This window comes from Dipodomys ordii, unplaced genomic scaffold (genome assembly GCF_000151885.1).
Source record: "Dipodomys ordii isolate 6190 unplaced genomic scaffold, Dord_2.0 Scaffold5, whole genome shotgun sequence".
Taxonomy (NCBI): Eukaryota; Metazoa; Chordata; class Mammalia; order Rodentia; family Heteromyidae; genus Dipodomys; species Dipodomys ordii.
In genome coordinates, this window is record NW_012267221.1 from 13,730,506 (window position 1) to 13,862,228 (window position 131,723).

Genomic DNA, 131,723 nt, shown 5'->3' on the forward strand with positions numbered 1-131,723 from the left:
TTATTAAACTCTAATACTTAGTCTCTTATTTAAATACATAGTTTTATTTAATTATAATTATTAGGGTGTGTGTGCGTGCGTGTATGTGTGTGTGTGTGTGTGTGTGTGCCAGTCCTGGGTTTGAACTCAGAGTACCATCCCTGAGCTTTTGAGTTCAATGTTAGTGTTTGGCCAATTGAGCCACAACTCCTCTTCCAGCTTTTATTGTAGTTAATTGGTGATAGCAGTCTCATCCACTTTCTTGCCCAGGCTGGCTTTGAACCACAGTACTCAGCTCTCAGCCTCCTTCGTAGCTAGGATGATAAGTGTGAGCCACCAGCACCCAGAAATTATTAGCTTTATTGAAAGCCATTTTTTATCAACACACTAATCAAAGTCGGCAACTCCATGACTAGGTCAGCTGTAGGCTCACCCTATATATCATAAGGGTTTCAGAGAACTGACCAAGTCCATGAGATATATGCATCTTCTCCCCAAAGTGGACATTCCTAGAGGCCTTATTGTCATTGTTGAACCTTCACAGAAGAAGTCAGTCCTAAAGAACCAGAGACATTCTGATATCTTCAGGAATAAGCAAAGGATGGATGCCATAGGACTACTTTTCCTATGCGTATGGTGTTAATTGCATTACATCTGAATCAGGTGGAGTAGATTGCTTCTGTCTCTAGAATTTGAAGGCAGAAGAGACCATTTCTGTCATCAAGGTATACATGGGACTTGCTAAATGAGTCATTATGAGTTTATCCAATAAGATCCCAGAAAAGCTAAAGGATAAGAATGCAGAGATTGAGGTTGTTAGAAGGTAACTGGAGATGTTGAAGGATTCTCAGGTCTCAGTCTCCAACCTGGGGACTCATCAGCGAGCAAGGCACCAGCAGAGAAGAAGAAAATATAGGGTGAATAAATAGAGAGCACACCATCCTCGGTGAAGCAGCCCTTCACAGGGCAGAAGAGTTGGTACTGACTCACTTTCTCCTTCCTACTTGTGTAAGATCTGTAGCTTTTTTATATACAAAAGTGATGTTTGGACCTTATACAAACCTAGATATCTGCTTGACAAGACAATTCCTGGGTCATGCTTGGACGTCCTGGGAAAGGCAATGCTAACTCTACCAAATGTGCACGAAAGAGGAATGGCTCATAGAAACAGATGTTGTTTCATTACCCATCGTGCTTGTTCAACCCCTGCCACCCTTGAAATATCAGTGTATTCCGTTCCACCAGGAAGTGACAAATGAGCCAAGCACTAGTGGTTTATGCCTGTCATCTACCTACTCAAAAGACTGAGATCTGAGGACTGAGGTTTGAAGCCAGCCTAGGCAGGAAAGTCTGTGAAACTCTTATTTCCCCCCAAACCCAGAGTGGAGCTATAACTCAAGTGGTAGAAGATCAGACTTGAACAACAAGAGCAACAATGACAACAAAAAACAAATAGGTAAGTTCAAGTTCCAATATTGGCATATATGCACAAAAAGAGTGAATGGCATACCAAAACTTATTTTTTCTATTTTTTTTTACTTTACCTTTAACAAATTCCATACTTTCCACAAGTTACATAAAACCTTTTAGATGATGATGTGTTTAAAGAAAGGACATAATCCTATCTTGCCATCCTTCACCCAGCCCTGAATGGAAATGGCAATGTTCCGTATTTTTCTTTTCTCTAGGCTGGAAATAAAAGGACTTATTATGTAAACATAATATCATCCACAGAGAACTGTGGGTTCACTTAGTTCTGAGATGGTTGTCGGAAATTACCCAGCTTCCTTCAATTCCATTCCAGTCATGTGACCCACCTGCTCCCTCCTTATTCTCAGCTTGGCTCATGTGTTTTTTTTTCTTTTTCTTTTTTCATCAAATGCGCCTTCCATACACACCAGCTTGTTGGGATTGCCACTTATTCCCAATTAGCCTTTTCTTCACTCATGCTTCACACCTGGTTCTGAGGTCTGGTGTTAATTCCTTGGTCTTTCTGAGCCAGGCCATCTGATACATGTTACTCAAGGGTTCTGGTGGTCACTTAAGGCACTGATCGTCATTGTCTTGCTAAGTACTGCTTCTTAACTTTCTTGGGTCTAGTTCCTAGTCTCAACTTTCTTTCAGAGTTCTGTATTATCCTAGACAATTGTCTTCATCTCTGAGCACCTCAGTTTCTTCATGCATTAAAAATAGCTACCCTTTTCAGAGATATGGTGAGGAAACTAATAGATGGGAAAGCCTTTCATGAAAGGAATAAATATATGTGTCATATTAGTATAATTGAATAGCAAAACAAAAGTTTGAGATTTCCAATTGTATTTCATTTAGCTTTACACTGCCTAGCATTACAAATTATAAATTATATAGCATTACTAAATTCCTTGGCTTTTGCTTGGATCCTCACAACTGGCTGTGAAAAATCCTTCTACCCTCTGGACCATCTTTCAGGAGCAGTGTCTTCCTGCTACACCTTGCAAAGGTCGGCAAGTCATTGTCTTTCAGTCTCAGGTGTGTCTTGTGAGCCTTCCCTCTGACCTAATTTCAGAGTAAACACAGAGACCTGTAAAATTCCAGCCAGGGAAAAGTCTTCTCCTTTTTTTCTTTCCTCAGAACTGTCATTCAAAGGAAAATTAGTCCAGCAGAGTGTCAGAAAATCAGGTGAAGAACATTTGAAGGCGGGAGAGAATAGTTTTTTCAAATGCTACCAGTAGCTCAAGGAAGACAACACCTGATAGTTGGCCACCGGATTTAGCATTGTGGGAAGTATTGGTGATCTGGGGAAAAGCAAATTTGGGGCCCAAAGTACAGAGTCCAACGGAGAGGAGGAGGAACTGAAGTAGAGGCTCAGCAAAGTGCAGGCAAATCATTCTGAGAGTTTTAGTTTTTTTGTTGTTAGGGCAAGAAAAGAATGGGTGGCCACTAGAGAGAAATCAAATAAAAAGCCTTTGTTAACTTAGATACAGAGAAATAAAGAGAAAAAATAGTTGATGAGATAGCATACAGAAGAATTCTTGGAGGGATGGCTGAGTTGTTCTGAGCAGATGGGCTGTGGTAAGCCATTGGAGGGGTTGGCTTTTAGAACCACGAGGGGCTCCAGCACAGTGAGTGAAGGAAGAAAGGCACATGCGCATCTGTGCAAGTGGGTGAAGGAGCAGACGTGGATGATTTCTTCTGATTACTTCAGACTTTAGATATAGAGGAGGCAAAAACATGAGTGGAGAATGAGGTGTTGGAATCTTGGAGAGAGAAGGTAAACGTTACTCACACAGGAGTGGAGTGGTACACAATATGGGGAAATACAATGAGATTGCTGCTCAGGGCCAATCATCCTCATGACAGTCATGATCATGAGTGTAAGTAATATCAGTGGGTATTTCTCTCCATAGGTGCAGAGTAGACTCAGGGCTGGATTTAACCAATTGCTTGTTTTCCAGGTAGTTCAATGGAATGAGGGCCAGCCAAAGAAGTTGTGGGTAAATTTACACTGGATAAAAGGTATAAGTGAGCAAGGTGATAGGGAGAACTAAGGGACTTTTGCAAGTTCAACAAATTGAAGGAGCTTGTGGGGTAGAGAGAGGATTGGAAATTGGGGTACAGAACCTAATCTGAAAAAAATATAGTTATTTGCAAAAAATATAAATTGTTTGAAATTGAGATTTGGGAGGATATTTGGTTACAGTCAAAGTTCAAAGATATATTCATGGAAAGAGTGGCCAATGAGTATAAATAAGGGGGAAGATATGATCATTGGGGAAAGTCTCCTTCCAAGACCTTGAGGAAGTATCCTTAAAGTTGGCAAGGAGTTACAGTTTGTAGTACTGACAGTGGGTGGGGGGAGGGGAGAGTATAAATGGCTTCAACAAACTCATTCCCTCCCAGATTATTTTACAATCTCTCTTAACATGCTCACTTAGTTTCTTTGTGCTGGCCAGTAGTCTACCATGGTTTTATTCTAGTTTTCTCATTCTTACCATTATTGTTTTTAATTGAATATGTTAGAAAAGAGAAAAAGGAAGAAATTGCAGAAATGGTGATTCAGTGAATTTGATCCAGTTAAACAGTTCATCTCAGTGGTTGATCTGGACTACTCTGAGGTTTCCCCATAACATTTTCCTGCTTCTCAAGATTTTCATAACACTGCTAAGATATCATTCGCCGTTTTTTAACCTCCTTTCAACTTGTGAGGGTATCGTGAATTTTTCCAGAAGCTGCATACATATGACAGCACAGAAATAAACATGGGAACCCCACTGTCTTCTAGTAAGGAAGCAAACAGCTATTTCAAAGTACCTAGAACAATACCATTTTTCCCATAGTTTAATGTTTTGAAAAGGGCAGTCTTCTAAATAAAATGTATTTATGTCAGTTTGTAGTGAGACATTTTTACCTTAAATTGAAGAATTTTTATCTTCATTTTGCACATACTAAATATTCACAGACATTACCTACCTAATCAAAATATCAGATTTTGACACCAGAAATTTGAAGGCTTCTGACTCCTGTCACTTACTGGAAGGGAAGGGTTTTTCACAGGGAAAAGCAGAGAGTTTGGTCATATTAAAAGAAATGTAAGTGCAGGTCTTCTACAAGTACTTTAACTACAGTGACCACTGTGTAAGTCACCTGGCCTTTCAGATGTAATTGCAGACAAAGTATATACAACACTATCTAGAAGGTTCTTCTTTTGAACACAGTAAAAGCTATTTAATAACTAATTGTTCTGAACAAAACCTCACAACAAAATGATAAACCTGTGTAATCATAAAAGATTCTGAATATTAATCAATAAAATATGAATTATATAATAGTGCTTCCTAGAATGAATGAGCTAATGTAATTATCTATTCCTTCTGTTTCTATATTTTTATTTCATATTATGTATTTATGTAGGCCAGGCCTAGAACTCATCTCCCTAAGGTTAGGATTACAGGCATGACCTACCATGACAATTCTATTTTTTTTCCTGTCTTTTTTTTTAAATTTAATTTAATTTTATTTGTGAACATACTGTACAGAGGGGTTACAATTACATGGGCAGGATAATGCATACATTTCTTACCAAGCATTGCAGCCTCCTCCTTTGTTTACCCTTCACATCCCTTCCCAGCCTCCCCCCTTCCAATCCCAATCCCAATCCTTCCCCACCCCCAGCACCGACGTTGTAAAGCTCGTTTTGACATGACAACTTGTACTTCTCATTGTTGCAACAGGTCCACCTGTATCCTTAAACGACCAAGTCTATTTCTTTAAACAAAATTGTTATCATGTATAATTTTACTTCTACTGTACATATGTAATTTTTTGTTATGGGTATTTTTTCTCATTTGATAATAATCAAACATCATATTTGAATGGTGAAATAATTTTAGATTGTAGAAATATATATAGCCAATTTGCTATAGTTATAAATGATTCTGCCCATTTTCTTCTTCTATAATGAATGATTCATATTTATCCTCCTTATATATTTATTATGCACACACATACAAACTCTATATATACACATGGTTCAAAATGATGCATCCTACCAAAGTATATTATAAAGATGCAAAGTCCCCCAAAATTAATTTAGACATTTCTCATTGCTATTATCAAGTATATTGATTATTCTTTAAAAGTGCCCGTGTGTTTTCCCCTAGGCAACAATGCTTGATAAGAAATGTACTCATTACCTTGCTCATGTAACTGTAACCCCTCTGTACAGTAATTTTACAATAAAAAACTTAAAAAAAAGTGTCCATGAGTGTTTCCTTTCTTTTTAAAACATAAATAAAAGAGCTTGAATTTTGTTTGAAAAAATTAATGGATAAGACAACTTTTAAAAATGGAGACATTATTGAGGAGGAATAGCAGTGGTAGAAGGTATTAAAATGTATTGTAAAACAAGAAAAATTAAAACATTGTGGTTTTGTAATAAAGACTGACAGATAAAGGAATACATTTCCAGGGAAATATAGTCTAGCATCTATAAAGTTTTAGTATATGATTAAAAATAGTTATCATGAGCAAATAGTGACATTTAATGAATATTCAATAAATGGGGAAAAATAGCATGAATTCTTTGGAAAACAACAAATGAAAACAAATTTTTTTTTGGAAAAAAAGCTAGGTAAATGGGGAGAAAAGATATATGGTGCCATCTAGTGGTCAAACAGATAGTGTACATATTCAATATGCTGTCCACCCCCAGAAATGAAAACCCGTTGAAGAATTCCAGAGAGGCAAATTAACCACTAATAAAATTAGCTCAACACTGATGTAATGACAGATCCATTAATCCTTGCAATACAACTTTTCCTTTTTCAGAGATTAAAGGTGGCCTCAGTAGCGATCTCAAGTTACCATACAAGAAATTGCAATTCCAGACATTCACATAAACAAGCATTCCAACCTGTCATACTTTTTTTTAGTAACACAATGAAACAAAAGAACAATTTGAATAAATGCATGCTGATTGAAAATTCATATATAAGAGTAGAACCTGCCAGCAGTTATAGTTTTGAATAAAGAACACATTTGGAGAAACCTGTTCTCTGGATTTTGTAGCCTGATGGAGAGACAGAACTTTTCTTAGATTGTGGCTAGTGTGGCTGTACAACTACCTGGCTTGGTCTAGAGGACAGCGCTTCTTACTGACCCCTATGGACAAGCTCCACAGGTTCTCTGCCTTCTGCCTTCCCATGAAGCAGAAAAAGCATTGCCAGGAAGACGCATGGGCAAATCTGTAGACCAGCCCTTCCTCTCCAGCCACATGGCTGCAGCACCACCACTGCAGCAGCAGTTGTAGTAAGGCACCCTGTCGTAAAGCACTTTGGCTCCCTAACCATGGCTTGTTCATCCAGAGATGAGTTCCTAAGCTAAGGTTGTTCCTATTATGTCCTTTAATTGGAGCATTTGGACCTGAGAACAAAAGAATTAGGCCAACCTGTGTCTCTGGGTGGTAAAGAATGAAAGCTTAAAGTTCAGGAGCACGGGGTCTTCATTAATGTAAATTAGAGGAACAAAAGATCAAGTGGAAGCATGGGCCCAAAGGAGCAGCCAAGAAAAATAAAGCAGCCTCCCAGATTTCTCCTTTACTGGGCCTGTTGCTTCCCTCTGCTGGGATTTTTAACTGTGTGTCCAATTCCTGGTATCCATTTTATAAGCCTTCCTTTTGCTAAAGCTCCTACAATTTTTTCCCCTTGCCTTTGAACTCAAAAATATTTTGAAAGGACAAACCTAGGCTGAGCCTGATGGCCTATGCCAATAATCTCAGCTACACAGAGCTATATATGTAGGAGAATTGAAATCAGAGGCCAGCAGAGGCAATGAGATTGAAACCCTGTTCTGAATACTAACTAAGGTAAGCCAGGTGCCAGTGGCCAGTGCCAGTGTAATCCTGTCTACTCAGGAGGCTGAGATCTGAGGATCAGGCATGGCTTGAAGCCAACTTGGGCCAAAAAGTTTGTGAGACTCTTCAAATAACTAACAAAAATAGTGAAAGTGGAGATGTTGGTCAAGTGTTATAGGGCCAGCCTTGAACATCAAAGCTAAGGGAGAGCATACATCTTGACCCTGCCTTCAGCACACACACACACACATACACACACACACACATACACACACACACACACATGTACACACACACATGTGCACACACACACATACACACACGTGCACACACACATACACAGAATAAACAAACAAACTAACAAGCAAATCAAAGTAGAAATGAGCCAGCAGGTGGCTTGGGCTCTTGTGGTTGAGTACGTGCCTAGCAAGTTGCAGTCCTGAGTTGAAATTTTCACATTGGGGGAAACAAAAAGAAGCAGACAAAGAAAACCTGCTCTGTATTGCTGCTTATTACTTTCACATCAAGTCTACCTTATTTGGCATGACCCAGGAACATTCTCAGAAACAGCATCCCTGCTTCTCCTTGTGGTCATTCCTCCCTATGTTTATTTGGCTTATCTTTTCCATTCTTCCTACACTGTTCTTTCCCAGGAGTCCATTTGCCATGCCGTCACTTCCACCAGCCACTCAGCCGGCCTTTCTCTTTCCATGAGATTCATTTCCTCTCATCTTCCTCCCCCAGAAGTTTATTTTCATCCTTTACATACCGTTAGGCATCGTTTCCTTCCAAATCCCCTCCAGAGTCCTAAAACTGGATTGCTTGTTCCTCCTCTATCATCTTATAACACCATGTTTCTATCCATCACACCCTTGAGACCGCATGGAAAGGTCCTCGCTATTTGTGAGAGACTGATCTCTGTAAGAGGACAGGTCTACCTTACTTTGGAGGATTTTGTACTGAATCCAGTTAGCATTGACATGGCTGCTCCATGAGCTGATGAATTTTCACCGAATCATGTCTGTTATCTAAGTGAGAAACACTAAGGCCAAATGAATTGTCATTAACTACTGTGTCCAATCAGTCTCCTTTCTGCTTAGCCTTAGATTTGTAAATCTCTCGTAACATTTTTCAAGAGCTGCTGTCTCGGGCTTCAGAAATCAGACAAATAATTTCCATGTGTATAACTTGCTCTTATGCAAAGTCAGAGCTAAATACACATGAATCAATGTAGGGATTATCTATATTTTGTGGACATGGGTGGTCCAGACACCCATGAGGAGATAAATAAATGTTTGAGGTGGGTCCTTCAATGAGTTTTACAATGGCTGCCAATTTGGCAAGCTTGACTGGACCCCACCAGTGTGAGGAACCATGATTTTGGTATGATGTTGGGGAATTTGTGGCTTCCATCTGCTGGTTATCTCACAGAATGTAGAGCTGAGAAAAATCACATACTGATTAAATCATAGAATCCCACACTTGGAAGGGACTTCATGAGATGATCGGGCCCGCCTCCTGAAGGTCACTGCATAAATCATCTTGTGCAGATGGCTGTTTATACTATTTTTAAAGCTCTTTAAGGATGGAGATTACACAGCTTCCCTTGGTAGTCTGATCTTCATGGTCAAGAACTTCCCTTTTTTAAAAGCCCAGCTTCTCACTGCAGTTTGGCTCATTTCCTCTTTTTTTTTTTCTTCCAGCTCTCAGTAAATGTGTAGAGTACATGATCAACCTTCCCTGCTAATTATCTCTGGCCCACATCTCACACACTTGTGAGTCATTATTAGGATCTATGCTATTTTCCCCTTCATGTTCGATGCACTCAAAATTTCCATACTTTTTTTCAGAAGACTTATTCCCCCTTTTAATATTTTCCTAATTTAAATATTTTACCCTTCGAATCTATCATATAGCTCCATATCTGTCTGGTAATAGCATCAGCTGCAAGTAAACAAGTCTTGCTGCTTGTCTTATTCCAGTATCATATTTACTGTATGAATCACAGCATTCCTTTTTATTTAACTTTTGGTTGCTGTTGTTTCTTGTATAAATGATGCCCTATAATAAATGTCTAGCCTTTTATGGTCAGAGTACTTTCTACGTGTTCTATTTGTGTAGTCTGCCTTGGGTATTTTTTCAATGCACTGTATTATGCCATTCCCAGAGATGCCCATGTTCTGATCTCCAGAGCTTGGAATAACTTACCTTGCCTAGCAAAAGGGACTTTGCAGATATGATTAAGGGTCATGAGTAGAAAGGATTACTCCAGATTATGCAGGTGAGCCCAATGTGAGCACACTTTCTTTATAAAATGGATCAGGGGCAGAGAGGAGAGATAGAAGCTGATTTTGGAATAAGGCTTTGTGGATTGAAAAAGACACCCAGGCCAAGGTCTACAGAGTATCCAAAGGAAGCACTGTCCTATCCATACCATGGGCTGGAAATGTGGCTAGGTGATAGAATGCTTTCCTCACATGCATGAAGCCCTGGGTTCAATTTCTCAGTACAACATGAACAGAAAAAGCTGGAAGTGGTGCTGTGGCTCAAATGGGAGATTGCTAGCCTTGAGCAAAGAAGCCCAGGGACAGTGTCCAGGACCTGCGTTCAAGCCCCAGGACTGGAAAAAAAATAACATGGAAAAAATGTATGCAACAGAGTGTTTGCATTATAGAATGGATTTTATGTGATAGGATTTGCATCCTGAATTTGAAATGTATTCTCACTAAGTGCCCCCAACAAATCCAGATGCTAAGGACTGGGATATGCAGGGATTGGTACAATCTAGCAACCCAGCTAATCCTGACAGAGCTAATGCTCCAGCTCTGTCTGTTTGATTTTAAAGCTCATTGCTGCATGATACCACACTGACCTGCCCTGGTACTCTGCCCATTTTCTCTAGATAGCGCAGGAGAGTCTGAGGAATCTTAAAAAGCATGTACTTTCAAGGAAGATGTATTTCACTATAAATGTAACTTTCTTGGGGAGTTGGGGGAAGCTGGTTTCCTAGAAATGCCATGTATTTGTTCCAGATGTCAGATGAAAATTATTTCAAGCATCACAAACAAAATTATAATTGTTGGAAAAGTGAGAGAGATCACTCAAAAAAATCATGGGAACAGGGTGAGCAAGGCTCTTTCTGTCTTGGCAGAAGCCTGTGATTTCCCTGGGGAAAATCTTTTCTATAGAGCAAAACTTCTAAATTAGTTTCCAGCAAAGTAGAGTTTGAACTTTCCTTCTGCCCTTTGAAAGTGTCTGGCATTGCTTTGTTCTTAAGTAGAATTGTGTTACCTGCAAAATTTGACACGTGGGGTGAGGAAGGGGGTGCTATTTCCCGCCTGTGTCTCTTCTCTCTCACAGTTCTCTCTGCTGGAAGAGAGGTAAATGCATTTTTATGTTTAATGCTCACCCCTTTTTCAAGCACAATGTTTTGCATGTGGTCTGCCAAGGTGATGAGGACATAGACATTGGTTCTCTTCATCTTATTTTAGAGTAATCAACAAATATTCAAACAATGACAAATAACCAGCCCTTCGTTTTGCTTATGAGCTCTTCCCATTTCTTTGATATGAACCATTAGTTGAGTTTGATTTTTCCATTTCACACGAGAACCTATGCAAACGTAGCTTCAAGATGCACCACCAACTCTAACCTGACTACTATTCCTGTGACCCTCAACTGTTTTCTTCCTGCAAATCCTGAAAGGCAATAACCATACTGTTGTTGGCTGTATCCCTTGTCTCCTGTTCTCTTTATAACCTCCTACAACTCAGCTCCATTCTTTCTGACAACAAACTCCCTCCCTCCCCCTCCCCCTCTCTCTCACACACACACAATAGTTGGAGTAATAATAAGTAGCAACTATGCATCCACTTTTTTGTGTCTCACACTACGGTTTTGCCTCCAGCCTGTGAACACTTGATGTGTATATTTACATGTTATTAACTCTTCAGTGTTGGACATCATTTACTACTGAACCACAAACCAAAGCTCTGACCTCTTCTTAACATTCTGCTCTCCCCTTACTTCCTGATCATTCTTGTTATCTTAATTCAAATCTTTATTGTCTTTCAACATTATTACCTCAATACTCCTAAGACTGCTATTTCCTTTTAATCTATATCATTGCTTTTATTAAATTGATCATTCATTCCAGCTAACAAAAGAAAGAAGAGAACGGATTGCTCAGGAGGAAAGATAGAGATATTTGTATCCAAAGCAGAAGATACCTAGGGAATTAATTTTTGTTAAAGTTATAGGGATTGTTGGGGTATTGTGGTTCACTCCTGTAGTCCCAGCTATTTGGTAGACAGATTAAAGATCAGGAGGATTGTGGTTCATGAACAGTTAGAGTAAAAGTCAGTGAGACTCCACCTTAGTAAAAGCCAGATGGATATGGTGTTTCATACTTGTAATATAGCACCCTGAGAAGCATAAACAAAGGAGAGTTTTGTAGTGAAGTACTAGGGGAAAGGTATTTACTGGGGTGCAGATGCTGTATTAAGGGTTTCACATACATTTGTAGAGCAGATGAGCCTGCCTAGCAAGCTCAAGGCCCTGAGTTCAAACGCCAGTATCATAGAAGGAGAAAGAAAACAGTGAGAAAAATGAAACAAGAGTGAAGACACAGATAAATGGAAGTGGTGTGTTTTTAAATGCTAAGTGCTGTTCAGTATTTTCTGAACTATTCTCCTCAGTCTGGCTTTACACTGTGATCCTCAGATTTCAGCCGCTTGAGGAGCTAGGACTACAAGTTAAGACCATTTATAAGTTAAGACTACTGATTTTTCCAGCCTGTTTGTTTCCTAGTGATACCTAAAATCTGAGCATCCTCCCAAACACTGCTGTAGTCTCACCTGCTCATATTTATTGCACTTTTGTTATCATAGGATGGAAAGTATTTTCTTTATTATTCTACCATGACTCATGGGTTATTTGGAAGTAATGTAGTGATACTAATCTCAAATCATTTTCAATTTTAAGATACCTACTTGGTGGTGCTAAGATTTGAACTCATGGCTTTGAGCTTGCCAAGCCAGCACTTACCCTTTGAGCCATGTTGTCCAGGCCTTTTTGCTTTATCAATATTTCAGATAAGGCCTTGTACTGTTTTTCTAGACAGGCCTCAGACTGAAATTCTCCTACTGTGTATTTGGGATTTCAGTAGGTACTCTTACATCCAGCTTGTGTGTTAAGATGGGGATCTCCTTTTTCTGGTTTCATTAATCACTGCTTCTATATTTGCAAATTTACCTATTCATTAAAGTGAATCGGTAGCCTCCGTACCCATACCCATAGCACAGTCATGATTATTCGGAGAAAACACAAGAAAAGTGATGAAAATCGGAGTCAACCAATGCACACATTCCTACTTGAGAGAAAAACAAGTGGTAACATTCTGCTTCCCTGTCTCAGTTGTCATCTGTAAATAAATGTCTTTCATGGTTTTTATTGATTTCTTGTTTTTGTAATGGTCCCACATATAGTACTGAAATATTATGTAGGTTTGTCAGTGAAACAATGGCTGAATTTGCAATCTATGAGATCACTACTAGTTTAAAAAGCATTAAGGACAACAGTGCTGTGAGACTAGGCTAAATAACAGGATCAGGTTATTTGGATCAATAAAGCAACAAACTTTTCAAGCAGTTCAGCCTGGCTTGCATATTTCAAAAAGGAATGCAACATAGCCAGGCACTGGTGGCTCACATTTGTAATCCTTGCTACTCATAAGGTAGAGATCTGACGATCACTTTTTGCAACTAACATGGACAGAAAAGTTGGTAGGACCCTCCCATTAACCAACAAAAAGCCAGAAGTGGAACTGTGGCTCCAGTGGTCGAATGCTAATCAAACAGATATTGAGTTCAAGCCCTAGTAGTGGTCAGAAAAAAAAAAAAGTAATGCAACACAAACAGTGTTGAATTTGCAGGTAAAGATGTGAGCTTCTGCTGATCAAGAGACTGCAGAATTTTTTTTTTTTAATACTGAGAGTAATGCAGAAAATGGGTGATATGAAAGAGATGAAATTCAATGGCTGGAAACTGGCTCATTTCTCAAGGAAATTGGCAAATAAGCTTATATAATGCAAGTGATACCGTGACTGACAAAAAAGTTACCAGAAGATTGCAGAAAATGAAATCTTAATCCTCTGTAGGAATAAAGGATGTTATAAAACAAAACTACCAGAAGTAAGGATAATTGACTGTATCTTTGTTTCCTCAATTTTTCTTTTTCTTCAGGCTACTAATTTTGTGTTTATTTATATATCTCCTAATACACTAAATTATTTTATCATATGTAGTACTTTCCTACTGGCTTTCTTTGCTTTTCCCATAAATAGATATATTTTACTAAACTGTTTCTGATTATGCACTTTCTCTTCATTAACTGTATCTCTTAATACCTCTACAACAACATTAACCAGTAGTCACAACAACAAATATTTTTGTATCTGACTATTCAGAAAGCCTCCAACATTTCCCACTAAGTAAACTGCAAAATTTTAAATTGAAGTATAAGTTTTATCGTATTTAAAATATTTTAAGTTCCTATTTTAGCATGTATAATAATTTAATATTGCTTAGTGTCTTTTAGTATCTAGGAAATAATATTGTGTTGATCGTGCTTTTCTCATGGCTATTAATATGGAAAATTACATTAAAGGATTTTCTAATATCTACTTTTTGTTTATAGCATAATTCTCTGCTCATTACATATTACTTTTAATACTCTTGGATTTTCAGGATCTTAAGATATTTCTGAGTGACATTGTTGTGTAAATTTAATGCAGTTTATTTTCACCTTTTGTTCTCACCACTACACACTCATTCATTTCAGAAAAAGAATTTATAAGGGATTTTTGGGGCTATATTGGGGCTGTATTACTGAAGTCCTGCAGAAGTGTGATACAAAGATAAAGAGAAGTGGTAGTTCTGTGCTCAGCATGGGCATGTTACCCAGCATCAGGGAGAATGGACCAAGATGCTGGCCAGAGACTGGAGCATAAGGCATATTGGAGGAATTTAAATATCTGATCCAAGATGGAGAGGTGTGTAAACGAAGTGGGCAGAGATAAGTACCGATGTGTGCAAATCTAGGGTGGGTGTGTGATCACGAGCCACTGTGTGGGGAGGTGTGCCTGTGTGTGCAGGGGCAGCATGAGGAGCTATGGAGCAATGAATGTCCTGTTAGAAAGTAGCAGCTGCTACTTAGTTTTAGAAAGATTTGACTCTTGGGTCTACTATTGCCAGATGACCCATTTTTCCAAAATAAGACATAAAGTGAATACTTTTATATGGAGGAGCCTGAGTTTTCAATGTTGGCTCAAAGTATCAAAGCACAAAGTCATATTTTACAATTGTGGGTGGCTAGCTTAGGAAAATGGTGGGGGGGACTGAAAAGGGGACATGTAGAGAAAAAAAGAACAGACAATAGTAAAGAAGCTTGAAACCTTTATTTAAATCTGTCCTTGATACATTGAAAGATGAGCATTTTTATGGAAAGGTGACAGGAAGGAAGTTCTCTTTCCAGTTTCCCCATGATGGTTATTACTTCTTCACTCCTCCCATTACAATGCAGACATGTGTGATGATAATTATATACACTTATGAATTATATCATAGAAAAATAATGTCACTGATACATGTAAATAGCTTGGCAAATGGCTAAGAAGATAACAGAAGACAGCACTTTTATATTTTAAGACTAAAAATGGTAGCAATGTTCTGACAATAGCTTACTTCGTTTACAATCTTTTGGCTATACAATGCTAAAAATAATTACATATTGGCATGCAAAACAACATGGTTTCAAAACACATCTCTTAAGTTTTTAGAACTTGAAATTTCAGCATCTCAAGTTGCTGGCAGGTAATGTTGTGAAGATGGTCTTGAGATTAGTGATGTATTTATTTCCTAGCGATAGAAAGAAAATGATGATTTAGTATAATTATAATCAGATGAGAGGGTTAACTTATTCAGAAAATATTTCAGTGATTTTTAAATAAAAGTTGCTTATTAATCCTTTTATATATGAATCTCCAGTCTTTTGGATTAATCACACACACACACACACACACACACATATATACTCATATAAGCATGTATATACATGTGTGTATATATATTTAGAGATGGCTAAAGCTGCCCATCAAAAATAAAAATTGATGAATAATGTAAGTGATTTTTAATTTTTATCACTATGCCTTAAAACATTAGGCATATAATACCATATATGCAGGTATTTTTTGTGTTGAAATTTTAGTATAGATTGCAATGTGACACTAATATGTGAACTAGTTCACATCTGTTTTATTCTTATCTCTATTGCTAGTTTTTTATCTCATAGACTCTAAGTAAGTGATTTTGGAATTAAGTCAATGAAAAGAAAACCTATAATGATTATATATAATCATATGTATATCTATCTTAAATACTCAAATATGTATTATATATTCATAATAAGTATACTTTTTTACTGTATAAACTGAGAATGAAGACTCTCTTCCCTTCATGGGCAACAGCTTGTAGCAGTATGACACACAGTACTTTAAAAAGTTTCAATGGTTTTAAGAACTGACTAAAAGGCCCTCACCGCTCAGTGATTTTGGTCTGAATCAGCCAGTTGATGAAGTCCCTGGTGGCCAGGCTGTCCAGAACTGTGCTCATCTCATCGGAGAAAGAGCCATCTGCATGTCTGCGGCGGAGTTCTTCAACAATGGTGACTTCTTCTGGGAAGCTAAGAAATGAGGGTTGAAGTTTTCAATTGGTTAGAAATTTTAAACAGTTGCCTATGGATTGCTGACAGCTGGTAGCATGTACAAGAGTTGTGGAGAACAGGAAAGTCTAAGTGCAGAGCGTCTAAGATGAAAACTCATGTGAGTTTGCAGAAATGAGAGGCGAAAGGAATTCTCTGAAACTTCATGTCTCTCATACTTCAGGTTGCTTCAAAGATTTTAGCATCTGGACAGCATATTGAGACTATTTTTCTTTTTGTCTATAATTCAGCAAAATACCCCACACCCTAGAAAATGTAGTAAAATCAGTCTTGCAAATTGCATCATTAAGGGTTGCAAACTTAAGTCTCTATTACATTTCCCCTTCATTAATTTTTCCATAATAAAATTTTTGTTCTTTAAAACACTACACAAAGCTGGGCGCCGGTGCGCCGGTGGCTCACGCCTGTAATCCTAGCTATTCAGGAGGCTGAGATCTGAGGATCACGGTTCATAGCCAGCCGGGGCAGGATAGTCCATGAGACTCTTATTTCCAATAGAAACCACTAGAAAACCGAAAGTGGTGCTGTGGCTAAGTAGTAGAGCGCTCACCTTGAGCTGAAGAGTGCAGGGACAGTGCCCAAGCCCAGAGTTCAAGCCCCAATACCGACCAAAACAAAAAACAACAAAAAACCCCACTATACAATATCCTTAAAGAAGTGGAGATATGGGGCTCAAGTGGTAGAGCTCCAGCCCAGAGCAAAAACACTAAACTATGTTTTCAAGCATGAACAACAACTTTCCCATTGTTTTTTTTTTTTTATAAATTTGATAATGTTTTAAAATCAGTCACAATAATTTAGCCTTATGGCCTTGAGGCCTCTTTGTAGCTCAGGAAACCCGTTTTACATAAAAATCAGAGTTGAGCATGCATCTTCTGCCTCTTCTATTACAAATGCAAATCAAAATGGCCACAAGAAACTGAGATGGCTCAGAGGTATTTTGTTTTGTGTTAAAAGACAAACATAAAACTAAGGCTCTGAGTCTCATTTGAATTTTGATAATATGATGGATATTTATAGATCAGCACCATGAAAGTGAATATGTGCTTAAATGAAGGGGTATTTCCACCTATTTGTACTTTGAGTACATCTTATTACTATCATGTGTGGTTGTTTTTAGTTTTCATCACATCTATATCTACATACTTGACATACATAAATATAATCACATATAACTTATTTCAAGTCAGAATTTAAATACTGAAAGTTTTAGTAAAATGCATAAAGTTTTCTACACTATTCATCTTTTATCTTTAGTTTCTCTAGGACCGTTCTACTTGAGATCTGTTGTCCCAGTTATCCAAAGTGAATTATTCATTCTCAAATGTGTCCTCATTGGGATAAGTCAATGCCTAATTATAAGACAATTATAATAGGGAAGAGAAGTGTTACCTGTTGCATTCTAGCATTATTACTTGCCACTAAAATTTGTATATTGTTTCCAACCAGTAAGTGTTAGTTTCTTACTTGAGACTATATTAACTTTCTATTACCAACTCTTCACTTAGATCATTATAGTTTTCAATTTTGGCATCAAGGAAAATGGTCCGATAAGAATGTATAGACTTACTCTCGCCTCCCTCGGCCTTTCACCAGCCAAGCAATGAACTCCTTGGCAGCCTGGCCTTCCAAATAGGAGCTTACATCACTGGTAAAGGTCCCTTCAGCATGCCTCTCAAATTCATCATGACGTTTGGCAATGTTATTCCTGAAGGAAAGGTGAAAGTTAGGTTGAAGCTCTTATTTGCAATGTGGTGCTTACTTATAAGCAGGATTCAATGGAGAAAGAGCTTGGAAGGTTGGGAGTTGAGGATGGCAAGCGGATTGTGCAGATACATGAATGACCTGGACTGAAGACAAATGGGAGAGATAATAACCACTATGAGGGGCTCTCCCTTCCCAGCATATCTATTTTACCTCCCCTGTTTACCTGTGGGCTTTGCTGCTAAAGCTGTATTACTTGTTATTTATTCTCTAGAGATGTAGGGTGTCTGCTTGTCCACTGTGATGTGTTCCAAGGAAGGTAGGTGTGGTTATTTCTACGTATGGGACCAGAACTGGTTACATGAATCAACAGAAAAGCAAAGGACTATTTGAAAATGTTTTCTAAAGAACCAAATGATAATGGATAAAAAGAAATGTGTGATTTGCTTGGAGAAAAGCAAAAAAAAAAATGTGATCCTGTAACAGCTGTAGGAGTATGTGAGGAGCATTCACTGTGATTCCCTCCAACATATATTATTCCAGGAGAGTTCATCTTAAACATATAGAAGATAGTGGAGAGGGAGTATTTCATTATATTTATTTGCAAAGTTGATATGTTCCCATTCTAGAACATGGGACAGTTGTTTCCCGCCCCCCCCATGGGACAGTTCTTGTTTGAATAGATTTGTGATTTCTCACATTTCTCTGATGCCCATTTGTAGCCCTCAGTAGGGATGTGTCCACTTTGGCCATGATGGCCATCTTTTCTGCAATTGGATTCTCCACTTTAAGGTTCACTTTGGTCAGCTACACTATTTCTGCCATTCCCATGCTGGTTTGTGCTCTCTCCCTGATTCTCACTCTCTCTTCCTCTCCTCTCCTTCCATCCGGATACATCCATGTCCTTTCCCCTGATTTTTAGATTTCTTCACCTACTTTGTATGCATAACCCCTTCTCTTTATGGGCCACTCTCCAAAGAAATTGTGAAATCCCACCATTTATGTGAAACCCTGGTGGATAATTTTCTCCAGTAGCTTAGAAGCATCACCCCTCCCCCCACTCTGCCAAACATTTGTCAAAGAAAATTCAACATTAAAATGTATGCCTTCTGAAAGGTTTGTGTTCTTATTTGCTGCCTTCTCTCTTTATACGGTGGAGCTCGCTAGGCTGTAATTTAAATGCATATTTTGGCTTTTAGTCTAAAGGAAAAGGAATGCATCTGTCTCCATTTCTTAGCACGATGAACTTGACCGGAGTATAATTGTAATGTGAACAGTCATGGGTTTGAATCCTACAAGGGAATGTTAAATTTTCTCTATCTTTTAGAAGTTACATTTCTACGGTTGCTAGTCCAGAAAAGTCAGTTTTAAACTTAAAGGTAAAATGGATGGGAGGAACTACCACAGAGCCAGCTGAGAAAATAATTTAAAGTCTGTGCCAAATTGTAATGTGGGTAAGCATTTTGGGAGGTGAAGGGAGAGGCAGGAAGCCGCATAAGATAAAGGATAGCATCCCCAATCTTGAAAATTATCACAGCGTGGTTTGGCAGGCATGAACTTCAAAATGTTAGGAGGATTTTTAGGTCTATTTAGTACAATTGTTTAGACTTTCACCTGTTCCTCTTGGTATTCATCAACCACTGCACAAAGTCTTGGGCACGCCTGGAGTCCAGATACTTGCTGTAGTCACTGGTGAATGTGCCTTGTGAATGACGCTTGTCTTCATTCATCTCATTGGGATCCTCCAGTGGTGATGTCTGAGAAGCTGGGAATGATCTATAGAGAAGAGTCATTACTGTGTCATAGATCTCCCCAAGGAGAGAAGCCCCTGAAGCCCCTTCACCACAAAGTGCATGATCACATTCAGGATTAAGGTAAATATTTAAGTAAGTACTTTAGAGAAACCTTAGCTTCTCATGGGAATCTCAGATGTAGTGTAATTGAATATACTTTATCTCTTAAATGGAAATCTGATAACAGGTTTTTGGACTAACTTCATTTTCTTTCTGGAATATGATTAAGTAAATCCTTTTCAGCCAATTAATCTACTCATGATTATGCTAATAATGACAGAAGAGAGCAGTGACTTGAATATTTTAAAAGAGTAAAGAACCCCAAATCATTTGTGTGGGCAGCAGATTTGTTCCCGTTTTGTATTTTGCATATATACATATAAAAGCATAGCTCAATTACCTAATTATATGATAGCTAATAGCTGAAGAAATGTGTTCTCTCTCTCTCTTTTTCTTTCTTTCTCTCTCTCTCTCTCTCTCTCACACACACACACACACACATACAGACCACTGGTTGATTTGAAACTGTATAGTGGATAATACTTGTGCTAATAATCAACAGTTGGTTGGCCTGGAAAATATTGGGAAATTATTCAAGGTGATTAATACCTAGGGATAAGGTAGTACACCTGTCAAATAAAAGATTATATATTGGGGAGGAAAAAAATCTTTCTTTCTTACTAATGTAAATGTAAACGTATATGATTTTCTGGAGGCAATTCAGCAAGCTATTCATTCAAACCCTCTGATTTAAATTCAATGAAGCCTTTTGATATAGTCATCTTACTAGTGGAACTTTACCCAAAGGAAGTAGTGATAAATGTGGATGGAAATACCAATAAAAATACCACTTGTAGTGTTCCTCATTAGAAAATTTGTAGACTTAAGTGCCTAATAGAAAAGGAATATCTAAAACATGTTATACATTTATAAAATGAAACAGTATACAACTTATTTTTGTCAGTGGTGGGGCTTGAACTCTGGGCTTGGGTGCTGTCTCTGCTCTCTTCAGCTCAAAGAGAATGCTCTACCACTTGAGACACAGTACCACTTCTGGTTTTCTACTGGCTTATTGGAGATAAGAGTCTCACAGACTTTTCTGCCCAGGCTGGCTTTGAACCATGATCCTCATATCTCAGCCTCCTGAGTAGCTAGGATTACAGGCATGAGCCACTGGTGCCTGGTGGTATACAACTCTTAAATATCATAGTTAGTAAACATTCTCATGACAAAAACCAAAGCTAGCTTGGTGACAGTGGTTCACACCTGTAAGCCTAGCTAGTCAAGAGACTGAAATCTGAGGATCAAGGTTCCCCAATCTGAGAAGGAAAGTTTGTAAGACTCTCATCTCCAATTAAGTATCAAAAAGCTGGAAGTGGAGGTGTAGCTCAGCTTTTAGAGCACTAGCCACAAAAAACAATGTTAAAGGACAGAGCCCTTATTTCATGCCCTAGTATACCCCTTGCCAAGGCTCACAGAAAAAGCATGATAAAATACTATATGAGACATGAGCTATTTATATAGAATATATACAGATAAAAATCCAGGAAAGCAGTATACCATTTTTCTTTATTTTGAATAGTTTCTTTTGGGAAGTGGAAATTTGAATACTTAAATTTTTTTGCATATTTTCATATTTTACATCATGAACATGTATGATTTTTACAATTAGCAAAGAACAATGTTATTTTTAAGAGGAGCAAAAAGAAGACAACAGTTAGTGAGGGGAATTAAAATAATCTACTATGTAGTGTATGAATAATAAATAGATAGAGAAGATCAGCTGGAGTACTCAAAAGGCTGTGATTTCCCATTTACATGTTGTTCAGCACTTCCCACCCCTTTAATTATGAAGCAGTAACACACTGATTTGTACTCTAGACAAGTATACCTTTATCAGTATGATATTTTAAACCTTTGAACATGGCTTAAAGTATCACCAACATACGGTATTTTTATTTTGTTTAATTAAAAAAATAATCTTTAAGTAGTTGTACAAATAGGTTTCAACTCAACATGTCAATTTTGAGACCATGGTACTCTAAAGATCACTAGGGACCTTATTCACTAGCATAGTGTAGTTCTCATAAGCTTTATTCTAACCATAGGACAGTGTCAGTTCAAGTCTGAAAATTTAATACCTGGCTCTCTCCTCGGTGTCTTGAAGAGAACGTTGCCAGCTTCCTTGTACCAGCATTATAAACAATCCAGCCACAAAGTAAATGCTCTTCATTTTTTCGCCTGTCAGAACACAGTGTGTGAGGGAGAGTGGCACAGGAAACTATAGTTAAATGTGTCAAGCTCAGTTTAATTTTGATAAAGTAAATATTACAGAAAGAAAGAATCCCATCCTCCTAATCTCATTCTGATTATAGTTACAATTTAACTGCAAATAGATTATATTTTTCCCTCGCTTTTTGGAGGCAAAGGAGGCAAAGGAGAACACAAAAGATGTATTCCACTAATAAGCTTTTCATTATTGTAGGGCACTTCTGTTAATGATTAGAAGGTTCATTTGCAGATTTGAAATGGAAAAACAGTACACAATATATGTTTAAAATATCCACTGTAGATGATATGCTACATATGGTTAGCCTGAATGGCACCTTATCCATAATGCCGCCCCTTCACTATCAGTCTGGCTTTCAATTAATAGTCCTTCACTTTCAAGCATTTACATTATACTGCATTTCAACCATCTTAAAGCAGCCTCAGGCTACAACTTGGCATACCAGCTGTCGGTTCAGATGTATTATTCATTTATATTTTAAATAGTGTAACTTGGTCTAGACTTTGTAATTATAAAGCGGCCAACAGATTTGAGGTATTTTAGGGTGCTTTGACCTGTTCTAAATTAAAGGGAAAAATCATTTTGAAGACAAGCAATTTGCAACAAGAACTAATGCTTCTGGCAACTTGAACAATCACAATTAAGAAATTAGAGATGAGTATCATAAAGAAACTAGTGCTTGCTTCTGAAGTCTCAGAAGTTCTCAGGTGATTTTTGCAATTGGTTTTAATCCAAGACATGACATTTCCTCTTGGTAAAACTAAGGACCTGGTTGTGGGAGACACCTGATTTCTTGTCCTTGGGTTGCAAGTGGAAGCTAGGCCAAGCCATAGGATGACAAGTATGTGATGAGGTGATGTGACTGGAGATGGAGACCAACATGAACGTGGGTCAGGATGAGTATATTTTAAAGCAAGGTCCTCTATGTGCAGAACGGAAACCTCAAGTCTACTCTGGCATGACTACCTCTCTGCTACTTTCAAATTCAACTACCTTTCTCTCTCTCTTTCTCTCTCTCTTTTGGGAAATAAGAATTTAATTATGTTTATCCATAAATAAATTGAATGAGTATTTTTAGCAAATGACATTTGGTTTGGAATAAGGATTTTGCAAATATTATCATTTTAAACTATCAATCTTTTCTTTCACATTCAAGCCATATTTACTATCCTTGTTACTACAACACGGAGACCGTAACACCTGCAGTAGTAACATTTTCTCTTTGGAATGTTAAGTCCTTGCAGCTTAAATGGTCAATTAGACAAAAACCACACAACAGAAATCATATATTTACCTTCCTTATTCATTTGCAAAATGGCTAATTTTTGGTTCAGTTTAGCCAGGTGGAAAGTTTTAGAAAACATACTAAATATTTGGAGGGCAACTTCTGATTCTAATTTTCAATGATAATATCTTTCAAGAGTGTTTAAAAGTTGAAGCAAGCACTCATGTGATTATACTAACAGGATTATGCCATCATGTAAAAGTTTCTTGAGGAGGATTGAAAGCTTTCAAAAATGTATTCCAAAATAATTCTGTCTGCCTAAGGTTATGCAGTACATTCTGTTTTATTATGTCAGAGAAAATTTATAGCAGGTGGTATTCTGCCATCTGAAGCTGATGGAAAAAGAAATAACCCAAAGAAGAATGATCATGGCCCTCTAATACTGTCAAATGAGTTCTATTAAAAGAACTATTTAAAAAATCTCATTTATTCACTTTTTTGGAAAATTAACACAGTTATGAAAATTTTGATACAGTTAATTCATTGTTTCGACACCATTGCTGAAAAAGTAAATACATATGTTATTTTAGTATCAATATTTTATTAAATAGGAAAGCAGTTTCCAATTGCTTTTACCCTCTTTAGATAAAGAGATAGTTTGCTGTCATGTAAAAACCAGCTATTTCTTCTCAAATCCAAGAGGCATATATAGTAATAATAGTATTAATGATGTAGGAATAATAATAGTGTAGAAAGTCTGTTAGAAAGATACATCCGAAGCTTAGTAAAGAAAACATTATATCATATCCCTAACTATGTTGGTGTTGTTAAATATTTTTATTAAAGTTATTTCATAAATAGGTGCTTTTGTCTATATTGGAAAACACACTACTTAATCATGAACTCCATTAAGAATATTTATAAATTTGTACTTTGTCTTTAGGAAATTAAATAAAACATCTGGCATTTTTTCTTCCTAAAGAGATGTGCTAAACTTTAACTCCCAAATTCAGCTACTTTGGATTTTATTTATAACTATTGGTCTTCCATATATAGTAAATAATTATTAGTTTGTGAGTTTTCTCAGATCCATACCAAAAAATCCCTAATAACCAGTGATGCCTGTTACCTATACTAAGTATGCTACATATTGCTTACAAAGAGCCGCTTTCATGGATCATGATGTTGTGACAGGTTTATTAGAAATTTGAATATTTGGATGATGGTATTGAGTTACTCTACTGGAAAAATCAAATATTTTAATGATATAGAGAGCAATTGTTGTGATTGCCTCTGTAATGGAAACATTTCTATTGAATTTAAAGGCGCCTTCTGTTCAAAGTAGTATATACATCTATCAAATCCAAGGAAAATAATTTTCCGAGTACTTACATGCATTTGAACATGCAATTCTGCAAACAGTTAAGCCTTATAAAAAATGTACTGTCCTGAATCTTTATTGTTTTTCTTTCTATTTTATCTCTTGCACTGAATTCTTTCTATGAACTATTTTTGTGCCTATTGGTGTAAGTATATTTGATAGAGTTTTATCTCAATTCTGCCCTGGGTTTTATTAGTAACTAAGTAAAAGATAAAAGGACGCTTTGATTCCTAACACTTAAATACAAATAATTAACTGCCCCCTCTCCATACAATACGGTCTTTCCAATTTCACAGTCATTCAATATCATCAGTCTTACCTTCTGGTGAGGTGGTGAGGGACAGAGCAGAGAGGTACAGAGCCCGTGTCTAGAGTGAGTCCTCTTTGGAACTTAGGATGCGCTCTCTGCCCTGAGCTCTTGCATTTCTGCACCAGCGCTAGGCTTTTATATACTCCCCAGCTCTGTTTAGCCTCATAGATATTATGCTGACAATATAAATTTCTCATCTGTAAATAATGGGTTTTTGTTACAAATGATTTCTCTCGCCCACTCTCTTTACTCATCTGTATTTGACACGTATATTGGGTGAGACCTCAGATCCGGAAACTTTTTGTTTACTCTTGTGGATTTTTTTTCCCCTGGCGAGGACTGGAAAAACAGTTTGCAGCTTCCCTTGTGAATGGCAGTCAGCTTGAAACTCACCTAGGTTCTGCGAAGTGAATTTTGGTGTTAAAGAACACTGCCATATTGGACAATGTTACAAGTCCCTAGGTTTTGCTATTTAGCCATGAAGAATTTACCAGAATAATCAATCACTCATTCATCTAGCCAAATAACAAGTCATTTATTCAACACATATTTACTAAAAATGCACTCATCGCATTCTATGGAAATAATTTGTGGGGAATTTTAAAGGCTGTCAATTAAGACCTAATGTGTCTTGATTTAATGAGTTCCATTCAGCCATTCAGGATAAAGCAAACTGAGTTGGGAGAATGATGGAGCAGGTGACATAGATAAAAAGCATTGTACTCATAAACTGACATGTTAAAAAAAAAACATGACATGTTGAATCAAACTTCTTGGTACAATTATTTAAAGTTAACTTAAAAATAATAATAATAAAATAGCTGGGCCCCGGTGGCTCATTCCTGTAATCCTAGCTATTCAGGAGGCTGACATCTGAGGATCACAGTTCAAAGCCATCCTGGGCCAGAAAGTCCGTGAGACTCTTATCTCCAATTAACCACCAGAAAACTAGAAGTGGTGCTGTGGTTCAAGTGATAGAGCACTAGCCTTGAGCTCAAGAGCTTAGGGACAGCCCCCAGGCCCAGAGTTCAAGCCCCATGGTAGACAAGACAAAACAAAACAAAACAAAACAAAAAAAGACTAAACATCCAAGACAGGTGATGCTAATAAGACAGGACCTAGCATTTCTTTTTCTTTCTACTGGTTATTTAAAAATCTTACTTGACTGATAAGTGTGTGGGGCAGTAGTTTACCAAAAATGAAATGAAGAGAAGTGTTAAGGTGAGACACATAATGTCATATTTCTTAACTTCTGTGACCCTCACATGGATCCTTAATAAACTTCGCCATGATCCTGGTCAGTTTAGAGAACCAGAAAGATGGTAAGTGATTGAACAGACAGCACAGGAACTCCTATAATCAGATTTACTCCTCTGCTATCAGTGCGCAAATTGTGTTTGTGCCTCTGCTACAGATTTGTGAAATGAGAAGGGTGGTTAAATGTCCCTTTTCAAATTAAAATTTTATTCCATAGGACAAAGTCATCATAATACTTCTTAAATCAACCCCAATATTCTAATATGTTCAACTACTGCATGGTGTAAGTGATGAGATATTTGGAAGTATATTATTAACTCTACTGAAGAATTATCCCAAATGGATAATTTTGTTTGTACAATGGACCAGTTGTGACCTACAGGACACAAGTATCAGTTTCCACCTCAAATTAGGAAACATCGCTTAAGAGTTTTCTCCTAGTAATTATTGGTGATACAAAGCCTTGGTATTTACAGGATATCCAAGGACTATCATCATCTGGCAACATGCTACAGATGCAGAATCTCATGCCCAGCCTAGATAGACAGAAGCAGAATCTGTATTTTTAACAAGATCCACAGGAAATTCACATATATCTGAAAGTTTCGGAAGCATAGCTGTATAAAAATATCCACCTCACTGGATGCTATCTCCTCCTGATGCTCTCCGCCTCCCTGATGCTGCTAGTATCTTGATTGGTGTAATTACTTCTTGGTGATACCAGTAGAGGGGGTGAAAGAGCAGAGAAAGGTGTCAAGCCTCAGGACCATCTAGAGCAACACAAATGCAATCATGGTTTGAAAGTGTGAATTGATATATGCGATTCAATTGTCCTTCCTTCTGACTACAATGTTCACAAGCATAATAGCTACATTTGTAATGAAATGTTTTGGCAGATTCAGCTCCCTATTCCTATAATCTATTTATGGTCGTCCTTCTTTTATTATTTTCCTTCCTTCTTTCCTTCCTCCTTCCTTTTTTATCACCTCATCTTCTCCCTTCTCTATCTCTTCTTCCTCCCCTCCATCTCCTTTCTCTCTCTCTTTTCTCTTAATAATCTAGATGCATGTGGAACAGTCCTCAGCAGAGAGCTCTGCAGATGTATGTGAAGCCCTTAACACAGCACTAGCACCTCAATAAAGGATCATCTCCCTAGAGTTAACGACAAAGTGCTTCTCTTCCATTTACCCTGGTGGTTTTCTATTGTTTTACAAGTAGCTACTGATGCCAGCTTCTTTCAGAAAAAATGCCCTTATTTACTCTGCCTTTATGTTCAACTACTGCATGGTGTAAGTGATGAGATATTTGGAAGTATATTATTAACTCTACTGAAGAATTATCCCAAATGGATAATTTTGTTTGTACAATGGACCAGTTGTGACCTACAGGACACAAGTATCAGTTTCCACCTCAAATTTGGAAACATCCCATCCACACTGATTCTTGGGATGATAAGCATTATGAGCTGCAGAATGTTTAAGAACCTTACTATCTGATGCTCTTCGCTTTTGGAAGACAATTGTTGATGGGTACTGTATTATCAGAAGTTAAGTGCCAAGTTCAATGTGAATGTGCAGACCTTTCAATGACTGTCAACACCAGCCAATTCTTGCTCTTCAATTCCCATCATTGCAGCTATCCAGTAATTTCCTAAAAGGAAGAGAACGTGATACACCTGTATTTACATGGCTAGTGTTTGAAAGCTTTTCTAGAAGCAAAAAGTTCTGGAAGGTGTTCCCTAGAGCTCTTTGATCAGGCAGCATGACACTGCTTGTATTGCCAGGGTAGGTGCCCCTCATGGCAATGATTAACTTCTTGAAAGACCAATTTGGTTTAAGATAAGTGATACAAATTGTTATAATTATAGGGAACAGAACGGAAAAGTTTATAAATGTTTAGAATAAGATAAGATCTTTATTCAAAATTAATTTTGTGTTTTGTGATGCCGAGGACTAATGCCAGCTTTTTTGGATGTGTAACCTGTGGAATTGTCCAGGTCACATGCTTGTAGAATGACTCCGTGATACACTCTCTTATGTTCTCTTCTCACCCTCTGGAAAATCTTCTAAAATAAATCTCTGCATTTTTTCATTCAGTACTTGAGCACACAAATTGTGTATCTAATCACACTTAGGACATTACCTCACAAATCATGGAGTAAGTGGGATTGTTATATACTTGTTTTCTGCAGCTCATTAGGATATTTGGAATTAAATATCTTAAAATGGTAAAGATATATGTTCACAGTTTACTCTGGTGGCAAATGAGGAACTTCTGTGCATTGCTGATGAAGCCCTTTTATAAAATTTACCAAAACCTAGAGTTCTTGGCCAGGTAGAGTTATTCTGAAATGTTATCCTCTGCACACACCTACATAGGTACGTAATGATGGAGATATAGAGCTCTTTGTTGGAGGTATTGCATATAACAGTAACAAATTAGGAATAATATAGGGAACTATCTATAGATGACTGACAAAAAGGAAAGAAAAGAAGTTCTTTATTTATCAGCATAGATCCCAAGGTATGTTGCTAGATGGAAAAAAGAGATGCTTGATGGATGCACAGTAGGCTAGTTTTTGTACTGGAAAGAGGAAAGACACAAATATGCATTCATTTACTTGTAGTATATTAAAATGGGAAGAATACACAAGAAACTAATGAAAGGCCTGCGTGTGGGACCAATGAGGAGCAGTGGGATAGAGGGGAGTGTGCACAAGGAATATTTCTCAAAATGCATCTGTTAGATGGTTTTGATCATTTGACTGAAATAGCTATCCAAAACAAAACAAAATTGGTTTTAAAGTAAAGCCCATGTCAGAAAATGGTTAAGCTTTAGAACTCAATGTTTAATGTTCCCTTTAGCAAGACTACTCCAAGTATCAAAATAATACAAAGTACATGTCTGCAAAAATACTTGCACAAAGTTGTTCAAAGGAGATTGCTTTTCATAATAGTAAAACTTTGGGAATAATGATACTATCCATTAACAAGAAAAAGAATAAGCAAATTGTGTTCTGGAATCCACACCCTGGAATGCTGCTCATCATGGCAAAAAGAAGGAATAACAATAGATACAGGCAGCAGAGTGTATAAATTGCAAGGACATGGTGATGCGTAAAAGAAGCTGGATATTCCAAAACTACTAGCCTACTGTGTGAATCTAGATAAACAAGTTCACAAACAGGTGTAAGAAAACCACTGAACCGTGGTAGTTTCTTGTAAAAGTGTAGGGAGGACTATCTGGAATACTGTAATAAGGGTTTGTGCTTCCAGACTTATTCAAATGTCAAAATGGGAAAACTGAAATTGGTGGTTCTAACTTGTGTAAATTTTACCTAAAGTAAAAGCGAATAGATTTTAAAAGACTTGTATGAAGTACGTGTATAATTAGAACTAACACAAACAGACAAAAATATTAATGATTGTTTAAGTTAATTGATGATTTCTTGGCTTATGCTTGAAATTTTTCCATACTGAAAAGTTGAATCAAACTATAATGAAATGATTGGAAAGAATAAGACTTTAGTATCTAATAAATCAGTTATCATTTTGGAAGCTAAAAGTTTCAGAAGCTAAGTAAGGCAAATGAAATTTAGATAAACATGTTAATTGGAGGTAAATCAAAAGCACAGGGAAGGGCCTTGGTGACCAAAAAACAGCCTGGGGAAAATGTGGGAGGTGGACCATCATTCAGAGGCTTGGTAACAAGATTATAGTTCCTTTCTCCTTAGTGTTACCCCAGGTTTGTCTTTGCAAACCTCTCAGATCTGTAAGCAAAGCTGCCATAGCGATCAGTCAAGCTGCTCTGATTGGTTTGTAATCCATATTTGATTTAGGATAATTTAGTCTTTTCTAGAAAAAAGGGTTTTCTGAAAAAATAGGTGTACAATTTCCAAAGATTTAACAAAAAGGATTTGAGGAGAAATACATGCAGAATTTGAAAATGCATTTACATCAACTGAGTCTTTTTAGCTTAGAAGATGAAAGTTTGAAGATGACAATAACCTCTAAGGATATCAAAAATTGTATACATGAAATACAATAGTCACATGTTCCTTGCACTTCTACAAGTGACTTTGTAGGCTCAAGGATTCAAAGCAATGAAGTTCTGAGTTAGCCAGAGGATGGGAGAAATACCCTTCCTGAGAGATATTTAAGAATCAGTGCATGACCCATCCATCTGGAATGATTCTGAGGAAGGCTGCTTGGGGGAGGGGAGATTTTGGTAACAAGATCAGTGGGCAGTCTTCCTGCCCTGAGGCTCTGAGACCCTGCAGACAGCTCGCTTACAAGTCTGTGCAGGGGACCGTGTGGCATCATGGCTTTGCATTCGTTGATTTTTATCTTTTGCAAGATCCCTGGTATAATGAGATGTTTAAAATTGTTCTAAGTTTCAGTTATTTTTATTCCCAAAGGGAACAAGAAAAAGAAAGAAAACAAAATCACATTTGTACAAAAGAATCTTATCTCATAATTTATAAGCAGAATATATATTTATATGTATAAATACATATATATCATTGAATACATGTGCTATGCTTCTATTTTTCGCATATTGTCGCTATAAAAAAAACAAACCATATGTCATTACATTTATCCAACCTCTTGCTCATCTGGAAAGACTTTTTTTATTCAAGCTTCTAAGAGTCCTTAATGTGAACCAATTAAAATGTTGCAATTTTCAAAGTCTTCTCTGAAAGGGAAAAAAAACCCCACAAACTTTAGCTATTAGGAAATTTAAAGTTTGGAATCTGGATACCAAAAGATGCAGAAAATGTAAAATGGCATTATAAGCACTTATTTTTGTATTCATTGTGCCTCTAGGCAGACTTACCTCCTGGCTGAAACTTGTTTGCTATTTCCAAGTCATATTTAATCAGATGTATTGTGAAGATACACTCATTCTTCTGGTGACATGAAAATGTTATAGCCATTGAGGATACTTCACCGAGCAAAGCTTTATTTAATCTCTTATGCTAATTTGATTCTTTTTTCTTCAAACTTAGAAATGGGTTTTTCACATTTTAAATTTGTAATAATTTACCAAATTAATTTATTTCTGAAAGTCAACACCATTTCCAGGGTCATTACTATGTTCTAGTCCTGACCCTTCAGCACTGAAAAGTAAAGCACTTCCTGGATGCCATGTGGTCAGGGGACATAAAGATGAAAGTGACTTCTCATTCCCATTTTAATAAGAATCATTTTTCTTTTCATAAAGCACAGTAAAGTAGTTTCTGTAATCTTTTCTGAAGTCTGAAAAAATAATCAACCTCTCTCTCTTTTTCTCTGTCTCTCACTACATACCAGCCTCTTGACACCTAGCTATCTATATACTCTGTTTATAACTTCACTATTTTGCACGTTTTACATGAATAGAACTTCTTAATATGTCAACTTTTGTGTCAGATTTTTTTGAGGTTCATCCATGTCGAAGCAGGAACCAATACTTTATTGCTTATTTTAATAATTGAATAGTGGTTCCAGAGCAGGTCCATACCATACTTGCTTCACCGTTTATCAGCTGATAAACATTTAAGTTATTTCCACTTTTTGGCTATTATGAATAATGCTGCTATGGACATAGTTGTACAAGCTTTTGTCTAGATCTATTTTCAATTCTCTTGTGTAAAATACCTAGGAGCAGAATTTCTGGGTCATATGTTTAACTTGCTGAGAAACTGCCAACTCCTTTCCAAAGTGACAGTGGAGATTTCATTTCTTTAAGAGTCAGAGCCATGAGTTTTGGACACATCACAATTGACTTTTCACTCTTCTGACAGATGCAGATTTTGCAGAGGGCATTCCAAGAGTATAGGCTTCAGAGCCCAGTGGCAGGAAGGTCTTGGCAAGAAGAAAGCCATTCTAATTGTTGTTGTTTTTTTCTTCTAGAATGATGAGAAGACAGAGTGACAACAAGAAGGCGGGAGAGGCTGGGCCTTTGAATAGGTCTCATTGGAAGAGCTTCTCTGCCAAGTTCAGAAGAGCAGGAAGCAGGGAAATGACAGTGCATGGGTGAGAGGAAGAGGTTTCCTGAATTTGAGAGATTAAAGCACTTAAGACAGGGATTTGAAGTTCCCGAGCAGTGGATTTTAGTCACCTCTGTTCAGAATGGAAGTGTGATGATGTGAGAGACAACTAGTAAAAATAAGTACATTTTAAATTGTTTTTCTTAATTGAGAATGGAAACACTCTTTTTATGGGCATGAATGGAAATAGATATTTCTAAAACACTAAAAACCTTAATATCCTGGAATATACTATTCATTTATATTAGCAACTCAACTATATTGATTCTACAATAATTCTCATAGATTACTTCTACTGAAAATTATTACAGTGATGTGAAATTTACATAAAATCTTCAATATTAATATAACAGCTCATTGGCATTTATTACATTCATAATATTAAGTAATCCTTCCCTATGTTAGATATTAATAGTATTCACATTACTTCAAAATAAAAAGCCCTATTTGTCTATTAAGCAACTTTCTCCTCATCTCCTTGTTGCTTGCCTCTTTTGCTTGCCTCTTTGTCTTCTGGCAACCACTAATCAGAATTCTTTCTCCATGAATTTACCTGTTCTGAACATTTCAACAAAGAAAAATACACAGCAGCTGTTTTGTCTGGCTTCTTCTTTGCTTTCATCTATTCTGTATTATATATCAATACATAAATGCAAATATATTATATATTTATATGTATAATAAACACCAAGAGCTTTTCCAGCCAGGAGCCAATCTGTAATCTTAACTACACAGGAGGCTGACATTTAGAGAATTGGGTTCAGAGCTCTCCAGGACAGAGAATGCCATGAGACTATATCTTCAACTAGTCAAGAACATGCTTGAGTGGAGGTGTGGCACAGGTGGTAGAGGACCAGCCTCGAGCATGCAAGCCTAGCTAGAAGATGAAGCTTTGAGTTCAATCCTCAAAACTGGCACAAAAGTAACAATGTTTTAAGTTGAATAAAAATACATAAATAAAATTACACATTTTATTAAATTACACATTTTAACAATTACATTCATAGTTTCCATGACATTTTTTTTCTGGGAAAGATGACACAAGGTTGACGTGTGTATTGAGTTGCTATTTATAAGATCTTATTATAAATCTTAACACTTGGAAAAATTCCTGATTTTGCTAAGAGGAAACACCATGTAAAAGACTCTAAAAACATCACAAATTTAATAGGATTTCCTATAGCAGGTTTCATTGGCATGGCTTTCTCATTGAAGAAGATTATGTAAACAATACTTTATGGCTTCTGATGCCATAACTTGAAAAAGTAAATAGTGCATATACTCTGATCTATTGAAGTTGCTTTGGCAACTTGGAGGCACATATGTGACTTCTTAAACACATAAATTGATAGCCACCAACTCTCAAAATGTGAGAGATACAAAAGACTTATATGGAGTCTTCTGCCTTTTACTTTTGTTCTGAATATCTAATCTGGAGGAGAAAAAAAAAGAACTACTTGTTTACACATTCATTGTTCTTTTCTCTCTGGAGCCTCTGCTTTGGCAGTGTGAGTTGCTAGCATGATGTACTGATGCCAATGTGGGGACCATGCTTGTGTGATATCTTGAGAGCTTTCCTCCCACCCTGCTCCTCCCCCACCCCATATTCCAATGAGTGTGGTTGGGACTTGGCAGGAGAGCACGTGTGGGAAGACTCAGTGCAGGGGTAACAAAAGAGTAAAGACATCAAGAAGAAACTGACAAGTGGAGGAGAAATAATGGGAAGATTGGAAAGCCAGTATCATTTTTAGTTCAGTCACGAGCTGTATTAACTGGATGGCTTGCTTTCACATACATATATTTTGCTACAGCCAGGACCCAGGTGTAGACCCTACAGAGGCCACTAATTATTAGAGGCACAAAACTCCATTTTCAAAGTCAACCTATAAATGCTTAAGAATCACTTAAAGATATTTCAGTATCTGTACTTAAACTGTAATGATGGCTGAGAATTGCCTGTGTTTACTTATACTTTATATTGGTCATTTGATTTATGACAATAATATAGAACAAAGCCATCTGTGAAACCTTCCACATTGTCCCCCCAAAACACCTGACCAGAAGAACTACCAATATTATAAGGAGACATGGTGATAAAGATCATTCATTGTTCAGTGGATCTGAATGCATAGAATCTTAAACATACCTCACTTTCATAATCAGAAATATATATAATATACTTTTTTTCTAATTTACAGAGTTTCAAAAATTAAATAGAATCATACAATCATATCCATGGAATACCTGATGTACAATTCACATTGAAAAGAAAGCAAAAAAAGATTATTAGATAAAATAAAAATTGATACACAAAGGCCAAATAAAGCACACATGAGGATTTCTTGTTGTTGTTTCCTCATATAAAATTGAGACTAGTAACCTAATCTGCTTTCTCTTGATGAAAATCAGAAAGCCTGGTAAGCAGGCCCTTACATACAGCACTTTAAACCACTAGCTCTTAGCTCCTTAGATAACCCCATCAGGTCCCAGAATCTACCATTAGTTTACAAGAGGCCTTGCTGAGACTATCTTTAAGCAGCGTCATTCATTTCAATTGCCTACTGGGTTGGTTCTTGACCTGTTTGAGACTTGGAACTCTACACTAAGATGTGGGTTACATCACTCAACAAAAGATTTTTCAATTATCTTATTTAAATCATATAAAGGAAGTCCAATCAAAGGAGGTAGAAGATGGTGGTGGTGGAGGAAAGCCCTGAAGAATGTGTCTACCTCAGTGCCATGAAAGATGATGATGTTCACACTGACAGCACAGGTTAGGGGAAACAGTTGCACCTCTGTGTTTCTCGTTTCTTAATGGTTTCTAGTCATCAAATGTTTCCTGCCCCAACCTATAAAGAGAACCCCAGAAAGACTCACTAGAATTCCATATTGAGAGGAAACAGTGCAATCTGTGATCCCAGAAGATGCTCAGATCCTGGAGGAAAAGAAACAAGTTCAATGAGTTCAACTCATTGTATGTAATACAGTCCTTCAATTTTGAAACATGATTTAGGGTTAAGAATTACAAGTTCCCTCAGTAGGGCACAGAAAGATGCCACAGGCTTGCAAAGTGAATTTTAAAAGTTCTAGCACTGTTCCAGTGGCACACAGAGGTAATAACCAAGCCTCCGAAAGAGAAGGACTTTGTCCATATAACAAAAACTAGAACTCAGTTGTCTTGATTTTGTCAGGAGGTTTTGCAGAAATGTAAGGTTGCATTTATATGGCAGTAGGATCCTAGAAAATTAAATTCTCTCCTGTTGAATCATTAGCTACCAAAACATCCAAAATGCACAATGCTTGGAGCTATATTTCATCAATTTGCCTTTCATGTCTTCAAGTTATCATCTCACTTTAAAAGCACCACCAGTCAAACTTGATCTTATGGCCTGATCAGAAGCAAAAGACATATAAGCAATAGGATTCTTTTTTGTAACATAAAATAAACATGTGATGCTTTAAATATATGTATTACATTTGAAAAATACTATTTTTAAAAAGGTGAGGCAATTATATACTCTGAAGAGAAACCAAAGCAAAGATGTGTTTTTAAAAGGTTAAAATCCCTTAGAGTATTCAATAGCACTTCAGATATTTGTTTGGCGTCTTCCAGACTGAAGATTTTGTGCCAAACTACCATGGTTTTCAGTGTCCCTTTGGTGATTCATCAAGAGGCAGGAAGAATCTAAGTTAGGACAGTGCAGTAGGCTGTGTTTCCATTTCCTAATCCAAATTATTTTTGTTTCAAAGTCCAACCCATTTTACATCTGTCATAGATTCATGTCCTCCTTAACCCTGTTTTCCTGACTGGGCCACCTGCTTCTTTTGATTTTATTTCCCCTCTTTTCTTTGCTTTGTGGTGGCCAATAACCAGTTCCTGTTATGTGCTAAGTGCAAGAGAGGGAAGATGTGTTTCCACTGGGAGGTAGCACCTAAGAATTCTAGCTTCAAGAGCCCTTCTACCCACAGAGCTCAGGGACACATTCAGTGAGTATGCATTGAGTAGACACTAGATGCTGTCTCAGTCTTAGAGGCATAGAGGTAGAGGACAAGAGTCTCTGCTTGTAGGGGCCCATCTCTGTTCCGAAGGGAGCAATAGATAACCATTTTATGCATGAAAAGAACTTCTGATGATTCCACATACTACCAAGGAAATAACACTTGAGCTGGTATGGTGGTTCACACAAGATCAAGTTTTGAAAAACCAAACCAACAAACACAGAAATAATCCATGAGGTTCTTATATCATCTTAGCTACTGAAAAGCTGCAAGTGGATCTTTGGTTCAAGTGACAGAGTGCCAACCATAAGATAAAAAGCTCAAGGATAGCCAGGACATGAGTTCAAGCCCCAGGACCAGCACCAAAACTAACTAACTAAATAAAAGTAGCTTATATTATTTATTGAACAAAAACCCATGAAATAGCACATGTCAGATATTGTGAACCCTAAAAATAATGACTCTTTTAAGCTTCTAATCAACTTCATGGGATGGAAACTATTGTCTCAATTTTACTTATAAGGAAATAGAAAGAGAATATATAAAAAATTACCAGTTTTCTACAACTAGCACATTATTGAGCTGGGATTCAAACAGATTGGCTATGGCACCCAGGACCTTATCTATGGCAGTAGGCTGCATTTAAATTGAATATGATGAACATGTTACCTTGATATATGCAGGATCATGGGCTCATGACTGTAATCTTAGCTACTCAGGATTTGAGGATCATAGTTTGATGCTAGAACAGGTAAGAAAGTCCATGAGACTCTTATCTCCAATCAACTACCAAAAAGCTGGGAATAGAGCTGTGTCTTGAGTGATCGAGCATTAGTGTTGACCACAAAAGCTCTAAGTTCAAGCCCCAGAAAGGCACAAATAAAAAAAAGGAAAGAAAAAGAAAAACAAACAGATTTAAATACATTGTATTTCACTTAAGAAAGGAAGCAGTAATATTGCAAAGTATTGCTTTTATCTTCTGAAGGAAATGAGAGAATGTCACTTATTTCCCATCGGTATATGTAGTGTGTGTTTGTGCAAATTAAGATGTCACTTTGTAATCACTTTATAATCCCCTTTTCTTAAAGTTGGAAGTTCTGCTTGGTGCCTGTGACATATAGAAAATTTTACAACAGATTTACCTTTTTCCATTGTGTCCTTGAATATCTGAAAGGATGTTTCAATAACAATCTAAAATGCACACAAATCTTTCAGTCAGGCATATATTTAAAAAAATTACCATCTATAGAAAAATTCCTGCCCTTAACAATGGTGAGCACAGCCAATTCTTTCTGCGTAGGTCAGTGCACAGTAATTATGCAAGCAAAGTGTTGTCAAGCTGTGGCCTTGACTTCATCTCTCATTCACAGAACGCAACCTCAAAGCTATCTATAACCTCCAAGCAAAATATGGCATGCTCTACCAAAAGGTATTTGTTAAAACATACACTGTCAAAGCACTTTTCAAAGTAAGTACAGTTAATCATGAAACATTAATTAGAAGCCAATAAAATGAAATCATATTACTCTTGCTTGCCAAAGACGTTACCTGTATGTCAAAAAGAAGTGTTCAGGACCAGCATGTTAGTACTGCATGCCAACAATCTGAGCAGGTGATCATAAGAGCTTTGTGCTAAATTATTTTCTTCCTGAAGAACTTGATAAGGTCCAGGCACTTATTTCTCCCTGGATTAGAAATTATTCCACTTCAAATCGCCAAGTTACCTGTCCATAATGCCAAGGAAATATTTTAACAGTTCTTTCACAGTCTGAGAATGATTTACTGCATTCAGAATTTTTCAATCTGTTTAATTGGATAGACTCAGAATATCTATTTTATTGAATACATTCAAAACCTCTATTAGGTGCCTTTTTTCTTTATAAATAGCGTAATTGAAAGCATTGTTTTGGTAGAATCTTCTCAGAAGCCATATAATCACCATTTAAATTAGCCCTAATTCATTTTACATTTGCTTATTTTACTGTTAACTTTCCCAGAACTATTTTTTTTTTACAATTAGAACATCTGAATTTTAATTACATTACAATCAAGAAGCTCATTAAAGTCACTTAATTGGCAACATTTCCAAAAAAACCTTAGCTGGGTTTAATATATTTTAAAGAGTTACTGTCAAAGTATAATTTCACCATTACAAACAGCTTGGCAACAACATTTGCATAAAGATCTGTCAGTTTCTGAAAAATGCTCAAATGTTGGGAAAATCAGATTCGTTAAGTAATTTCTACTGGAACAGTCTAGAAATGGAGAAATTGTCCTGTATATTCATTCTTGTAACCCCCACAATACTCTATGCCATGCCAGCATAGGGATTTAATGTTTCCTGAAAGAAATAAATAACACATTTTCTATTTCTTGTAGATGTTTTTCAAAGAATACAAAGATCCTCAGTAGAAGTTCTCTCTCATTTGTATTAAATTTAACCAGATACTCAGGTAGCTGCTACTTCCATTTCATCCTGTGTATGACATATAACCTTGTCATTTAAAATTTGGAAAACTGGGCCTCAGAAGGCGGTTCAGTGGTAGAGTGCTTGCCTTGCATGCATGAGGACCTGGGTTCGATTCCTCAGCACCACATAAGCAGAAAAAGCTGGAAGTGGTGCTGTGGACCAAGTGGTAGAATGCTAGCCTTGAGCTGAAGAGCTGAGGAACAGCACCTAGGTCCACAGTTCAGGCCTCACGACTGGCAAAAAATAAAAATAAAATTTGGAAAACTTTATAAATATCATAGGGCCAGTAATATGGGTTTAAGATTAGAGATTACTTTTGTTATATATATAATTTTATTGTTATTATTAAGGTGTTGTATAAGGGCATTACAATTTCCTGAGTTAGATGATGAGTACATTTCTTTTTTGGACAAAGCCAGCCCTCCTTTGCTTCCTCCCAGTTTCCATCTCCCTCCCATCTCTGCCCACAAGTTACATGAGCAATTTTCCAAATAATATAAACAGCATGATTGCATTTTTTCATTCTTAGAAAATGATTTATGAAAAAAAAGAAATTGATTTCTGTCTCCTTGTCTATACATACTAAGATTTTTTTGGTTACCCATAATATGTAAAATAGTGACTTTAAACTAAATTTGTTGAATGTGTTAATGAAAATCTCTACTTTGTGATAGATGAACTATGATTATATTTGACAGCATTAATTACAGCATTGATTACCTCTCTCAAAATATAATCTGCAAGAATAAATGTGGTTAAAATGTAATTATAATTACATGCTAGATTTTTAAAAATAGAATAAATATTTTTGAATTATCCCTTTTAATTTGGTATTTTCTACTTAAAATGTGTCCACTTTGTACTTTGCCTACATTTTTTGTTTCCAAGCCTAAAGAAAACTCAAGTAAAGCTGTTCAAATGGAAACATTAAAACAATGCTATACAAAATGTTGTCATGCTCCCCTGAAAATTATTGCAGTTTAGGATATGAAATTAGATTCAACAAATCTCAGGTAAATAAAGAAAAAGGATAAATGCCTTGAGAAAGGCCCAGAAGACTCTATTTAGCAAGACAGGGAGGACTTCCTGAAGAGTAACATAGAAAACTTGAAATTCCTCCCAGAAACACTGTTCATTCAACTGTTAGTGAGCTTCACTGATCCGCTATGATCTATGGCGTTGGCCAAAAGATTTCTTCAGGAGACTGCGGTCTGCACTGTCTGTGGCAACAGGTATATTTTCTATCTGTATTGTTTAATATGGTTGCTGCTAGCTACATTTATCTAGTGTGGCTAAAGTGCTGAACTTTGATTTTATCTCATTTAAACTGATTTAGATGGAAATGACTACATGTTGGCTACTATAGAGGGTATCTCCTACTCCCATTAGAATTTCCCATTATGTAACTACATGGAAGAATGTGTCATACTTAAGAAAACAAAGGGCTTATAAATATTAATGTCCCAAGAAGGGTTTAAATCCACATGAGCATTTTTGCCAAAGACTCTATGTGTATGTAGTTGGTTAAAATATTTACAGACATTGGAGAATCCCTGGAGATTTTAACATGAGAAATGGGCTTGATTAAATTTGTCTCTTAGAAGTTGTGAGAACAACCTTTGTGGGACAGCAAAATAAAGCTTCAGGTAGAGATCACATACTGTATATTGATATTAGAAGCTGGTGGTAAATTCCACAAAGATTACCAATTGTAGCAATCCATCCCATTTTTGTCCTTAATCTTATTTGTATTTCCCTAGGGGCATAAGATATAACTGTCTCTTCTCTCTAGTTGCAGGGTTAAAGAAGAAAAAACTCTGAAGGCTCTTGGCAGCCCCAATCGTTGTTGAGTGGATGAAAGAGAAGGTAGAAGCTTTTTCAGGGCATAAGTACTGTAAGAAGAAAAAGGAGAAGGGCTGTGGGGAGTCCAAAATCTGTGGAGATTCTGTCCAGACTCCCCAACACCTACAACACACCCTTTCTGATGTGTAAGGTGGATATCTTGTCTGATCAAGAGGCCTGGTTTTAGAAGGGAGTGATAGAATGAGGAACACATATCTGAAACTTCTGGAAAATTCTGAACTATGAGCTTTACAGTCCCCCACTCCCACTGTAAAGTTCCATGTCTGAGGGATTCTTGTGGCCATAGAAATGAGAAGGCCCAAGGGGCACTCTGCTTGCAAGTGGAGAGAAAGAACTGATCCAGGGAAGAAGAAACTATTTCCAGGGCAGATAGTGTGTGGAAGCACAGTAATAAAACATCCTCTAGATGGTTGTTTTGTGGTTATATGTGCTCTGGAATATCTCTGGGTGACCTGGTGTGGCTCTTTTTAGGTCCATGGCAATCACAGAGATGACAGGCCCTGCATGGCTTCGGATGGATGATAGTGACAGTTACTGGCAGAGCATTGCTTTTGGGATTACATGCCTTGCACCTTTTATTTTTTAATTTTAAATGAACTTAATGTAGAAGTAAAACCCCAGAAAAATCTCATTGATATAAAAATTGTCCCTCTAGCTATTATTATAATCCATTTAGCTATGGTCTAGTAATCCAAATGCAATTTTCATTACTAATTTTGCAAAAGTATATAAAAGTAGGAACGTTTCCAAATTTGAAACATTTCTTAACAGGAGCCTTGATTCAAAAGTCTGACTTTATCCTTATCCAATGCTTTTGGCAATGTTGAAGAAATCTTCTGGGAGAATTTAATAAACATTTCTTGGAGGACAGCACAGAGTGCAAACATCTCAGATTTGATTCATTGCATTTTCTGAACTATGCTTTATTCTACATTGAGCTATTTGCTTCAGCATTTAAAGTTCTTCATATAAAAATTCCAATGTACATTTAGATTCTCTTTTTTTTTCTGGTGTATTTTTGTTTTTATTTTTTTATTGTAAAAATACCGTACAGAGGAGTTACAATTACATGGGCAAGAAAATGAGTACATTTCTTATCAAGCATTGTTGCCTCCTCTTTGTTTCTTATCTTCTATCACCACTATAATACTATTCAGGTGCTTGCTCTGCAAAACTGCTTCTTTCTGTGATAGAACCTGGAACATGAAATTAATGAACACAGATAACACAGTAACATTTGAACATTTCACTTTATTTTTTTCTCCATATGGACAGGAGATAAAATATTACTTATGTCCAAAGCAAAATGTATGGATTCCTCTTCTCTTCTTTCACAGAGAACCAGAAAATGTAAACAACAATAACCTGGAATTTCTGAGCCCTTCTAACATTTCAACAGTTCTTAGAACAATATTCATTTGTTTGCTTACACCAGTATTTCACAACATTCAGTAAAATACTCAAATGGTCTGAGGCATCCATAGAAAGTTTCTGAATTGTGATGCAGGTTTGAATCTGCATCAATTTCAGTCTGATGAAGAAAAACATTGCTTTAGGAAGTGGGTCATGTGGGTGTACAAGTGGTTTGTGGACAGTCCCGACAAGCCATGGTTCTGGTCAGAGTACCACTGAAATACAAAAAGGAAAAGAGGCCTGCTGTAATTCTGAAGCCACAGATATGATAATTTTTCTAATAATATCTAACATTCCAATAAGTAAAATAGTTTACATGAAAACATTCAGAGCAGTAAGACAGAAGTAACTTGGACTAAACTCCATTAGTGGTTTAGATGTATATTTTAGCTCTCACGGGCTGACTTTATCCCAGGGGTCCCATTCTTGAGGAATAAGGTCAGGAGGCATGGATGGCTCTAGAACTGGAGCATTAGGTCTGGTATTCTGTATCTCTGGAGCTTGATTTCTTTATTTGAAAAACAAAAGTGTTGGATTTTATTTTTCCTAAAACTGCCTGTAGCTCAAAAATTCCATGAGGCTTCTAGTTCGTGAATCTAACTTCTGTGGTAGAAGTAATGTGTAATGTGTCACATATAATAATAAAGACCCTTTGTAGGAGTTAAAACAGCATTGTAAAAAATAAGAAAGGGGGCAGATGGTAAGATGGAAAATGACAACCTAACTCTAAGTTTTATTGTTGGAGGGATGCTAGTAACATTGCTTTCACTGCAGGGGTCATGACGTAATCTGATCTGAGTTGAATTTCCTTTGGAGGTCATGGTAATAAAAAAAAGTTCAGAAAAATCTCTCCTCATTCTACATAAGTTTTTTTTTTAAATGAAACTTCCAAAAGATTAAAGAGTTAGCTTCCTGGGCTCTTGTTCAATATAAGCAACCAAGGGAGAATGTATACTCATTGAAGTAGGACAAACAATTATTTCTTTCTCTGATTCTGTTTCCTATTCTTTAGGCAACCTAGACTTTGCATGTAGCCCATTTATTCATGGACTCAGTAGAAGCCTGAGTTTATGTCATGGGCCCAGCTAGGCACCTGCCAGGTGCTAAGCAGGCATAGATGAAAAGACCCATTGAATGAAATTGCATGACGATGGGGAAGCTTTTGAGGTCCAGATAACATTTTGCAGCTGCTGCTTCCTAAATAAACAGTATCTTCTAGTTGCTCAGGGACTCCTCTAAGTTTTGTAGGAATGCTAAGCATGGAGCCCCACTTACACACATAGGATTGCAAAACTATTAAATATTTGAATTAGAGGATCCTTTAATCTGGGGAAGTGCCTTGTTTTATATGACTCAAGTGGTGATCTCAGAGGTGAGCTGGCTTGCCTAGAATCCTGCAGGGAGTTCATGAAAGATCCAAGATTCATTCGCTCATGTTCTGCGTATTCTACTCAGCAGCTTCTTTGTAAGGTTTGAATGAAATTATAAACAAAGACCTTCTTCTTTTAGGTTGAGGGTGTAAGGCCATGAACACAAGTAAAACAAAATTATGTACCATTGCCTGGAAATCCACTTGTGCATTAACGAGAGCTTTAGCAATCTGCGCTGAGTTTTGAAAGTGCACATTATCTGCAACAAAGACAGAGAGAGAAAAAAGAGTGAAAAGTGCTGCTAAATCCCAGAAAGCATAGAGTGACAATGTATTGCCTGGAAATGAACACCAACAATTATCTAGTCATGCATTTGACATTGTCAGCAGTGAGTAATCACACTGTGATATGGAAATGTCCCTGACTCTTAGGTACTGACCCTGAGCATAGGCATAGGAGGATGCTTAAGGTTTCTTAAACAAAGTGATGCTGGCTCAGTATTTTTATGTGTAAGAGTCTTGCTTAAACCTCACCATCTGCTGTTCCGTGGATGAGAAGATAGTCTACATTTCTGAAATATTCTGCTCTTGCCATCACAGTTGAATTCTGGAAAAGAGGAAAAATTAACATTTTAGTTGCTGCAAGTTCTAATAGAAAACTAGCTAAATCATTGTGCAATGGACTTAGCACCAATACTGAAATTATGTATTGCTTTGGTTGATAAATATTTAAGAGTCAGAGCAACACATTTTCATCATCATTTGCATTACTTCCATCTGATTCTTAGTTTGAAAAACTGAAAGTTTATGTGTCATATGTTACATATGAGTGAGACCTTAGGCATAAATGATGCCCGCTCAAGCTGTGTCTGGTTGGGGGTGGGGAGGAGATTGGGAAAAGGGAGGTTAGGGAAAGGAGGATAGGGGAAAAAAGAATAGAATTCAAAAGGAGTAAAATCCTCAGTAGTGATGCGTTCTGCAATTAACAAATAGCATCATTTTGCCTGGGGACCCACAATTGAAATGATAAACTCTGAATTATTGCTTTAAAATTATTTAACACATTTTAAATAAGTTAATGATCTAAATAACATGAAAAAAGAACTCACTTTATAGTGTTCCAGATTATCCTCCTTTGTTGGGAGACCCATGAATCTCTCTGTGTAGATAGATGCTATAAAATATATAAGAATATGTTGGTTGCATTTAATGCAGGCCACTTTATCACCTCTAATAGCTGTGTAGTTTAATAACTGTTCCTCAGTTCTCTCATGTGGAGATCTTGAGGTTGAAACCTTGTTTTGCTTTTTATAATAGTCTCAGTGAAGGTGTGTCACCTGCAATTTACATTGAAAAGACTAGACAATAAGGGAGGTAAATATTATGGAAACAGAAGATTCTATGGCTTTTAAGCTTTATCAATTCTTTGGTCTTAGGGAGAGATGTTGAGGTGGAAAAGACCTGTAGAATGACCTCATTCTATTTAAGAAGAAATAATGAAAGCAGTGACATCTATTGCTTTTACTGGTGTCTTATTTTCTTATTTCATCTTGGATTAAAAAAATATATATCCCCCAGATTCACTCTTGTTAACACCAGAGACACATACATAAACACACATATAAGTATACACGTTTTCCCCAGGTAAAAAGATAATCTGTAAGTCCTGTATTATTTTATTGAATACAGGGACAAGTCTGTAAATCCTGTCTCATTTTATTGAATACAGGGACGATTATTAGAATTACTGTCAGATTATCATTCTGCATGATTTTAATCATAAAAACATCACATATAGGAAAGGGTATACCTGAAACATGTTTATTCATTTATCTGATTGCAAAGGCACTACACTTTGCAAACTATGTGTGAAGGTGGATTGTTTGGCCCTTGGCCTGACTTTGTACAAAATATGTTTCATAGTCAGCTGTACTGAGGCTGTGTGACTGTCTTCACAATCACAACGTCAGGATGGGCTCAAGGCTTCAGAGAGAAAATAAGAAGACTCCTTCACCATTATTAACTTCCTTTGATTATCATGAATCCCTCTGAATCACCTCATTTATAGATTTTTTTTTGTTTCCCCCAGAGTTGTTGGGGGTGAATTCTTCTGCATGCTTGTTTTCCTAGCAAACTCAATCATGAAGTAGTTATTTGTTCAACATTTTCACAGCAACATTGATGAAGCGTTTCCATACCATAATATTCCCAGCTGGAAACTGGAGCCACTGCTATTCCACATTTGAAAAGACCGGTTCCCGATGCAAGAGCCAAGGATGAAACATAACCTCCATAGGACTGTGGAGACATTTACATGAGTCAACCTAAATTGACCTTCAGAAGCTTCTTTATGTTTTGTGTTTTTTTTTAAATAGCAAGTTTAAATCTATTCAAATCTATGCCTAAAGAGGGCTGGAGAATATGCATAACGGAAGCTTAATGTCCCCATCAAGCATCTCCATCAAGCAGCAAGCTCCACTAGTAATTTCATCCTTAGACCAGAAATAATGTGTGTGCTAATCAGAACAGACTCCCTTTAAAGATGGTGTAATCAGTTTATGACAGAGATATCATCGTAATCCCCCCTTTTCCGTAATTTTTCCATCTACAACCTTATTAGAACAAAATAAGGTTCACACAGCAAAAAGAATTATTCCTAACATGTAAATGTAAAATAATTTCCAAAATATGCAAAAGTGCCATGGGACACAATGTCTATCTAGGTTTATTCATAAAAGAACACCAAAAGAAAGATAGAAGAATCTTTTGGAGAGTTTGGGACTAGTGTTTGTGTATTTTGTATTCACATATTCTGTTTCGAACATTTCTGACATGGTACCTTTAGCAAGCTTACGTGTCTTCACACAAATCTAATAGAAAAGCAAAGAGCAACGAATGGAGACACAGAGTCACAAGGAGGCTTGGCTCTCATAGCATTCTTGTCCAGAGTAATCAGTGGATGATTCAGTAATGTGTCTCGGATAACAGAATTTCTATGTTACTTGGATATTTGAACATTTTTCCTAAGTAAGAATAAATGAACGGGGAATCACAAGAAGGTTGAGTGTCCTTCTGGAAAGTGCCTTTGGTCTGTCCAGATGTGCTGGGGAGAGATGCTACTGAGAGAAATATGGACTGAGTCTTCTGAAACTTGAGCCAGAACCAACTGACATGTGCAGTAGAAAAGAAGGCAATACTCAGTGTTTATTCTTAATCTTGATACAGAGACATATGTAGATATCGTAAAGGAATAGCATGACTCTTCTACAGCTATGCCTTATTCTAATTAGGTACTAACACATATTTTTCAGGTCACAATAGATCCTATCCCTCTATAACACAGAAGAGCACAGAGAGGGAGAGAGGGAGAGAGAGAAAGAGAGAGAGAGAAAGAGAGAGAGAGAGAGAAAGAGAGAGAGAGAGAGAGAGAGAGACAGGGATCTATTCTTCTATTCTTAATCCACCAAAAATCAGTAAGTAGGAGATGAGCCAAGAAATCTTGTTGAATTCAACAGTTAAATGAAGAATCCTCTAAGTAGTTTACAGTTTTGTTTCCAGCTCTGAGGAATTTTATTGAGGGCCGTTGGCTGCAAAACACAGAATAAAAGAGGCCGCTCCAATTATACCATGGCCTCTTTTTATTATAGTTGGAGGAGAACTAAGCTGTGTTTTAATAGGGGAAAATATATTTAAAAAACAGAAGGAACATTTGGGTTTGAAAATCATTTTTGTAAGTAAAAATTCTTTATCTGATTCAAAGTTTCATATAAAAATAATTTGCTTTGATTAGGAGGATGGGAAGAACTCTTCCCAAAATGGATGGGTTTTCCTTATTTTAAAATGTTAGGCTCAAATGAGAACAGAGTAATTCCATGACTTTTAGAAAAAAATATTGCTTATATATTATTACAAAAGAATATTTAGCAAAATAAAATTCCGGATGCTGCTTCTCCTTCACCATACCCCAAAGAAGGAAATAGCATGAAGTGAAAGTTGACATAGAAAAATCTTTGCAGGAAGTGGAGGTGTGGCTCAAATGGCAGAGTGCTAGGCTTGAACAGAAAAGCTAAGCAACAGAGCACAGGAAAACACTGGCCCAAGAAAGCAAGCAGGAAGGAAAGAAAAAAGAAAGAAGGAAAGAGAGAAAGACCAAAGAGAAGAAGAAAAGAGAGAAAAAAGAAAGAAAAAGACAGGAAGGAAGAAAGGGAAAGGGGGAGGGAGGCAGGAAATCTTTGTACATAGTAAAAAGCTTCTTGAAAATTTCTGTTCAAAATCTTAGGAATTATGTATGAACTGAGAGATTAGGTGATAATGGTCTATTTAAATACATGTTTCCTACTTTCAGAACAAATACAAGTTTTCTCTAGGATTTTTCAGAGATAAAGCAACTATAATCCACAGCACAACAAAAGAAGGTTATGCTTTAAATTCACAGGCAGCTTGGAAAATCTATTCCTATTGTAGCAATGAAGGGGGGAGAAAAACCCGCATTGACTTTTTTCTGCTCCCTCATGAGTAGGGCTCCAGGCAGAGTGGGTGGCTGTTTAAGAAAAGAACCCACAGAGCAGATTGGCCACGAAAATTCTAGAATTGTGTCCTTTGCACTTAGATGACTTGCCATTTTGTTTAAATGAAAGATGTCTTTTAAAACATTCTTTTAAAAATTTCTTAGAAGGGCACAGAATTTTAAAAGAGGGCTCATGGAATAATCGTACTTGAGCCACAATGCACATTGGGATATTTTACCTACAAGCATTGTAGTGACTGACCAAAATATGTCCAGTCAGGCTCATTACAGTGGTCTTTGCTGCTCTAACCACCCTGTCTTTCTTCTTCTACCTTCTACCCTCATCTTTTTTCTCTCCAAGAGTGATTAGAATTTCCTGTCTTTCAAATTTTAACACAAATGTCAACCCAAAGGAGACTTCTCTGACCTTCTACTTCAAAATTGTACCACCAACAGAACGCCATCCTTTCTTCTCACTTTGTATTGGATTTCGCAATAGAGAGCTCACCATTATTCAGCAGTCTGTTTTGTCTTCCTGATTGTTGTCATCCCTGACCACTCTGAAGTCTACAAGAACAGAGACCTTTTCCTGGCTTAACAATGAGCATTTCACCAGCACTGACACAAATTAAGGATTTGTTGAATAGATAACTTTTCTATTCACTCCTCATGTAAACCTCTCAGGAACAGGATGAAGAAACTACGGAAGCATGTCAAAGTCAGGAAACTGAGGCTCAGAATGAACTTTCAGGAGCTATGGAGGCAGTAAATATCAGAGCTCTGACTCACATCCAGAACAGCAGCCTCTGTAACCCATGCCATTTCTTCTATACTTTACACTAGAGCAACTTTTCTTTTTTAAAATTATTTTATTGTAAAAGTGCTGTACAGAGGGTAAGGTAATGAGTACATTTCTTGTCCATCATTGTTACCCCCTCCTTTGCTGTGTTCCCACTATCCCTTCCCTCTCCGACCTCCCTTACTCCTCCCCCTCCTTGAAGCTGTAAAGTTCATTTCCAACCTAGTGTGTGGTGAATATCACTGTTGCATTGGTTCACCCTGCATCCTTGTTTTAGTGTTTTGTTACTCCCCTTTCTCTCCCCAAATTAGGCACACACACACACACACACACACACACACACACACACACACACGATGCAGGGTATCAAAATCAAGTACAGTGACAACAGTGGGAAGAACATAAAAAGGAAACAAAAAAATCACATAGTATATTAAAAACAACATCAACAAAGAAAGACATCCTGTGTCCATATCAAGGTCATACTAAAACTACCAGCACAACTATGTTTATGGCAGCATTATTCACCATAGCTAAGATATGGAACCAACCCAGATGCCCCTCAGTAGATGAATGGATCAAGAAAATGTGGTACTATAATATATAACATATTATATATAATGGAATTCTATGCTTCCATAAGAAAGAATGATACTGACCCATTTGTTAGGAAATGGAAAGACTTGGGGAAAAAAATCATACTAAGTGAAGTAAGCCAGGCCCAAAGAAATATAGGTCCCATGGTTTCCATCATTTGCAACTATTAGTGTACATCTAGGATAATTTTATCAGATGAGCAGAAAAGCTCAAAAGCTATGTACATACGACCATATAAGATGATGCTAAGTGAAATGAACTTTTCTTTTTTAAAGGAGAAATAGTAGTCTAATATAGTCTCATTAGAAGTGCATTTGTCCTATTTTACATAGTGGATCACACGTAGCAATTCGAATCTCTTATAATTAGTCACTGAAAAAGAAAGGAACTAAGATTAAATAATGAACTAATGCTTATTCAACACCACCTGGCTAGGTGTATATTAACAAAGAAAAGCTCATAAATGAGGCTGTTATTTTAATGGCTTAGGAAAAACCTTCAGTTTTTTTAAACTTTCAGAATAATTGCTTCAATTTCTTATTGCACCCAGGATTTTAACACTATCAATGTGTTCATCCATGTAATTCTTGGTTATAGGGGGCTATTTTAGCATCTCTGGCCACTGTCTTGTACACTCCAGTAGCCCTCTCCAGTGGGACAACCAAAATGTCTGGAGACATTGCCAAATATCCAGAGGGCAAAGTCATCTAGGTTTAGGACCCACTGTAATAAACAGATACCTTGTGTTGGGCACATGGTAGATTTTAGTAATCATCTTAAACCAGAGCAAGAAAAATTAAATGGGAAGTTAAAGGTATTTCTTCTCCTTTCTTTATCTGGATAATGGAGAAAAATGTAAGATACACAGCCTATTAACCAACTAACTAAAAAGCTTTGTTTGAGTAGGAATGATATATTTCACAGCCCACAAAAGGTTTAACACTGTGGAAAAGCTTCTCTTCTCTTACATGGAACAACTGCAAAGATAAATCGCCTACATGGCCATGTTCAATGTCTCCCTTCCTCCCATTTCCAAGTGCCAAGACTCTGGCTTTCAGCTCTGAGTGGGCAAAAATACTACATTTTTTTTTTTTTTTTTTTGGAGTCCGGTTGTGGGGCGGGGCCTGAACTCTGGGCCTGCGCGCTATCCCTCAGCTCTTCAGCTCAAGGCTAGCGCTCTACCACTTGAGCCACAGCGCCACTTCCGGCTTTTTTTCTCTTTGCTTATGTGGTGCTGAGGAATCGAACCCAGGGCCTCAGGCATGCAAGGCAAGCACTCTACCACTGAGCCAACTTCCCAGCTCTGAGTGGGCAAAAATAATATGCAGAGCTATGATCTCTCTCTTCCCAATCCTCACTTCACTGACTAACCCCAGGACTTTGGTATGTGTCCTCAGTATTAACGTTCTTTGAGCCCCTTGGTACAGCCTGCATCTGTCTTGGGACACCCTCCCTTCTGCTTCTGGGACACCGAAGCTACTCCTTACTGGATTCAGCAGCACTTCTCATAGAGAGGTCAATGGAAATAGTGTTACTATGTGTTTGGTAATGGAGAAAGAATAAAGAAACGTGCAATCACATATTTGTTGGTAATATTGTGTTAAAGTTTAACACCTTCCTTCACTAGTTGCTCTAGATAGATAGATAGAATAGAACACTAAACAAATACTATACAAGCCTATATATACTCTTATATAGAGGTACCCATATAGTATTACAAATAATAATTTCCAAAATTATTAGTCTCCATAATACCTTTTCCTGAAAATTTTCTGCTAGCAGTGGAACACATTTTGGAATAACATCAACTTGCAGGAATAAATTCTGTTACAACAGCATCATAAATGCTTAACTTTGCCGAATATTGTGCTAAATATTTGACAACCAAAGCTAAAAAGTGATATAGTTCATTCCTTTGATAAGCCTATATTTTTGTGGAAGAAAGCAACAGGTAGTTAAGACATGATAATTCTTATGAGAAAAGTATAAAGAGCTGTTGGAATATAATGAAAGTCATGTTGAACTGGGTCTGTGAGAACAAGCAGGAGTTTCCCGTTTTGGAGTGAGGAAAAGAGTAGGGATGGAATGAAGTGAATCAAAGTGGATAGACATTACAGAAAAGGAACTGCATGTACAAAATCATAGGAACAAGATCACAGCTATAACCTAACTTACTTAAAAGATGTGGAAAGAAATGAAAAGAGGTAAGATTTGCAAAGTAAGCTACAGGCAGATTGCCAAGGACCTTTCCACGCAGGAAGTGTATTTAGGCTTTATGTTGTGGGCAACGTACAATCCTAGAGCATACATAAACAAAGAAGTGTCATGATAAATATATGATTTGGAATGAAAACTCATAAGAACATTGGTGCTGGTGAGGCCACAGACACGATAACTTAAGAAGCATCAGGATTACCTGGAATCTTGTCCAAAATACGAACACCTGAGTGCTGTCCTAAAGTGCTACTACATGGCTGAATGTCTGGGATCTAGCAGTTGTGTGGGAACAAGTGTTTGGGTGATGTGTATGCATCTAAAGTTGAAGAAATACTCATCTAAATGCCATATGGAGAAACTCAATGGGAGATGGTGAGAACTTATTTAGATGTCTTATGGCAGAAAAGAGTTTACATCAACCATAATTTGTAGTTAAGGTAGAGAGAAGGGTAGAAAATTAATTTTGAGCTTTCTAATTTGGATGACTCTGTATGGTGTGTGTGTGTGTGTGTGTGTGTGTGTGTGTGTGTGTGTGTGTGTGTTGAGGTATCTAATGAAGATGAAGACTTGCTTTAAACTAGAGTTTAAAGTAGAGTAAATTAAACTCAAGGCCACAAAAGACATTAGGAGAGAGAAACGTTTGAAATACATGGCTCAGAAAGTAAGTAGATGTGAATGACAGGGATCTAGCAGACCACTCATATCTGAAGCCACAAGGTTTGCCCAAGAGAATGGAGAGATACATATGCACACTAACATTTAAGCACATTATAGAGTTCAATGACCTGAGAGACAGGATGAAAAGAGAATGGTGCCAAAGAACTGTTCAAGGCTCATTCTGCTTTATGTGGCCTCAAAGGCCCATTTCCTATGCTCACCTACCTCATATTCTACATCTTCTTCATGATTCTTTATATTGAAGTTTTGTATATTCTTGATTCACACATACCTTGCTCTTTGCTGCTTTGGGAACTGGAGAATACAGTCTTTACTCTGCTTGGAATTCTGGAAACTACCTTTGCCTATCTCAAGTGTGGATTCATTCTTAAATCCTCCTTTAGCTCTCATAGCCACATTACATCCTTGTTTAACACCTGGAATATTGATAGACCAGCATTTTTCTGCTATTTTCTCCCACAAGCAATAAGAAATTACAAGATTGAAAAAATAAACGAATGAAACACAAACCATACAGAGGTCTTAGTAAAGGTGGACTGGTATAGAAACCACAGACCCATAGAAACAGAATTTTTCTTTTTATTTACTTCTTTTTCTCCCTTACTGCTTCATCCTACTGATTTGGAGTCTGCTGAGGTATTGTATTCATTGTCAGTCCACTGATTACTTTCTTCTCTCAAACAAGTTGTGAAGTCTGTTTTATGATCCTTGCCACATTGTAAAGTAACTTAGGAAGCCAATATACTATTTCTATTAGATGTGATAGGGACCTCTTATTGAAGAATTCCAAGTTGATAGAGGGTACTTTAAGGTGGTGAGCTGTATCTTTAAGTCATTCTATATGCATACCTCTCTATGACACTAATGCCTAGGATGTTCTAAACGTGAAATTAAAAGTTTTACTTCATGTTTATTTCAAAGCCGTCAGTAAAAGCAAAGAACAGCTCTAAGAGAAATGTTAAGTGTTTAGCGTGAAATAAAAATCCTTTCAAAGAGTGACTTTCGAAAATTTCATGAAAGCGGATGGTAGAAAAGGTCTTATCTGAAATATTCCACTATAAAATATTTCATTTATTTCTACCCATTTAAATTCCATTTTAGATAACTAACATTTGATGGGTTTAAGAACAACCAAATGGCTTGAAATAACAACTTTCTCCAAATTCCTAACAGCCCTTCATCTGGTCACCACTGAGCTGAGAGTTGAGCTGAATCCTGCAGATTCCTTTCAATATTGGGTTTCATTCCCTCCATCTTGTGCAGGCCGCTCTTAGAGAAAACAGCCAAGAAAAACAACCCAAGCACAACAGGCTGCAAATTGACTTGCAAATGTACAAACTCAGACCAAAAAGTGAAGCAGGAAATCATCTTTGAAGAGTAATCATAATTTATAATGGGCAAGCCTAAACTCTTTCCAGTATTTCCCTCAACTTTCCAGTGATTTCATTGCCCGTGACTGGTAAGTTTTGTCACTTCCTTTTATACTCAAGCAGCTCTTCAAACATGGGAAACTTCCTGCATCATCTATGTCTTGGAAATTAAACATTAGTTCTCTCCAGTGACTACAATTAATATTAGGTCTAGTAAAGGAATTTGACTGCTGAAAAGGAGAAAGAAATTGAACAATCTGAGTATGACTATATTAGACTAGGTACTAAGGAACTCATGTTCTAATATTTCCTATCATTTCAAACTTCTACTAAACTTCTTAGAACAATGAGATACAAAAAGGAGCTATATCTGTCTTAATAACAAAAGAAATTAAACCTCTGATGAGTATAGTTCAGTTCAATATACTATAATTTTATGTCCATAATTAAATAAGGAATGTTGATTTAATTTTTTGTTTGAGGAACTAGCTAAATGATTGAGGGAAAAAAGAAACAAATACTTAAACCCACGACTTTTGAAGCTCATATTACCCAAATTGACTGTTTCCATTGACAGATTAAATTATGTTACAACATTAACATTTCATGAGAAACCTTATAAGCGAACACTTTAGAAAATGATGATTGCCGAACTGAATAACAGGCATAAAACAGATAAAACAACTCACCCAGCCCCATATGGCTATTCTTTTTTCATCAATGAAACCCATTTCTATGAATTTTCTAAAGTAAAAGAAACAAATTTTTAGAATTTTAAATGTGTACACATGACATTTACTTCATTACACAAGCATATTTAATCCAAAGATTTAATAGAAATGCTGCATTTTCTTTGTTTAAACACATGCATAATAAGGCTGCATTTACAAATAATTAAAATAATATTACCATGCCTTCTGCAAAGATAAAAGGTCCTCTTAGGTATACAACTATACATTCATAAAGTTGTGATCTCAACACTGTAAGACTGAGTCTACTAATCATGTGGCTGAGTTGCTCAACATCCACTAGGTGAGGAGATGGACTCAAAAACACAAACTGGAGCTCTACTTAGTTGTACCAACTTGGAAAGAAAATTTTTCCTGCTGTTGTCTTACATTTGATTGATTTCTTATCATCTTGTTTGTTTAGTTGTCAAAAACTATGATTTCATTTTAGGTCATACGTGAGTAAAATATTCATTCTTTTAACATTTGATTGCTTAGACATCTTGACTTATCATGGTATGGATATTACATATCTCTTAAAATCTAGAAATTATTAGTTTTAGGTCTATCACAAAAAAGCCTCCGTTTGAACATCATTTTGGAACTAGACTTTTTCCTTAGGACTAAGGGATCATGAGTAAAACAACCTTTATAAAAGTCTTGGTTGTCGGTGGCTCCAAGTCTTGGATGTGGGTAGCTGATGCTGGTAATCCTAACTACTCAGGAAGCTAAGATCTGAAGATAAAGGTTTGAAATCAACCCTGACAGGAAAAATCTTTAAGACTCTTATTTACAGTAAAAGTGGTTCAAGTGGTAGTGTCAGCTTTGAGTACAAAAATGCCTAGGGACAGCAGTGGAGTTCAAGCTTCAGCCCTCCCCCCCACCCCGGCCCAGACCACAGTCTTGGGAAGCCTTCAAAGTTGATATAAACAAGTGCTTCCAGTTAATTTGTACCATGATCCTTATCATTGGTTTTCTAGAGCCAATGTGACTTACTTGGGGAACTGGGTAATAAGAAGTCAAGAAAAACCTCAGAGAATCAGAGCAGTGGAGGGCAGAAGTAGCAGTAGAAGTGGGTGGGTTGCTACAAAGCCACAATGTGCAGCAGGAGGAAGGAATAAAGCCTCCAAGCAAAAGCACTAGTCTATTAGTGCCCTTTCTCATTAGTTCTTCCCTAGAGGTAGATTTGAGTGATTTTTCATTAGATCAATAATGGAGTTTTTCTTTGTTTTTGTTTTCTTTCAGTGCTGGTTAACACGTGAATCCAAGGTCTTGCACATGATAGAAGTACTGAGTTGTACCTTGAGGCCCATGGAGTTTCTTAAAGGGATTTTATAGCAACCATTACACTCATTGCATGAATTCAACATGCACGTTTTGAATGCAGAGAGAAATTGGGCAAATGCCCGGGACAAACAGATGGGAAGAGGCCCCGTTAGTCACAGCTTACCCGACACTGATTCTGAAGGACATTGAGGAGTGTACAGGAAGAAATGCAGTAGCAAATGGAAAGATGCTACCTGTGTGATGCTGCTCTTGACACCACAAAGCCAATAAAGGTACAGCAAATTGTGGCCTTTTGGCCAGGTTTCCTTAAACTTTAAAAACCAAATAAAGGAGAGAAGAAGGCTCAATTTCTGGTTTTAAAAATAGTCTTCTTTCTAGTGCTGGAAGACAGTTCTGAGCCATAAAAATTGATCGTGATTTTATGATCTCCCAGAAGCTAGCAATCATACTGCCTTGCATCTGGGTTAAAAAGCAAATAACAGGTGATCACTGGGAACAGGAAATTCTTAACAGCTCTCTTCCTAGGTTTATTCTGAAAGGATGACATTTGCAGGAAATGATAGTGCAATAGTTAACATGGAAATGAAACATTAACACTTAATGTGGTAGGCCTAGGTTAAAGGTTAGCTAGATAATCTGAGCACTTTGAGATCAACAAGGCTCTATAAAATTCACCTCCAAATTCTGAACAGCTTCCAGGAAGGTTATCACAAATGCTATTGATAATATGGTTAAATCAACAATCTCAGTAACCAATGAATAGGATATTCTCCTAATCTTAGAGGCTACCTTGAATATTCTTCTCTTATAAAAATGGCTGTACTCTAAAATCAACCTGGAATCCCAGTGATCAATTATTATGAATTTGGAAATGTTCTTTTATTGATAACATCTATTGTAGTAAGCACTTTTGTCTCATATAATTCTTCACCATTAACTCACGAATTGTTTGAAAATTAAACTATGCGAATGTCAAAAATATCAAATATATGCCAAATGAGCAAGGTTGACCATAGAATCACTACATTTTTTATTCTCTTATATATGTCATTTTTAGAGAAGCTTAAAGGAAGCTGGTCCTACTTCCCCTAATGTTAGTGACCTCACAAGAATCTCCATATATACAATCTCTTACACAACTTGTGAGGTTGTATTGCTTTTTTGTTTCTCCCTCAATTTGCTGTGTTAAAATCGATGTGCTTAATTTGACAAGTATGTGCTATTGTTTCCAAATATATACATACAAGTTTCATTTGGTATGTAGAAAATTTAGCTAGATTTTTTTATTATGAAAATACTGTACAGAGGGGCTACAATTACATGGGCAAGATAATGAGTACATTTCTTATCAAGTATTGTAGCCTCCTCCTTTGTTTCCCCTTAGGAGATTCAAAGGGATCAATTCATTTCCTTGGGAGATGTTTAAGAGTTACAAAGGAAAGGTTACAATCCCAGTTCCCTGAATAGGTATTCAGAGATAAATGATTGAATCATTCTCAGGACTATCATTATAAGACTATCATTTTTAGTATTTGTTTTCCCAAAGTATAGCGTAATAGTGACTTCAAGCATAGCCAGGGCTTGCCCTGGAATTATCTTCTCGGTTTCACGTTTACCATGAATGGGCCAGCAGCCTCTTTATGTTCACTGAGTATTTGCTAAAAGTTCTCTTGAACAGCAATGCCATCCCTCCGGAGTGCAGATGGCTTAGCACTTTTACAAGATTGTAATTACATGGAAACAGAGTTTGTAAATTGTGTAAGGACATACAGAGACTACTACAATGGCATGTATTCATGTTGGCTGGTTGTTAAATGGTTGAGAAAGTGAGCAAATATATATTTTATCTATTGTAAGAAAACTTTCTTTAGATTCTATCCTAAAAATAACTCAAGGAAGGCAATAATATTCAATTTGCACCTCTGGTGTATCTTCGATTCAAGTACCAAAGAAAAATTGTTATTATTACAATGAATCCATTGCAGGTAGAATTTGTGGTTTTGTATCTTATGTACTGAGCCACAGACATAACAATTTTCATTAAGGTCACTACATGGGTTTCATGTTTAAATTTTCACCCAAGGAAGGAATTAGGAAGGTATTTCTTCTTAAGTGGAGTACTACACTTCTGGTAAATCAATGCACAAAAATATGACATATGTTGTTGTTATTGGTGGAATATGTGAAGATGGCAAGATGCTGACCATAAAGCAGTGAGGCCCAACAAACCATGTTCTAGCTTTAGTAATTCTGAAATGACATAATTTAATTAGAAATGAAACATCATTTATATCTGTATAATTTCATGTACTGTTGGGATTACATTTCCTTCTCTGATGGTTTAAATAGATATGACCCAAAACATACCTACTCCAAAAATAATCTAAGGAATTAGGATAAAATGTTGAAAATTATGCTATTATTCTTACCAGACACAACAACCTTTATGTAAGAATGTGGGCTGGTCACATAGCTCAATGGTAGATTACTTGACTAGTACAGGCAAGACCCTGGGTTCAATCACCAGCACAACAACAACAAAAATATATTTTTAAAAAAGAATTTTTAAAAAGAAGAAAACAACAAAGAAACTCCTGTCTTGATAGAGCCTTTTCTTTATTTAACTATCTGTATATAGCCAAAATTTCTCCAAAAAATAGAGACAACAATAGCAACAGAAAAGGCAGGAAAAACTCCAAAAATCTTGAGAAATGGGAATTATTAAGTATTGAGAATGGCTAAAAAATTGATTCATTTGCCGTATTTTATTAAAACAGATTTTTAATTAAACATTTCATATATATAGATAAGTATTCACAAAACTGAAGAAACATGAAATATATGTTATGATACATTTCTATTTTTAAAAATAATTACTGTGAATCTAAACTCTTCTGCTTGGATTAGAGACAAAAAAAACAGCAAAAAAATGTAATCTGGACCTGAATCCTAGCCATTAAATAAAATCTTTGTTGTGTTTGGTACATTGAAAAAAAATCACAACTACTAATGGCATTGATATGATGAAAGAAATGCATTGAATTTTCTAGTTGCTCTTTACGCTGTATCAGCATTTACCCATCAATGGTCACCATATAACGTAATCAAGGACTGACAGCATGATTAGCCTGTAGCTCTTGGACTTGAAAATTACTCTTCTCTAACTTATAGTATATTCATAGAAATCCAACTAAAAAATAGCTAGATGAATCTTGCACAGTATTTCCAGTGTGACAACAATTTTGGTGACAATATTCTGTTTCAGGAAAAGATCATTGGACTATGGACTGTGATTAAAAATACAGATTGGAAGAAGAAATCAGATCTGTCATGCTTTTAATTGTGTTAATAATATGACTTTACTATGTAAAACAAGTCTGTTTCTGTCCATTGAAAACAGGAAATCTTTCTCGTGTTAGCACAGTTGAACTTGACAGGGAGTTTAACCACATGTGAATGTCCAATACCTAAAATATGTAGAGCTGATGAAGTTTGACCCACTTCTAAACCTAAAGAGAGAGAATTCAAAATGTTTGACAAATTCAGATATTTGGTTTCATATTATTGCTAGTCACAGGAATTCTTCTACCAATTGTGAGCCATAACTGAAAGGATACTGGAAGGGCTGACATGGTTTAAACAAAAGGTATTATCATTTAACATTTTTCTATATATTTACTAGCTTTCTTACAGGAGTATTTTCTCATACTGTGCAAAAAAATGTTTCTGTAAGATTAATGATCATTTTATACCAAATAAGAGAAATAGACCAAAAAGAATTAAATCATTAAGAATGGAGAGATAGGCCCAAAGTGTAGATCAGTGGTACAATGTGTGAGACTCTAGGCTTTACCTCCAGAAAACAAGACAAAAAAACACAACACAATAAAACAACAAGTAAAAGATTAGAGAAACAGGAGTGATATATATTGTTTCCTGAATGTGGAAAGTTTGAATGCGGAGATGCTCACCTGACAGCTGTAATCTGGTCCTCAACTTCGTATACCCCCAGCTTTCGATACACTGCGTACAGGAGTTTGTCACCTTGGAAAGCTGTGCCTCGGCCATCCACCAAGGCAATGACCATCCCTTCCTTGCTTGCAAGATAAGATATCCAACTAATAGCAAATACAGACCTTACACTCTGACTGCAGGGACCACCATACCTAAAAAATAAAAATAAGTAATCATAAAAAAGAATCTCTGAATTCTTTATAAAACTTGACTTTCCATATTGGCATCAGCCTGGCTTCAGTAATTCCCAGTACACTTTCATGATAAAATTTCAATAACAATAGCATTAGAACTGGCTCAAAATCAAGAGGAGACCAGGCTTTTCCCAGAGGTTTGCTACAAGGAAGTTGTTTTGGGACACAGCCTCTCCTATTCCCCAAAACGGATACATCTAGGGTTGGCATTTCAAGGAATATGTGTGGGTTTTTCGTCATTTCTGCCACCTGCCACTTGCTAAAAGCAGACATAAGATATACTAAAAAAAATCCATGGTGTTTAAAGCAAATTGTGTGTAGGTCAGCACTGATTTTGGGTGTGATTCCACTAAATGTATTCCGTTCCTTTATTTCATTTCTAACGCAATTACATAAGATGTTAAGAAGATTTACAATATTTTTTGGCTGCAATTTCTCTATCTCAAAGGTATTCTGACACATTAGGCAATTTGCCACACAAAGGAAATTCAACACAGCAAATTCAAGTCCATCTAAAAATTTCAAAACTTCCTCCATCTATTTTAAATAGCCATATTTTATTTACTCTGATTAGTTGAGGAATATATAAAAACAGCATCAATAGGAACTGTTACCAAGGAGAATGGTTCATTCTATTTCATAAATGTGTATTTCATCCAACATATTTTCAGTAAATAGTTTTTACACCAAAGAAAATATTACGTACACTTGAATTAGCAAAGGATACTTTTTTGCTCTGTCAAATTGAGGGGGAAGAATCATCTTGTACCATAAAGCTTTGGGGGGAAAAAGAAACACAAAAAAGAATCTTTATTCCACAATATGCATGATATCACTTATTTTCTTTTTATAACACTCCATACCAAAAAAACCCACATACCTAGTAATTTAAGTATTGACTGTATTTTAAGTTGGTCTAATACAAATTTTATATTTAATTTACAAGTGGCTAGAAATCTTGAATTACTGGTTGTTCTACAAGCACATACTCTGAAATTAAAATTAGACAAGATCTTTTTTAAAATGTCAGTGTTAAAAGAAAGCTATGAAAAAGTTTAAGCTCAACCATGTTCACAATCATATTAAAATGTTTAGCTAAATTAAATATTGTTGCAGTAAGAATATGAATATTTTAAATAAGAGCCTATAATATATCACAAGGTTTGAACTATCACATTTACTCTGTAATTTTTTTTAAAGCAAAAGGAGTGCTCAGCTTCACACTTATAGCTGAGAAGTTTTTAAAAGATCTTACTAATTTCATCCACTTCAAGTTTTTTAATTTCTTCTTTAGGCAGCTGGACATTTTTCAAAGCATTTTCCAATTCCTTGTTTTCTTCCAGGATCTTAATTTCTTAAAAAAAATAAAATGTTCATTTTAATTAATAATATTCCCATAAAGAATTTCACTCTGAAAGTCTCTTAGCATTAATATGTATTGCCCTGAAACAGCCTAAGGCCTCCCTCAAGTATATCATATTAACCAACAGTTTTAACCCAGCCTTTAGCACCAATAAACATTCATATGGACATCACATTTCAATCACTGTCTCCTAAACGGATCCTTTAAGCCGTCAAACATTTCTGATGTTTTGAGCAGAATCCCAGAAACAAGACTGTTAATATGATCACACTTTCTGTTCTCCAACAATTTTTTTTCAATTTAAAGCCATGACCTGAGGGATGACATTTCTTTTATTTTATATATATATATATACATATATATATATATATATATAATAAGTAGCAGATAGGAAGTTCTAGATTGCTAAGCACTCAATTTTATATCAATCAATTGTACAGTTATACAATTTTTTAAATTTTCAGTATATGAAGTGAAATATTATTTCTGTGAGTCTATATTCATTTCTTAACCTTTTATTGTTGTAGCTGATTAATATAGGCAATTCTAGTTTCTTCAGTTGAATAATTTGGTATACAACTCCTTCAAATCCATTTTCACAAGATTATTATGTATTCCAGTAAAATCAACGACAAATGTGTGTGTATGTGTTTGTCAGCCTGTATATACCATGCTATTTTTCTGTATTATACCTTACCAAATCTTCTAAAAACTGATGTTTATACTTGAGATTAGTTTCTCTTTTCATATTTGAAATAAAATAATCCATTGATTTCCTGAATGCTATAGGTTGGTAATACTTGCAAATGTGTTTTAAGCAAGAGAGTTTCATTTAAAAAAAAAAGCTTTATTTTGAACTGAGACTGATACCAGGATCTTTAAGTAAAAAGTTAGTCATTCATATAACATATAATAATAAAGAGTTGTAGCTTTGTTTTGTTAAAGATTACTTGTGAGATATGGTGATTGCCACAGAGGAAATTCTGAGGTCTTCATGTTTGTCTTTGTGAAAGAAAGTGGTCTTTGGATGCAGTGAACTGGAGACTTGCGACAACACTAAGTTTGCCAAGCCACTTTGCTGTGACTCTCAGTTTTCATCTATTCATGGCATTTTGCTCCAGTGTGTTATATTTAATCTTAGCACAAGTATGGATGTTGGGAGTATGGTTTATATATGATGCATAATAAATTTCATATTAGGTTTGGGTAATCTATTAAGAAAGAGCTATCTGCAACACCTTAGGAGTTAAAACAAAAAAAAAAACCAAGTATATAAATAAAATGGATAGACAATTCTAAATAGAGTCAGCTTTTTGCTTTCCTTGTATAAATTCTAAGTGGAGCTGTCTAAATAAAGGAAATAATATGTGGAGCCATCACCTAGAATACTTGATTGATGGCTATTTTTAGTGAGATATTTATTTACCTTTTCAAACCTCAGTGGGATTTAATGTGTCGAGAGTGAGGGTGAGAAGTCACACTGCCCTTCCCTATGGGACTTTCTTTAAAAAGCCTACATACTCACTACCTTATGTATGGAACTGTAATCCTCTGTACTTTGCCTTGACAATAAAATTAATTTTAAAAACTAAAATATCATATAATAAAATTAAGAAATAAAATCACTTGGTCAAGAAGTTAAAAATATGAAATAAAAGCCTAGTACCTGTAAAGGGTGATATAACACAGACTAGAATCTTCACTGTTTCTCACTCATTGTTCACGAGTACCCAGCTCACTGAATTCCTTCTATATGACATACAGTATGTGCTATACATGTATTTGTAGACTCTATTAAAATGAAGCTAAGTTGTATGAGTGGAAAATCTTGTATTTGATGTTAGTTTAATGCTGTTTTGCTCATTAGCTACATTATGTAAAGATTCTGTGGGAAAGCGGACGAATGAGGTCATTCATTCAGTAAGTTAATTTTAATGAGAACCTTCTGTGCCCAAAGCAACTCAACCTCAACTGAACTCTCCATGTCAAATGCCAACTCTTCTGGGTTTCCACAGAATCTAGTTGAAGAACAACTCCAATTTCCAAATGCACTTCATCTTTGCAAGAAAGCAAAACCATTGTAATGTCTGTAGCAGTGCCTATAAACTTTCATACAAATATCCCAATACTTTTTCAATTCCACCATACATAATTGACCTCTTTGCATCTCCATCTTTCCCCAACATTCCAGGCATCTCATTCCTTGACTTAGGTCTACTAAATTTTTTCACCAGCTTAACTGTACCCAAATATGTATCATCTTTCAAGAACAAAAGAAAATCCCATTATTAGATCACAGCCATCATCATATCTCTCCCTTTCTCCTGTCACAGTAAGACTCACTGAAAACACTGTAATATTAAGTAAAAAATACTTTTTGCTTATTGTGTATGCATGCCTAACCTCACTTCAATCTGGCTTGTACCTTCACTCCTCCACCAAAAAAGATTAATCTACTTCTTGCTAAAGCCATTGTTTTATAGCAGGTCTTTCTTTACTTCCTACAGCATTGAATAGAGCTGTGCACTCCTTGTTCTTGAGGTCCCTACAGCTCTGCTTTTCACAACGCCAAATTGTTCCTTCTTGGTTTCCTTCACAGACTCATTGTGTGTGTGTGTGTGTGTGTGTGTGTGTGTGTTTGTGCATACATGCACATATATGCACATTTCTTTAATGTTGATGACTCACAGCATTTTGTTGTAAGCTCACTTTCCACTAACTCATTTATCCTCATTATTCCTACTACTGATTTTATTCTTTCAAGGCCTTAGACATCATCTGTCCCATAAACGAATGACTTCTTGATGATCATCTTCAGTACAAACTGATGCTTTGACATCTGACCTGAAGCTCATGCCACTGCAGGAAATCTCAACATGAAAAAAGAATCATTTTCTCCTCAAAGGCTTTCTCCCCACAGTGAGTCAATCTCTCTTTTAGTAAAAGCGTAGATATCAATTCACTTGAACCACTGAAACAGTAGCAATCTCTTTATCCTATTTAAGAATCTCAGGTTTGATATAGCTATCATTTCCTAAGTCAAATTAAAGAACAGATGAGGTTATCTGCTTATGTGTGTTCAAGTTTTCTCTATTTCCCCATCTTAGAAGTTTATCTTCTACTGACTGCCCATTATTTCCTGGCTGATCCATAATCTTGAGGAAGATTAACTCATTATCTATTATTTTATATAGCTAATACCTAGCACAGTATCTGGCTTAATTTGGTAAGCACCCAATAAATATTTGTTGAATGAAAATTACTGGTTCCAAATGCAATAGAAAGTAGATAGATAAACCATAAATAAAAGACACAGCATCTGCTATAAATAGAAGTTGGGCATTATGAAAAGTACAGATGGTCCAGCACAATCCAAGATCTAATGGATTGGAATACCTGGCCTGAGACTCTGTATTTGTGATAATTGTATCTGAAGAATTTCACCATTAGACAAGTTTCCAGAACTGTGCTCTAGAAGAATTTGAATTATGTTTCTTGATTTAGAAAATATAAAAATACATCTGATGTACATGAAGAGTGGCATAATACTTCAGAGCAGTACAGAGATTAGAAAAAGCCAGGAATAGAACAAGGACATTAAGGAAAATTCTATGTTATAGATACATTTCCTTATTTTGTTAGGGGAAATAAGGAAGCTGACTTGTTTATCATAGTCATTATAAAAATGGGAATTGTATTTATGGTGATGTCCATTAAAACAACTTTAGGTGGGCTTGAAGGCAGTACTGCTTTAAGACTCTTCTCAGTGAAGGCTGGGATGAGCCAAATAATATATTATAACCTGCTATTCTTTGAATTATTAGACACAAGATTGAAGCTATCTTAAAACTAAAACTAAATTCAAAGTCTCATTCGAAGAGCTGCACAGAGCTCCTGGGTTGACTTTTTTCCTCTTATTTTCACCTATTTTTGAGCCATTGAGCTGACACAAAAATTAATCCCATAGCAGAATCCCAACTTGTCACCAAAGCTGTCCAAAATTGCAGGCAAGAGTGCTGAAGGAAGTGGTATCTGCTTGTCCTACAGTACCCTTGTTCTCCAACAACTCAACTCTTTTAGTTCTGCTTAAGAATACATCAGAAGATGTTGGAGAACCATCGAAAGAAAGAGGAGAGCAATTATGCTCTGTTGAGAGCAAACATGGTCGTCTTTGAGCTGTGAACCATTTTAAACTTATATCACAAATTCAGGGTAGAGGAGGACAGCCTTCATAGCAGTTGAAAATGAACAGAGCTTCCAAATTTCCTGGCTCCCACATATGACAATAAAGTGATACAACTGTTAAAGAAAAGATAGCTGGCAAGATAGCCACTCCCTGTTCTGATCTGAACTGGAAAAGTTATACCTTGACCAAAATAAATAAACAAAAGCTTCTGTCCCAGAGTTTTTTAGAGGGGAAGGAGGGTGTGGGAGAAAAAATATACTGAATAATATGTGGTATCTTTTCAATTCTTATGTTCTATGCTTTTAATTAGGGAAAGTTGGGAAAGTTAGAATTAATCCCTATAATTTAATCATCTGTGTTAGATGAGATTTTGACTATAAATAATCCTTAAATTTTATCTGATCAGGGCTGACATCCAAATCTGTGTAAAATAATAATAACAACAACAACAACAATCTTGTGTGATAACAGGATGGTACCACGATTCTTGTATTCAGTGTGGGAGAACTGTCCTATCCTTTCTAGTGGAGCATTACAGAACATTTAAGGTGCTTTTAGACAATACAAGCAGACAAAAGAAAATACCTTGATCAGTGCGGCCATCGTGGAGGGTAGAAATGGGGAGGCCTGGACCTGAGCACACAATGAAAGCAAAAACATAGTTTGGGGTTAAAACAACAGTTTCAACAAGACTTGCTACTAATATTTGTGGTGTCAAATCCAAGTACATCTTTAATTCTGTAGTATTACTTTCCCATAGAGGAGTAACCACCATTAGTTAAATTACATTTAAACCACACAGGAGACCAGAGCCCAATCAAAGAACAGATGCAAGAGAAGCTTTTCCTTTACACTTTTCAATGAGGATGCTGAATAATTAAGTCTGTTTACACCAAGAAACGTCAGAAGCTGCTCTGGCAAATGGCCTTCTCAGAAGGCCATATTTTTGTGTTTTTATTATCAAATTACCTATCCGGATTGTCTTTTCATTCTGGCTTTTTGGTTTAATGTTCAACTTATTCTGGTGGGTAAAATATAGCATCTTTTGTGGGGCAGATGTATTGCATGCAGTAATTGATATGGAATAAATACCTTTTTGAAATATTTTGTATAGGATCATGTTCCCTAAGAAACAGACAGAAGGTTTGTGGACCAGGAGTTTATAGGAGGAGGAAGGGAGGGTACCAAGACTCATATTTGTTGGGTTAGAGGAGGAAGAATGGGCGGGAAAGAAGGTGAATTTCAGCACTGTCACATGTTCAAGTCAATCCCTCAGGGAGCTCTGAAGCTAGATGGGCTGCAGAGTTGTGCCAGTGGGCCCATTGAAAAGTTTTCATTCCCAGTGTGTGACACAGTCACTGGACATGTACAAAATCTAGAACAAGCTCCAGAGGGAGACACAGCTATAAGCTGCCAAGTGCCAGCATCCTCAGCTACTGGAATAATGAGTCAGTCCTAGAGATAGCAGTCTGGTTGGCACATCAATGTCCCCTGTGTATTTCACCATGGAATTCAGCTTCTCTGTGCACAGATTCACAAATAATTAACACAAATCACCACTTATTTGAACATACTAAAGAATAGGTTTGATCAGGCAATCAACAAGTTGAAAAGCAGTGCATATAGAGGTTTTGCTTGGTCTCACCATCACAATGTTTCCTTCTCTGTGGAGGGAGAGCCATTAGAATACAGCTATGGGCTCCAAGCAAATCAGAGGACAGATGATTTTTCTGATACACTCTGAGAAGAAATAGTTCCTTCTGGCTTGCGCCTGGCAGCTTCTTGCCGCAGAGAACATGCTTTGGATTTATTCCTCAGAGCCGGAAGCACATCAGTGCCAAGCCCCATGGGGGAGCCCTGTAGCTCCACAATTGTACCCAAATTTGTCTAACTGTAATTTCAGGGACAATGTAAGGGATTCAAACACCTTTCAGTCACATTTTTTAGCGGGCCTTACAAATGATAAAGCTAAGGCTTGGATTTCTTACCTAAATTCTGTATCTTGGGAAAGAAGAAAGGGGATGTTATTGGGCTTTTACAAAAATCAACAGTTCTTTGGAGTCTAAGAATGTTAGGGGATGGGAATGTAGAAATTTTCATTTGAGTCAGTATTTTTTCCACATTCGGAAAAGGGACAGCCCAACATATTCCATATTGGGCCATGGAATGAGATGTGGATCAAAATCTCCAGATTTCACTCTATCAGCATTTACCTTGTGGGATTTGTATGGATATGTGGTTGTTTTAATAAAAACTTGTATATCTGTTGTTGCTTCAACTTTGAGACAAACTAATGACTGGTGGCTCTTGACATAGACCCTGGAAGATGTGGTTCTCAACAATCCCCTTTAAACCTAGAATTCCTACTTTGAATTGTTTTTGTCTTAGCAGAACCATCAGCATGATTTTACCTGTCCAAATTCTGATATCAAGGACTTAGTATCTCGTTAGAGAGTTTGAAGTTACATAATAAGGCTTTACTCTTCATCCTAAAGGGAAAGATTTCAAGGTTTTTCCTATGATGGCGCAGTGACTCATTTTACTGGAGCTTCAAAAACACCAGACGATGTGATGCTTCCCACACAGTATATTTTTTGCTAAATGGGAAATTACCATACTGCCAAGGAAGAGTGAGTGGTGGAAAAGTCAGGCGATTCAAATTCTAGAAAGGACTCTTCCACCAACTTTTGATGAGAACTAAGTCTTGGATTCCTTACATCTTCAGAAGACTCTTAGTCTCATGTAGATTTTAGGACAACATGATAGAAAATGAATGTTTTCTCAAATGGTTCAAGTGTTATTCAAATGCAACGTGTATGTCACTACAGAGGCATGTATGTCAGCTTAGTGACACTGATATCTTTATTGGAGGATATATCAACAGAGATCACATTTCTTCCAAGGCTTTGCCAAAGTCTAGCACTGCCTTGATACCCTGTAATGCTTACATTTATCCTGGAGACAGTAGAAGTCTATAATATATTAGATATTCTACTTGGTGTTATGAATACAAACATTAGGAGAAAACAGCCCCTACCTTCTATAAGAGAAAAATCAACATATGACTTGGTTTGATAATTTCAATGATGCAATGTGCCCGGCGTGTCAGCTTTCAATACATGTTGCATAAATACAGAGCTTGGGTTGAAAATGTGGTGTGTAACTTGAGAGGGACATTTAATGTGTATCTTTAAATGCCATAATCACAATTAGCACATATGGCCATGCACAACAATCTCTTGACATTTCAAAGATGCCACTGACCAAACATTTTTATGGAAATGTTATTTCAAACTGACGTCTTGTGCCATCTTGAAGGAAGTATTTGGGTTACAATGCTTATTCATGTCCATAGAGTCAAGCAGCACAAATCTCAGGCCAGGTGGCTGATTGAGGGAGGTGGCATGTAAAGTTCGCCTTCATTCTGAGGCCTTTGCCATAAAGCAAGGATCTGTCAAAGATTTCATTTTTTCTCTAAAGCCCTCTACCTGATCAATGCAATTAACATCAGAAATATGAGAGATGACTTACATTTTGTCAGACCTCCTGCAATGCTCCACCCTAAACGGGCATAGGTTAGAAGGAAGAGGCAATGGTCAAGCCATTAGAGTTTTAGTTTTTGTTTGTTTGTTTGTTTGTTTTTTTGTCAGTCATGGGGCTTGAACTCAGAGGCCTGGGCTCTGTCCTTAAGCTCTTTAGCTCAAGGCTAGTGTTCTGCCACTTTGAGTCACAGTACCACTTCTAGTTTTCTGGTAGTAAATTGGAGATATGTTTTGTGTACTTTCGTGCCTGGACTGGCTTCAAACCTCAATCCTCAGATCTCAGCCTCCTGAGTAGATAGGATTACAGGTGTGAGCAACCAGTGTCCTGCTAGAAAATTTTTAAACTTACTTCTTAAATCCCCATGATAAGTACTAAGAACCTTAGATATTTCTTTGATCTGTAGTGTAGTCTTAGACTGTGTTTTCCTGACAAGTATTAAGGAAAGCATTTTGTACACTAAAAAACATTATTTGGGTAGCACTTATTCATAAACTGTACATATGCCTAAACAACTAGGAAATGCAATGTCATATATATTTAACTACCTAGGTGTGTGTGTGTGTGTGTGTGTGTGTGTGTGTTTAATGAATTAGTTAAGATACTTTCCAAATTGAGAAGGACACACTGAATGGAAAAGGCTCACTTTCTATCCCTATTTAAACTAGAGTTGGAGCAAAGATTGGCTTTAAGGGAGATGCTTCAGGTTTCTTTCCACTGGCTCTAGGGAAGTGACATTTCTCTAGCAAATGAGGCCAAAGTCCAACCATTTTAACAGGGAAAGTGATTCTGTTTATGATGTTACTTCACTCCACACAGCTGGTCTATTACGTCTGTATGCCATGCCATGGTGTTATGGAACGTGGTAGTTCAGAACATGGACTTAAAAGCAAATGACTCTGGCTTAAGTCAGAGATAATTATCAGCTTTACACACCTCTGGCAAGTCATTCTCTGTTTCCTAAAGGCAAAGAAGTAGGGATTATTCCTTCCTATTTCCTGTCATTATTTTCCCCTTAAGTGTGAGATAAGATCCTCACATATAACCAATGTTCCATCACTTATACCTCAGAACTGAACAGATGATAGAGACCAAATGATGACAATGGAAGGGGGAGGGTAATACTTACATTAGGTCCATCACCTACCATAGCAGATGAGTGCATAGTACTTGGCGTAGTCGCTGAAACTTGCTGTGTAATATTGGCACCTTTCTTTCCTTAGATGGCAAGTAACACACTTCTTACTCGGAGGAGAGCTTCCAATGCTAATTCTAGAGGGAAATGAAAATAAAACTAAGCTGAAATTTTGAGATTGTATTTATCAAAATGTACTACTCCATGTAAAGTGACTAATTTACATATTGACATCAAACCCACTCTATTTTTCTGTTGCCAATATCATTTAAAGTAAAGAGGAATCACTGTATTTTGATGTAGCTTGATTTTTTGATCTTTTTTTTTTTTTTTTTGCCTGAGGAGGCATAAGCTTTGAGAGAGAAGCCCTCTGCAGTTTTCCGAAAGTGGGAGAAAGATCTAATGCTTCCAACAGAAATGAAGTAGTTACTTTTCATAATCATTAATCTCTTACATTTGATAAATAGATTGGAATTCATAGCTCTTCATCTTCAGGTCTCTTTCTCTACTCTACAGCAAAACACGTAAAGAAAATCTGGCAATATCGCCAAGAAAGAAGTCCCTGTTCTTATTTCTATCTAGAAGAGGATTCAGCACTAAGCAAAATGGAAATAAGAAGTCACATTCTGTTTGCTTCCCATACCTCCCATTCTTTCCCTGTGGGTACATGGGACCTGAATCTTGGAATGCTGTTTCCTTACATACCTCTATAGGCCAACCTGCATCTTTTACCGTGGTTCCTAACTCACTGCACTAAGATCCTCTGCGTCTCTTCTGAATAGAGTGATTAGTGCTTGGCCTTTTGCCAAGACTCTTTAGAATCAGAATCTCAATCAGAATCCAATTCAAGGAGTCTGAATGGTGTTGTGTCAGGGTGGTACAAGGCAGGGTTAGCATCCTCCTGTGGCTCTCAGGGTTGCCTGTGGTAGCTCTGAGTTCATGCTAAGTGTCATGAATAAATGAAGAGCATGATTCCAGAGGGAGCAGGGAATATGGCAGAGGGAAAATTTCTTCTTTTCTTCATTATGGTTGATTTTCATATTTATATTTCAGTGTGGTCTTGGAAATTGTTAGAAAAGGAGTTGACAGTGAGGACTCAGAGGTCAGCATGTTCACATAGAGATTCCGACTGCAATATAGAGCACCTGATTCATGGACATTAAACAAAATTATAGATTGTAATCTAAAAGTCCTTGGCTCATAGTATACTCTCAGCTTGTGGTAACTGATAGTATCAGTAGTATCAGTATATCTTTCTAGTACCACATCCAGAAAGAAGCGTGGATGGCACCACCCTAGTCATCAAGATGCCAACTAGAGTGAATTTACACATTAGTAAAAGTAGAGCTGGCTTATGCCAAAGTAATTCATAGCAAAAGAAGTCACATGTTATAGGAGTGAAAACAATGCTTGGTATAAGTAAGTACTAAATTATACTAACATTTTGTTGGAGTGTTTAGTAGCATATAATTTATATTTAGCATTTAAATCAACATAAAATGTCCTGTTTTTTCCTTTGAAAACAAATATTTTGAATTAGCTAAAGACTGAAATGTTTTATGGTTTTTATACTGACATAATACTATACAACAGTCTCTGGGTGTTTTCCCTTAATTCATACATGATTTTTATTGTCTTTTTACCTTAAAAATCATTCCACATATACCATTGGTGATGAAGTATTTTTACTCAAATTATCTGTCTAGCTATCTATCTCTCATCTATCTTCAGTTTATCTATTAATACTAGAATGCATTGAAGTAATTACCTATAGATATTTCTTCTTCCAGGGTAACCTTCAAATTCATTGCTAGAATAAAACCTGAAAATACATTCAGAAATCATTCAGTATTGCTGGTTCAGATGATAGTATTATTAATAATATTAATATAGTAAATACTATGGGACATTATTCATGTGACAAAACTATGAACTAGCATTTATATACACATATCATTGCTCATAACTGCATCACAGATATTTGCTCTGACTTCCAAGTCATCAGTGAAGGGTCATATTCTTCTGAGTACTGTTAAAATTTTATTCACTAATTATGACCCACCCCACACAAACTATGATTTTAAGTAATATTATACCTTTCCTTCTCCATGACTAATAAATGAGAAACCAGTTTCCCTCTGCTATATTAGTTAATTATGTCTAAGATTGCAAACATATTCAAAATTTGTTTTATAAGTCCTGGTAGTAGATAAGTTTGCTGTAAGTCAGAGAAACTTTCAGTGTGGGACACCACATGCTGTGAGCCATGTTAATTCACCCAGATGAAAACAAACCACAGGAGGACATACTTGCTACTTTAGGAGCCAGGTGCAGTTCTGTCTTAAGTTAATAAAGCTATGAAGTGGGAAATGCAGTTTAGTGACATTATTTTTATTCAGCTGTGAGTTCTGAATGTCACAACGTAACTGTCATTCTCCCCCCCCCAACCCCTCAGAAAGAGCCAACAGTGTGAAAAGTTTGGAACAAACAAGGTTTGGTTTAATGCTCAGGAGGGTTTAGCAGTCCTGATTAGTTTATCTCCTCTGTGTCATAAAATGAAATAAAATAAAAAATAACAAAAAATCTCCTTATTCCCCCCAAAAAGAAAGGCAACAGAATACTGCTCCTTCACTTTATATTCTAAGCTTGGTGTGTCTGGCTTATTTATGTCTTCACTAATGTCACAAGACGCCCGTCATCACTTTCACTTGCCTTTCCCACATCATCTCAAACAACCTGTGAATAAACTGCTTGGTCTCTTTCCCAAATGGCTCCCTGAAGCTTCCCTGAGCTGTCAAGAGTTCCCCCATTGTTTTTCTAGGACTTGGATACCACCCACTTTCTTTTTCCTCCTTCCTCACAGCCAGTAATTACTGGTCCTAATCTACCACTATCTCTTTTAACCATTGACCTCATCCCCTCCTTCATTTAACAAATACGTACTGCAGCTCTCCTCTGTTACAGGCAGGCGAGTCCTAAGCACTAATGACACACATAGGAGTCATAGTTCTGTCCTCCAAGCCCATGTAACATTACCATTATCGTGGGGGAGGAACATACAAAGCAACAAAAAAATCATCTTATAAATATGTTAGAAACAATTGCAAGCAAGAAAAACCACTTGAGTCCTTATCTTGGGGTTCATTTCACCTAATATCAACTTATCTGACCTTTTCTGCTTGTCTCAGACATATACTAGGTATTGCAAATAAGGGAAACCATGGGACCTACGTTTCTTTGGGCCTAGCTTACTTCACTTAATATAAGTTTTTCCAAGTCTTTCCATTTCCTAACAAATAGGGCAATGTCATTCTTTCTGATGGAGGCATAGAATTCCATTGTGTATATATACCACATTTTCTTGATCCATTCGTCTACTGAGGGGCATCTGTTTTCACTGTATTTGATGTTGGTATAATTTGGGGATGGGAAGGGAAAAACCAAATTGTTTAAATAGGGATACAGGTGGACCCATTGCAACAATGAAATGTACAAGATGCTATGTCAAAAACTGAACTTTACAATGTTGGTGAGGGGGTGGGAAGTGTAGTTGTGGAGATGGGAGGGCAGGGACAGTAAGGGAAAAACAAAGAAGGAGGCAACAATGCTTGATAAGAAATGTACTCATTACATTGCTCATGTAATTGTAACTCCTCTGTATGTTATTTTCACAATAAAAAAGTTATTAATAAAAAAATTACCATTATCCTTTTCAGGTCTCTGCCACCTCAGGCCAATATTATAATGATGGCTAGATATATTGCTTTCCCTTTCTCTACCTTAGAAACCTATTATGCCAGCAACTTATCTCCCACCTGATCTTCTCTTGTCTTCCTCTGGTTCAACTCCTTTGATCAACACTGAAATAGCTCCATCAACTTGTAATAGGTTTCTGATGGTTATCTGTTCAGTGAGCTTGGCCTAATGATCCTGTTCTTTTGTTCTTCACAATTCAGCTAATGGCAGGAAGATTATGAGCATGAAGGAATGCCTTTAAATTTAGAATGCATTAGAAGTGACAGATAGACGGATTAGAGAAAATTTACCATAAAAGATTATTTCAAGATGATTTATTTACACAGTATGTAGTATGAATTGAGAAGGATAGAACTTAAAGAAATGACTCCCTTGTTGAAATTAACGACAAGAGCCTTAGAATTAATACTTTAACTTTGATTTCTCATCATCCAGTAACTAAAGTGGACACTAACCAAGTCAATCAAGTGCTCTGAGTTTTCTTTTCTATAAACTTGAAAATCAATTCTACTTTATGTTTTCTGGTATTCAGTGATACCTCAATAATGGAGAGCTGTTATAGGTATAATATTAAACCTAGATGATGATGAATTGCTCTAAAAGAGTCTCCATATCTATGGGCTATCAACCATGAAAATTTGAAGCTTACCAGTTGCTTCAAGTGCTGAGGATTTACATTTGCCTTTAGAACCAGTTGCTATTTTAAAATTTCTGTACTATTTTGTAAAATATTTATTAAGAATCTATTAAAGATTTGTTCCTAAAGGAAATCATGTGTTAATTAGTAGAGAATGGGCAATGGAATCATGGTTGGCTGAAGAACAGAGTAACAAGAATGCTTGGTTACTTAGCTAACAGCTAACAGAGATGCTACAGTATCTTTTGCATGTCCGTCGGCTGGTGCCAATTAAAACCTGAATGGTGCCTTGTGGATCGTGCAATACTTACAGTGAATCCTGTGTTACTCTGAATATATTTATGGCCTCCCACTTGCCACTTGTAATTTGAATAGCATTTTCCTAAAAAAAGACAAACATTATGTTGTGTGAAGCTGAGCGTTATTTGAGCAACCTCAAGTGAATGATCTCTGAGGAGATAAATCTTGGAAGGAACGTACCACAGAGTCTTTGATATAGTGAATATGTTTGTAGCCATCCTTGTCGCTAAATATTTTGTAGTATGAAATGGCATCATAGCTGAAAACTGGTGTTGAAACAAAGAACTGAAAGAAATGCACACAGGTTATGTTCAAAAGGCAAATCAAAGAAAAATCTCAGCTTCTTTTTAAAGCTATGGATGGTCGTATCTACACAATCCACAGTGCCTTGCTGCTCTGTCTCCCATCACTCACATCTGAAATTCCAATTTTTCACATGACAACACTTGCACAATCCAACTACTGCCTGGTTGCTAATGCAGACCCTTAGATTTACCAACTTTAAATCTGATTTAATTTCCAGATATTTGAGGTTGTGTGGTTTGAAACATAATTTCAGGAATCACAAAAGTATATTGGTGATGAGAATATCTGACCAAAGCATGGCTCTCATTAAAGCAGATAGCCCTTTCAATTTTTGATTCATCTAATGCCAAGCACCTGGTATCAATGCTTCAATAAAGCAATGAAGACGTTTTAAAGATAAAGGTATCAGAGCTTGCCAGACATAGTTTTTAATGATAGGCTGGGGCTTTGTACTTGAGGCAAAAATGTTACCCATGATGATGAAGGTTTATTATTGGAGCTCAAGAAGCAGAATGACTTCATTTCTCTAGTCTGTCATCTGCCAGGGAACCCTGATTGGCTACCTGCTGGGACCCACATAATTACACTGGAGAGCTAGTGATTCTAGTGAGTCTTAGAATTGAACAAGACACACTTCGACATCCTGAATGTGATTGACAGCTGCAATTCTGTACCCCATAACAAAATCCAACCTATAGTATTGTGTTTCTCTCATTTTAAAGTTAATGGTTTTCCTTTCACATTTGCCAACTTTGTTTTTTCATGCCATCTTTTCACGAAATGATGGCACATTTGTAAAAAAAAATCATATGAGGGAAGAACTACTAAATGTTCTAAGTCAGACAGAGCAGAAAATTCCATAATAGTTTAAAAACCAGGTCTTTCTAGTTGATTCTCCTCTACGTGACATTAAATGGTCAGCAACAACAACACAATGCAAAAATGTAATAGTATCTTTTAGTATAAACATCTATTCTACTAAGATCTACTCTAAGATGTAATTCTGATCAAAATAAAGGAGAAATTATTGTAGGCATATTGAGTAGTGGCTCTACATGTATGTGAAGCCCTTTGATAAAGTTGATCATCATTTCTCCTATGCTGGCTTTGAACATGTGCCATTAAAATGCAGAGGGCTGAATAATACTTTACCCCTTGTCCAGTTCATGGAATATGGTCTTCTTTTTGGAACTAGAGTCTTTACAGATATAATCAGGATAAGAGTAGATGGTATGATTATAATAGATAAGGCTCAACTTGAAATCTGATGAGTGTAGTCTACCTAGAAAGGATAAGCTACAGCCAGGCCCAGTGACTTAAGGATGCACTGTTAGCCACTCAGGAGGGTAGAGATTGGGATGATCAGATCCAAGTAGCCTGGGCAAGATATTCAAGAAACTCCATTTCAACCAATAGCTGGGTATGGTGCTACATACTTGCCATCTTACTAAGGAAGCTAAGATCAGGAGGGTCACTGTCCTAGGCCAGCCAAAGCAAAAGAAAGAAAGAAAGAAAGAAAAGAAAGAAAGAAAGAAAGAAAGAAAGAGAAAGAAAGAAAGAAAGAGAGAGAAAGAAAGAAAGAAAGAGAAGAAAAGACTGCAAGATGCCAGCTCAACAGATCAAAACTGAGCAATGTGACTTGCACCTGTTGTCCTAGCTATACCATGAATACAAAAATAGAAGCATTGCTATTTAGCCGTTTTTTGCTAACCTTGACCAAAAGTGAGATCCATATCAAAAATAACCAGAGGAAAAGGATTTGAGGCTTGACTCAAGTGATCTGCCTAAAGAATGTGGTGCCTGATTGATTCTGCAGTTATGTCAATACTGTAAACAAAACAAAGACAAACAAAAACGCAAGACAGTGAATACAAGCAGCCACTGAAAGACACCCAGGAGGAGAGTATATGAAAACAGAGGCAGGTATTAGAGAACTATAATCAGGACTAAGGAACACTAAAGATTCCTAGGAGCCATCAGAAGCTGGAAGAGGTGAGCAAAGGTTCTTCCTTGGAGCCTTCAGAGGCAGTGTGGCCCTGCCAACACCTTGATTTCAGACATCTATACTCCGGAAATGTCTGCTATTTTGTAAATGTATTACAAGAGCCCAGAAAACCAATACAGTGTGTTTAAGTCTTAACACGTGAGTTGTTCAATTCAAATAAAGCAAGAAGCCATTGCTTGAGGCTCTCTTCTGGTGGGAGCTCTGTGCAATGATAGCACAGCCTAAACACAAAGCCTAGTTTAGGGATATAGCATAGCTGAGTCTCAGCCAGTCAGACAACTGGACTCTTCACACAGTGTCCAAGTAGGCCGAATCCTAACTGCAGCTCAAATGACTTTTCTACTTTGCTTCTGAGTTCAGCTGGGTGCTTGCTTCCTGAGTGGAGTTCTTTGAATTGTTGCTGGTTCTGAGGGTGGTATGGCTTATTCATTTGTCTTTGTTCAAATAATCTCTGCTAAATTTAATTTATTGAAAGTTTTTCTTTTAGGGGACCTTTAACAAATTAGAAAGTCCCATAATGAAAACGGCTCTCTGCTTATGTGTTTCTTTCAAAAGTTTCATTATTTTGTAAACCAACTCTGGCAGGATGTAGTAAGGTTAAGCAAGTAAAACTAAGGACCAAGAAGTCTAGGAATAAAAAATGGACTTGCAATTTTATGGGTGACATTTGTTCCACAATATTATTGTTCCATTTAGAATGATGATAATGTTCTTACAAATACTCTCTATCTTCTGTGTGAAAGACAAGCTCTTCTACATGGCCTTAGTCACTAAAATGCAAGTTTAATCACAAACTACTTAGGTTAACAGAGAAAAATGCAACATTCATGGGACTTTAAAAAGGTTTTGTTCTGGGTGAAAACTTTAAATTTCATTTTTATTGAAGATAAAATATTAACAGGACAGAGTATTATGTTCTAAGATATCAGAAACAGGCAAACAGGAAGAATCTTTCTGCTAAGCCAGTGTTATCTTCTCTCCTTTCATTGCCCACATCAAAGACAGCTGCTTCAGATAGCCAGGTAACTTGGGTGAGGTAAAGAGAGTGTGAAATATTTCCGCTCAGTTTGGCCAGAGCTAGGCCCATAATGCATGCTTAGTTAAGTGCTTCAGAGCAAGTCACACCTGGACCTAGATAAGCACACAGAACAAAGCTGATCTCTGCTTTAACAAGGTCCTTTGGCTGGTGCCTTCATCATACTTAGATTTTCTGATAATTTACTCATTTATGTGAGTGCAAAGACATTTAAAATATTTTACTTGGAAAGTAAGATGATTTTCCACCAAGTCATATCTTGTTAACATCGTTAAAGGACAGAAAACTGATGTCAAAATGGATTTCATTATTTGGTTTAAAAAAGCACAAGCTCTCAAACATCAAATAAGTTTTTTATTATTATTGTTGTGGTTGTTATTTTAACCAAAGGCTTTTGATAAAACCTAAGGAAAATGAGGTGTTTCACCTAATTAATTTAACAATAGAATAAGCATTATGTTTTCAGTGTTTATTCTCTAAATTTAAAGGATTAAATCTCTGCATCTTTACCTAAATTCTTTATTTTTTGCAAGGGAGGAGATGATGCAGGGTTTGGAAAAAAAGAAATTTACCACATTGTATGATGTGTGGTGATTTTTTTTTTAAATTGAGAACTTGTGAATCAAGTACAAGACAAGGGAGTGAACTTCCTCTTGAGAATACTTGCTATCACTTCAAATACTTTGACCATCCCTTATCTGAACTTAGAAGATGCATGATAATTTTGAGAGATTAAAATTTGTTCCTAAGAAAAATAAGTTGTTCCAAATATAATTTTTAAAAGTACAAATATTAAATGATCTGGAACAAAATCACACAGCCCAGATTTAAAAAAAAAACCTTATGAATTCACTAAACGTATTTGAAGGGACCTAATCTTCTCTCAAAAGACACCATATGTCTCCACTGGAGTATTTCAAAATGCATTCTACAGAAATCCATTCACTTATTCATCCACTCATGTTTGCAAGGCTGTACTGGGACATGATCTCAGGGCCTCGAGATCTCAGTCAGCATTTTTGCTTTTGGCTGATATATTACCACTTTGCCATTTGATTAATACCCCAAGTTCAAGATCTTTTCTGGTTAAGTGGAAATGAGTCTGGAAGATTTGTCTGTCCAGGCTGGTTTTGAACCTTGATCCTTAGATCTCAGACTCCAAAGTAGATATAATTACAGGTGTGAGCCACTGTCTCATGCTCATGTTGTACTCAAGATGCTTACACATAGTCACTGCCAAATGATACATTCTAAAATATTTCAGAGTATTTTGAAGACTGTGACATTTTCAGAATACATTTGTCTTGCTGTCCCAGGTCACACACTTAAGTAAGTTGCTGAAATCAGTGGTATTGATCTGTATACAATCACATCATTTATAGTATATTGTATTAGATCCAGTTGTAAGTTATATGGCCATTATAAGCACACAATTAACTGGCACTTGTAAGCATATTCCAGCTATTCATTCTTTACTAGAAATCATCACAATGGGGAGTGAATTAATACATTAGCTTATTTTTTTCTTTATGTTTTCCATTATAGACATGGGAATAACCTTTTGAGAAGGTCAGTTTCTGATTGATCAGGAATGAACAAAATTTGAGAATACTTTTTCTTACACTGAATACTGAAAAAGAAAAGTATATAGCAGTGATTACTATGGAAAGATTTTTCCCTTCCATATTTACTTTCTCTCTAGCTCTTGTAATTTGAATTTTCATAGCACTTCTCACCTTGGAACTGATTTCTGAATGTTGTACTGCTTTTTTAAAAATCAGGTTAGTTAATGTGTTAAGCCAGGATTTATGGGTTTCCATTATGCACAGTGTCCAAGTCTCAGACAATCAGGCAACCCCAAACAACAGCTGAAGCCAGTCACAGATGACTCATGATTGTGGCTACTCAAGAGGCAAAGATCTGAGGATTATGGTTCAAAGCTAGTCTGGACAGGAAAGTCCTTGAGATTCTTATCTCCAGTTAGCCAATGAAAATCTGGAAGTAGAGCTATGACTCAAGTGGTAGAGTATTAGCTTTAAGCAAAAAAGCTAAGGAGTATTGTCAAAGCTAAGGAGTGTTGTCCTGGCCCTGAGATCAAGCCTCAGTATCAATACATGTACACACACACACACACACACACACACATACACTAGCTGACTCAATCATACATACATTTGGGGCAAGTGGCAGTATTCATATAATGTCCAGTTGATTATGTCTCATTTCATATTCTTTTATGTAGAATAAAAGATATATTAATATTTCCCTAAGATGTGATTTTATACCAAAAATTCTCATGTATCACTATATAACCTATCCAGAAGTTCCAGATATAAGTAATACAACACACATTTTCCTAGTTGGTAGCAAATAATTACTTAGAAACTGGAATGACTTTGCATACATCAATGCAATAAAAGTTAATAAGAGGTAGAATTCTTTTAACATCACAATAATCCTAATATTTTTGTTCTTCCTGGGTTCAAATCAGATAAATATGAGAATGGTTCTAGCTGTTATCTTTTGAGAAATTATCTTTATTGTGTTTATTTCAGAGATAATTACTCAATATAGCTATTAGGGAATCAGTTGACACACAAGGTTAGGATAGAAAGAATATGATTTGTTCTTGATAAATTTCTCGAAAAAGAGAAATTGATACTAGTTTGCACAGCTGGGCATAGTAGCTCATGTGGCCTGCAATCCCAGCTAAGTGAGATATGAAGATAGGGAGAATAGTGGTCCAAGGCCAGTGGAGGCAAAATGTTATTGAGACCCTATCTCAACAAACAAGCTTGTCTTGGTGGTACATGCTTGAAATCACAGCTGCATGGTAGGTGCCAATAGAATGATCATTAGCTCCAAGCGTTATCTGAAAATTTGACTAAAGCAAAAACGATTGGGAAACATGGCTCAAGTGACACAGCACTTGGCTCCAATGTTCATGACCTTGATTTCAAGCCCCATTACTGCCAAAATACATCAGAGAGAGAGAGAGAGAGAGAGAGAGAGAGAGAGAGAGAGAGAGAGAGAGAAGAGAGAGAGGGAGAGAGAGAGAATAAATCACTTTACACATCACTGCATTACCTTGGTATTTTTTCTGTGAAAATAAGTAGTTTCTTTATAACTGAGGATCTGTCAAGTGTTATTAAATATAACAAAGAAAATATAGCAAAATCATACTCCACCAGCCCATCCAGTTCTGCTTTCTTCTATATGCTCCTGGGTCTAAAAGATGAAAGGTCATATCACAGAATTAGAACACTTTTGCATGGATATAACTTGGACACTTGGAACCATTTAACCTGTTAGCCATTTAACCATTAATCTGTTCAGAGTTTCCTATTGTTAGTCAACTAACTTCAATTTTGAGTTTAAGAGGACTGTATTACAAATCTCACACGATAGGGTTGCTGAATAGATGGGAGCATTTCACCTTTAATTCTTGTTAACTTCCTGTGAGATAGTGCCTTGTAATGAGGAAATGCATGGATGCTCTGAGTAATGCAGACACTTGGTATGAGGTAATTAAAAAAAGAATTTTTAATAGAATTTAGGTTAATTTTTTCTTTCCTCAGACTTTGGAAGTAACTAGAAATTGAAAATAAATATAAGACAATCATACTCTATCTTACTTTGTTTTATATTTTAGCATAATAGTATCATTTACTGAAGATGTATTTAGCTATCCTAAAAGGTTGAATATGATTTTCTTTGGGGGGGTCCAGTTGTGGGGCCTGAACTCTGGGCCTGGGTGCTGTTCCTCAGCTCTTCAGCTCAAGGCTAGCACTCTACCACTTGAACCACAGAGCCACTTCTGGATTTTTTTCTTTTTGCTTATGTGGTGCTGGGGATCGAACCCAGGGCCTCAGGCATGCAAGGCAAGCACTCTACCACTGAGCCACCTTCTGAGCCCCTGAATATGATTTTCTAGACAAATATAGAAATAAGACCTGAGCAGAATTACTTCCCTAACAATCAGAAAACTTTAGTATATAAACATGCTTTGCTGTGGCTGAGTGAAATGTGATACACAAGAGTTAGATGAGAGAGGAGACACATTTTGTAGAAACTTTAATGTTATGCTAAGATATTTGGACTTCTGTAGATAAATCCCTTAAGATACTTCAAATTTAGAAACTGGAAAAAGAAAAAGAATAGATTAAAGTTGGGTTAGATGGAAAGAAGCAGAGGGACCAAATGGAAGGTTATTGCAATGTGTGGGGAAGGAATGATGAAGGGTCAAGTGAAGATCCCAGTAGGGATGATGGAATAAAAAAGTTAAAGTATGGATATTTCCAAGTTCAAATCATCTGAAATAAATTAAAATTGCTGTCAAGTAGTAACCGAAGTCTGTAGTATGGATTTTAAAATAATCACCTAAGACAGTAAATAGAGAGTGGTGTCTAGAAGAAAGATAATCAGAAAACCATGTCTCTGAACTATATTTCCCAGCTTTCCTTTCACTTGGATGTGGTCATGTGATAAGTTCTAGCCAATGGTATGTGAGCAGAAATGACTCAGGCTACTTCTGGACTCAGGCCATAAAACCTTTTATGCATTATCCTCCATTCTTTTTTCCACCCTAGGGTTGAATGTGAATGCTCAGGTTTGAATAATTTGGAATAGTACTGAAAATCATGGAAGAAGATAGCAGATGGGCCTTCCCCTCACTTTCTGAATGGCTGTATGCAGCAGAGTATCCTTCCCACCCCTCACCATACTGGGCTTACTTCCACACACTGTTCGGTGGATCTATGAATGTTCAATAAGTATCTACTGTATTAATACACTGAATTATTAGAGGTAGTTGTTTAAGTAGTTAGCCTACCTTGTAAATATATTAAATTGGCAAATAAGACATTTTTATATGCTAAGTAAAGGGATGGCAAAAATAATTTCAAGAACACACTGGATTTTCTCTTATAGGAACAGGCCAAGAGAACAAGTAAGGCAAAACATACAGACATATACATATGTATATATATGTATATATCGTAAAACTTCTCATTATTAGCTGTGAAGATAAAATTAATTTCAATACTCTTATCAGAGGAGGAAGAATGATACAAAATATTTCAGTTCCTCAAGTTATAAATCTGTTAGTAAATCTTACCAGTATAATTATATTGCAAGCAAATATTGTCATTTGCTTCTCCCTTTTTGTTTTGGTGATGACTCTCAAACATGAGTCAAAGATTGATGAGCTACTTAACCTTAAGTATTATTGGTTTTCAAAGCATTTCTCTGTCATGAGCATAGTTGTTGGAAATTTTAGCACTGATGTTCTCAAGTCTGAAAATATGTTTCCCAAAAAGACTGTTTTGAAACAAAATTTCCTGAGAAACTGTAAGATAATTAATGTAATATTTATAACATAATAATTCTTCTAGCTATAAAGTTTATATTCCAGCGACTTGCATATCTCTTTGAATGAATATCTTAAATATTTAGTTAGTTTAAAGTTATCTCAAATTTTGATAAATTAGAATTTCATATTCCAAAGCAATCATAGTTTATCAGTCAACTTTTATTAGTTAAACCTTATACCTAAGGGATAAATTTCATATTTTTCAAGATAATAAAATTAAGTAAATACTTCTTAATACCTATATTTAGTAAAATTATTAAAGATGTACTTATCCAAAGCTACTAATCAGATCAATGGTTTCTAATAACTAACTTAATTAATAAATCTATCTTTATTTGACTATATTATATTAAAGACAAATATAAATAAGATAAAAATAAACTTCTATCATATTCCATCAAAATCAGTCAAACATTTTTCAGGCACAGCAATGACTTAAAATATTTTTAGACTAAATAATATTACTATGTGGTTCTGATGTATCTTCAAATAAAGCCATTTGACTTTTTCCTTATAAAACAAAATGTGCTAATTTCTAGATGGAACTTAGTCATTTATTTGGGTGTTCTGTTTCTTTTCTTATTTTAAATAGATTTATTCTGCATTTGGGTTGATGAAACAGTCTTCATTATTAGAAGTCTTATGAAATGAGCCCATAGAATTTCTATATTTAAAAAAACATTTTCCATTTCTTAATCTATTATGAGTGGGGAAGAAAAGCCATATTATGAAGCTTTTAGGTTGGTGAAGTAGTTTCCTGATCATGTTATTTTTCTGCTTAAGTTCGAGTGTGAACAATGAAAATTTAAAAAAAAAATAGTAAATCTGCCAAAATTTTGAAGGTTGCTCTCTCTCTCTCCAAATATTAGTTCAAGATATGGCCTTCTATGAGAAGTGGATACTCGAACACTTTGATTTGACATTTCATGTCATGTCATCCACTTATGACATAAAATGAGAACATTTATCTCACTTAAAAAATATCCATTTCCTTTGTAATTTTCTTTCTTTAAGTTTGACCTTGAATGGAATATATCCCATTTGTATTTCTCTCTGATTCCCTATGTGGAACACATCTATTTTTTACAAGATTTTATTTTTGTTGTTATCTTCAGATTTTGCTTTTGTTGATAGCTAATCTACAAGGTCAAGAGGATGGATGACCTTCCAGATTGACACATTGTTACATTTATTCTTTCTCTCCATTCACATAGTAATTCTTAATGCTTATTCAAGAAAGCAGGTACCTATCGATTCAATAAAAGTGAGGAACATGGGAATACAGAATACATTTTTGCAAAGCAAATGCAGTTGACTGGAGCAATTCTGATTTTTATAATATAACATTAACTATAGATCAGTATCTACTATTGTATGTTCATCTTTGGAAATACACAGTAGTGGCTTTAATAGATCTTACCTTTGGACAATCCCATGAATGCCAGTCTTCTCTAAAATCACATACAGACAAGACAGAGACATTCTGGACTCTTTTCAGCCACTGCAAACAGACTCGTTCATCAGTTACCCATGTGAGCCAACTGAAATAATAATCACTGCAAATAGATCAGAGAAAAGAGTAAAAACCAGAAGCCTACATCATGTAAAAACCATTTCTTGATTTATGTTTTCTAAAAATATATTTTATGGAACAGTTACTCAGTAAATAAGGAAGATAAAGCTTTCCCTGGATGTTCCTAGATCTGCTCACTAAATACCAGAGCATTCTTTCATTTAATGAAATCATTTTATACTTGAGTTTTTCCTCCATGTCTGGATTTTCACATTTTAAGAAAGATTTTAAGACTCAAAGTCAAAGCTAAATGATTCTACAATCAGGTAATTGAAGGATTGTTTCCTAGTTAAAAAGCGCTAGTATTTGAAGGAGTTTGGCTTATCTGTTCTTGCTTATCAGAAACTTAGGAGGCTCATAGACCTGTAAAACTGGTTGAAGGAATATAGGCAGAATTGAATATTACAATCCAAGGGCAAACATCAATTTGTAACCTGTCAGCTTTCCATGTGTCCAGCTGAGGAAAGCTGTTCTTAGTGGTGCACATGGTGGTCACCTTTATAGATGTAAAAGTACTACTTAAAAAATCAATTTAAGAAACTTGTTTGTGATTTTCCAACTTGTATATACTCTATATGATCATTTCAGTTTTGGTTATAGCATCCACATCATAAACTCAACAGAAAAGCAGCTTAAACTCTGATTAAACAATTTGGAAGTGCTAAAATTCAGTTTAAAAATGGCAAGCAATCTGAGATTAATTACCTTGAGGCTATCATTGCTGGAATTGGCACTTCTATGGGACCCACATGCTGAGGGTAAGTAGTGTCAATAATAAATAGCCGAACGGTAGGATTCTTCGCTCCAGCCTGACAAGAAAATGGAGATTAGAAGCTCAGAAAAGTTCATTTATCATCAAGATGTTAAAGATACTTAAATAATTTAGGCATATTTTTATAAGCTAATGAAGTATCTTACTGTTGAAGATATACTACTTAATGTGCCCTAGATCTCCATTTCAATTTTACTTACAGATTGTTTTAGCAAGCATAAAAACACATATTTTAAGTGCTTAATGAGAGAGTGTTCTTTTATTTACTGGGGGAAAATATTTGGATAAAAAATGCAGTTTTTCAGTCCACATTCTTTGTTATTTTATTTTGCAAATCAGCCTTTCAATAAGTTATTGGGATAACAGTAATCATAATCCTATCATTTTAATGTTAAGCGAACTGTAGAGGAGATTGGTTGGAGAGAACAGAAAGCAGAATTAAAGGAAACATTCCTTTTGCTTTTGTCATATTATTTGGATTAAGACAATAGCCAAATCTCCTGTTACTATTCCCAAAAATCAGAACAATTCCCCTTTCAAATCAAGTACTCATGGGAGTTATACTTGTTTGGTATTTTTAGTGACATGGGATCCCTAGAATATACATGACAATGATTTATTTTCATGAAGTGAGAATTTTACAGTTAAATTTGAAATTTGGACTTTTAGGTAAATAGTGTTTAATGACTCAATGCTGTTTGAATTCACTTAAATAACAGTTCAGGCACTCCTATGACCTCCTAGGTTTAGTTAGAAGAACTTTATGTCTTTGCAGTTTGCCCCAGTCTCTCTATATTTTTCTTCCATATATTTATTTATTTATTTTTCTTTCTTTCTTTCTTTTTCTTCCATATATATATTATTGTAAAAATACTGTTCAGAGGGGTTACAGTTACATGAGTAGGGTAAAGAGTACATTTCCTATCAAGCATTGCTACTTCCTCCTTTGTTTTTCCCTACTATCCCTTCCTTACCCACTTCCTCAACTTCTTCCTCTCCTCCCCCAAGTTGTAAAGTTCATTTTCAACATAGTGTCTTGTGCATCTCATTGCTACAATGGGTCAACCTGTATCCTTATTTAAGCATTCTGTTATTTTGCTTCTGCTCCCTAAATTATAAAAATGTATATACAAGATGCAGGACACTGGAATCAGATGCAGTCAAAACTGGGATTATACCATGGGGAAAGAAGATACAAAAGAAACAAGAGAACCATATAGTGGATTTTAAGTTCATTAAAAACAATAGCAAAAAAGAAAAAAAACACTTGTGTCCCTGTCTTGGGGTTCATTTCATTTAATATTATCTTATTTGGTCATATGTACATAGCTTTTGATCTTTTTTGCTTGTCCTAGACATGTACTAGTTATTGCAAATAAAGAAATCCATGGGACCTATATTTCTTTGGGCCTGGCTTACTTCACTTAGTATAATTTTTTCCAGTCTTTCCATTTCCTAACAAATGGGGCAATGTCATTCTTTCTGATGGAGGCATAGAATTCCATTATATGTGTATACCACATTTTCTTGATCCATTCATCTACTGAGAGGCATCTGGGTTGGTTCCATATCTTAGCTATGGTGAATAATGACCTTGTTTGTGATTATTTGGGTAAATGTGAAAAGAGGGATTGCTGGGTCATAGGGGATCTCTATAGGGAATCTTTTGAGGAACCTCCATACTGTGGTTGAACAAGTTCACATTCCCACCAACAATAGGGTTCCCTTTTGGCCACATCCTCTCCAGCAGCTATTGTTACTAGATTTCTTGATTATAGCCATTCTAACAGGGGTGAGGTGGAATCTCAATGTTGTTTTGATTTGCATTTCTTTTATGGCTAGAGAGGATTAGCATTTCTTCATGTGTCTAATGGACATTTTTATTTCCTCTTCAGAGAAGTTTCTCTTTAAGTCTTTAGACCACTTATTAATGGGGCAGTTGTTTCTTTGAGGATTTGTTGTTGTTGGATTTAATTTTTTGAACTCTAAGTATATTTTAGATATGAGACCCTTGTCCTTTTTATGGCTAGTGAAGGTCTTCTCCCAGTCTGCCCAAATGTTTCTGCAATTCTAGTTTTCAAAGAAACATGAAGATTTAGGTCCTAGTTTCCCAGTCAATGATTATTGTTCTTCAGTTCTGGGTTTCCTGTCTCTTTTGACTCTTTTTTTTTTGGTGGGGGGGGGTCGATCATGGGGCTTGAACTCTGGGCCTGGGCGCTGTCCCTCAGCTCTTCAGCTCAAGGCTAGTGCTCTACCACTTGAGCCATAGTGCTACTCCTGGCTTTTTCTGCTTATGTGGTGCTGAGGAATCAAACCCAGGCCTCATACATGCAAGGTGAACACTACCACTGAGCCACCTTCCCATCCCCTCTTTTGACTCTTACAGACTGTCCCAAAGATGAGAACTCTTTCATATTCTTGGTCCCAAGTATTAGATGAGTCCAACATCTCTAATTTTCTATATTTCTGCCTTTGAGGGGACTCCTCTGCTTTTCATTGAATAACAAGAGAAGGTTAGCAACTCTCTCTCTTTTGTTCTCTTATTCCCCCCCCAACACTGCTTAAGTATTTCTTCATGCAAATGCCACATCCAGGTTGCACACAGGAATGGAGAGGCAACTGGAACCATTCATGACACTGCTTTCCTTGACATGTAAAAACAGTAGGGAACAAAGGAGGGAAAACCACATTTCAGAGTCACGCCAATTTCCTTGTGAAAGAGGTGAATTTATGCACAGATTTTTATCTTTCAGATTTCTTGCCCAGGTTGAAATTTGTATCTATTACTTCTTCACTGTGATCTGGCCATTGCGGGGAGTACTGAAAACTGCATATAATACCTATTTCTTTTAATTCCCTGAGGGAAGAAACTGAGGCTTATAAACTTTCTTTGCCTTGTCTGTCCACAAAAGAGTCTACCTGACAATCCCTGACAAGAATATCAAAATCAATGTTTTCAATTCTCATTATGTGCAGCATGAGATTTCTATTATCATTCTTTATTATACACGAGAATTCAAGAGGGAATTGCAAAACAGAACTTTACCCTGAATTTGGAGCATAAAATATTTAAAATTAAGTTAAGCTTTTTTTTTCCTTCCATGATCTAGGCCATATGTTCTCCAAAGATTCTGCAGGGGAATTTTGCAAAGCCTACTTCATCCAGCACAACCAGATGTCCAAAGAACAGATGTCCACATAAACAATAGACCAAGTATAATGTTTGCCTCACAATGCACAAGGACAAGAAGCTCGTCTAACTTGTTGAATCCACCTCTATTCCTGGTAAAGACTGCTCATTTTATACCATGGTAATGAAGGCCTCTGCTAAAAGTATTCAACATACCTTTGGATAGGGAATATTTATTGTTCTAGGATATTGTTCATCACCGTAATAGGAGTAGGCAATAACTGGTATATCTGAATCATTAAATTCTGCATATGCCAAAAATTTTCCATTAGGAGACCACCAGAGAGCATATTTTGTAGCAAGCATCTCCTCTGAAAAATAAGTAATAGCATATTAGTTACAGTTACATCTGACTCTTAAAATCATCCTTAGTTGCTTTAAATATATATGTAGTGACAAAATCATTACTTTAATATGGATAAGATACTATGTGATTTTTTTGTTTCTTTTGAATGTTCTTCCTCCATGGTATAATCCCTGCTTTCACTGTATTTGATTCCAGTGCCTTGTCTTGTATATAGATTTTTCTAATTTGGAGAGGGAAAGGGAAATAACAAAATGCTGAAACAAGGATACAGGTTGACCCATTGTAGCAATGAGATGTACAAGACACTATGTTGAAAACAAACTATACCATGTGGGGGTGAGGGTGGGAGGGAGGAGTTGGGAGGTGAGAAGGGAAGGCATGATAGGGTAAAAACAAAGGAGGGGGTAACAATGCTCCATAGGAAATGCACTCATTACCTTACTCATGCAACTCTAACCCCTCTATACAGTATCTTTACAATAAATAATATATATTAAGAAATAATCTGAGCTAAGAAGAGCAGTTTAATCTGATGCCCATATCAACCATTAATCAGTCCTGTTAGTGATTGACATTAATCAGAAATAGAACTTTTAAAATAAATGATAAACACATCAGCAATGATTAATTTTCCCCTCTAGGGCAGCTTTTGGTTTTTATGTGAACCTAAATTTGCACAAATAGGTTGTAGCACAAACCTAAATAGACAAGATAGGACATTTGGTAAACAAAAGTAGAAAAAACAGGCCAGGCCATAGTTTTCCTACAGTTGTGTAATAATTAAAAGTCAAGTTGATTTTCTGGAGATATATAATTAAGAGGGTTAGTAAATGTATATTTGAATATCTTCTTAAAGGTGGAGGCTAGAGATTAGAAGACATAAAGTCTGAGTGAGAAAGTTTTGGGAACTAGATCACCTATATTGAGGACAAAATTCAAGAAAATATCAGAAACTAAGAACATCATCCCACAAAATAATATGGACAAGCCAGGTACCAGAGACTCACATCTGTAATCCTTGGTGAAATCTGAAGATTGAGGTTCAAAGCCAGCCAGGGCAGGGAAATCTGTAACATTCGTTTTTGTTTGTTTGTTTTTGGGGGTCCAGTCATGGGGCCTGAACTCTAGGCCTGGGCACTGTCCCTCAGCTCTTCAGCTCAAGGATAGCACTCTACCACTTGAGCCACAGCGCCACTTCTGGCTTTTTTCTTTTTGCTTATATGATGCTGAGGAATCGAACCCAGGGCCTTATGCATGCAAGGCAAGCACTCTACCACTGAGCCACCTTCCCAGCCCCTAAACATTCTTATCTTGAATTGTGCACCAAATGAGCCAGGAGTGAAGCTGTGGCTCAAGCAGTAGAGTGCTAGTGTTGAGCAAAAGGGCTCTGGGACAGTGTCCAGGCCTTAAGTGTCAAGGTCCAAGACCAGCACACACCCACCTCCACACACACACACATACAAAATAAAATGGACAGTTTCTTTATGGAAAATAGAAGATAAAACTGAGGCGAGGTGCAGATGCCTCACACCTATAATCTTAGCTACTTGAAAGGATACGATGGTGGGAACTGTGATTTGAGGCCAGTCAGGGCAGCAAAGTTCATGAGACCCCTTCTCAGACAATAGTGCATGTCAGCCATCCTAGATACCTTGGAGGCTAAGGTTAGGAGGATCACTATTCTTGGGCCACCCTGAGCAGAAGGTCCGCAAAGATACTATCTCAACGCAAGAAGCTGAGTGTAGTAGCAAGCACCTGGCATCTCAACTAAAATAGGAAGCCTAAAATAGGTGGGTCAGTATGTGAGAGCAGGAAGCAAAATAGCACAACAATGGCTGTAGGTATATATGGCTCAGTGATAGAACACCTGCCTAGTAAGCACAAGACCCTGAAATTCAACCCCAGTGTTGCCAAAGAAAAGAGTAGTAACAAAACAAAACAAAACAAAGAAGCATACAAATGCATAAGCATGGTACTTAAGGCCTCTTCTGGCAGTATAAATCACTGTAATATAACATCATTACTACTACTTGAAAGTAATGTTCATGAATAGAAATCCTTCCAACATTCTGCTATCACGCCATGAATCCCATCAAGTATCTTCCATCCTGCTCATAACCTAATGACCTCTTTCAGAAGTGCAAGCATTCCCAAAATAAATGGCACTCTTCTAAATTTTACTGAATATATGAAATTGTTTTCAATTAAAGGTCTAATACAATGACAGTAGAAAAGAATGCAGCTTACCTTCATAAACCCAATCTGGAATTCCATTAAATATTCTATTTTCTCTTCCATTAAATGTTATTTGAAAAGGTGGATCTGCTGGTCTTTGCTTCAAATAGATATTGTTTTGATAGACATATACCTAGAAGGGGTAATGAGTTAGTTAATAAGAGGAAATATTTAACAGTACAAGAAAGTCACTGTAGTTGTTTTCATTATTCACCTAATATCCTTAAAAAGAGGACTAATTCAGAGGCAAAAATGTTTCTCAATTAAAATATTTTAATTGGTTAAAAGAACACAAGCAATTCACATTAACATCAATTATGCTTGTTAAATATATATATATATATATATAAAATCTCAAATAAGGCAAAGGTCCTCTCTAGTCAATGTTTTATTGCTCAAATAAATAATCATGCATATTGACAGATAGTTAAATAAATCTCTGAATATTAATAGCTAGCCAGATCTAATCTTTATTTAGAGTCCTTAAATAGGAGCTTGGACAAAATTTCATGTTGTCTGAAGCTAGTCTGGGAAACTTGTGAAAACCATATTTTTCCTGAGTTTTCTGGCACAACGCATTCTGGCTGAGTATAAGGATAAAGTTTTTGACTGCGATATTTAAAGAAGTCTACCCATGAGCTTGAGATTTTGCGGAATTCTCAGATGGGTTTCAATTTATCCAAACTCTTCCCGTTTTTAGCCACTGAAATAGTCATGAATGTATTTTTTTTTCTTTCAGGCAAGGAAATTTAACAAAGGCCAAAATCAAATGGCTTCTCCTTTATTTAAATGATTAGACACTTCTATAAATTAAACACTCACTAGTTTACTTCCAACAGGAGACCAGCATAAATACTGAATTGGACGAGGAAGCTCATACCCTCTTACAAATTCCCTAGAAGGAAGGAAAGAAAAGAAAGAAAGAAAGAAATATGACAAACCTCACTATTCAGTGAAAACTATTGGCACAAACAGAAAAATAAACAAATCATAAAATAGAGGGGAATTCTAAGAAAATCTGCTTTCACAAACCTAAAAGAATGATGCAGAAATGAGGCACTGGTGACATGACAGTGCTTTTCATTCTTATCCTAGTTATTTAAAAGCCACTTAACTTTTCTACATTTTAGTTTTCAGACCTTCGTAAATGCATAACAGATGTATAGGCTGATGAAACATCTCTAGAGACTGTTGAGTAGAATCCTTCATTTCAAAGAAGATAACTAACCATGTGCCTTAGAGAGATGATCTGGCTTAGAGATCACAGAGCTAGTTCTTGGCAGATCCCAAATTAAATTCATGTCTTTTAACCTCTGTGGTGGTAAAATTTGTACACACCAGAGTAAGATGGTTGCTGAAGTGCTTTCCAGCTCCGCAGATTCTATAATTGTGCTGAAGTTTAATATGTGCTCTTCCACGTTCTCATTCACAACCCCCATCCCCATCTCTGTGAATGCATATGCATTTCAAATTTTTGAAAATAAGATGCCATTTGACAATCTCCCCAGGGATCTGACTTGAAATAAGAAAAGGAAAGGAACATCTGATCTCAAGCTAAACTGAAAAACAGATCGTATACTGGGCAGTATGCCTTAAGCTTGCAAAGTTCTCCACCCATGGGGAAATTTCAAAATTTCTATTGGCCAAAAATCTTGGTTTGATGTTTAGAATCATTCTGTAAGTATTCAGTTGCATGACTTGCATTGTGAAGACTTTTCAGTAAGATTGCGTCTTGGTTTTTATGTGTTAAATAGTTATAGGATGCTGTGCTTAAACTTACCTTCTTGAAGATTGTATTAATGACTTCAAAAGAGTGTTTTTGTGGTGTCAAATCTTATCTCCGAAATCTAATTTGAGATCCCTTAAGAATGACCTCCTGCTGCTTCCAAAGCAATCCCTTTAACCTAGACCTAGCACATGCCTGACATTTCTATCTATTCTTTCAACACTTGGGACACCTATAAAGACCTACAACACACATCACCTTGATACCAACTTTGGGGTTGTGTGACATGCTATCTAGCAGGCAATAAGGGAACGTGGCACAGGTTTGGATAGGAAGATGAGCATGGGTGCTGCACTGGGAATCGTCGCCACCAGAGGGCAGTGTATGAGCCCACCTGGGGCAGTGTGTTAGCATCTGGCCTGGGGGAGACTGAGAAATGGTGCATGAATACAATTAAAAGTAAAGAAGCAGAAAGAGGATTCCGCCCTTTTTTTTGCAGTTCCCTCTGTCTTAGTTTTCTATTTAGGGTAAAGATAGTCTATGCAATTATGTAGCTACTCAGAAAGCTGATACCTGGAGGATCCAAGTTCAAAGCCAATCAGGGGAAGTAAAGTTCCCAGAAGTCCATCTCCAAAATAACAAACAAAAAACAGTCTAAAAGTGTGGCTAAATTAGCAGAGGACCAACTGAGCAACAAACTGAGTAAGTGCAAGGTCCGAAGTATGAGCTCTGTTACTACACAACCAAAAGATTATACTGTATTTATCTGCCCAAAAGAACTGTGCAGAACATTAATAAATTTATAAATTAATAAAATTCACCTCAGTCAAGGTCAATAGTTACTATTATTCAAGGCCCTAAAACGTACACAGATCATAATTAAGATTTGAACATTGTCATTTTCTTCAGGAATGCTTTTCAGCTTGGTAAACCCAGAAAATTTCAAGATTATTAAAATAAACCTACATGATTAACCTCTTAACTGATTTACTTGAAGATTACCACTTCATGAGACTAAAAGTATCTAGCGGTTAGTACCTCAAACTCTTCTGGAACTCTCTTAAGTATGCTTTTCACATAAAAAAGTGCTCAGTAAATACTTCTGGAGGGCTGGGAAGGTGGCTCAGTGGTAGAGCGCTTGCCTTGCATGCCTGAGGCCCTGGGTTCAATTCCTCAGCACCACATAAGCAAAAAGAAAAAAGCCAGAAGTGGCGCTGTGGCTCAAGTGGTAGAGCGCTAGCCTTGAGCTAAAGAGCTAAGGGACAGCACCTAGGCCCAGAGTTCAGGCCTGACGACCGGACCCAAAAAAATAAAAATAAAAAAATACTTCTGGAAATTGGTGATAATCTAGATACAAAGAAGGATTCTCAGAATAATCAAGAAAGATACTCAGAATTCATTACCTGGATTTAGAGTCTACTCAAAGTGGTGGCTCCTATTTCTTAATTTGATACTTTAAGGTGATCTGTTTTACTTTGCCACACATTTAAAAGAAGTAGATAACTTTTAAAAATTTTTGAGTTCTTGCTACACAATAGGAGAAATAGACCAGAAGATTTTTTTCAATACCCTCTCAAGCTTATCATTATTTTTCCTTTTATATTACTGTAAAGAAGGTATCACATTATGATGCGTAATTAAGCTAATTCATTTTTCTAAAGTACAAGTCTGGGCATGCCATTTTCAATTTGAAATCCTTCCATGACTTCTTCTTGTCACCAGAAGTAGGTCTCGATTCTCAAATGTTTTCCCCATTCTTTTCTGGGCCGTGCCTTCTCATGCATCCACCGGTCAGCAGGGCCCACTGCCAGCCTCAGCTAAATGGATATGTATCAAGTTTCCTGAACACTCCATGCTTGCTCTCCTCTTTGGAATTTCACGTACTCTTCCTTCTGCTGAAAATGTTGTCACTTCTTGCCTACTTATACAATCACTGATTTTTTTCTTTTAAATGATAACCATTTCAAATAGTTAAAATGTGCATAAGATAAACACTATAGTAAACTTTAATTTATATAAGAGCTATATTTAAGGAACCATGTAACATCTTAAGTGTTAACCCCTTTCTCACATTTTAAAAATTGATTTTAAATCACTGACTGAAGTATGTGTTCAGAGAGACAAGATAACTTTCTCCCACTTTCTGCCTCCCTCCACTGAAGAAGCCACCCTCTTGAAAATAGTGTCATTCCATATATGATTTTATCTTCTTCCTACATAGTTTATTTCCATAAATACCACATGTACAATTTTACTCTTTGAACATAAGAAGACTACATGGTTTATAAAAAATGCAAAATAGTTGTCCAACAAAAGGGAACACCAAAGAGGAATTTCCTAAAGTTTCTTATGATATGGGCTCTCATAAATTGTACAAGTGTGAGAAATTAAGATTAGTAACAAAAGAGTGTAAGATGAATCTCAAATTTGAGGTAGAATGGAAAAGTGTATTAGACTTAAATAATGTTAATAAACACGGGTGGAGTTTTACCCATTCCACAGGTCATAGATGCGGTAGGTGGCTGTGTAAGAATATCTCCAAAGCTGTCAGGAAAAAAGTGAAGTCAGATTAGAAGTTGTTAAAAGCTCCTATCAATAATATATAACCACAGTGCACTCATTCAAGGATCAGAATCCTAAGAGGATTATTTTCACAAAGTCCTAGGAGATTTCAATTGGAATCATGTTTTCATTTCTGGAGTTTTACTGTGGCCTTTAGTGCTATTTGTTCAAATTCCAGAACCAATTTCAGCAATGATTCAACTTTCACTCTATAGAAAAGTTACCCTAATATAAAAAATCTTATCTTGACGCATTCTATCCTAGGAATTCCCCCTTCGTGTCTTATCTGAATTGAAGTAAAGCCACTACAATTTTCACAGTCCACAGGGACTGACCCATACTTGGGTAAGGGCAATGATGGCTTTTCAAATCGAATAAAGATGTCATCCAACATAATGTTTTGTTACAAACTTCTGCCCTTTCTTTAATCATTTTTAAAAATAATACATGTTATAAGAATAAATAAGAGAAACTTAGTTTAGAGCTTCTGAATGAAGTTGTTCTTTTTCTTATTAAGTATATACAACTTTATTCAGAAGGAGTTCCACTTTCAAGAACAAAAAGCCTTTCTAAGATTAAACTGCATGGAAATTAACTATTGGTTTATGATACCAAATAGCTTTGGAATACAGGGATAATTCTCTTTTCTCATCTTATCAATAGCCCCAAATGAAAAAAAAAAGTTCACCAGAAAAAGTACTTTTTACTACCTTTTGAAAACCAGACAAGAATGCTAACTTAAAAATTATTTGCGCACATTTCAGTTCTGCTTCTCGACTCATTTAATTTTAAATATTAAAGATAGAGAACCATTAGTTACTTCAGTCTTTCTCTTTTATAAACTAAGTGTAGGTTAATAGGAGAAATAGTAGATACTCCAATTAAATACTTGATACCTTTGAGTAATCACTTTCTAGATATGCAAATTGTCGATCAGGTGATAAGCCATAATTTGAAGCATTCACGCTTTTCTGAAATGATGAAAAGCTGGTTAGGATACAGAGAAAACTAAAAGAGAGCCACAGAAATGTGTATTTCTGAAAGAATCCTTCATAATCAATACATTCCTACATATCCACACATGTAATACAACTGAAGAAAATGTCCCCATGTATCTGGTGTGTACAAAGAAATCTATTAGACTCTGCAGGTGGATGCAATAAATGAGAATAACTTTTTCATTTCAAGAAATGTGTAAAAAATAAAATTAGAAATTAGAGATCCTATATAGTATTGCAAAAGCATTTGGGAAGAAGGGATTGAACTGGAGGAAGAGAACAATTGGTTACACAATGAAGGTTATCTGAGCTTGGACTGAAAGATGAGTAGGCCTTGATGGGTCATAGAACGAGGAAGGCAGGACCACTTGGACCGCAAAATCATAGCTACCATTTGTTCAACATCTATTTTATAGTAGCACTGACTCTAAGTGCTTCCAAACGTTATTTCATTTAATTCTTCTATGGGAAGATGTGGCACTGAGGTTTGCACTGAAGGCCGCATTCTTGCTAAGCCAATGCTCTACACTTGACCTGTGCTACTAACACTCATTTATCAGTATTCCTACTTTATAGAGGAAGAAGCAGAAGCCTAGCAAAGTTAGTGCAGTATAGAACTGTACCTATTTTTAATAACTAATAAATGATCTATGATCTGAACTTTGATGGACCGGACTGAAGGTTAAGTTTTTTTAACTCTTATTTTATGCTGCATTATTTTCACAGAAGAGGAGAACTGCAAGATTTAAAAGAAAGCCAAGAACGGCAGTCTAGCTACAAGAAAAGACTGATTATAATGGGGAGATAGAGCTGGGATGGCTGGTGGGTCCAGAGCAGATGCTAAGAATCAGAGCAAGTCTTTGGTCAGTGAAGAGCTGGCAAAGGTTTCTTAAGAGAAAGTTGATGCTAATACATACCATGGTGCTATTACTCAAAAGGACATATGACTCTCCTGTTTCAATATTATAAAGTACTATATTATTATCTGTAGATTGATGAAGATATTCTTGTCCTTTAAATAAGAAAGAAAGCAACACTTGAAATAATCTGCTTAAGAAGAAATTGATTTATAAGAAAAGAAATCTCTCTTACTTCATAGACTTGCTTTGCTATTCCTCCCTGTCCAGTACATATTGTTCCATCAGATTTAAAATGACAAATCTGAGATTGGAAGGAAGAAAGGATTCTTTTTTGCGCTTCCCACAAAGATGCTGTATTTGGTAGTATCAACCTCATTCTAATGGATTCAGGAAACTTCAAATAAAATGTAGTTTTCTCATGCTTCTGATGAGGACAAGCTAGCTCAACATGGCATAATTCTTTTGTAAGAGTAAAAATAAATTATATTTCAGATTTTAATTTAGTTTAAGACCTTTTCCATTTGGAGTTCCTTTTCTAAAAAGGAAAATGAAAACATTCTATTTTGTTTAGTAGCACTCTGCACATTCAACTCTAATGGCCTAAGCTGTTTGATCTCACCCCTTATTTGATGGAATTTATTTGAGCTTCTAACTGGAAGAGCTATATGTAAATATCAATTTTATCTAGAGTTTGATGTCCAGGTGATTCCATCTGCTTTCCAGATTGTCTAGCATTGCTCTTTCAATAAATCTCTTGTGACCTCACCAAACCAGGTGCTTGTCTTTCTTTCTTAAAGCAATGCTAGACATTGAAATCCTTTCAATGGCATTTTCAACTTTTACTATTGTGTTAAAACTCCTACTGGTCTCATTACCAGGTGGTAAACCAAGTCTGAATGGTTTTGTCTAAAGTGCTGTGATGGGTACTTGAACTCAACAAATATTTCCTCCTTTGCTCATTTTTACTGACATGGCTTCCATTATCATTGAGATACATTGGTACTAACACCCAAACAAAACCAAATTTAGGATCCTTTCCCCTGAAGAAGGTTAGAAGTAAAATTCACTTACCTGAAATCCAGTTTGGAAAAAATGTTTTATAAGAGAATGTTCCATTTAAAATATCCTTCAGTGTGAGTGTTCTCCCTGTACTTTCTTCCGAGGGATGGACTTTGGGGAAGGAAGACATATTATTATTAAAAACAAGGTTAGTGAACTCAAATGACTTCTAAGCCTGGCCTTCATCTGTTTGTTTGTTTGTTTTTCCTCCTGAGAGAACCTGCTATTTGTGTGTGTGTGTGTGTGTGTGTGTGTGTATGTGTGTTGTGCTATATATGTTGGGGGGGGGAATGTGTAGTGTGTGTGCACTCATGCATGTGTGTGCTTTTGTGAGACTTGATCTCAGAGCCTAGGAGCTTTCCCTTCATTTTTGTGCTCAGGCTAGCACTCTACTACTTGAGCTAAAGTTCTCCTTCTTACTTTTTGGTGTTGAATTTGTGGTAAGTGTCTCATGGAATTTCCTTCCCAAGCTGGCTTCAAACCATGATCATCACATCTGAACCTCCTGAGTAGCTAGGTTTAAAGCATTACCCACTGATGCTTGGTCATTATATTAATAAAAGTTTTGCAGACAAGTTAAACAAGGTGTCAAGAGATAGTTTGACCATCTGGAATGGATAATTGATAGTAATGTTTAGAGGAAGAAGAAGGGGTAGATTGTAGAAGTGGACAATACAAAGCCCAGAGACCTTATTCTTCAGTGAGTGAGGAGCTGTTTCATGATGAGGAAGATCTAGAAAGAGGCCTCAACTACTTTGGGCCCTGCAGAACTAGGATTTCAGACCATGTGGCTGTGACTGAAAACCTAGCCTCTTAAACAGTTCACTGTACTCCTATATTTCACTATGATAACTCATTTTCAATTCAATATATATTAACATCCCATTTGGTTGAATGAGATCAAAGCCTTAACAAACATAGTGATTTTGTTTTCCTGATTTTGTAGCTTTAAAAAAGAAGAAGTTGGGGCTGTGAAGGTGGCTCAGTGGTAGAGTGCTTGCCTTGCATGCCTGAGGCCCTGGGTTCAATTCCTCAGCACCACATAAGCAAAGGGAAAAAAAGCTAGAAGTGGCGCTATGGCTCAAGTGGTAGAGCGCTAGCTTTGAGCTAAAGAGCTGAAGGACAGTGCCCAGGCCCAGAGTTCAGGCCCCATGACTGGACCCCCCCTCCAAAAAAAAAAAAAGATAAAAAAGAAGAAGTTGTACCAGACCTAAACAGAACCACATGACCTCTAGCAACGTTTTTACAAATTCTGGGTATAATGGCTTTCCACAGAAAAACTAACCTATCATAGGTCACACATGAATTTCATCAATAGTAGAAGCTCTCTGAACAACTGTACTTTTTGAACGTGACTTTATTCTCAGAAAAGCTCCTTAAAGGTCCCAAAGGCAAGCAGGTATTCCAGATGGATAATGAGGCAAATAACTTCAGAGTCTATTATATAGCTACTGTCATTCTCATTCTTGCCACATTGCCCCTATCCAGGCTTTCAGTTATAACCTCAAACTTGCAAAAATGGCCAACACCTTAAATAACATTTGTGAATCTGGCATTTGTCCAAGTGAGAATAAAATTGTCAAAGATAGGAGCCATGATATTCTCCCACTACAATTCTTACAAGGGTTCTCATGAATATTCTTTTAAAGACCAAAGATGCAAATCTTAAACTACATCCCAAGCTGGTCTGGAGCGCCCTCTACAGCCCTTCCTGCACTTTTTAGTCTCCAAACATATTGGTTTTTTGTTGTTGTTGTTGTTTATTTTTTTTGTTTTTTTTTCTCCTCTGACCCACCCCTTCTCTCTGCCTGGCTTCTGTTCCTCTTACCATTCCCTCTTTGCCTCATAATTTCTATTCTCTTTCTGATCCATCACTTAGCTTAAAATCCCTTGTTAACTAATTTCAATGGTCTCCTCCGTTTCAGAGAATTGGCCCTGTTCTATAATTATGTGTACATTTAAGCGATTGTTTGGTCATTTCTCTAACTTTTACTGCATGATCAAAACAAAATCATAAGGTCTAAGATATGTGTCTTACTTTGCTCATCATTATGACTCCAGAGTCTAACTTATATGTACATGCATTTAATACTTGCTGAATGAATGACTGCATGGGATGAAAGGTAGATGATTGGATTGAAGAGATAAATGTACTTGTTTTGAATTGTCAGCATGGTGTTGGTCAATCTTTGGCATCCTACCTTGCTCATCTATGATACAAATTATTGGGCTAGATGATACTGTGACCCTTTCCACTATTCAATACAAGATTTGGAAAAGTGGCACTCAATCAACTCTATTAACTTTAACGATCATAAATGTACTTCATATGGTTAAAGTAAAATTTTCTCCTAGAAGATACAATCTTCTGATTATTTTAACCCATTTCCTCAGAAATACACATAAATCAATACACTTGATAATATCATGAATTTGTTTTCTTTTTTGGGGGGGTGGGTTCTAGTCGTGGGGCCTGAACTCTGGGCCTGGGTGCTGTCCCTCAGCTCTTCAGCTCAAGGCTAGCACTCTACCACTTGAGCCAAAGCGCCACTTCTGTCTTTTTTCTTTTTGCTTATGTGGTGCTGAGGAATCGAACCCAGGGCCTCAGGCATGCAAGGCAAGCGCTCTACCACTGAGCCACCTTCCCAGTCCCTGAATTTGTTTTCTTAACTTATCAAAATTTATTTTGATTATTTCATAGGAACACAAGTGGTTGGTGAGCTCCTTTGTAACTAGATACTGAATAGTTTATAACACAAAGCTGCCCCATGTTTTAAATATCCATCTTCTTATATTTTCATTTCAACTGAGACTGTATACTCTGCACAATCATTTATAATGAAACATATTTAACAAGTGTTTTGTGCAGAATTCATACCATTGATATTGTAAGTCTCACTTAATAACTAAGAATCTTTACAACAATAACATTAGAAAGATTGTTGTGTTTAAATCAATTTTATTTAGCTTTCTTAAGAGCCCATTGCAATCTGTTTATAATGTAACCAACAGAAAATTATAACACTATTTATAATGGAGATGATTTTCCTTTAGAGATATATTATAATATCCAGATGGAAAAAAAATGGTGAACTCATTAGCTTTGGGTACCAAAATAGCTAGATGATTTTATGTTAAAATGTTGTAATATTAATTCAATAAATGACTGTCATTGTGGTGATCTGTTATTTTTTAGGTCTAACATAAGTAATATTTTAGTTATGGCTAATTTCCTATGTCATAATTTTGGCTATTTATGTAAAAAATAATACTTCAGTTGTGGCTACTTTCTATGTCATAATTTTTTCTTGTTTATATATTTTTGTCTATAATTTCCCTCATTTGATAGTATCATGAATTGGTTATGCTTAATTGAAATTGCACAGCTAGAATTAATCTTTTTTTAAATAGAAGGTTAAGTTAGTGAGATAATTCTACTGAAATATTTTTTATACTTGCCACATGGTAGTGGCTAGTCCACTACATACAGTTCATACATGTGATCCTTTGTATTATCAGAAGTCATCATATTTGGATCTTAGAAGAGAAAATCTAAGTAGCTATAATTCTAATTATATTTTAGATCAATGTATTGATCAATGTAATATAATGTTGATAATTCAATTGAATTATTAATACAATTAGTACTAATGTATATGTTAAAATTTTCAGATTATTTTAAAATCCTTACTTATTTTACTTTTCGTTTCACTAATCATCCTTTTTATCAATTATTTCCAAAATATAACAACAGTTAGTACTTTACTTTTTAAAAATCTCTAAGCTAAGTTATCCAGGAAGACTTCATTTATTATTATATTTTATGTATTACTTTCATTAGTCATTTATTTATATGGTTTTATAGTAGTTATAAATGCCAACAGTTTATATAGAGATTTAGCATATGTCCTGTTATGACTCAAAATATCTGTAAAATATTTTAAAAATCTATTAGTGGTACTACTAATTGCCACAATAAGAAAAATCATCATCAGAACCTAAAAGGTAGGTGTACAAATACATAAAAAGAGTAGATATAGCTGGGTGCCGATGGCTCACACCTGTAATCTTAACTACTCAGGAGGCTGAGATCTGAGGATCTCAGTTTCCAAGTCAGACTCATCAAAAAAGTCCATGAGACTCTTATCTCCAATCAACCACCAGAAGAACATGGAAAGTGGCCCTGTGGCCCAAGTGGTAGCTGTAGCATTGATCTGAAGAGCTGAGGGAAGCGCACTGGCCCAGAGTTCAAGCCCCATGACTGACCCCCACCCCGGCCAAAAAAAAGAGTAGATGTAAAAATACAGATGCAGATGATAAGCCAGCTACATCTGTCTGAGAATGAGGTTAATGTCACAGGCTGATTATTCCTACCCTGCTCTTACCTTTGTACACTATCTACCAAATATGCTAACGATTACAAAGTATAATTATTTTGTTGGTATGCTGGAAGCAGTTAAATTTACCCTCAGTAAAATATGGAGAGTTTTGACAAGTGATTTTTCTCTTCCTGCTAAAAGTGACCACATTTATAATATATGCAACAATGATTCTACTCCAGGTCATATGTTAGAATGGAAATGAAAATAACACTCAGAATTTCAAATCCAATTATTTGTATACTTTACATTAGTAGGTAGTACATTACATTAATAGTGAATTATCAGTGTTATTATCATACCAATTACAAGTGGAGTGACTTTCTACGTAACCCTATGAAAATATCTGCAGCCTTTTGTCATTTAAACTTAATTCATTGAACAGGAATATTTTCCATGTCTATATATTTCTGGTCAAGAATTCAATAAAGCATGTGTCTTTAGACATGAAGAAAGAAGTTATGTTTATTGACTTCTTCTTCCTCACCTTCCTCCTCCTCCTCCTTCTCCTCCCTCCTCTTCCTCCTCCTGCTCCTCCTCCTTCTTCTTTGCATAATAACTAGAATAATACCTACATACAGTGGAAGCCCAAGCAATATTTTTGTTCTATGAAAAGATAGACTGATTTGGCAAATATGGTCTTTGCTTGCTTTAGATAACTCTCCTTCAGATATAATGCTTGTCTTTATTTTCTACCTTCTGGTCCACATTAAAAAAATCATACATGTGTGCATGTGTGTGTGTGTGTGTGTGTGTGTGTGTGTGTGTGTGTGTATTCTTCTACTTATATATGCTTTTATATTCAAATGTTTACTCGAATTTTTCTAGGGAGCATGAGGAGGGCTTGTTTAAAAATAGATTTCTAGGGCTAGGAAGGTGGCTAGGTTGTAGAGTGCTTTCCTTGCATGCATGAGGCCCTGGGTTAGAGTTCTCAGCACCACATAAACAGAAAAAGCCAGAAGTGGCACTGTAGCTCAAATGATAGAGCACTTGCCTTGAACTGAAGAGCTAAGCAACAGTGCCCAGGCCCAGAGTTCAGGCCCCACAACTGGCAAAAAAGAAAAAAGAAAATAGATTTCTAGTCTGTATTTCAAATCTACAAGAGTCCTGTAAGTCTTAAATTTTGATGAGCCCAGTGATTCTTCTGCAAAGAATCCCAACTTAATGGTTTCATTGATTTCCCCCCCCCCCCGTTCAATGTACTCTTGTGCCTATTAATGGAATTACTCCTTGACTATAAATTCCTGGAATTTGTGTGAGCTACATAGCAACCCACACTTCATGGATTTCACAAGAGTATCAGAGATCTTGTATGTCCTCCAATAGTCTCTTCTTTGTGGCTACTACCTTTGCTGATTGGCTGATTGTGTAGAGATGGAGAAAAGGCAAGAAGTCTTTGTGTGGAAAAAGCACATCATATTCTACCACTATGTGTGTATATGTGTATGTACATATATGTGTGAATATAATACATGTCTCAAAAAACTGTCTCAGATACCTAAAAATATTCCATTTGTAGTTATTGAATGAATTAATGAAATTTCATGACTTTCTAAAAATATCAAAATATAATCCTTTGGTAATTTTGGAAAAATAGCTTTGGCATTTGTATATCCAAAGTCTAGTAGTTTAAAGAAAGTTAAAAGGAATTCAGAAAGTATATCTCTTTTTACAAGTAACTGATATTTACTTGATTAGCAAGCATTTAATTCCTTCAGTACTCTTCAGTTCATTAGGCGCATCTTTACCATAGTTACTCATGTATTGCTGAAACATTCAAATTAACTATGTTTTAATTATTTGCATCTTCAACTTGTTAAGTAAAGCTGAAAATGATTTCTATTATGTATGCAAGAAATTGCAATTCACAATGTGATTTACAAGCAAGCAATGATTCACGATCCTCCTAATTCTTTCTTAAAACTTTGTGCTTCATTTTTATTTGGGCTTTGTCTGCCATTTAATTGTGTAGTCCTAAAAGACTGACAGTAATTGTTAGAGTAGAAACATATTATATTAGCATTAATGTTTATCCTAAAATAAATGAGAAAACATGCTCTGTTAAGTGGGAACACATTGGTTATCAGGACTTACTGTTCTGCTTTCAAACTTGGTTTAAAATTAATGTTTAGAAGGCCATCCCAGGAAACAGGTGTGGGACCCCACGCGAACCACATACATCCTTCTACTGGCTCTGCAGAGAAGCTGGTTTAGATAAGTATCATTTGGAAGAATCTTTCCACCTAGTCTATCAGGTTATGGTTGTTGAAATTATTAGGATGTGAACTATACTGTTTACAAGTTATTAAAATCAAATGTGGGCCCAATGCCAACAACTTTTCAAACAGTGGATCCAAGATGGTTTTATGCCATAAATAGGAAGTGTTTAAATCTGTCGAGTTTTGTAAATGGCTAGTGTTCTACATTCATTGTGTCCCGTTAAATCTTCACAACAATCCTGTGAGATAAATGTTGTGATGAATATCTTTCACTGATTCGAAAACAGCGATTAGAGAGGTAAACTAACCTGCTAATGCATTACACATCAGGCTGTAAAATCCCAGCTCCGTATAATTTTAGAGATTAAACACTCAAACATTGCACTCTAATTGCAAAATAAAGTCATATTTGCAATAAAACCCTGGCATATACCAAATATAAAGAGAAACCTGAGAACCAAACCATGTAAAAAGTGGGTAAAATCATTGTGTCCAGATTCTGGTTTAAGAAAACATGAGGCAATTTGAGCATGTTCGAAGCAAAGAGATTGTTCCTATAAGGCACTTATTGTCTGGTGTCTACAAATAATTCTGAACATGTCATTCAAATGAATTAGCTTTTATTTTTTTAAAAAAGAGTCACTCATTGGCATGTTGTACCATTTAAACTAGGGTTAATTGCTTTGTCATGAAAGCTAAAGCTTTCAAATATCATGGTCCTGATCAGCTTAATGCATGAGAACATGAATGGCCAATGCCATCTGGGGACTATGAAGATGAAAGCAAACCTTGTCTATTTTTAAGACTCACTCAGTTTTCTTTGGCAGCTCATTTTCCTCCAACTTCTACTTTGAATTGTGGTGTGGATCTTTTATTGTATTGTTTAAGGCCAAAGGTCATTTCATTCTTCCAGAGTTTGTATTACACATCCCTGGGATGACTCAAACCCTACCACCACTCACGGTGCCTCACCCCCACTGGATTATCCTCTGAAATCTCACCATTATTTTAAAATTCTGCTTTAATACATGCACTTGACTTTCAAGATTATTATGTATAGTAAAGGCAGTCACCACACATATGTGAAAATGGAACCAGTTGATTTGAGGGGAGAGGGAGGGGGTTGGATAGATGGGAGAAGAATGATGATAGACATAAAACTAATCAAGATGCATTGATTGTAGTCATACACTGATATGAAGTAAAGCACCTTTGCATAACTACTTAAATATAATATAAAGAGTCATTATATTCAATGTTGATGAGATAAAACGATCCATATTCTTCCCAAGGTATCTTCATATATATGGCCCTACTCTGAGCCATAGTGAACTATGACTTCTCCATTCCCTTACTCCAGGACTGCTAACTCTTTATCCACAACATTTCTCTATTTTTGTCAGCTTTTTTCCCCATTTTTTTCTGCATCCATAAAAGCAGGCCAGATTCTATTTAGGCAAAGCCTAACTATTTTAAGTTTTATTTCTAGTATTTCATTTTTGGTATTGATTTGCATTTCTCTAATGACCAATGACGTCAAGAGTCATTATGTACTTACTAGTTGTTTGTACATCTTCTTTGGCTAAATGTTTATCTTTTATCCATATTTTCATTGGTTTATTTGCTTGTCTACTTACTGCCTTGGAGTTCTTAAGATATTCTGGCTCTGAGTCCCTTATCAGATATGACTTGCAAATATTGGTTCCTGTTCTGTGGACAGCCTTTCACTTTTTTTTTTTTTAATGTTGCTCTTGCTAACTCAAACATGGTAGACTTGAGGAATCCCAACTTAAGTATTTTATCTTTTGTTGCTTGGGCTTTTGATCATATTTAAATCACTGCTTAATACAAGGAGATGAAGATTTATTCCTAGGTTTTAAGTTTTTGGTTTTTTTTGTCAGTGGTGGGGCTTGAGCTCTGAGCCTGGGTGCTGTCCCTCAGCTCTTCAGCTCAAGGTGAGCCCTTTACCATTTGAGCCACAGTGCCACTTCCAGTTTTCTGGAGTTAATTGGAGATAATAGTCTCATGGACTTTCTGCCCAGGCTGGCTTTGAACTGGGATCCTCAGATCTCAGCCTCCTAAGTAGCTAGGATTACAGGCATGAGCCACTGGTGCCCAACAGGTTTTAAGAATTTTTATATATTCCTTTTTTATCTAAGTCTTGGATTAATTTTTAGTTAGTTTTTGTGTATGAAGTATGAGGAAGGGAATCAAATGTTGCTCTTTTGTACATGGACATCCAATTGTTCCAGTACCACTGACAGTTAACGTTTCCCCAATAAAACTGTTGTGATGTCTTTATGAAAAAAATCAATTAACCATTAGAGTATTGTTTATTTTTGGACTTTCATTTCCATTTCATTGATTCATTTATCTATACTTATTTCAATACTTCACAATCTTTTTTTATCTAGTGAGTTTTTGAAACAGGAGTTATGATTTCTCTAGATTTTTTGTTTTCTTTTAAAAATTAGGCGCTTTTAAAAATGGATTGAGGATCAGTTTCTGAAACACACACACACACACACACTAGAATTTGAATTGAGATTGCATTTAATCTGTAGACAAATTTTGGGATTATGGCCACTAAAATATTAGTTTACTAATTAGTAAACATGGTTTACCTTTCTATTTTTAATCTTATTTTTAGATTTAGATTATTCATTGATAATGGTTAGCTAGATAAAGATAGATAGATAGATAGATAGATAGATAGATAGATAGATAGATAGATAGATAGATAGATCAGTTTTAGGATAAAATGAATTTTCAGGACTTTCTACAAACAAAATTGTGTCATTGGGAAATATATGAGTATCATTTATTTCCTTTGACTAATTATCTATCTATCCATCTATCTATCTATCTATCTATCTAGAATCAACAAAAACTATGTAACAGAAGTAGCTATATTTAACAGAAAGCAGTATATTGTCCATCTTCCAAAGGAAAACAATGAGTCTATCATTAAGTATAGTGTGCCTTTTAAGAGGTGAAGGGATTTTTCTATTTCTAGTATGTTTAAGGCTTTATCATGAAAGAGGATTGTATTTTGTCAACCACTTTTTCTGTTACTATTTTAATGATTATGTGGGTTTTGTACTATCAATCAGTAAGATTTTTTAAAATGTTAAACTGAAATATTTGCTTGTTTTAGCTCAAGCAGATGAGGGTAGAAGAAAAAGAACAGTCCAGGATAAAGATTTCAACTTACTGCTGGCAGAATTAAGAAGAACATTTTTTAATTGAAATACATCAAACAGAAGTGACTACTAATCATCTTTGATTAGACAGATACACTTAGAATAGAAAAGACAATACATATATTTATTAAGCATTTTTACTACCTGTAAAAATTTTTAGAAAAAAAGTAATAGCTAATATTTATCAAATGTCTGTTTGTCACTATGTGGTGATACTTACTTTCAATTAAGTCCAAGGAAATGACAAAGAACTTCTATAAACCTTTCATTGAGGTTGAAGAATAAAGAAAACATCAATTATGAAGCAACAAAGGATATATAGAATATATTTGAAAAATTCTGGAACCTCTGTAACTTTCTAATTCTTTGTTGTTCTCACATCTCTAATTCTTTTTAAAGAGAAATAACAATGTGTTCTTCTTGGGATCAACACAAATAAAGGAATCAGGGAGTTTAGCTTTTGCTGTCTGTATGACTACATCTTCACAAAGTAGGAGGGGAAATGCCTCTGAGAAAGATCCTGAAGAAACAGTGAATAAAGTTCAGACAAAAGAAAATCAACTAGAAGGCAATATAGTAGGCTATATATTTGTGCTATTCATATTGAAACTTGGTTAGGAGGAAAGATTGAGATTATATGTATTAAACAAATGCATATATGTATAAGTAAACATGCATTGGCAATGCAAATATGATGAATTTCTTATTAGAAACTATAGTTTAAATTCCCTGCAGTACCTGTAGATGTTGAGACAGGCCCCCAAGAAAATCCACATATTTTTGTTTCACAAACTTTTACACATTGGAGAGAAAACTACAATTTTAAGTATTGCAGAGTTTCTTTAAGAATCAGGTGCTAATTCAATAGATTGGACTCAAAAGATCAGATACTTGTCTACCTGGAAATTATACATTCAAGGAAGTGTGGCTACAAAGTAACTGATGAGGGATTCTAATGTTAAAATAAACTAGACTTCAAATTTTATTGAAAAACCTATGGAGACGCTACACACATCTCAACAGCCTAACATGAATCTGTGCTAGCCAATAACAGGAAGTACAGATGTAAGAACATTGTCTTTATCCTTCTACCCTACATTCATTTCTTATTCTGTGAAAATCCCAGGAGTATTTTGGATTTTTCAACTTCTTATGTGCTTCATTTCCATTTTTGAACTCATGCATTCTTAAGCTTGATCTTCCTTTATTATTAGTTAACTTTTAGCCAAAGTTATTTCATATATTAGCTGTCAGAAACATTATTTGTTAGCAAAAACTTTCCCCTTTTTCCTAGACCCTAAGGAATATGGTTTGTTATTATTGAATTCTTCCCCCCACCATACATCCTTTTTATAAGATCAATTTCTCTAAGTTTTTCATAAAAATCCTAATTCTTTAATGTTAATAATGATTAGTAGACAAAGAATTCAGAAATGGTCTCAGTATCAGCTCAGATATTTTCTAATTCTCAGTGAACTCAAAATTTAATCCTTTTTGTTAAAGGATTTAACGTACCACTAAAATAATGCCTGCTTAATTGTGTTTTATCTTCTAATTTAATGGCTCATTGCTACTGTATCCAGCATAACAACTTTCACATTTTCATTCAGATATTCTTGAGATCTCTATTCTTAACTTCTGTAAGATTTTTTTCAAGAACTATTTGGTAGTAAAATATCCTCCACAGATTGTTTTTTAACTTTTTCGTCTTACTTGTTTTTACTTTCTATAAGGAAAACCTATTAACAAAAATCAATGCTAGTTAAAAATACTGACTTTCAAGCTATGTAAAGATCTACTTCACATGTATTTGGGGGATGGTGGGGGTTATGTGCAACAGTTCTAAGATTTTTCTATTACTATATAAACTCTGTAAACCTCTTCCAACCCTTCTTTATATTCTTCTGTATTTCTGGTTTTGCACAACAACCTATCTGTAAGCTTATATGTCTTCTTAGAAATAACAGCCTTAATTTGGAAAATAAGCACTTAGGAAAATCTTCAACTGCTTGTGATCACACATTAGTGCATTTCCCAACTATTCTAGGCAGATTGAGCAAATCAGGGATCTCTCTTACCTCTCGAAGGACGTAAGACAATGCACATCACCAATAAAGCAAGCCCAGCCGAGGCAGAAACTCCAAACACAATCTTTATCCATGTCTACATAAAATAAAGAAAGTTAGGCATCTACACTGTTCCTGTTAAATAAACAACCCAAATGGTAAGACTTTGTTTACACTTAAATCTTATTTCTCCTTCCCTATAAAGCTTTCGATTGTCTTCCACTGATCTGGTGATAATTACTGGAATTCTTCCAGCTCAGCAAGGACAAATATTTCTGCAGTACATTTAGAACAATTTCCCAATCCTGACCTGCTCCAGGAAGTAAATGCATACAGATCCTCACTTTCAAAATAACAGAAAACTTTGTTTATAGGCAATCCAGACAACCTCCATACTTTTTAAACACTACCTGAGGCTACAAATACTAACCTTCATTCTTCCAGATGTTTTTGAAAGTTAGCTAATTTTGACTGCAGAACGTGGGTCACTGGAGTTGTGAAAATGTTGAAAAGAAACCAGTCGGTCTTCTGAGTTGGAGGCTGAAGTCAGGACAAGAGTTTCTTCTTTCCACGGACTTTTGAATACCGTGCCAAATTTCAAAAGATTTCTGTAAAATTAGAAACAGATTTTGGGGGCGTTCTTGGCCTTGAAATGAACTATGAGTGGCTCAGGGGAAGTTTTAAGGCTTTTTCATCTCTATAAATCCAACACCAACTTCTGCTTACATTGACATACAGAGTTTTTTTATTTTGTTATTTTTGCATCCAAGTTTGTTTCGTTTTCCCTAGCAGTCACTCATGAACTGTTTTGGTAACACAGTAGGTTTTGTACAATCTTTTCTATTTACAGCCAAAATATGAATTTTTAACAAGAAAAATTTCTTGGTCTGCACATTATACATATATCGAACTTTTAACATAGGAAGGACATTAAAACCACATAAGACTTTCCGAGAACTACAACATATAACTGCACATTTTCTTCCACTGGGAGATTATGAGGCACAGCCGACAGAAATGTTTTTCTCTCAGCACAATTTCTTTGTCCATATAGCACCATATGCACTTTCAGTAAATACAGAAGTTTAAAAATTCAACTGTCTAAACCCACGGCTGCTTTACTTTAAAGAAATAAAATGCCATCTGGTGAAATTTAGTATGGGTTAGGTGTGTTTGCACAGGCTAGAAAGATGGAAAGATCAGTAAGAATAATTTACCAGCAGACCTTTGGAAGAATGGAAAAGGCTTTGCAAGAGCTGTATTTTTGCTTCCTTCCCAGAATATCTTCTGAGAAAGGAGAACATTTAGTTATTATAAAGATCTCAAAATAAATTCAAATTAAAAACATCTGAAAAGACTAGTTTTATGTATACTTTCATTTTTTGTAAGTCTATATAAACCTAAAGTGATTGGTCAACCTACCAGATCAGGTACACACACACACACACACACACACACACACACACACACACACACACACACACACACACGGAGTTTCTTGTAATATTTTGGATGGTTCATACAGTTCTCTTGAACAGCTTCTCTGATTCCCTGTGAACAGTTTCTAATCTACTGTGTCTTTAGCTTTTCCACTAAAGATGTTCTTCTTTGAAAGTTTATTATTTTCAACCTAAGACAAAACTTCATGATAACCTTTCATGGTTTATTGGTGAGATGTATTGAGGATATGTCACTAAAATCTGTTGTTTGCTTTAGTCAAGTGGTCTAACACAGGAAGCTCCCTCCAGCAAAAACCAGGACAGTGGCTTGCAAACATCCTTCCAGATATTTTCCAGACATCTTTCCCTAAATTCCAGTCTTGTGAAATTTCTGTTGAGGAAAATGAGTCATTAAGCACTTACTGGCAGAGAAATGTATCCGAAGCAGCTTCTGGATGAGCCTCCCTCCTGTGCAGTGGGTAGGTCCCTTCCTTACAAGCTGTAGCAATCATTAAGAATAATTTATGAGGTATGCCATACACTGTAGGCTATCTCCAAATGACTATGATACCCTCAAATCCAAAATACACATCATCAACTTGCTCCCAAAGGAACTTCATCCATGTGAAGCCTCTCAGATTGATTGCCTTCTTTGGAACATCTACCTTGTGTATTCTCAGAAGTTCTGTCTCAGCCTGCCAAAGCCCCAAAGTCCACAAGTACTTTTTAGTGGATGATTTTCAAGACCTCACATTCTGGAGGGAAACTGACTGCAATAAATGGTGAGGGTGTAATTAACATGCATACTGTTAGCTTTAGCAATTAAAAATGTGCTGACATGTGACTGGTGTGAGTACCACTTAGGAGTCCACAGCTGAGTGTGGGCGTCCTCAAGAGATTCACTTGACATGCTTAATGGAGAAATTGGGGTGCATGAGGAAGGACATATTTAAGCTGAACCTGTTAGTAAGAAGGAAATTATGACCCTACAATATGTTTATTTTTTTCTTTTTTTCCTTGGGTACTTGGTGGAGTCAAACTATAGCTTCTGGAAAATTCTTACTGGTATGAACTGTATTAGGAAAAAATGAGCCTGTTTACAGAAATAAAGATGTCAACAGCTTCTTCCTGTAATTTTATGGATTGAGGTATATTTTTTATTATAAGATGATAGATTTCTTTGCCTTTCCTTACCTTTGGGAAGTCAAATTGAAATGCTTTTGCTAAGATTTATTGTCATTGTTTTGAACGTGAAGGAAATTGGCTTCTATTCTTGTTTAAACAGCTAGCTAACATCAAGTCAACATTTTGTTGAAAAGACAAAAATGAATGAGAAAGTCTGTATGTTTGAGGAGCAGACATTTTTGTACACGTCTGGCATATATTCTTGCAGATCTGCTTCTATGTGCTTAGTGGAGTTCTTGCTGAAAATGTGCTTCAGTTTGGTTTGTGATTAGTACAAATGCCTTGATTGATTAGCAATTTCTGCATGGATTTGAGATTAGAGGCAGAACGAATACAAAGCGAATACATGAAATCCTGAATTCAAATCTAGCCTTGCTAGACTTGGTGCTATTCATCTGTTATAAAAACATTAAGGACAAGGAGGAGGATAATAGGCTCTTATCAACAGAGATTTATCCTAAAGAGCTACCAAATTAGGTTTAAATTTAAAATGTTGGTGTCATTCTGGTAAGTACATTAGGTAAGTGTGTTATAACATGAATCCTTTGGTTATGAACAGCTGAGAAACCTGGCCATTCATAGTTATTTTTCTAAAACATGATTTTGATATTTTATATTGAGGCTGAAATATCCCTCAAAGGCTCTGTACGCAGCTGGTGGAAATATTGGGAAGAGGTAGAAATTGGAAAAGGGAGCCTGACTGAGGAAGTAAGGCTGTTTCTCTCCCTTTGCTTCCTGGTCAGTATTAGTTGAGCAGCTTTGCTATAGCACACACTACTGCCACATGCTGTCTTACTACAGCCCAGAATCAATACAGCCATCCAACCAAGGACTTAAACTTCCAAGTATAGTGATGGAATGCTAAGACAGATATGGATGTTTTCTCAGAAAACACATTCAGCTCTGCATTCTTATAGTATATAAGTAAGACTCATACTGTGAACAGAAATAAGGGCATTATATTTTGAATTGGAGACTGGAAAGACAAATAAGCTTGCATTTATTATGATAGATTTTTAAGAACAGCTATAAATAAGAAATATGAGAATAAAACTAGAGCCAATAAAAACCTCTTTAAATTGAGAATTTACTCCTACAAAAAACAATGGGAGAGTACTTGCCAAACATGCACAAGACAATCCAAACAAAAAGTGAGAGGGCACGTAAATCCTGAACATATGTAAAAATGAATTAATAAATATTTTCCAATTTGTACTCAAGTTATTAAAATTTAGATAACTAACTCAAGATTCTAAATGGATACATTGTTGATGTATTACATGCTTTCTTTGTGGTATTCTTAAATTTTATCCTAAAGTAATGGTTTTTTTTTAAATCAGTTGATATCTCATTGATTTTCTAGTGAAAGACACTTTGGAATGTGGTGGCAAAATGATAGAGCATGCATGATCCCCACATCTCCAGTGTTCATTATTACTCCTGTATCAAAGGAACATAGTCTCAATCTATAAGGGAAGTCTGTCCGGAAAGAATTCTGAGGTCTTAAAGGTTATGACATAGATATAGATCTGGAAGAAGTGGTATGAGCTGTTGATGAGAAATGATAGTACTTAAACTAGTTTTAGTATCTGCTCTAATTTCTAAAACCACAATTGTTACGTAAGGAAACATAAGTAGCAACATGTCTCCCAGTCCATAATTGATACTCAGTACATTCATCAATGTCATAATTATATGTCTGTGGTTTATTATCCTATAATAATCAGAACAAGTTCCCCTTCAGGCAAAGAGAGTTAAGGACCAAAACTAGATCAAAGAATCAGAAGATAATTCAGTATCTCAATGGATTTTAAAGGTGCAACTATTACATCTCCTTTATCCTTAAAGTCACCATCCTGGTTCGAAAGTGTTTCCATTCTTACTAAATAATCTACTCCCATGATATTTATATTGTTGGCTCCAATGATATGATTTAATGAATATGGTTATTTTTTAAAAGAAAAAACATGAATACATTTGATAAAAGCTAAATAAATGGATGAAAAATATAATTCAAAGGAAGCAGAAAAATGACTATGGAATAATCCTGATATTGAAGTAGTATTTTTAAAAAGTTTGCTTTTTTTAAAAGCTTGTTGATCATTCCTAGTAAGATTCATCTGTCGGTTAGATAACAGGCTATGGAAATAATAATATTCAAAGAAACCTTTTGTGATATACAATTTATGTGTCAACTTGACTGACTTGAAGAAGGTCCAGAGAGCTGGATAATTATTCTAAGTGTATCAATAAAGGTGTTTAGGGGAAAAACTATCCTCTGGATCAGACTGAGCAAAGACAGTCCTTACTAAAGTGAGAAGAGATTCTAGAGAGTCTGACTAGAACAAAAAGACAAAAGGAGGGAAAATTATATTTTTTTCTTGAGCTGAGGCATGTATATTTTGCCCTATCTCAATCCTTGAACCTCCAGGACTTAATATCAAGACTAATCCTTGCTTGTAGCCTTCTTAATTGCTTCTACCAATTCTCATAACTTTTTTCCTTCTCCCCTTCCCTACCCTCCCTCTTCCCCTTTTCCCTTGACCTCCCTCTCTTTCCATCCCCTTTTCTCTTCTTGCATGTTTTCTTTCACCTGTGGACATTTTCAAATAAGCAAAAAGGCACGACCCTAGATAGAGGACTATTTGGAGACTAATAGAAGGCTGGAAGATTGATAAGGGAAGATGTATGGGTAAAGAGAATCAAATTACATTGTATACCTGCATGGAAATGTCATGAGAACTATCATTTTGAACAATAAAAAAGCCAGGAGAAAACTGAGAGAAAATAGTCATATAGAAAGAATTATTGAAAACTTGAATAGAAAATAAATCTTCTGGGTCCAAAAATGATTCAACAAAATATGAGGGTCAACAAAATATGAGAAAAAACACCTATACGTGCACTTGTGAAATTCCAGAATCAATTAATAAGAAAGAAAATATCTTGAGAGAAAAACAAGTTCTCCACAAATGAAGCAGGAATTAGACTTAGAGAACCACCCATTCCTGATTACATGCTATAAAACAGAAAAATGTTTCTAAAGTTCTGAAAGAAAATGCTAATCAAACTTGAATGTCCTCAGCCAAGATACTGTCAAATATGGGGACAGAATAAAAGTATTTTTAGATCTGTGATAATTCAGAAAAATCTATTCCTCAAGCATCCTATTTTACCAAGAAACTACAAAAATTGTGTTTCAACAAATGAGGGAAAGAGATGTGCGGGTCATCACTCTAGAAGACAAATGGTGTTAGCTGCATGGTGAGAGGACCTTCCTCCAACCTCTGAAGTCAGATGAATCCTTTATATAATGTTTTTCTAGATGTGGGTCATATTTCCTGCCATTAGTCCTCAAATATTCTCCATAGAGTTATAGTATGAAAATTGGAATCAAAGAGAAAAAAAATGTGATCTGAACAAATTACTTACCTTAAAAGTACTTAAGCTGTCAATAAGTTTAAACATTTTTATTCACAAGGGAAAATTACAAAGCACTCTGTGTAGTTAGGAATGTAATCTGTTAATAAATATGAATACAATGTTCAGCTAACGAAGCTGGAATGTGACAGGAAATGAGAGGTCAGGAAAGGTCAGATCCCCATCTGTCAAAGCAAGAAGTCAGGTGTATCACCTGTAATGAACTAATAAGAATCCCAGGAACCCCAAAACAGCCTCTGTCATGTCATCTTCAGATGACATTGAGGATACATTGTAAGGGGTGGAATATTTACATAAGCTGAATTACAAAAGCCACAAAATTTTATATAATTTCAGAAGTTAATGAGTCTACAGACTCATGTGATAAATGCTAGTTCTGCTCTTCAGTATTAGTTTTACCCTTTTCATCTTAGACTACGTGTGTTTGGCTTCTTATCTCTCTTTTTTATTTTTATTGTGAAAATACTGTACAGAGGGGTTAAAATTACATGGGCAAGGTAATGATAATTTCTTATCAAGCATTGTAGCCTCCTCCCTTGTTTCCCCTTCCCGTCCCTTCCCATCCCCTCCCATCGCCCTCCCGCCCCGTGCCAAAAATGTATAGTTCATTTTCGACATAACATCTTGTACATCTCATTGGTGCAATAGGTCCACCTGTATCCCTATTTAAACAATTTGTTTTTTCCCTTCCCCTCCACAAATTATACCAACATCAAATACAGTGAAAACAAGGGTTATATCATGGGGGAAGGACATAACAGTTACTCTACAGCAAATAGCAAGGTAGGAATAAGATTAGCAGTTCACACAGGCAAAGTGGCACATTCATATAAATTTAAATGCAAAAGAAAAATTACTAAACTTTACCACAAATCGAAGCAATGTGAAAAAATATACCAACATGGGACATGATTCACTTGTTGGATTAGCTGAGATGAAAGATGAGGAAGATCCCCAGGGGACAAGAGAGAGGTGACTGCATTTTTCTGAACAGGAGAACTTCTGAGGCACAGTTTAGGCGTAGATATCAAACCACTGTATCCTTTGACATAGTAGCATATCTAGGGATATGCTCTGAGGATAACATTAAATAAATATAAAGGGACATAGAAAGAAGACAATTGTTGAAATCTTGTTTATAGTGCTTAGAAATTAAAATTACTTAAAAGTTCACTTAGAGTTCATTTACTGTTGGCTTACACCTACAGTCCTAGCTGCTTAAGAATCTGAGATATGCATGATTGTGGTTCAAAACCAGCCTAGGCAGAATAGATACAAGACTTCATCTTCAATTAAGAGCAAAATTTCATTCAGGAGATATAGCTCAAGTAGTAAAGTGACAATTGAGCAGAGTACAAGGCTCTGAGTTTAAGCCAGCAGTAACTAACTGAATAAATAAAAAGCAAAATTACTAAAAAATATTTATGACCTAAGACTTATACAATCTTAATAGGCATGTTAGTAATCTTTCTAGGTGTGTTTTACAAATAACTTCAGGATAGACTGAGAGCATGGCTGAAATGGTAGTGCTTGCCTAGTAAACTCAAGATCCTGAGTTCAAACCCCAGGAATATATATATATATATATATATATATATATATATATATATATGTACATATATATGACACTTATATGACCATAATAGTTCTCCATCTTGATTCAAATATCACTTCTTTAATGAATTCCAAGTACCCATTAAAACTGGTGTCTTTTGGGATTGGGAATATAGCTTGTTTTTATCCTGAATTCAATCCATAACACTGTAAGAAATACAAAATAAAAATAAAATTGATTCCTCTTAGCTTCCAGTTTTTCTTACTCTTTTTTCCCCATAGTCTTTCCCAATGCTCTATAACATTTCTTATGCGGTGAGTTATGGCCTCTTGCCCTTTTGTGACTCAGGAAAGGCACTTCAATGCTTCAACAAGCCAAGCAAGGAGGAGGATGTATAGGGCAACCTTCTGCTTTCATTTTGGGTCCAGCCAAGATAACACTAATGGGAACATGTCCAGGCATAGCCAGTAAAGGGTCAAGTTTATTTGTGAGAAGCAACCAGATATCAGCCATTGTCATCTAACAATGGTCATTTAATCCCTGTGATACTGCATCAGGGTGCCTTTCAAAATGGATTGCAAAGGTTTTTTTGTTTTTGTTTTTTAAGAATGTGGAGGATTAGTAATACGAGGCTTTACTGCAGCTATTCAGTTATTTTTCCCTGAGAACTGAGGAAAGATTACCAGCTATTTTTGAGAAGTATCTCTTTTATGGATTAGTAAGATGAGAATTATTTGAACTCCATATTTCCTTCCTATGGCATTTTAATTAGGGAAATTTCAATCAATGCATACTGTAAGTACTATGTTCCATTGTCATTCTATCAACTTGTTCTTTTTTTAAAAAAATAGAATAGAGACAGATTATTATTTAATTATGAAATAATCATTTGACTAAATTCTAGAGATCATAGGAATATAGAAGTATATTTGTTGAAATAAGAAATACTAAAAATTACATGCCAAAATTATGGGACTTTTCTTGCTTGCACAGTGATGGCTTGGTACATTGTCATTGGTTGTGGCAAGCTAAGGTCCAGTAGACAAGGTGCTTGAATCAATAGGCTTCTGGGCTTTCTCTATGGTTAGCATAAATTCTGATACCACAAATTCTGCCTGTTAGGCTGCCTCCTCCAGTCTGATAATGAGGAAAGTGGGGCATCACAGGAGAGAGAGTTATGAAGAGGTTGGAGAGGCAAGAAGCAGGAGAAAGGAAAAGCAAAGGGTGATGTACTCTGTGGACCATTACTCAAGCATTAATTTGATGTCCTGTTGTATGGCTGCCTCTACTACTCTGGCAAGTCTTTGCATAGCAAACTCAAATGTTGAGACCAAGGGGTTCTTGAGCTCTGAATTCCTCATCCCCCTGCCCTTTTTAAAGGGCTGACAGTCCAACACAGCAGTAGTGAATGCCTCAAGAGAGGCATTTCCCAAAGGAATATACCATTGTACACAATATAGCCAGGGCAATAGCCATATTGAAGCAGCTGTAAGCTGTTAGCAGCCATATTCGCAAGCTCAGGAATTAATATACTGTCCCTGAAGAGAGATTTGGGCAAAGAACCTTACTGAATCTGTTCTGCTGTAAGAAAGCAGTTGAAGGTGGGTACTTTTTGAACAATAAGAATTAATTTCTCAAATCTAGGGTTTGGAAGTCCAAGAAGACCCTAGCACATTGTTTGTGGTGAAAGTTTTCCTACTGCATCCTTTTATGGTAGAAAGCAGAGGGCCAAAGGTGCTGCATTCACTTGCTCAAGCCTCTCCTAAGGGTGTTTATCCATACATGAGCCTAGAGCCAAAATGATGGGACCTTTTCTTGATGAGTGACTTGCAAGGCTGCTAGTGGATGATTTGATATAGCATCAGTGTTTGTGGCAAGCTAAGTTCCTGTAGACAAGAGCTCTCAAGTGATCCAATCACTTGCTAAGGGATCCATCTCTTAAGATTATCACAGTGGGCATTAGATTCCAGACCACACAGCTTAGGGAGACATAGACATTGAAGCCATAGCAGCACCACAGTATCTATATCTATTACCTCCCTGCATTAATTGTTTTCCTAGCTATAGGAATGTACATGTCCAAAATGATAAGAAGTTTTCAAGGAAGAATTACAAGTTAGAGTTAGGTCATAATCCTAAAGAACAAAATTAGAATTACATATTTAAATAAATTAATTCATATACACTACATACATGACGTGGAGATTTCTAGAACTCTACCACCTAATATTGTGGCCTCTAGCCACATTGTATACTGAGCAATTGAAATGTGGCACATGCGGAACTTAATGTGGTGGCATATGCCTGTAGCCCAGTTAACCAGGGGGCAGAGATGGAGCAAACTCCAGTTGGAGGTCTATGTGTACAAAAAGTTAGCAAGATCACATCTCAACAAACAAGCTAGATGTGGTAGTACACTGTTTTAACCCTAGATACACAAGAAGTATAAATAGAAGAATTGCAGTTTGAGGCCATAGAACAAAAACTATTAGGCCCTATAACAGAATAACTAAAAACATTGGAAGTAGCATTCATGTGGTAAAGAGCATTATACCTGTGATGCCACTTAGCAAGCCTGGCTCTCTGAATACAAACCCCAGCACATGTCCCAAATTGAGATATGCTATGAGTACTCACCAATTTCCCAAGTTTTAGGGAAAAAAGAAGCTTTTTAATAATTGTTACATTGATAACATATCTTTTCAACTTTTCAAAATGTTTTACTACTCTGAGTTAAATTACTAAGTCAATTTTCTCTATGTATTTAATACAATTTAAAATGTTCAATTGATTATTTCTAGCAGAATCTCTTTAAAAAACCTTCAATGATATAGTTTAACTTAGAGTTTCATGAATACTAGGAAATAATCTAGAACAGAGCTATGTTGTCAGCCATAGGATAATGAAAAACTATAAATGTATTATTATTTTAGGCCACAGTATCAGACAGAGTAGAAGGAGCCACATAAAGAAGAGTGTAGAATTCATCTCTTTTGTATTCTAAGAAGCTTATTTTTAGCCTTTCTGGAATGGTAACCAAAAAATCATTTCCCATAATTCTTGTGAGATAGTTATTACAAAACTCACAAAATGCTGTAGACTAGATAGCCTAAACACTAGGAATATATTTTCTTCTCACCATTCCTAAGGCTGGAAAGCAAACATGGAGACTGGAAATCCAATATGGTTGGGTTCTGGTGAGAGTTCTCTTCCTAGCTTTTAGATGACTCCTTTCTGGCTGTGTTTCCATATGGTAGAGGGCTGGGATAACCTCTCCTATTAGAAGAACCTTAATCTCCTATTAGAAGAACCTTAGCTTCATCTGAAACTAATTTCTTACCCAAGACTTCACTTCCAAATACAATAACAATAGCAGTTAAGACTTCTATATCTCTATCTGTAATATCTACTTATCTATCCATCTATAACTATATCTATATATCTAGAGAGAGAGAATATACATAGAGAGAGACAGAGACAGAGACAGAAAGAAAGTTAGTCCATTGCAGAGACCAAGTTAGTACCTGGGTCGTACAGCTAATTTGCTCATTGGTAGAGTGGAAATGAATACCAGAAACACTCAACAGTTCACTGTACCATTCTTCGAATGTCTCTTTGAAGCAAAAGGGTTGGCTATATTCAAATTAAAAACTATTTTGACTCATTTTAAATCTTTTCTTCAGGACTTGAGAACTATATTCATCACAATTCAATGGGTAGACTCTGAAACAGCTGGAGCCCAATGAGTAAGTTCTTGGGTTTCATGAAACTGCAATTCCATATGCCCAGGAATTTGGCTACATGTGTCACTGGATGATGATCAAGCAGAACTATGAGTCATATTTAGCGTAAAAATAAGGTAATGCAAATAAATTACTTCTATTTGTTTCTATCACCAACTGTGCTGTACTTTTGTATTTATTTTATATATTGCCATCAATTTCTTGCCAGCCATGTTTTTTCCAAGCTCATGATTTTATTTCAGCTTCATCCAGAACCTCTCATCCCTTCCATTCTGACTGCCAGTGACCACGTCCAGATTCTCATTACCTCAGCCAGAATGATTGCATCCAGCTCCTTCCTTAATCTTTTGCCTTCCAATTTTTTTTCATCTTCAATCTATGATTTAGCCTGTTAACTCCTTGTAGGTCATCGTTTCCAAAACATGTCATTTCCCCTCTCACAAAACTAGAATAACAAGAAACATGTCATTTTCTTTTCCTAAAACATGTCATTTCTTTGCTCAAAGAAACTAGAATGACATCATATTGTCCAGACAGTATGGCAAGCCCAGACACAGTATGGCATGCCATCAAATCCAGACACAGTATGGCATTCCAATAGACGTGTAAAATATGTTAGTCTTTCTTCTTCTGTCTTCCTTATTTAAAACATACTCCCTACTCCCTACCCTTTTCCACTCTTTAAATTATTTAAAGTAAATATGTCTCAAGTACCTAACATATATATTTAAACTATATATATATATATATATATAATTTAAATTATTTATTCATTCCAATTCAGAAGTTTTTCTGCAAGAACCCAGAACTATTCTTCATTCATCCCTAGCTTTTTTGAATTCTGCAACATCTATAGTCTGTAAAACGTGTTATTGTATGCTTAGATGTTTTTTTTAATATGTCCAGACATATAGTTACTGAACTCAAAATCAATTTTTAACACCCCCAAGTTATAGATTATCTCTTGTACCTCAAATCAGGAAAGGAAATTAATATTTATTGACTATTTCCTTGGTGCCAGTCTCTGTAAAATGTGTTCACCATTTGTTATCCAGGATTCTCTGTAGCACTTTTTCTGTGTGTGCTTTCTCTTCCTCATTTCCATACTGCCCTGCCAGACAGCCCTGACTACTAATGCCAAATAACACCAACTCAAGAAAGTAAGTAGCAGACTTGCTGGTGTTTTGAGACAATGATGGTGGGCTTTCCACTAGTCATCCCTTTTACTTGGGCAGCAGCCTCCTGTCTTGCTTCTGGGACTCCCTTTTTCATCAACATTTTAATCTCTACTCTCTAGCTTTTCCTACTGTTTCTGTTTTATGTAAAATAGTTTAGCTCTGTCTTTGATTCATTCCCAGTGGAGCAAGTGGAGTTTCTTTTTTTCCCCCATATATATTTTTTTATTGTAAAAATATTGTACAGAAGGGTTACAGCTACATGAGTAGGGTAATGAGTACATTTCCTATCAAACCTTGTTACCTACCTCCTCCTTTGTTTTTCCCCTACTATCTCTTCCCTCTCCACCTCCCCAACTCCTCCCTCCCCAAATTGTAAAGTTCATTTTCAACATAGTGTCTTGTACATCTCATTGATACAATGGGTCATCCTGCATCCTTTTTTTTTTTTTTTTTTTGTCGGTCGTGGGGCTTGAACTCTGGGCCTGGGCTCTGTCCCTGCTCTCTTCAGCTCAAGGCAAGTACTCTACCGCTTGAGCTACAATATCACTTCCTGTTTTCTAGTGGTTTATTGGAGATAAGAGTCTCACAGCCTTTCCTGCCCCAGCTGGCTTTGAACCAAGATCCTCAGATCTCAGCCTCCTGAGAAGCTAGGATTACAGGCATGAGTCCCCGGCCCCCGACTATAACTTGTATCCTTATTTAAGCATTTTGTTATATCCTTTCCCCTCCCCAAATTATAAAAATGTATATACAAGATGCAGGACACCGGAATCATATACAGTGAAAACAGGGGTTATACCATGGGGGAGGAACAGACAAAAGAAACCAAAGGATCATAATGCATTATAAGTATGTTATGATGAAAACTTTAAAAACCTGAAAAAGGAAATTAAAGCAGAACTAAGGAAGTGGGAAAACCTCCCACACTCCTGGATTGGGAGGATTAACATTGTGAAAATGGCAATACTGCCAAAGGCTATCTAAAATTCAATGTGATACCTATCAACATCCCAACCTCATTCTTCAATGAAATACAAGAAGCAAGAAAGTGGAGTTTCTAAAAGAAAAAGACAATTTCTTTCTCTTTGAGAAAATTTCTGCAAAGTTCTCTATTTTTTTCTGACAAATGTACATCTCCTTATTTAATCCTACCAATAATTCATTTCACATCAGGTAGCAATAAACACCGAGGGTCTGCATTTCACCCAGTACTGCTCTAAGTGGAATATCTATATCATTTCACTAACCCTGCACTGTAAACATAGAAAGAGTTCTCCTCTTTCTCTTCCTCTTCCTCTTCCTCCTCCTCCTCCTCCTCCTCCTCTTTCTCTTTCTTCCTTCTTCACATTTTACAGATTCAGAGTGATGAGCCAGAATTATAAACCTGAGTAAGAACAACAAATCTCTTGCTTAAATTTCTTGGAGTTCATGTTTAAAAATTATTTTTTATGATCATATGCACACAGCTATTGAGCCCTTGTAATACACTTTGGTCTCTGTGTGACTGTCTAAAGAATTTATCATGTCCCAGTATACATATACATATAATATCATATATAATGTAATATATATATATAAAATATATACTATATTATTATACATAATATTACCATTCTGTGTGCTTCTTACAGATTTCTAGGCATATTCTAGTTATCACAAATAAGGGAAACCACACAACCTATGTTTCTTTGCATCAAGCTTACTTCACTTAATATACTGTTTTTCCATTAGTTTGTCTTTGGTAGTGTAAGGGAGGATACAGAAAAGGTGGGACAAACAGTGAACAAAAAGATAATTAAAATAAATTTTAAAAAGAAAAGAAATAAAAGTATTATATAATATATAACATACCATATATTATATACAAATATATGCATATATATTTATATAATATATTATATATAATATAATAAAAAGATGATTAAAGAAAAATATAATTAAAAATAAATTTTAAGAAATGTGGGCAGCGTGACATCAGAGTTCAGCCCCTTGACCCTGTTGTTCTGCCTCCGAGAAATAAACTGACATGAGGGGTGAGGTGATGCAGAAAAGCCCATGAGACTCACCTCCAATTACCCGCCATAAAAAAGCCCAAAGTGGAGCTATAGCCCATGTCGTAGAGCACCAGCACAGGGACAGCTCCTAGATTCTGAGTGCCAACCCTAATGCTGGCATCAAAAGAAAAACAGAAGTAGAGAAAAGAGACTTTCTGGTCAAGAACGAGAGGAAAATTCAGTCCTTAAGGAAAAGGCCAGTGTGGCTGAAGTAGAAAATGACTTCCAGTGAAAATGGAAAGAATGGAATGGAGTATGGGAATAGTAGAATTTACCATTCTCTCCCCCCCCATTCTAGGATATTTACTCTTAATGTAATTTTCCAAATGTAGATGAAATGCTGTTAATCTGTCATTAATGTGTAGGATCCAAGTTAGTATCTCTAATAATGTCCACATTTACACAAAGCTTTTCCATCTGTCTGTTGGTCTATATATCTGTATGTATATATATGATTATCCATGTACGTATGTGTGAATATGTATGTATTCATAAACTGCCTATCCTCTTATCTATTTATCTTTTGAGCTATCATCTATCTCTTTTTATCTATCAATCATAGCATGTCCTGAGGATATTACAACTGAAGAGACTTCACGATGTTTTGAGGAAGTGAAGTATAGCTGGAGTTAGAACATGGCCACTTCAAGCATGAAAACAAGCTAATGTACAAACATGGCTTTAAAATTATTCTTATTTTTAGTTACATTTTTCCATAGGTTATATTGCTTCCACCACATGTAAAGAGGCAGATTTTGTAAGAGAAAAAAATGTCTTTAAAAATAGGATTGGCTCTGCTATCCCAGCACTCTCTAGAGGATCTCTGTGCTCAAAACCAGAATGTTATACTGTGATTCTTTATAAGAGAATAGATTCTTATATTTCTTTCAGCTATTAAAGGGAAAATTAATGTGTCTTTTGCAAAAATAAGACATTTTTCAATGAATGACTTGTACACAATCCAAAGAATAGTATCTAACATTTAAAGACTATTTATACAGTAAATGTCAATTTTCTTGCTATTGCCCATATTTTTGGGGTTCCATATCCTCTAGAGTTTAATTTTCCCTTTATTGATGCTAGTCTGACTGTTTTGAACACCCAAGGCTGTGGAAGTGATAGGCTTTGTTCACCAGTTGAGTAACATAGACTTTCATACGGAGCATTATTTTTGTTTACTTAGTGGGACTAAAAACTGTTTGGATGTAGGAAAAAAAAACCTATCAGTTTATAAAACACATTCTGTCCTTTCTCCAAATTATTTAGAGAATTAGTCAGATGTGCTTGAGTCATTTCCTATGTGAAACATAATAATTGTACATAGAGTAATTGGACATTTGGAAATTGTAACATCTTTCAAACTAATTCTCCTAGTTCTTAGTTACTAGAGCAGTGTGAATCCAATCTTGTGGGAGAAATTACATAGTAATTTGAACAGGTAAAGTTTAATAAAAATAATTGCTAATTATAATGGTTTAGAATAATAGATAATTAACCATAAGTAAAAGAAGCTCCTAAAGCTATAGAAATATCAGATGAAACCTATAACTATAAACTATAGAAATGTCAGATGAAACCACAACCACTCTTTTTTGTGTGTGTGCTGGTTCTGGGGCTGGAGCTCAAGGCCTGGATGCTGCTATGTGGTAGAGGAAGGAGTTTCCTAGCTTGCACAAGGCTCTGGATTCAATTATCTGAACTGAAAACAACAACCACAAAAGGGAAAAATCTGTATGGCTTTAGTATGCAAATTATTTGCCCTCTTATGTTCATTACCTGAAACTTCATAAATACTTGACCACAAGTGTTTTTGTTCTACCATACAAGTGAGGATTGGGAGTGGAGAAGAATTTCTTTGAACATTCACATTAATATTGTTAGTGTCTTAGAAAACAATAATACCAACTTTAATCTAGCCTTGAGTCTTTGCTTCATCTTCTTCTAATTCCCACTTCTTTCTTTCTTTCTTTTCTTCCTTTCATCCTTCCTTCCTTCCTCCCCCCTCCCTCCCTTTCTTTCTTCCTTCCTTTTTTTAAAAAGCAGTTATGCATTCTATTTACTTCTCTGCCTCAAATCTTCCCTTGTTTCTTGACTCTTATTTTTAGGTCTGTAAGTAATCTTGAAATTCAAATGTCTATCAATATTCTCTCTCCATCCTTCCCTTTCTCTTATGTGCAGTGCACTTTGATGATCATTTATACTTATTAGTTCATTTCTTTAACTCCCAATTCACATTCTGTTGAAAAACATATACTATCCCAGCTTATTATAGCTCACTTTCCCCTAACCTAATCATATAGTTTAGCCAACTGCATCTTCAATATAAAGCACAAGTAAGATTTTAGATTATCATTAGATATTAACCATTGCCTCTAGTGAACAAAGCTGGGCAGAATACCAACCATGCCTTTCTGGTTTGAGAGCAAACTGTGATTGTACATTTCCCCCCCTAGACTATCTATGCAGTAATGACCTAACCTGGGCCAGATAATTCTATTGGTCTTTGGCTGAGGATTTTGTCTAGGAGAATTTTGCATGTACCTAATATGTGAATTTTACTTGAATGTAAAAATTATGAACTAATATATATGTATATATGTATATGGATATTTACTCATTCATTAGAAAGAATGATATTGCACCATTTGTAAAGAAATGGAAAGACATGGAAAAATTATGTTAAGTGAGGTAAGTCAGGCCCAGAGAAACAAAGAATTCCATGTGGAAGTTACTACTAAGTAAATATGCTGGGTGATATAAAAGTGTATACAAATTTATTAACTGAAATATAGTAGATCTAAGGGACATCTCAAATTCCTTAGAAACTAAAATCAAAGTTCAGCAAAATAAAACACCAGAAAATGGGTACTGGAAGAGTGGGTTGGAATCAAGGGAAAAGGAGTAGATGAACGAAGAGGAAAAGGGATAATTCAGATAAGAATCCAATACAAAATTAAAAAGAGTGACGGAAGGGTAGGAAGGGAGAGATGAGTGAGAATGTTGAAAGGGATGACATTGGTCAAAATATATTTTATTCATAAGGAAATGGAAAGACTTGGAAGAAGAATATTAAGTGAAGTAAGCCAGACCCAAAGAAACTTAGGCTCCATGGTTTCCCTCATTTGTAATCATTAGTATATGTCTAGGATAGTCTTAGCGGAGGATTACAATAGCTCAATAGCTATGTACATATGACCATATAAAATGATGTTAATCAAAATGAACTCCAAGATATGGAAACAAGAGGGTTTTTCTGTTATTGTTGTTGTTGTTGATCGTGTTGTAACCACTGTACTGTATTTTTTTTATTTTCTTTTTCCCTTTGGTTTATCCCCTGTAGTCACGGTTTTTCATTCTGCTATCATGCATCATGTATATATGTTTATCAGATTTGGGGAAGGGATGGAGAATAACAAAAACCTGAAACAAGGACAAAGGGTGAACCAATGCAGCAGTGATACTCACCACACACTAGGGTGAAAACGAACTACTTTGGTGTGTGGGGAGAGTCAGGGGAGAGTGTAGTGGGAGAAAAACGAAGGAGTGGTTAACTATGTTCTCAAAGAAATGTATTATTACCTTACTTATGTAACTATAACTGCTCTGTAAAGCACCTTTACAACAAAATAACTTAAAAATTTAAAAAATATATTGTATTCATAAACTGCTTTGAATGACAACACTGTTGTACAATTACTTAAATAATAAAAATAATTTTAAAACTATAAAAAATAATGAAATAAATGAGTGAACTCTTATTCGCCTTTCATCTTCAATGAAATTCTCATGAAATGATTAATTTCTTGTAAAAAATTTGTGAAAAATTCTTTAAATATTTAATAGTATCTGCAATGCATACCAAATATATTTCATATTTTATGTTTTAGGACCTGAGAAAAAAATGTTTATGGATTTATAACCAAATCAAAGATAGTCATGGTTTGTGTTACACAAAATATATTATTGCTAGCTGGGCACTGGTGGCTCACCCCTTTAATCCTAGCTACTCAGGAGGCTGAGATCTGAGGATTGCGGTTCAAAGCTAGTCAAGGCAGGAAAGTCCATGACTATTTATCTTCAATAAACCACTCAGAAATCCGGAAGTGATGCTGTGGCTCAAGTGATAGAGCGCTAGCCTTGAGCTGAAGAGCTGAGGGACAGTGCCCAGGCCCAGAGTTCAAGCCCCACAACCGACAAAAAATAAAAAATTGCACATCCAATTTCTTACTGTCAGTAAAATAGTATTGTTATGCCTTCCAGAAAATGAATGCAAGACTTAAAATTAAAATTCTATTTATATAATAGACTAATTATGTCTTCTAAACATTTAATGGATATGTTGATATTTGTATTAATGCAAATATATATCTTTCAGTTATTCTCATAGAAGATGTGGGCTTTAATACTTTCCTGAGCTACAGTGAATAGCAAATTCAAAAAAATCACATTTTATTATAGTTATTACTAACTTCATAGAGTGAGGATTATAAGCTGTTACTATATAGGATATGATAATCTTGAATAAGTCCATCTTATACATTCAAAATGGATCTAAAATTACCATGATAACTAGGGTATTGCTATGTATGGTCTTTATATAGTTGCTGCTGCTTTTACAGGAACTTCTACCACTATATTCTATAGGTACTTCTTGTTAAGTGTCAATTGCTAGATACATTCCCTACAGGACCCAAATTATCATTGCAGTTCTTCAAGACAGGCATTGATTCCCTTGGAATTAATTAACCTCAAAGGTACAAGAAAATGAAGTCAAATCCAAGTTTATCTTATTTTACTCTCTAAGCATACAAACAAAAATATAAAGTCCCATGTCTAGAAATACTAATTATGGAGAAACCCATAAACTGAAGGAGACAAGACATAATTATTTCAAATTAACTTTATGACTTTGAGAAGAACATGAAACACTTTTCTTATTTAGTCTTTATTGTCATGAGTCATATAACTGTTTAAAAGACCGTGGATGTATTTTATTATGGTTTGGTGAGCGAACAGTATGTTCCTTATGTGTTTTCTCAATTTGGGTTCCTGAAATGTAAACTGAGCTAGATTCTGGGAAGTAACATCTGGGTTCTGTTTTTGAAGATCGGAAAGGTTGATGAGGAGACAAAGATGGACTTGTAAGCACGTGCAAAAGCACATGTTTGAGCAAGGGTCTGAGTGACCAGAAAAGATTACAACAAGGACACAAGACTATAATCCTAGCTATTCAGGAGGCTGAAATTTGAGGATCTTGGTTTGAAGCCAGCCCTGGTCAGAAAAGTCCAAGAGACTCTTATTTCCAATTAACCACAAGCAAACTGAAAGTGACGCTGTGACTCAAAGTGGTAGAGCACTAGTGTTGGGTGAAAAAGCTCAGGGACAGGACCAGGCCTTGAGTTCAAGTCCCATGACCCACAAGACAAAACAAAAACAGAAAACAAAAAACACAAAAAGATTACAACAATAACATTTGGAAGAAAATATCTGCTGATCAGTTGGACTTGATAAGCAATTAACTGTAAGGCTGGGACATGCCTACATTTTCCTATTCTTTATTGTTCTTCCCCAACATCACCTAAGTATAAGTGTGTCTTTTACATTTTAAATGTAACAATGACTAAGGAACTAAATTTTCTTTGGCTCCACAACCAACTGAATTGAAAAATAACACTTGATCCCATGCCAGAGCAAACTGTGGTCCCGAACCATTGCCTGGCCTCGATCTGTGGGCTACTGGCACTGAAGGGGGTTGCACAGAGGAAAAAAAAAGAAAAAGAAAAATAACACTTGAAATTTCCTTTGCAAAGCCTAACATTCTGCTGTAGGAACTATTAAATTGCAGAGAAGAAAATACTTGCCCACTTTCCTAATACATTTCACTTTCAATAATTACTTGTGACATATACTGCATTTCCTTTAGTCAATTATTTCCTATTCATATTTATGTGGCCTCAATGCAGTACATCCATAATACTTGTACAACCTCTAAATTATTGTTTAAGATTTTGTTTTTTTCTGAGAAGATCTGACTTCCTTGGGTTTATGCTTCCCATGTCTTATCTACAACGTCTGCAACTGGTCTTGTTTGGAAATGCTTCTAAAATTTTCAGATGCTTAAAGGCCTTTTAACCTAGTTAGGCCTTAGGCACATGACTCCAAGCAGTTCAACTACTCTGTGGGATCCCTGGAAATTTCCTTTGGTGCCATCAGCTAATCTTAGAAAAGTAGACAGAAAGCCAGAACTATAAAAAATGGAAAGGTTGTGAGTGAACCTAGATACCCTTTCTTCCAGTCTTTCATATCTCAAAGAAAGAGCATATTATCTGTGAGATAAACTTCTCAAAGATACCTAGTTAATTGAAATACTTATATCTAATATTGGCATTATTATTCTCAGGCTAATGTCTATGTGACATGAGTATATCTGGTTAAGTGACACTAATATATTATGAGAAACTGTTTGGCCACAACCAACCAAAATGTAATCATAATTATCATTGCTTTTAAATGAAGTACCTGCACCATAGTTCAAGTTTTAAGCTATCATCACAAATTAAGCTTAATATAATCTAGCATATGTACTTTAAAAAGTTTTAAATAAAAAATAGCAATTTTAGTGGAAAAACTTAATAGAAAAGATAGGTGGGAAAAAACCCTGATATTTGTTGATACCTCGAGAATTCTACATATGTTGCAGTAGTACATTTAGCTATTTTATGCATTTGGTTCTTTGCAAAGTTTCCAAAACATTCTAAAAT

General features: G+C 36.0%; 2 protein-coding genes across 3 annotated transcripts; both read right to left on the reverse strand.

Moving 5' to 3' along the window:
- Positions 1-14,858: 14,858 nt before the first annotated feature.
- Positions 14,859-25,051, reverse strand: Gcg (glucagon). 2 transcript variants are annotated; one of them, XM_013028377.1, is made up of 6 exons: positions 24,800-25,051; positions 21,726-21,825; positions 19,406-19,567; positions 17,658-17,795; positions 15,905-16,048; positions 14,859-15,225 (listed from the first exon to the last, which is right to left on the reverse strand). In XM_013028377.1, exons 2-6 carry the CDS (start codon positions 21,815-21,817, stop codon positions 15,219-15,221), a joined length of 543 nt encoding a protein of 180 aa, XP_012883831.1. In that variant the 5' UTR covers positions 21,818-21,825; positions 24,800-25,051; the 3' UTR covers positions 14,859-15,218. The 2 variants fall into 2 exon arrangements, with proteins under 2 accessions (XP_012883831.1, XP_012883839.1); XM_013028385.1 differs by lacking the exon at positions 14,859-15,225 and having other exon boundaries at positions 15,901-16,048.
- A 16,590-nt stretch (positions 25,052-41,641) lies between these two features.
- On the reverse strand, positions 41,642-110,999 carry Fap (fibroblast activation protein, alpha). Its single transcript, XM_013027904.1, has 26 exons — positions 110,798-110,999; positions 110,380-110,464; positions 98,513-98,611; positions 97,499-97,593; positions 96,480-96,554; positions 95,513-95,565; positions 92,118-92,190; positions 91,308-91,428; positions 88,910-89,064; positions 85,497-85,600; positions 84,639-84,774; positions 81,031-81,075; positions 74,681-74,785; positions 74,512-74,582; positions 71,576-71,629; positions 69,820-69,944; positions 65,718-65,765; positions 60,839-60,937; positions 60,290-60,359; positions 59,347-59,541; positions 54,050-54,104; positions 45,391-45,490; positions 44,302-44,366; positions 43,727-43,799; positions 43,379-43,452; positions 41,642-42,038 (listed from the first exon to the last, which is right to left on the reverse strand). The coding sequence occupies exons 1-26, from the start codon at positions 110,801-110,803 to the stop codon at positions 41,937-41,939; spliced, it is 2,283 nt and encodes a 760-aa protein (XP_012883358.1). The 5' UTR covers positions 110,804-110,999; the 3' UTR covers positions 41,642-41,936.
- Positions 111,000-131,723: the final 20,724 nt, after the last annotated feature.

Excerpts from the sequence above, each read along its gene's own strand:
- Gcg (XM_013028377.1), bottom strand. The coding sequence starts at position 21,817 with ATGAAGAGCATTTACTTTGTGGCTGGATTGTTTATAATGCTGGTACAA. Across the intron at positions 17,796-19,405 it reads ATGAATACCAAGAGGAACAG|GAATAACATTGCCAAACGTC; the intron begins GTGAAAGTCTAA and ends CCTTTCCTTCAG. Across the intron at positions 16,049-17,657 it reads AAAGGCCGAGGGAGGCGAGA|CTTCCCAGAAGAAGTCACCA; the intron begins GTAAGTCTATAC and ends CTCATTTCTTAG.
- Fap (XM_013027904.1), bottom strand. Across the intron at positions 95,566-96,479 it reads TAGAAAGTGATTACTCAAAG|CTTTGGAGATATTCTTACAC; the intron begins GTATCAAGTATT and ends TTTTCCTGACAG. Across the intron at positions 54,105-59,346 it reads GACCAGATTACAGCTGTCAG|AAAATTCATAGAAATGGGTT; the intron begins GTGAGCATCTCC and ends CTTTTACTTTAG.